At 47.0% G+C, this 142,828-nt stretch overlaps 4 protein-coding genes and 1 long non-coding RNA gene across 7 annotated transcripts in view; 3 read left to right on the top strand and 2 right to left on the bottom strand.

The window, feature by feature from the left end:
• LOC121463133 (N-acetyllactosaminide alpha-1,3-galactosyltransferase-like) overlaps nucleotides 1-5,235 on the top strand; it is a 6,678-nt gene extending 1,443 nt beyond the window's left edge. The window contains exons 3-5 of the mRNA XM_041675234.1: nucleotides 1,713-1,766; nucleotides 2,483-2,626; nucleotides 4,542-5,235. Of these exons, the coding sequence (XP_041531168.1) occupies nucleotides 1,713-1,766; nucleotides 2,483-2,626; nucleotides 4,542-5,235 (892 nt within the window). The remainder of the gene's footprint in view (nucleotides 1-1,712; nucleotides 1,767-2,482; nucleotides 2,627-4,541) is intronic.
• A 3,700-nt stretch (nucleotides 5,236-8,935) lies between these two features.
• On the top strand, nucleotides 8,936-21,770 carry LOC121462967 (N-acetyllactosaminide alpha-1,3-galactosyltransferase-like 1). The gene is made up of 5 exons (XM_041674959.1): nucleotides 8,936-8,994; nucleotides 11,302-11,337; nucleotides 14,559-14,606; nucleotides 20,622-20,759; nucleotides 21,113-21,770. Exons 1-5 carry the CDS (start codon nucleotides 8,936-8,938, stop codon nucleotides 21,768-21,770), a joined length of 939 nt encoding a protein of 312 aa, XP_041530893.1.
• A 14,271-nt stretch (nucleotides 21,771-36,041) lies between these two features.
• LOC121462575 lies at nucleotides 36,042-47,449 on the bottom strand. Of its 2 annotated transcripts, none has more exons than XR_005976339.1 (3): nucleotides 47,332-47,449; nucleotides 43,077-43,159; nucleotides 36,042-36,154 (listed from the first exon to the last, which is right to left on the bottom strand). It is a non-coding gene; the product is annotated as an uncharacterized LOC121462575 (long non-coding RNA). The 2 variants fall into 2 exon arrangements; XR_005976340.1 differs by lacking the exon at nucleotides 36,042-36,154 and adding an exon at nucleotides 37,702-37,829.
• Nucleotides 47,450-59,353: 11,904 nt separating this feature from the next.
• Stom (stomatin) lies at nucleotides 59,354-80,549 on the top strand. Its single transcript, XM_041675237.1, has 7 exons — nucleotides 59,354-59,509; nucleotides 68,054-68,157; nucleotides 69,167-69,239; nucleotides 70,717-70,799; nucleotides 72,991-73,194; nucleotides 74,543-74,677; nucleotides 78,657-80,549. Exons 1-7 carry the CDS (start codon nucleotides 59,419-59,421, stop codon nucleotides 78,849-78,851), a joined length of 885 nt encoding a protein of 294 aa, XP_041531171.1. The 5' UTR covers nucleotides 59,354-59,418; the 3' UTR covers nucleotides 78,852-80,549.
• A 6,471-nt stretch (nucleotides 80,550-87,020) lies between these two features.
• Nucleotides 87,021-142,044, bottom strand: Gsn (gelsolin). Of its 2 annotated transcripts, XM_041674970.1 has the most exons (18): nucleotides 141,980-142,044; nucleotides 128,034-128,120; nucleotides 111,249-111,453; nucleotides 110,586-110,740; nucleotides 104,525-104,686; nucleotides 102,239-102,388; nucleotides 101,142-101,231; nucleotides 99,765-99,897; nucleotides 98,145-98,233; nucleotides 97,779-97,994; nucleotides 95,694-95,827; nucleotides 93,770-93,860; nucleotides 92,323-92,493; nucleotides 91,966-92,140; nucleotides 91,015-91,139; nucleotides 90,739-90,816; nucleotides 88,338-88,398; nucleotides 87,021-87,437 (listed from the first exon to the last, which is right to left on the bottom strand). In XM_041674970.1, the coding sequence occupies exons 3-18, from the start codon at nucleotides 111,442-111,444 to the stop codon at nucleotides 87,268-87,270; spliced, it is 2,196 nt and encodes a 731-aa protein (XP_041530904.1). In that variant the 5' UTR covers nucleotides 111,445-111,453; nucleotides 128,034-128,120; nucleotides 141,980-142,044; the 3' UTR covers nucleotides 87,021-87,267. The 2 variants fall into 2 exon arrangements, with proteins under 2 accessions (XP_041530904.1, XP_041530903.1); XM_041674969.1 differs by lacking the exons at nucleotides 128,034-128,120; nucleotides 141,980-142,044 and adding an exon at nucleotides 112,794-112,966.
• Nucleotides 142,045-142,828: the final 784 nt, after the last annotated feature.

Below are 142,828 nucleotides of genomic sequence, written 5' to 3'. Positions count from 1 at the left end.
CACAAGAAACGCCGAGAGTGGGAGAAATTGTCTTCCCTAGGGAAGAGAACACTAATTAGGTATCCGATATCAAATAGTCAGCTCTGAAAACATACAAACAGGTAACATTATATGGACTAAACAGGTTATATTTAAGAATGTGTGTGTATACATATACATATCTATATATATGCATGTAATCAAAAAGTTCATATAAAAAGAGTCCATGAATTTGAAATAGAGCAAAAAGGGGGGTGAAGATTGGAAGGGAGGAAGGAGAAAGGGGAAATATGAATTAGGGCATAATCTCAAAAATAAAAGAAATAATAATAAAAGGCCATCGGGAGATTGCAGTAGCCTCCTTATCATGGATTTGAAGAGGGTTGTCATGGGAACCCACAGTGGTGAGCAGCAGCTGTGCTTTCGGATGCTGTGTCCAGCACTGTGTCTTGTGATGATTCTGTCACAGCATCCTGAGTGGACCAGGTCTGCCTGGGCCGTGCATTAAAGTGATTGAGAAGGAAGAGAACTGTAGGCAGTGGTGCTCGCTTGTAATCCCGGTACTCAGAGTATGGGGCAGCAAGATCAGGAGCTCAGTGTTGCCTGGCTGCACAGTGAGTACAAGGCCAGCCTGCATAGACAACAACAATATACAAAAAATTATGTTTCCTCTCTCAGTAGGACAGCAGCTTCCGGTTACTCCAATGTAGCAGAACCTTCCCTCCCCCACCCCCGGCAAAGACAGAAACATTCAAGGAGTGGCCACTGCAGAAGAAGGTGGAAGAGGGCATGGGTTAATATACTTCCTGGAAAATCTACTTATTCAGTTATTATTTTCTTTCTCTCTCTTTTCCTTTCTCCTTCCTTCTTTCCTTCCTTCCTTCCTTCTTTTTGAGACAGGTTTCTCTGTGTAGCTCTGGTTATCCTGAAACTCGCTCTGTAGACCAGGCTGGCTTTGAACTCAGAGATCTGCCTGCCTCTGCCTCCTGAGTGCTGGGACTAGAAGTGTGCCCCAGCATCCTCCACTCTAGCAAACGGATTTGCTATCATACATTCCAACAATAATGCTTCCTATTATCATTGGTCCCTCTAGAGTTGGAGTTCTTTAACCTAGTGCACCAATACACACCCTCTGAAGGCAATGGCAGTCAGAGTTAGAATTGAATGCTATTCCTTGGTCACACCCCGCCCTCAATATAATCTACAGCACAACCCAGCTCCATGCCTGACCAATCTCTTCACCAGCTCAGCTCAAGATGAAGTCTCCACGGTGCCCTTCTGCCTAGGTTGCCATTAGAGTGTGGGGCAAAGAGGAAAAATGACTTCAAGTATGATGATAAAAGATCTTTGTGCTTCAATTTCCTTTTCTAGTAATATGGGGATGAGAATAATAATGATGGTGATAGGATCTAACAGAAACAATAAAAAAAGGCAGGGCAAGGCAAGGCAAGGGAGCCCAATTTCTGTGAGCTTGTGGCCAGCCAGGGCTACAGAATAAGACCCTGACTCAAAAACAAACAAAAATCCAAACAATTCAGAGGCAGAGATAAATTTGGAAGTGAGATGTCAGGAAGCTGAGGGAACTTTAAATTCTCCCTGGACCAGGGAAGTGGACAGGGGAACTAGGGAAGCCACGAAGGCTGCTGGGCAGCACAGTCTCCATGCTGATGCCATTTGGAGCTCATCGGTATTGCTCATTGCTGACTTTATATCTTAGATTATCTTTCCTTTAGGTCTCTGGGAAACCAGCCAGAACCACAGCTACCAACAAACCGGTTTAATTCCACCTAAGAATGTAAATCTGAATCTATGAGGTGAATTCATGAGTGTTGATAGGTGGCACAGATGGCGCTGTCAGAAGTGTGTGTGCTTAGTGCCAAGGAGGCAAGAAGGGGCATTGGATCCCTTGGCTGGAAGTTATAAAAGTTTGTGAGTTACCCCAGTGCTGGGCACTAAACTGTGGTCCTCTGCAAGAGCAATACACACTCTTAGTGGTCGGACCGTCTTTCTAGTCTCTTCTTTTCTTTCTTTCCTTTATTTACTTTTAAAATATACATTTCTTGAGACCTAGTCTCAGTCTATATACAGCCCTTGCTGACTTGACCTCACAGTTGTCTCAGCCTCCTGATGATTGGGCCATTTCTAATATGATGCTTCTCTGGTTTATCATGGATTTGGGTTAGACACAGTGGGTCGCTGCCTTCAGATACAAGGCTTTGGGTTAGACACAACGGAAGGCTATCTTCAGATACAAGGCTTTGGGTTAGACACAATGGAACGCTGCCTTCAGATACAAGGCTTTGGGTTAGACACAGTAGGATGATGCCTTCAGATACAAGGCCTTGGGCTAGACACAAAGGAATGTTATCCTCAGATACAAGGCTTTGGGTTAGACACAATGGAACGCCACTTTCAGTTACAAGGTGTTGGGCATTGGTAGTAACTCTCCTGATGCCAGGATGACATATTTTACTTTAAAATTCTGTCTTTCTTACAGATACGGCATGAACTCGACACACATGCGCATGAGAACTACCAACTGGTCAGCTCCGATTGTGTGGGCCGACACATACAATAAGTCGGCCTTGAAAAAGTATTATAAAAAGCATCCAGTTGCCGTGGGGCTGGTTGTGTTTGCAGTGGGGAGGTAATAATGTCAGGTGTCCCTTACACTCGGGCTTTTCATTGTAGGAAGTGGGGACTAAGCTGCTTTAGAATTATTCTCTAAGCCAATTCTTGCCATAATTCAAAATATTACCTCTCACAAGATCCACACCAAAGGATCCCAATTCCCCAGCTTTCCTCTATGATCTGATCTTCACGATCTTCCTCCAATAATAACTTAATTTCGTGGGTCTTTTACTAGTCATCTTAAAATAAGTTTATACCTCTGTTATAACCACTCCTCACTATCCCTGCATTTAAGCATTAAGTAATTTTCTCTATCCTATGTACCCCCCAGGTGATAAGTAACCGCCTTTTGAAAATCCCACTTAGTTCTGCATATCGACTCTCAGAGGAACAGAACAAACTAAGGGAGCTGCAGTCATATGCGGCAGAATTTTTATATGCTACATTTTTCTGACCACTAATCATAAGGTTAAAAAACAAGCCTATAGCTGGACAGTAGTGGTGCATGCCTTTAATCCCAGCACTAGGGAGGCAGAGGCAGCCACTGAGGGGTGCCACTCCACACGGGCGTTGCTCAAGAGAGACAGGCCCAGTCTTAGCATCTTTGTTGGGGTAGCAGATCTTCCAACAGCATTGTGGCTTAGCGAGGCCAGTCCCTTCCTTCTCTTTTCTCGTGTACATGCTTACTATCACACCTGTGTAAAACAGTCCACTCAACAAGCATTCTTTCTAGATGCGTGAAGTATTCTCTGTGGTAGACCATGTTTAGACACAAGAGTGAAATAAATTATAAAACTAAAACTGAACGAAATGTCTCCTATGATCACACAGGAATGAAAATTGTTAAATCAATTATAGGATAAAACAAGGAAAATTCATAAATATGTGAACATTATATTGGACACTACACACTTTTTTAAATTTAGCTTACAAACAGTGGATTTCATTATGACACTTTGATGCATGTATCTAATTGTGCTATGCTCACAGTCACCTCTCGTTAGTGAGACTGGGTGACCACACCTTCTTAACTGATACCGTATCAGGCTTTCGACTGATTAATTAAATGGACCCCCTTTTAAGAGCTGTCCTGCAAAAATTAATGCAGACAGATGCTGGGCAGCAGTGAAAGAATAAAGCAGCTTAGAAGAAGACGGAAGGGAATGTTTTCATTAGCGAACGGAGGTTTCCGAACCGGCCACAGACATATGGGCAGCTAGGACCCCCTTTATTTGAACAGCAGCAACCAGCACAGAACAACTTCAGCAATGCTGTTCATACTTCACAGATAATATTAGATGTCCTACAACGTTTCCTCCTGACCGTTAGTTATGGTTTATCATTAGCCTGTTTCTCAAACTGTAGACCAGTATCCAGGACTTATTTCTAAGGATTCCATAGCGTTACTGGAGTGGAGCCCCAAATGACTACCTTTCCTCTTTCAAACTTGCCTGAGTCCATCATCGCCCCGAGAATCTCTTCCTGGTTTCCAAGAGTGGAAATGAGAAAACATTTTCCAGTGCAGTGATCCTGCTCCCGCAGGAAGGCTCACGGTACAGAGCAATGCGGGCGATAGAGTACGCAGAGCCGGCCGTGCACGGAAGGCCCAGCCGCAGGAGCCTGAGCAGACTCCCCTCACTTTCCCCGCTGCATTGCCCTGGCAACCCTGAACTCTGTCCTTCGCTTTGCACACAGCTCAAAACGTGCCTCCTTACCTCACTAGCTTCCGTTCCCTCTCACGAAGAGCCCTCTTCAGTCCCACGATCTATAGACCCCGGTAGTGTCACTTTCTTCTGTACTGCTCAAAGCGAATGGTGGCTATCTGGTTGCTTGGTTGCGTTGCTGGAAAAGCTAGGACCAAGCGATGGAGACTGTGTATGTTCCACAGAAACTGGAGGAGGAAACTCAACTGCTTCTTATTTATTTTGCAGATACCTTGGGTACTACTTGGGTAACTTTCTGATATCTGCTAATACGTTCTTCATGGTCGACCAAAGGGTCATCATTTACGTCATGTTGGACGACTTTTCTTATATGCCACTGATAAGTCTGAATCGTCTCCGGACGTATAAAATTTTTAAAGTTAAGCGAGAGAGGAGGTGGCAGGACATCAGTATGATGCGCATGAAGATCATCAGTGAACACATCGCTGATCACATCCAGCATGAAGTGGACTACGTCTTCTGCATGGATGTGGATCAAATATTCAAAGGCAGCTATGGTCTGGAGACCCTGGGCGAGTCCGTAGCTCAGTTACACACCTACTGGTATAAGGAAAGTCCGAACAAGGTGCCTTTTGAGAGAAATGAGGCGTCCGAAGCTCATATACCGCTGGGGCAGGGGGATTTTTATTACCACGCTGCTGTCTTTGGAGGTACAGCCACTCAGGTTCTCAAGATTACTACGGAGTGTGCCCAAAGAATTATGAATGATAAGAAAAATAATATCGAAGCAGTCTGGCATGATGAAAGCCACTTGAATAAGTATTTCTTTCTTCATAAACCCACGAAAATCTTGTCACCAGAATTTTGCTGGGATTTACGTAAGGATAAGACTCCTGATATTAAGGCTGTTAAGCTCTCTTGGAATTCTAAGCATTATGAATTTCTTAGAGAGGAAGTATAGTCCCCTCGCCCTTGCCTCATATTTCTGAATTGAAGAGTATCAGTTTCCTGGGAAAATGAGCACCTGGCATATTTTCACGATAAAAATCCGTTACCAAATGGCAAGCCCACCAACAGCGAAGTCACCTTCGGCTCACCTCCGTGTTGAGTGATGCAATAAGGGACAGAGCGGTCACAGGGTGAGTCCACTGGAAGCAGACGGAGAGGCGGTAATTTCGCATTGTGCGAACGCTGCAAACATAGTGTGCTAGCTCATGATGGAACAGAATAGATCCTGGAACTAGAAAAGGAAACGAAATATCCGAGCTGATGAGAACCCACGGTCTTGTGGCTGCTTTCTTCAGGGATGTCGTCACTGCTATATTGAATCAGGGAAGCTGTGGTCATTTTTGAAGCCCTCACAAGATAGGGTCCATCAACATTCCCTCATGGGAGGAGGGGAGGGCTCATGAGATTCATGAGGCTCCTCCATGCCCCCCAAAGATACATAAATGGTTAATGGTTTCTGGAAAAGAAAGAAGCTTTTTGTGAATGTAACTAGACAATAAATTGTCCATGATCTTTAAGTAATAGCAATAAACTCTTTGATTCACTAAGGTAGACTGGAATAGAATAATTTCTTTAATTGATTGCTATTTCCTTTATCTGGGATGAATTATAAGCACACTTCCCAGGAAAAGCCTTGTAACACTTGGTACCTTCATAGAAACAACAGAACCAAAGATGAGTCTTGGAGGTGCAGTTGTGTGGCCCGTTACAATGGTTAACACATACAGCTGAGGCTGAACCGTCTGATGGTGGAGTGTCTTCAGGAACTGTTCTGAAGGAATACTTCCATGGGGCATGTGGTATGTGGTGGGAGGCCTTCTTGCTATACTGGCTACTATATAAACCCTGCTATGGGTAATGAGACTTGCAATTGAGGCTGAGGAGGAGTGTCCGTGATGGGGGATTCCAGAGTGGACATCTTTATGTGATACAGAATGGTGTGACCTTTGATAAATGGAGTATGCTATGAAAATAAGGGGATGCCCCAAAAGAGGCTAATGGGCTAAAGAATGTATTGAGATCCCTGAAAATAGCACACTTTGGATGAGGGTATGAGCATGCTCTGGCAGCAATGCCATGGCCTCTGCTGTGGGGACAAGACAGGTGCTGAGGCTGAGCTGTCTGCCTGGAAAGAACTTGCCTGCAAAGAGAAATCACGGTAGGAAAAGGGCTCGAAGATGCTGTGCTCTGCCTCAGCTTCTAGGGTTGGTCAGTAAATGTGGAGAGGAGAGAGGACAGAGGTGAGGAGACCCCAACGTCGGATATTTATTATTTGTTTGTTTGTTTAGTATGTGTGTGTGTATGTGAGGGGGGAGGGGGGAGAAAGAGACACAGAGAGACAGAGAATGCATGCAATGCAATGTACATGTGCAGGAGCCTGTTCTCTCCCCCCACAGTGAGTTTCAGAACTAAAACTCAGGCTGCCAAGCTGTGGCCAGCATTTTTAGTTCTTAGTCTGTCTCAACAGCCCACATCTACCTTTTAACACAGAGAAAGGAAATATCCAGAGCTCAGTTTTAGTAAAATAATATTAAGAGCTACACTATTCAGGATCTGGGTATTTAAAAGAAGGGGTTTCCAGGCTAAGTTTGGTTACCAAGATGACGGACTCTATCTCACATATAAACTCCAGGAGCTCGCTCTGCGGGTTCATGTGACAGAGTAGCAGAGAAGCAGTTACTCCAGCACGGCAGGCGGGATGTCTGGCGATTGAAAGCCAACACATAATTCTATTTGTGAATAAGAAATGCCTTACTCATAGGAAGGAGTGAGATGTGTCTGGAGCAGGTGTCATGGGATGACCTCCAAAGTGAAAGGAACAAGCGTATGTTTCATATGCTGACACTTGTAGTCCTCTATTGAATAAAAGAAGCCATGTGTTGAAAACATACGTACCTGTATGGACAAAGAGAAAATATTAGAACAAACCACATGAAGCCCATATCAGTGTCTGGTACTGAGGTAGAGGATCAGGTGCTAAGCAGAACGACCCAGTGTGAGTCAAATCTCCTTTTTTCTTTTTCTTAACATTTATATATATATATATATATATATATATATTTTTTAATTTATTTATTAAGGATTTCTGCCTCCTCCCCGCCACCGCCTCCCATTTCCCTCCCCCTCCCCCGATCAAGTCCCCCTCCCTCATCAGCTCAAAGAGCAATCAGGGTTCCCTGACCTGTGGGAAGTCCAAGGACCACCCACCTCCATCCAGGTGTAGTAAGGTGAGCATCCAAACTGCCTAGGCTCCCCCAAAGCCAGTACGTGCAGTAGGATCACCGGACAGAAATCTCCTTTTTTCTATTGGAATTATTTAGCATGTGCACATGTACTTGTATCTCTTTCAGGGACAAAACAAGATTGGTTTTAAAGGTGAAGGGAAAATAAAGGTCCTTGTCGTCTCACATTACACATGGCTGTCTTAGTGAGTGTGATAGCATCACTGCATTTACCATCTTTTCCTTGTGCTTTCTTGCTCCTTAGTGACCCGAAACTGTGTTATTTCTACAGTCGTGAAAGGAAGCACCATGAAACATCCTGAAATACAATGAGGTGGAACCAGCTCTGCCTTAGATGACAATGTCGAAAAACATGTCTTCCATTCACACACATCATTCAAAATGCATGTCCTTAAGTAAAAATCATTTATAAAGAAAGACAAGAAAAACAGCAAAGGAAATTCAAATCAGATTTCTTTTAAAAACCTAAGTTTTTCAGATGAGACAAGGTTCTATTTTTATTTGTCACAAGGACAACATGTTACCTCGGGTGTCATTGTGACAGCAACTTCTAGTGCTCCCATCATCAAAAGAACTTGGCGACATCACCAGGACGAGAAGGGGCGGCAACAGGAGGGATCACTCAGTACCTGACTCGGGGTTTTGTTTTGTTTTTCTACCGTTCTTCTTTACATGATCAAAACTAAAGGTAAAGTGACTGTAAAGAAAGGAGGGCACGAGGTTTTAGATCATCATGGTGAAGTCACAGCTGCCTCTGATTCCCAAGTGCAGGTCTAAGAACTATATTATACGGAACAGTTGTTGGCGGAGGTTTCTGTCCTGCCCGGTTCCCGCAGCCATTCAGTCCCAAAGAAACACACAGAGGTCTACATTATTATAAACTGGTTTGCCTAGTAGCTCAGGCTTCTTATTAATTACTTCTTACATCTTAAACTAGCCCATTATTCTTGGATATGTTAGCCATGAGGCTTGGTACCTTTATCTGTGAAGCCTTCTCGTATTGCTTCCTCTGTGGCTGGGTCACTACTGCAGACTGACTTCCTTTTTCCCATAATTCTCGTTGCCCCACCTCTACTTCCTGCCTGGTCACCCCGCATATACTTCCTGCCTGGCTACTGACCAATCAGCATTTACTTAAAATACAAGTGACAGGGTACAGACCATTGTCCCACATCACTCCTCCCCACTTTTTAAAACAAGAACTCTGAATCAAATCTCCTTTGTTTAGCTTTTCTACTGACCATTATCCATAACAAACAATAGGTGGTATATCAATGTATTCCTGACTTTGGAGAATAATGTCATTACAGGCTCGTAGACAGGAAGTCACTTGGCTAAATGAGCCACAGTCTTTTACTTCACACAAACTTTGTCCCAACTGACCTTGAATTTAAATAGTGACCATTCCACATGGCTGTTGGCACGTCGAGTTGTGCCCAGGATCTACAAAAGAACTTTCCAACAGGAATGTAAGTCATGTTTGTCGCCTTGAATATTTGAGGGGATACATTATAATGAGGTGAAAATATTCAGTCAAATATTTTCTTCAATCCATGTTTTCAAAATTTCATTTCAACTGTGATCAATATTAAAAAAAAAAAGTCCTAAATCCCTGCCCTCTCCAAGGTCTCTGTCCAACCCTGGTATCCTGGCACTTATTATACAGCCCAACCAGGCTGGCCTCAGACTCACAAGACCTCCCAGCTCTGTATCCCAAGTGTTTAAAGGTGTGTGTACACTACACATACCTTTTTTGTTGTTCACACTGTACCTTTTAGACCATGAGTGATTCGCATACTCACTGCTCGTTTGACTGGTGGCTGCTGTGTTAAAAGCTACACACCTAAAACTCTTTGTTCATCATATAAATGTTCAAAAAATTAAGCCTTTGTGTTGCTCCAGTACCGAAAGGCAAGACCAGTACTCCTGAATGATGCCTGCCAAAGCCCAGTTTGTGTACACAGCGCATCAGTGAGGGCTCGGTGCCTTTATTTAGACGTTCCCTGCTTATGAGGACATACCTAGGAGACAGTGAATATACTGTGAAGTGATTAGTTCTGAGGTCTTTGAACCTTTTTTTGGCTTTACTATCTTTGCGATATACTTTGACAGTAGAGTAATCAGGATTCAGACACTGAAGTTGGTGGCCAAATTTCTACAAATATACTTATTGGAAGACACTAAAGAAACTTTTTTTTAAATCTTTAACTGAAATCTCTTTTTCTTCTCTTTTTTTGTTCTTTATTTTTTAGGAGGGAATGAATTGTAAAAGAGAAATGCTGTCACTTATCTTCCTTGCTTTATTGCTGGTGTTATCTAAGTATCACCCCAGGTAAATATGAAACCCTGGTGAATCTCAGCCATCAAGGATTGATGTAGCTGACCTAAAATGCCGTGCTTTTACCCAGGGACATTCAAGATCTAGATTCCCTTGCCACAGGAGTTACAGAAGGTTGTGAAGCCACCATGTAAAAGTTGGGAACAAAAACCCGGGTCCTGGGAAAGTGCCCTTAACTGCCGGGCCAGCTCTCATATTTTACTCCCAAGGCACTCGCTTACGGAAACATTCTCTGAGCTGGGCATGGTGGCGCACACCTTTAATCCCAGCACTCAGGAGGCAGAGGCAGGCAGATCTCTGTGAGTCTGAGGCCAGCCTGGTCTATAAAGCAAGTTCCAGGACAGCCAGGGCCACACAGGAAAAACCCTGTCTTGAAAAAAGAAAAGAAAAACAAACACAAACCTACATACTCTGTTAACTTTACATTAGCTTGGAATTCAGTTCAGTCTCTGCATCTCTGTGAGTCTGCCTCCTCAGTCCATTACACAGAAACACCTTTTACAGTGGCTGCTCGTTTAAATATTTTAATAAAAAAAAAATCAAAGTTCTGATCATTGTGGATAAGACTAAAATAGCAGCTTGCTAGAGGAACAAGGTCATACTAGAGAAATGTGGTAACATCCCCTCACACAGAAAAACGTAAATTCGCATCTCCTTCGTGTCCATAGTTTAAGGGGCACAAGGATACCAAGGCTGTCTGGAAAGCAGCTGCATGGGGGAGGGATGTCTTTAAAGTCAACCCTATTGCTTTGGCACCCTAAGCTCCATTCATTTGCCCTCCAGAGTTATGGTTAAAATACAGTGAGAGAAGAGCCGGGCGGTGGTGGCGCACGCCTTTAATCCCAGCACTTGGGAGGCAGAGGTAGGCGGATCTCTGTGAGTTCGAGACCAGCCTGGTCTACAAGAGCTAGTTCCGGGACAGGCTCCAAAACCACAGAGAAACCCTGTCTCGAAAAACCAAAAAAAAAAAAAAAAATACAGTGAGAGTTGGGGCATTGGTGGGTTGGTGGGGAGAGGGCCGCAGGAGGTGACAGAATACACCTTGCAGAGAGAGCTTGAGTGTGGAGTTTGTTGAGAAGACAGTATTGGGAGGGGAGAGAAGGGAGGGAGAGACACAGATACAGAGAGAGAGAGAGGAAGGAGGAGAGAAGGAGGCTGAGGCCTGCTCACCTTGGTATTGTATTTAATGAAGGAGATCACAGCCAGGCATCTAGTCTTATTGTTGTCTTTTTAAAGACAGTACTGGCCCACAAGCTACTAGCATGCCTGCATTTGCTACAGATTTCATTTCTGCAACCTTAAGTCTGGCATAGAGTGCGTGTTTAATGTGTACAAACAGGTGGGAGGAGGAATTTCAACTATAGAGGTTTTTTGCCATTTTCATTCTTTAGAAGCATTTTTTTCCAATTTAAAACTAATTTGGCTTTTTTTCTTAAAGAGTAAAGGATCACCTGCAGAAGATGTACGTCTGCTGGTAAGTGTCTGTCTGCAACTATTCTAAAAATGATGGAGGGAGAAGCAGATCCTAGCAGAGATGCTCTACAGAGAAGAGCGCCTTTGCCACAGACTTAAATTTAAGCAACCCTGTCCAGTCCAGCATTTGCCTTCGGCTTCTCTAGAAGGTCACAGCACCCTGCTTGGTTCCTACCATTCACGACCCTGTCGGAGCCCATGACTAGGAAGTCAACTCTCCCAAGGGTGGATTCCTTTTTTTACCTTACAGGCTCTTTGCATATATATCATGACTTGCGGTTTTGTTTTTCTGAGATCCCTGTGTGTGCAAAAGTGTCTGTGTCTAAATGTATTTCCTGTGCTTTTTCTTTGTTGGTTTTCCTTCTGTCTGCTTGTCTTGTGCTATTCCGATTTGTTTGTTTCTGTTTTATTTATTATTGTTGTTTAGGGCCTGTTTGTTTTCTAAACAGAGACCAAAAGGGTGTGAACCCGGATGAGAGGGGATTTGGGGGGGAACTCAGGAGTTGGGGGAGGGGAACTGTAATCAGAACATACTGCATGGGGAAAAAAATCTATTTACTTTATTGGGGTATTTTGGTTTGGTTGGTTGGTTGGCTTTGGTTTTTTGAGACAGGGTTTCTCTAGCCTTAGCTATCTTGGAACTTGCTCTGTAGACCAGGGTGGACTTGAGCTCAGAGATCCGCCTGCCTCTGCCTCCCAAGTGCTGAGATTGAAAGTGTACACCACCACCACCCAGCCTAAAATCTATTTTCAATAAAAGAAAAATAGAAAAAGTAATCTCAAGGCCATGTTGCTTAAAAATATATTTAGTTAACTTGATATAAAAACAAAACAAAACAAAAACAAAAACCAGACTTCTCTGTCAGTACACATTTTACTGAAGTTAGGCAAATCTAATGTGGATGTTGGAAGAATGCCTTCCTGGGAAATTATATGATGAAATATCTCTGGCTAAAGAGGACTCCGAAAATAACAGGATGCCCTCTTTATGATCTTCCACTTTATTACAAAGTAACTCTGGCTCACAAGCAGCCTCATAGAAATCACGTCTTCCTTTCTCCTGACCTTTCACCTGACCTTCATCCCATGAATGCCAGTGTCACAGCTACAGGACTGTACTCAAAATCTGGAAATCGGCACTAAGACAAGGTGCATATACAGTTCTGCATCTTTATCATGTATAGAGATTCACACAAGCACAGCATCAGTCAAGATATACCTCTCTCCCATCACCACAAATCTCCTGCTCCAGAGCCTGCTTAACCCCGGTCCCACTGCTAATCATTTTTCCATCTCCAACATTTTGTCATTTTGAGAGTTTTATGTAGAAGCCGCTCCTACAAAGTCAAGTAGGGTTCCTGGAAAAAGGCATCGTCGAGCCCAGAGGAAAGTCAGGGGAAAGGAACAGAAGACAGGATGAATCAGGAGGTCATCTGGTCATCATCAAACAGCCAACAGCCCCGAGTTTATTTCAGAACTTGCTTATATGTAAAAGCAGAACAAAGCACAGCACAGACGGTCAGTCAGTGTCTAACCACAAGACCATTCCTGTCCTTGAGTGAGCGGCCTCCTCTCCAACACGTGCTTGTGCTGCTCGGACGCAGCCTTGCTTTCTATCTTGAGGCTCCTGAGGTCTGTCGTCAGCAGTGTACTGTCTACTAGAGAGTGTTCTTTTCCCACGGGCTAAGTCAGAAGTCCCTCACAGCCCTCAAAGTTATAGGAAAAAGTAGAGCAAGCAAGCTTGAACTCAAATGACTTCTTTAAGTCAGAAATGACTCCAGATGGAAAGTGAGTCACACGTGGGCTCCCACAGTTTTATAAACAGAGTCACAAAAGATATGCTCTACTGATCAGAGCTTCTGTCACCCAGCATGGTGCCCTTGAAATCCAAGTGGGCTGTTTGCCAGCAGTCTACACCTGTTGACAAATACATATTTCATACATGAACACATCAAAGTTTGTCAGAGACGTTTCAATTAACTAGCTTTTTTTCATAAGTAACTTGGAAAATATTGTGCCATTTCCTTTTGGCCTCTGTGGTTCCTCATGAGAAAATCACTTCCTGATTTTTTTTTCTTCGCTAGGTGAAGGGTCATTTCTCTCTGCCTTCTTTCAAGATATTTTTCTTTAGTTTTCAGTTCAATTAGATTCTTAAATCTGATTCTCTTTTGCCGTACTAGGAGAGATTTCAGTCTTTTTTTTTTTTTTAATTACTATTGCTATGATGAAACACGGTGACCAAAAGCGACTTGAAGAGGAAAGGGTTTATTTGGCTCACACTTCCACATTATTGTTCATCCCTGCAGGAAGTCAGGGCAGAAACTCAAACAGGGCAGGAACCTGGAGGAGCCAATGCAGAGGCCACTGAGAGGAGCTACTTACCAGCTTGCCCCCCAGGGCTTGCTCAGCGCCTTTCTAATAGAATGCAGGACCATCAGCCCAGGGATGGCACCACCCACAGTGGGCTGGGCCCTCCCACTTCAATCACTAATTAAGAAAATGCCTGATCTTCTGGAGGCATTTTCTTAACTGGACGCCCTCGTCTCAGATGGTTCTGGCCTGTGTCAAGTTGAGGAAAACTCAGCGCCCCTGTTTTGGTTCCATCTCCTCTGTCTCCCCTTGACTTCAGTCACACAAGTGTTGCCTTTGTTATGGGCCACTCCATCTCTTCACTTTTCTCTTCTGCTTTTAGTTTTTGTCTCTGTTGTTCAAGCTGAGTAATTTCTGTTACCCTGACTTACAATTTGCTGGGTCTTTCTTTGTCCTCTCTACCCTGTTGCTGAGCCCACCCTGCTCTGAGCCCTCCCACTGAGTTGTCTCTACCCCCCCCCATCCTGCTGCTGAGCCCTCCCACTGAGTTGTCTCTACCCCCCCCCACCCTGCTCTGAGCCCTCCCACTGAGTTGTCTCTACCCCCCCACCCTGCTCTGAGCCCTCCCACTGAGTTGTCTCTACCCCCCCCACCCTGCTCTGAGCCCTCCCACTGAGTTGTCTCTACCCCCCCCCACCCTGCTGCTGAGCCCTCCCACTGAGTTGTCTCTACCCCCCCACCCTGCTCTGAGCCCTCCCACTGAGTTGTCTCTACCCCCCCCACCCTGCTCTGAGCCCTCCCACTGAGTTGTCTCCATTTGATGCTATTGATAAGATTTCCTATTTGTTTCTTTGCACCAAACTGTGCTTGTCACATCAGAGAACTGACTCCTGAGTCTCTCTTTGTACCTAGGAATGATCTTTTGGAAGAACCTCAGCTCTCAGCCTGGTTTAATCCAAAGTAAGAACAAAACAATAATGAAATTCAATTTGAAGAAAATGCTATTCTGTTATCAAACTGTAGGTACTCCAAACACTAGCACCAAGTCTCATTTTTGTTTCTAAGATTTTTTACTTTTAAGATTTTTTTTATCTGTTTATAGTCTACTTTTCAAAAATAATGCAGTTGAGGAAGTTGTCCTATTCAATCTCGCCTAACATTCCTGGTACTATTTGGGAGAAAACATCTTGAGGTACAACCAAAAGATGCCAATATTGACTCCTCTAAATTTTAATTTATTATCCCCATAATTAGCAAATTAATTATATAAATAAGTAGATTTCAACGTGACATTCCCTGTTTGTATATATATTGTTTTGCTAGTGTCAATTCTCCTTACTACCCTCATCTGGCATTTACACTCTGGGGAGACCATTATTCTCTTATAACGACTGTGTAATGTTATGTTTATATAGTATGAACATGTTTATAAAATGTTTGTAATGCATTTATGCATTTCACTGACATTCTGTGATATTTGCCATCTAGGGGCTATTATAGGCCAACAAATATGTGCACGTGAGCGTGCGTGCGTGTGTGCGTGCATGTGTGCGTGTGTGGCGCGTGTGTGCGCATGTGTGTATGTGCATGCGTGTGTGCGTGCCTGTGTGCGTGTGTGTGTGCGCGCACATGTGTGCGTGCATGGTGCGTGTATGTGAGTGTGTGTGTGTATGTGTGTATGTGCATGCGTGTGTGTGTGCGTGCGTGTGTGCGTGCATGGTGCGTGTGTGTGAGTGCGTGTGTGTATGTGTGTGTGATGGAAGAGTGTGGGTTTCTCACGTGGAGTCACTCACTGTTTTAAAAGCTCAGAGCCTGGGAAGTTGGTTCTGTGCGGTTAAGGGGATGCTGCATACGCGTGAGTACCAGCGTTTGGCTCTCCAGCATTCACACAAATATCGGGTGTGTATGGTGCCTGTTGCCCCTGTGCTCAGAAAGTGAAGATGGGGATCCCTGGAGAAAGCTGGCTAGCTAATCTCGCCTAATTGGTAAGTGCTGGATTCAAGTAAGAGACAGACTCAACACATAAGGTGGAGGTAGCTGAGGAGGACACCCTTGTCCATCTCTAGCCTCTACATGACATACACAGACATACCCCACATATGTGTAAACATGCATCCACATCACACACACATACTAAAGCAAGAATAAGAACAGCTAACTAGGAGCTACAGTGATGACCCAGCATTATCAGTGCTTCTTGCTCTTGCAGAGGCCTGGGACTGAGCCCCAGCACCTACATGCTGCTCACAGCCACATGTAACTCCAGTTCCAGGAACCCATGCCCTTTTTTAGGGTTCTAAGCATGCATGTGTTACTCATATATACATGTAGACAAAACACTCACACTTAGAAAATAAAAATAAGTAACTAAAGGATACAAATTTAAATTTCAATTTAGGGTACTCAATGACGTTGAATTAGTATACCGTTTATTTTCCAATCTATAGTGGGTGGAGTGGGTAAATACTAGTAACGTTTTACTTATTTTATGTACTTACTTAACATTAGTTTTGTAATATCAAATATTTCATTCTTGACTGTGTCCACACCCAGGCCTAGAGGAGCAAGGGGAGGAGATCAGGGATTGCCAGAACTGTAGAAGAGGAGCTGTCCCAAGCAGTAATCACAGAGGGACATGGCTGTCTGAGAAAACTGGAAGATAGGGGACCTGACCTTTCACCCTTCCTGCCTTCTGGTCCTTCGTTGGTCCTCTCATTTGTAGAACCTACTAGAAGTCCCAGATCAAAGGACTCTGGGTAAACCAATCTCCTCCCAGAGCAGAGAAGGGATGAGGATGGATAAAAACCATAATAAATGGAAAACGGCTAGCACAACCCTGTCCCTCTACAAACCGGTGCTGTTTCTCTTGTATGAAAAAGCTCATGTCCCCAAACAGGATAAACATAAAGTCCCACCGATTGCATCATCACAGGATGATGACAGTGCAGTCTCATTAGCCATCACCAATGCTCATCCTACAAAGCAGTAGAGAAAGAGGAGCAGTCATTAGGGAGACGGATAATAAACAGAAGCAGATGACAATCAGGCTTCCTCTTCCTCTCCTGACAACTGTTGCTCACTGTCCTGACGCCTCCTCTCACGGCGACCCTGAGCCCTCGGTGGCGCAGCCATGTTGAGGTGCCACAGTTGCCCGTGGAATCATTAATTCTTATTGGAAATGAGAATAATAGAGAGAATCCCAGTGAAGTTTGCTGTGTTCTGTGGACGGCACTTATCCTTGCTGTCATTTTTGCAGTAGCAGCTTGTATTTCCTTGGTAATGAGGATTATTTGTCCAGTAAGGATGTTAATGACATATTTACCTTTTAATTCAACAGTTAAGAAAACTTGAAAACCTGTAAGTGGTTTTATAGGACCATGTCTTTATTCCCTGAAGAAGGGATTCCTTCCTTGTGAACTAGGATTTCCCAACCCATGGAATCTAAGATCATAAGTGCTACAAACATAGAGAGTCCACATTCTATAAATGAATTACCTACATAACCAAGAGGCAGACACCTTCCTATATCCACCTGCCCGTAAGGACTGTGCACTTCGGCTGTGGGAAACACGGCATCTGAAAGAACGGCTCCCCCATCGAGAACACTCTAGGGACAATACCTCAACCTCAGAGCGAAGTAGCTCTCAGCTTGCACTAAAAGGAAGACTTCTGTGGACTCTCCCACTCTCTGGTAGGCTAGCTACTTCTGGACAGACAGACATAGTGCGGACAGAGGTTGTGATGGGAATGAGCCAATCACCACACTTCCCCACAAAATTCACTGCTAAAGGTTAGGGCGATGTGTATGACATCGGACACTCAGTGCCTGCCTCGTTTCCTCACTACGGGGTGGCCACACTGTTTAGCCATGCATTATCCCCGTTGCTGTGGCTGGGGCCCTCTGTGCACACATTCACTAAGGCAGCACCAGGGTTGACTAGCGCAGGTGTCTTGATGGCATGCAGAGGACTCATGTGTCACTCACGAGCCACCAAGCCGCCTTGAACAGCACAGCTCTGGCCAGCAGCCCCTCTCAAAGTTTTGTGTTTAAGGACTCTTAAATATGAAAGCTTCACCTTTTCCTCTTGGTTTATGTTTTGTTAAACAATAATGTCGTCTTTTAAAATGTTAAGATGTCATTTTAATTGTGTGTGTGTGTGTGTGTGTGTGTGTGTGTGTGCATGTGAGTGTGCATGCTTGCAGAAGAATAGAAGGCCTGTTGGATCCTCTGGAGATGGAGTTACAGGCAATCCTCAGCAGCTCCACATGGATTCCAGTAACCAAATTTGAGTCTTCTGCAAGAGCAGGATACACTCTCAGCCCCTGAATTTGTGTGTGCGCACACACACACACATGCTCATAGGTAGGCATGTGTGTGTAGGCTAGTCAACGCTGGTGCTACCTTAGTGAATGTGTGCACAGAGTGGCCCCAGCCACAGGAATGGAGAGACACTGGATGTCCTCCTGTAACGCCATCCACCTTTTTGAGACAGGTTTTCTCACTGAACTTGGCTAGTCTGGCTAGCCCTTCCACCCTCAGGGTCCTCCTGACTCTCACCTCGCTGCTGGGTAAAGGCATGCACCATAATGCCCAGCTTAAAACACACACGCACACTCCACATGAGTTTGCCTGCATGAGTTTGTGTGTGCTCCTGGAACTGGAGCTACAGATGATTGGGAGCTACAATATGTGGGTGCTGGAAACTCATCCAGTGTCCCTCTGCAAGAGCAGCACTCTAGAGCCCTCCCTTCAGCCAGTGTCCAGTTCTCCGCATGGGTCCTGGGAGTTGAAATGCAGGACCTCGTGTTTGTACTGCAAGACTTTCCCACTTAGCTACCACCCATGCTAAGGATGGGCCTTTAAGAAAATCTTCCCCTTTCATTCTAGATAATAATAATAATCTGATTTATTGAGAAAAACAATAATCTTAAAATCTTTTCATCTTCTCAAATGGGTTCTATTTATATATCCTATATAAATAAATACTTAGTTAAAGAATCTTTAAAATAGTAGTGGTGTACTTTGGAAATGCCGTAGTAGAACACGTGCCTTGTATGCATGGAGTTCTGGGTTTAAACACCAACACTACCAGAAAACAAAATGAGATAAAACCAAAGATTAAAAAAAAAAAAACGCAATGGGCATGTGTAACCCATGTCCAGCACAGATTTTATCTACATAGATGTCATACTTAACTTACGTCTCATCACTGTGACAAAAAATGCCTTCAATCAGTTTTTTATTTGTTTTGCTTTGTTGTTCAAAGGAATCTCATGTAGCCCGCACTGGCCTCGAACTCACAACGTAGCTGAAGATGACCCTGAACTCCTGATCCCCTTGCCTCCATCTGCCAAGTGGGTGATCTAACCCAAGCACATGCTAGGCAAGTACTCCACCAACTGAACCACCTCAGTAGGTTAGTTTTAAAGTATATTTTCAAGTTTGATCTGAATATAAGTGTATGTCTATAAATTTTTGGTATCAGAAGACTTAAAAATAACTCTATAAATAAATGCATACATTAAAATATCCTTAAAATGGTAGTGGTGTCCTTTTAAAGAATTTTTTGTTATGGGATCTTTGTAACTATTATTACTATGCAAGTAAGGATTGCCAGGTTGTATCTTTGTGTAGATAAAGATTTGTACTTAAATTTATAATCTCTTTGTATTCAATGCCTTCTAAGATGCGTGTCTTAATGTGCTTTAATTTAGTGCCTTGGCTTCAGCAGGCTTTTTTTTTATTACTACAAATGCGTTTCTCTTTGTTTCAGTAGTCTCATTTTCTTCTATAGTGCATCTGTGTGCCTAAAGCATAAAGGAGAAGTTGAAAAGGGAATAGGGAAAAGTGTGCATGTGTGTGCACATATTTTTCCATTCGTGTACTTGTGTATGCAGGTGCATACAGAAGACAGAGATTGGTACTGAATTGTCTTCTTGTAGTTGTTTTGTGCTTTTGTTTTTGTTTTTTTAACTCTTTGAGGGCCCACCAACCAGCTCCCAAATAAATACACAGAGAGACTTATTCTTACTTATGAATGCCTAGCCTTGGCTTGGTTTGTTTCTAGCCAGCTTTTCTAGCTTAAATTATACTGTTTCTTTTTAACTACATTTTGCCCCTGGGCTTTTTTTTTTTTTTTTTTGATTTTTCGAGACAGGGTTTCTCTGTGGTTTTGGAGCCTGTCTTAGAACTAGCTCTTGTAGACCAGGCTGGTCTCGAACTCACAGAAATCCGCCTGCCTCTGCCTCCTGAGTGCTGGGGCCCCTGGGCTTTTTACCTTTCTTTATTCTATACACCTTTCTTTCCTTCTCACTCTATGACTGACTGTGTAGCTGTGTGGCCCCTGACATCCTCCTCTCCTTCTCCTTTTCTAGCTCCTCCCTCCTCTCTCGAGCCTAGATTTTTCCTCCTATATTCTCACTGCATGCCAGCCCTGTCTATTTCTCTCTCCTGCCTTGCTATTGACCATGCAGCTCTTTATTAGATGAATCGGGTGTTTTAGGCAGGCAAAGTAACACAGCTTCACAGGGTTAAGCAAATGCAACCTAAAAGAATGCAATGCATCCTTGCATCATTAAACAAATGTTCCACAGCATAGACAAATGTAACATATTTTCAATTAACATCCCACAACACCTTCTTCAGTCTGTTTCTACTTTATTTTATTAGACAGTTTCTCACTGAACATGGAAGTCACCGAGGGCGAGGCTGGGTGATCCCCCTGTCTCTACCTCTAGGTGTGCACCATGCCCAGATTTTTTGACATAGGTTCTAGGGACCCACATCCAGGTCCTCATGCTTTCATGGCACTTCATGAGCCATCTCCCCAGATCCACAGGGGGATACTCTAGATCTTCCTGGGGGGAAGGGAAGGGGAAAACCGGGAGGTTAAAGCATAGTAGAAACTTTACAAGCATTAGCTATTATCACTCTCATCATTTCAGATGGGATTTTTGTTCTTTTTTGTTCAACAGAAAACGTCCTGATGTTATAGCAACAACTGGTTGGCTCGCTCCGGTCATATGGGAAGGAACTTACGATAGACAAGTTCTAGACAAATATTATAAACGACTGAACATTACCATAGGCTTGGCTGTCCTTGCTACTGGAAAGTACGCACTACTGGTATTTGCCCTTCCCATTTTGAAGAAATAAGGATGAGCAGCCGCGGACTGTCTCTATCTTAAGCACTGCTTCCTATGAACCTGGCATTACTGCTGACTGCTCTGTGTAGCTGTGGACAGTGGGTTTGTTGTCGCTGCTGTTTCTTCCCCATTAGCAACCCTCCTTCCTTTTCTTCATAACAAACTGTCTTTTCTCAGGTTCCCAAGCTTATTATATTTTCTTTCACTAACCAATACAGCTGAAGGTACAGGGACAACCTCTCTCTTTATCTTCTTGGTATCAATGGCACACATCTCCCGGTGAACTCCAGTGAAATTGTCTTTCTCTTCATTTTGCATAGCCTTACAAGACAGTACCTGAGACACTTCCTAAAATCTGCTGATAAGTACTTCATGGTTGGCTACAACGTTATTTTTTACATCTCGACTGATAATATCTATGATATACCGTACGTAGAGCTGGGTCCTCTTCGGTCATTTAAAACATTGAGGCTGCCTGATGAAGATTACAACCAAGACCATACTCTCCGAAGCATGAAGAACATGAGAGATAAAATCATACAGGACATCCAATATGAGGTCAACTTTCTCTTCACTATGGCTGTGAACCAAATCTTCAAAAAAGATTTTGGAGTTGAAACTCTGGGCAAATCTGTAGCTCAACTCCATTCATGGTGGTATTTAAAAAACCCCGGAGAGTTCCCGTATGAGAGAAGAGTTAAGTCAGCAGCTTTTATCCCCTTTGGGAAGGGAGACTTCTATTACCACAGTGCCATTATTGGGGGCACACCCAAGAATGTTCTAGCTTTCATCAAAGAGTATCTAAAGGGAATTACAGATGACAGCACAAAGAAACTTGACAGCACATACGAAAGCCACCTAAATAAATATTTTTTAATCAATAAACCCACTAGGGTGTTATCACCAGAGTACAACTGGAATCCGAAACTTAAAACTCCTCCTCAAATCAAGCGCATTAAGATAGCATGGCGACCATGAATTACTTGATGTTGTGTCATAGAGTTTATGAATTCACAAATAAATAACATGAATTCGTCAAATATAAAACTTGGGACACTTACAAAAATGCATAATCTTCCAGAGTAAATTATCTGTCTTTGAAATTATAATTCTATTTCATCTGAGTAAAAATAAATGGACAAGTATTACTTACATGATGTAATGTTTTATATATGTGCTATAAAAACCGTGAGAATCATTTTTGGTGGTATAGACTTTTTTTTGAAAAAAATAGATTTTTTTAAATGAAAAATTCATACACATGTCAAATAGATACACATAAAGGAAGCTTAATATTCATCACTTTGCTTGTCTTGTCGCTGCTGTTGCTGTTGTTGCGATGTGTATTCCTCATGGCTGATCTCTCCTTGGTCAGTATTCAGTCTGCCTAGGGTTGAGTAAACTCAGGTGAACTGAAGACATCCTACCATAAATCTTGCTTCCATTGATAGTAATTCTGCATTTGTTTTTTGAAATTTTTATATATTATTCTATGTATATGGATGTCTTGCCTGTGTGTACGTCTGTAAGCTATGTGCCTGCCTAATGCCTTCTGAGGTCAGAAGAAGGCTTCGGGTTTCCTGGAACTACTTAACAGTCAGTGGTGAGCCGCCATGTGGGTCCTCTAACCACTGACCATCTTCAGCCTGGAGTTCATGGTTTTTAAAGATACAAAAGTGTGGTAGAATAAACTTTACATGGTCCCCAAGGAGCCTATAGTCTAACAAAGCAGATAGGATTATCCAAGAATATTTCTTTCACAAGTTTAAAAATTTATAAAAAGACATGACTAAAATGTAGTGACTCAGAAAGGGAGGAAGCCATCTCTGGGGACAGTGCCGTCATCTCGACTGGGTCATGATGAGGCTGTAGGTGTCGTCACGGTGCGGGTGTAGACATAGTGAGACACTATCTCATTACACTTACAAGAACTGGAGATTTGGTTGGGTCCGAGGGTTGTACAATGATAATGGGATAGACCACCAAAGTCTATGAACCCAGAAGCAAGAAAAAAATCACAATGGGCACACAACGCTTATCAGCTATAGCTTTGACCACAGTCAGAGATCAGGCTTCTGCAGCTGTTACCATGGGCTGGTTTGGGGCCTCCTCTTACAGTAAAATCAAGCACCAGGAGTGGGCCAAAGAGCTTTTACAACCTTGAAGTCAGGCTTAAAGTCACATTGCATTTTAAGTTTTACAGCTTTTGGTTAAAGGACATTAGACTGTTAACTTAGCCTGTTTGTGAAAGCCTGTGGCTGACACAGCCACTTTTCACTGTCCCTGTAAGGATGCAAGGCAGACAGTAGAGTCACATAGGGGACAGTTAAAAATGAAGGGAAACAAACAGAGGGTCCCATAGAGACAACAGTTAGACGCTAACCTTTGTCTGTGGCACCTGCCTGGCTGGGAAGCTGGGAGGCAGGAGACAATTGTTAAAAGTTTACCTCTGTCCACGTGGCTGCCAGGATGTCTGTTCTTAAGGCAGAAAGAGTTTGTTAAAAGTTCACAATGGCTGCCAGTTTTATTTATTTTTCTCCCAAAATGTGTTTGGGCTTACAACTTCTATTTCTATGTTCCTGGACTGGGCCCTTTATTTCTATTTTCTATTTCTGAACTCTCCATTTACAGTGGATTTATTTGTATCTCCTTTTATGGGAGAGAAGGGGGGATTTTCTGGTATTTAAATGGGAGTGTTAATGGAAATTGCTGGTGACTGAGGCAGAGAGAGCCATGATGGCCTGCAATGAGCCACTTCTTACATTACATATGTGCCGACCTACGATCATGGGCTGGATGGATTGAATGGCTTCCTATCAAGAGAACAGGGCTTGCCCCACTAGGACTAACCGATAGGATACTGTGCCTTCTGCCTACCACAGACCTCCTGTTGTCCTTGCCACAGCAAACCGCCATTTTGGAGAGGCCCTTGTGATGTGCCCACAGGCACTGTGTGGCCCACGGGCACTGATTGGCGCAGTGAAGCTATCCCAGAGCAGAGTACCTACCACACCCCACCTAGCAGGACCAGGCAGCCTCCACAGTAGCAGATAAAAGGAGCAGAGCCCAGTTGCACTACAGAGCCTCGGAGGCTTCAATCCCCCAAACAGGCCAAGAACTAGAAACCCATGTATATGATATGTTGGTGAAGTGTCACATGCTGTTTGATTTCACGGAGAAGCCAGCTCTGGAAGTGGGGTTGGCCCTTCTGTAGGGTAAAAAAAGGCCGAGGAAAACTACTCTGACCTGACTTGACCCCCAAGACCAGAGCCAACGAAAGAATACCTTGACTCGGCCTTGACCCCAAGGCCAGGGCCAAGGACTTGAAATCCCACCAATCCTGGAGCTTGCCCCAGTGTCAGGAAACAGAATCCCACCAATCCCGAGATCCCTCAACATGAAATCCCACCAATCCCTGAGCTTGCCCCCCCCCCCAATCAGGCCACAAAACCCCACCAATCCCAAACCACCCTGAGAAAGCCCCTCCCCTAAGGAACCCTATATAAGCTCTGTACCCTGTTTAGTTTCCTAAACCCTAGAGACAGCTACCCTCCTTGACTTTTTTTTCCCTCCCAGCAAATCTCTTGAGTGAGGTTTATTGTGCAGTGGGATGCTTCCCCAGAGCAGTTCCCAGCTGTAAGGGCTTTAGCAGGACTGTAGCACTGAGGAAATTTCCCCTGTAGGAACAGAGCTCTAACACCTTACTGGGTAACGATCCCCTGCCAGAACAGAGCTGTTACACTTGCATCAGGGACACCTTTCCCTGGAGCAGAGCTGCAATGCTTACAGTGGCTTTGTGGCAATCCTTGACTCTTGGCCTCCATCAGAGCGCCAACACCTGCATTTGGTGTTGTGTCTCGGTTAGGCTCTCCTAGCGCCTGCATTTCCCCTCGGGGTCTGAGCCGCACTGGGACCCCATCACTCATCTCCAGTCCACCTACAACAGACTCACCTTTCAGCTCACCAGTCACTCAGCACCCTGTCCACCAACAGCAACTAGGTAAGCTTCCCCTTTGGATGGTGTAAATGCTTCCCTGAATTTGAGGAAATGACCGTTGAGTGTCCAACACCCCTCTGGTACTCTTGGAGGTGGAGATAGCCCCAGGTACAGTCTTTAAGTCTACAGCTGGTACTCTTCACCTGACCCTATCTCACCACCCTTGGGAGCTGCAATCCTGCAATCCTTAGGTACGACTGGTCTATTGTGCCCCTTCCTACCCTCTTCTCCTGTCTTTTCTCTGGAGCTTCCTGTAATCCCACAGCTCCTCTAGGCCATTCCCAATCCTTTCTCATGGATGAGACCCTTCCTCCAAGAGCTCGGTTTTTATCTTTGCATGCTGACCTCTACGAAAGCCCTGCCTGAACTTCCCCAGTCAATGTATGCTGGACATTTGTGAGCCACCACTTGGATGAGGTTATCTGCCGCTGTTTGTTCTTTTTCTTGGAAGTCTCACCAGAGGGGAACTTTGACTCTGCCAGACTCTCTCTCTGGAACTGCATCTGGCTGCCTTAACAGGGCTTCCCAGTTGATTTCTGCTGCATGAATTTTGAGAACCCAACTTGATGGTGTTTTCCTATCAATCCATCCACCCTTGATATTTATTGTTTTATTTTGCGGATTTTTATATACTTAATAAACTAATTCTTCAAGACCAAAAGTATGACTGTGGTAGCTCGTTCTCCAAGTCATATAAAAGAATACATATTAGCAAGTAATCTCTAATGAGATGTAACCAAAAGAATGGACACACACATATACACACATGCGCACACACACATACACACATGTACACATGCACACACACAACTAAAGATGGACACTATAAAGTAATCCTACACTGTCTCAGAATTGAGTATAATAAAGGGTTATTTATTCAGGGATAGGCTCACAGATCACAGTCCTCGGCAGGAACCGAATCTAGCAGCAGCAGGAGAGAGAGAGAGAGAGAGAGAGAGAGAGAGAGAGAGCGAGAGAGCGAGCAAACTTTACGGCTGCATTTATGGCATAAGAGACCATGCCCAAGAGAGTGGGTATATTACAGGCTATTGGCTGAAGAAGTTCCCACAGCACCTCCCCCTTTTGTCTAAATAAGAGAGTTCTAAGTCTAATACAAAACTATATACAATAAGAACAAATATCAAATATAAAAATTAGAATTACAACCAGCATAAACAATATCAAGCAAGAAACAAATGCTAAATATTTCAATAATTACCCTATTCTAAGGAGTCTAAGCCTTGTATTAGAAATAGCTTGGTCAAGTCATGAGAGGAAAGTAACTACAACTATCAACCCCATTGAAGACCTGAAAAGGGAAATAATATTGAATAAAAGGAAGTGCAATCAAGCAACTTCCGAAAATGTGCAACAAATGACTGAGACAACTGGCCACCTGGGCAACCACCCAAAGTCTCATTTGCAACATTGGAGCAACTAGCTTTGGCTAAGACCCAGAGTAACTGACAGACCATTTTCAGAGACAGAAAATTTTCAAAACCATATTACCCTGTCTTGTCAAGAATTGATAGTCTTTTCTTCTTGTATCCTGCTTGTCCTGTGCAGACACCATGCATTTTCTCAGTGGTAGAGGCATGGGCAATTTCTTGCCCAAAGGTCTGGTGGGTATTTTTTTTTTTGTATTTTTAAAAATTTATTAGATTTTTTAAAAATACCAATCCAAGTTCCCACTCCCTCCCCTCCTCCCATTTCCTCTACACACCCTTCCACCCCACCCCCAACCAATCCTCAGAGGGGGGTAAGGCACATTGCTTTGTGGAAGGTCCAAAGCCTCCCTAAAATATCTAAGCTGAGCAAGGTATATATCCAAAGAGAATAGGTTCCCAAAAAGCCAGTACATGCAGTAGAGATAAATCCTGGTGCCACTCCCAGTGGCCCCTCAGTCTGCCCCAGCCATGCAACTGTCAACCACATTCAGAGGGACTAGTTTGGTCCCATGCTAGTTCCTTCCCAGTGGAGTTGGTGAGCTCTTATTAGCTCAGGTAAACTGTTTCAGTGGGTGAACCCATCATGGTCTTGACTTCTTTGTTCCTTCCACTCTTCAACTGGACTTTGGGAGCTCAATCCAGTGCTCCCATGTGGATCTCTACCTCTGTTTCCATCAGTAGCTGGATGAAGATTCTATGGTGATATTTAAGATATTCATCAGTCTGAATACAGGGCAAGTCAAGATCAGGCCCCCTCTCCTCTATTGTAAGGTCATCCTTGTGGATTCCTGGGAATTTCTCTAGAGCCAGGTTTCTGCTAACCCTATAATGGCTTCCTCAATCAAGATATCTCTTTCCTTGCTCTCATCTCTGTTCATCCTCCGTCTCGACTATCCCATTCCCTCAAGTTCTTCTCAACCATCCCCTTCTCTTCCTCTCCTATTTTCCCTTCTCTCCCCACCCCCATGCTCCCAATTTTGTCAGGAGATCTTGTCTGTTTCCAGTTTCCAGGTGGATCTATATATGTTTTTCTTTGGGTTCACTTTATTACTTAGCTTCTCTAGGATCATGAACTATAGGCTCAGTGTCCTTTGTTTATAGCTAGTATCCACTTATAAGTGAGTACATACCATATTCATCTTTTGGGGTCTGGGTTACCTCACCCAGGATAGTGTTTTCTAATTCCATCCATTTGCTTGCAAAATTGAAGATGTCATTGTTTTTTACCACTGAGTAGTACTCTAATGTGTGGATTGCCACATTTTCTTTATTCATTTTTCCATTGAGGGGCATATAAGTTGTTTTCAGGGTCTGGCTATTACAAATAATGCTGCTATGGACATAGTTGAACAAATGCTTTTTTAGTATGATTGAGCATCTTTTGGGTATATGTCCAAGAGTGGTATTGCTGGGTCCTGGGGTAGATTGATTCACAGTTTTCTGAGAAACCACCATACTGATTTCCAAGGTGGTTGTACAAGTTTGCATTCCCACCAGCAATGGATGAGTGTTCCCCTTACTCCGTATTCTCCCCAGCATAAGCTATCATTCGTGTTTTTGATCTTAGCCATTCTGACAGATTTAAAATGGTATCTCAGAGTTGTTTTGATTTGCATTTCCCTGATAGCTAAAGATATTGAACATTTCCTTAAGTATCTTTTGGCCATTTGAGAATCTTCTGTTGAGAATTCTCTGTTTAGTTTAGTACCCCATTTTTTTACTTGGGTTATTTAGAATTTTAATGTCTAATTTCTTGAGTTCTTTATATATTTTGGAGATCAGTCCTTTGATGTGGGGTTGGTGAAGATCTTTTCCCATTCAATAGGCTGCCTTTTTATTTTATTGACTGTGTCCTTTGCTTTACAGAAGCTTCTCAGTTTCAGGAGGTAGTCTTCAATGCATGGGCATAGGAGACCACTTCCTAATTATAACCCTAGTAACGCAGACACTGAGAGTCAGTTTTAACAAGAAGAAAACAAGCTCCAAATGGAGTGTCTTCGGTGCCCAACATTCTCTTGGGAATAGATCAGTACTGCCAGGAGTTACTGTGCCTCATGTTAATAAAATCCTAGTTTATTTAAATGCCATATTCTACAGTTATTTGAAGTGGTTGGAGATTACCTTTCTATGCAGAATACGATCTCTATGTATTCTAAAGAACCTGATTAGTCTAACTATAAGTATTACAAACATGGAAGACTATTGACCTATAGTTCTTAATACCTATATAGCTTTAAGACTAAGACTTCATGTTAGAATATTAAACAGTCTTTAAACAACTGTGCAGCAGATAAGGGCAATGGCCTCAAAAATGTAAACAATGTATAAGTATCTTGATCAGAGGTAGAAATATATAGTACAATATGATAAATATATCCTAAAATTGTACCAATATATAAAATATTTTAAGCAGAGGTAGAAGCATGCATGCATACAATATGACAAAATTTAATATAATTTTAATTTGTATCAATATACAAGAATCAGTACCAATGTAAACTGCCTATAAATAATAGCTCACAATTAGTGTAAGCTCACACTAATCTACCTATTATCCCATCCAATTTCCACTTTTTTCTTTTTCTTTTCAAAGAGATCTCTCAGCTTACATAATTCCTACCCCAACCCCCAACCCTATACCAGTTATTATCAACTGGTAATTGATGCCCCTAACCCCGAGGACAAACTTTGTGGGGAGCGGGGAGGTCATCTTCTAGAATTACTTCCCACCCTTCAACATTACCCTCCAAAACATATATATTTCCCAACTTTCACAACAAAACAACTTTTAAACCAGAAACAGTGCTCAGCATTTTGTTAGCTTGGCTAAATATTGAGCCAGGCACATCCGGGCCTTACGGAGCTAAAAGGTGATGGACATAGGCACACATTCTCAAGAACAGCAATATCATTTAAAACTTAACAAAGTAAAAAAGAAACTTAACAAAGTGTATTTACAGAAATAGGGGTGATTTGTCATAAACAGCATGCATACAGTTAGCTTCTATTTCTCAAACTGTTCCCTTGCCCTACAAAAGGGTCCTACATGCCTAGCTCTATATTTGGGCAAACTCTAATAAGGCACTCTTTTTCCATCTTAAGGCTTTGTTTTGGTTTGTTTTTCAGAATTAGGAGATGCAGTTAATGCCCCTTATGCCGCTCTCTTATATGTGCCCATTCGCTTTTATTGCCTCTAATCCTGTCAGCCCTGAATCAGAACAGCTCCCAGGTCTGGGGTGACAGCTGGTGTTTCCAGATAAGAAACCTGGGAAGCATCAGTTCCCAAGGAAAATATTGGAGAAAAATAGGGTTTTTGGAATGATCTGCCCCATGAGTGACTGACAAAGTGGCACTAAAAGCCACCAAGAGAATCATCACTATTACAAGAGAGAAGAGAGTGTGCAGGCTGCACGGCCCCAGCAGTATTCTGCATTGTTCTGAGGTCCCCTGGTCCTTGTCTAATGACAAACCATCTCTTCAGGTCTCGCCTCACAGAGACCTGTTGGACAAGTGTTCATACACTGATCTGAAACTAGGCCACATGGCTCCCAACAACAGGCCACCACTGTCGACCTAAGAACTTGTGTCTGGGTTGATATGCTTCTCTTTGGTGGTGTGCACAGTATTTCCCTGTAACAAAGTGCTAGGGATGAAAGCTCTGGAGAGGCCCCAGCTTGACTTCTCCACACTCAATGAGTTATGAAGGTGTTGTCTTCAGCAATGGGGTCTTGCAGTCAGTCAGTTTGTGAACAGCAACCTATCGTCTTGGCAACAGCCTGGGTGGTTTGAGGATTCCCATGGGACTCCTTAGGACAAAACCCCAATTAGATTTAACCTAGTCTTGGAATTTGAAACTTCATTTGATGACAAGAGATGGACAGTTGGGGCTGTCTCCATTATTTGGCAATTTCTGTTAAATCGCTTGTAGTGTGTGTGTGTGTATTATGTATGCATATATACACATATATGAAGCTTATGCTATTAGGTTTCCACACTACTCTTCAAATGGTCCTTAATTTTAGTTGTCTCTCCCTGTACTCCTCCGCCCGCTTCTTCCCTCTCACTCCCCACTTGAATCTCCCATCCCTGTCACCCCCACATTAATAATTATTTAGTCTACTTCCCTTTCCTAACAAGATCTTTCTGTCCCCCTAGTCCCTTATTCGATACCTAACCTCTGTGGTTCCATGGACTGTAGCTTGGTTTTCATTGACGTTAGAACATTAGTTCTAACATCCACATATAAGTGACTACATACCATATTTGTTTGTCTGGGTCTGGAATAACTCACTCAGGATGTATTTTTCTACTTCCATCCATTTACCTGTGAATTTCATGATTTTGTTATTAACAGCTGAGTAGTACTCCACTGTGTGAAAATGCCACATTCTTTTCTTCATTCTTCTGTCGAAGGACATCTAGGCTGTTTCTCTTTTCTGAATACCATGAACAGAGCAGCAATGAGAATGGGCAGGTATCTCTGGGAGGATGAAGCAGCCTTTGGGTATATGTCCAAGAGGGGTACAGCTGAATCTTGAATGAGATTGACTCCCATCTTTCTGAGGAACCACCATACTGGTTGTCATAGTGGCCGGATGAATTTACACTCCCACCAGCAATGGAGAAATGTTCCCTTGCTCCACATCTTCACCAGCATGAGCTGTCACTTGTACAACTGATCTTAGCCATTCTAATGAGTGTAAGGTCGACTCTTAGAGTTGTTTTGATTTGCTTTTCCCTGACAGCTAAAGATTTTGAACATTTTCCTAAGTATTTCTTAGCTATTTTGAATTTCCTCTTTTAAGAATTCTGTTTAGATCGGTGTAGGTGGGCCTTTGCATCTAGACCACTGCTCAGCTCTGTACTACCAGCGACTTTCCAATAACTACAGAGATTTATTATTAATTATAAATGCCCAGCTGAGAGTTTAGTCTTGTCTCCAGGCAGCTCTTACAACTTAAATTAACCCATTTCTGTTCATCTGTGAGCTGCCCTGATTTTTGATTTTAGATCAGATATAAAGAGTTGCTAAGTCAGTCCTTCACGTACTCAGTGTTGAGTTTTGATTAGGGAGACAGGGTTGATTGTACAGCTGTTGACACGTGGGTGGCCTGGGCTGGTGCACAAGCTGAGCTGCACCTGGGAGTGTGGGAGCCGGAAGACACCAGTGAGGAAGGCAGCTGCACAACCTGCCTCCTGGAAGGATGGGCAGCATGAGAGGGAGGGCTGGGGTGTGAGCAACTCGCCTAGTTGGGCGGATGTGTTAGCTCAAGTCCGAGCAAAGCCTGGAGTGTAGGAGCGACAGGATGACAAGGGGCGAACAAGCCATCTGCATTTCTTTCAATCCTATCTGGGACCCGAGAAGTACACGAGAATGGCCACTAGATGGCGCAGCATAGAAAGTAACTGCTATCCCTTCTGAAGTGGAGCTGCTTCTAGAGGAGCCTACTGACGTCACCTTGTGGACTATGCACAGACCCATTAAATACTAGGGTGTGGAAAGATGAAGAATGACAGCCACAGGACAGGCCATCCTGTCCGTCACTATTACAAGACCTCCACCAGGGACTCTGTGCTTGGTAAGCATGCATGCTAGTTCCTTTGTGTTCACTTCTGAAAGATACACTCTTGTGTCTCCTCTTCACGTTTCCTGTTATCAGCCTTTCAGATACATACTTTCCAAGTTTCTGACCAATGACTAAAGATCTACATTCTGTAAGTAAATGCAGCCTTGTATCACAGGCCACCTTGGCTTCCTGACCATAGTGACAGCAAAACACTCTTCTCGAAGTCCTAATGTCTAGGACATACCTTGACGTCCCCAAGTGAATATGCTTGTACTAGCATAAAATTGAAATCTTTCTGTGAACGAAGTCCAAACTTTTATTCTGCTTCCTACAACATGTTCTAGAGAACGCCCCATAAAACCGGTAAGTGGAAGGTGAGGAAGGGACCACAGGCAGCAAAGGTAGGTGCCGTCAGTACCAGAATAATGTATGCGTTCATGTAAACCCGTGTCTTCTAGAGGCGCTTGAGTCTGAGCTTACATATAATTTCATTGGATGATAGACTGTTGTGCCCATCCAGCTTTGGCACAGTATTTAATGTATTGCCCAAACAACTATTGTTCATAATGGGCAGTGAAGGTATCCATTTAGAGTCCCGTATTAATCATTTCATTCCTGGTAGGGCACAATAAAGCAAGGTATTAACTTCTCAAGAGAAGATTAAATGGTTCTATGATTAGAAACAGGCACAGTTGCGAGCTCAGATATTTTGTTCAGTAACTTTCCTGTTGAATCTTGCTTAAAGAAACCATGCAACATTCTTAACCTCTGACACCTTAGGAACCATAGACAGACTTAGAGTGGCTTACTGGCTTGCCACACCCTTGGAGAGCCTTCTCCTGTCCCTGGGCAATTCCCAGAAGCAGTAGCCAGATGTGTCCTGGTATAGATGAGTCAGACCTGTACATATAAGCAGGCTTTCTGTTGTCTCCAGCAAAGGAAGCTCAGGACTGACATTCTGGGGATGCTGAACTGGGAGGAGATTTCACTCTAGCTTTTACTGGTGTGGCAACACCTGAGGGGCTGTTATCTAGCCATCCGTGATTGGATATAAAACAGCACATTTTCCTAGGCAGGAACATTTTTGGATTTGTATTATGGTAAGAAATTATGTGTGTGTTCTGTCTATGAAAGGACAGAGTTTAATTGATTCTTCCCTGCTTTCCTTATTGTAACAAGAACTGCCTCCCCAATTTCGACATTTCCGATGATAACTTACTAACGGCTAGAAGTGAGCCCAGAAACAAAACCACAGAAGCAAAGACCTATATGTGTTATGGGTTCGAATGAAACCAAAGTTCATTGCAAGCAGGAAGTGATGTGGGCAGAGAGAAGAGAGAAATTGGGAAGGTCGGGTAGGGCTGTGCCATGGGGTTTGTATATTGTACTGGAATGTGGACAGCATTCTGTGGGCCGAGGAGATGTGGTGCGGGGTTTGTACAGGCTGTGAACTGAACTGTGTCTCTCACCACAGTTCATACAGAATATAACAAAGGCACGAAACAAAGCTATTTGTGGGCGAAGACACTGCTAACCACAGGTTACCAGCAATTTGAGTGATCAAAAAGTGTATCTCCCAAAATATTTATCTCCCAGATAAAAATGGCAGATTAAATATAACAATACAATTTCACTACTTTTGAAATTCCACTAAAACATAGTAAGTGAATTTTTAAATCCCACAAATCTATCAGTACACAGAGAGGAGACAGTAAAAAAAAGTTTGAGAAGTCAACCTCAGGAAAATGATACAAAATACTGTGGGAAAAGCCAAGGTCTGCAATAACATACACCACAGAATCTTACAAAGAGATTCTTGAAGGGTCTAAGGTGAAGAAAAGACAGACCAAGGAGCTCTCATCGATTAGAGACAAAGGAAACGTGACAGCCAGGCGCAGTGGGAACTTTGAAGGCAGAAAAATAACATTGCTGGGAAACTGGGAACATCCAGATAAAGTCTGGTTCAGGTATCGGTAATATTTGCCATCATTTAATAGTCTGGCAAATATGCTACGCTCATGAGCAATGCTAATGAGAGAGGAAGGATTGATGAAAAGTGTGTGCAGACTATCTGCTCCGGTTCTAAGCCTCTTGTAAACATAAAATTATTTCAAAATTAGCTTTTACATTACCACCACTGTTGAGAGAGCGATAACTCCAGCTTCCCTCTCTCACTCAGGGCACTTGGGCAACTGTTCCTGGAACTGATGCTCTCCGGAGTACAGACTGATAGAAACTGGATTCCTGTGGTCCTGGGAAACAGGGATGTGAGCTCAGTGTGTACACACACTTTGACGACGCTGACCTCAGAGGTACATGGCGGAGCCGCACCCACTGCAAGGCCCTACACATCAGACAGGGAAAGCACCAACTCAGGGACGAACATGAGTCTCCATCAGGCTCCCTCCTGCAGTCAGGGCTGAGAGAAATTGAGTTTGCTCTGAAGCTCAAATTTACTTAATGATATTTGGGAAAGTAATGGACTCTTTCTTGAATATTACCCTATTCCTGCCATTTTGCTGCAATCTTCCTTATAAAGAGGTCTGTGTCGATTTTTTGAGATTTTCTATCTCAAGTTGTGTTATCTGTGATCTTGTTTCCTTCCTCCTCAGACTGCATGCCTTCAATTTCCTTTCTGCATTAATTTTTTTCTCTTGTCATGTGACTTGACATAAACCGCTTAAAGGAGGGGAGATTTGTATTGGCTTAGTGGAGATACAGCCTGTTGTCACAGGGACATGGCACCTATAGCGGTTTGTCTATGAGGCAGGAGCATGGACAGCAAACAGGAAGCAGAAAGATGGAGAAGTGGCCCCACCAATCCCCATGCACAAACCCAAGGCTTCTCTCAGTGGCACCATTTCCTTGTTTGAACCTGACTTGTCCACATCTTTATTTTGGCATTTGCTTATTTTTGAGACAGGCCTGCGACACAGGCACTATGTGCCTGAGGATGAACTCCTGATCCTCTGCTCCTACTGGGACTGACATGCACCCCCACACTTGGCTCTTGTCCCAGCTTCAGATACCCCATTCTCCTCTCCTTGGCAAACATTTCCTGCTCCATCTTTTTTCTCTGCCTCTTCATCCAATACTGATCATTGGCGGTGGGAAGTAACCATCCCATGGCCTACCTCTTAGGCTGAGAATGCCCTTGATCCCGTGTGTCATCCCACAGCATCCTGGACTTCCACACTCCCTCAAAGCAACCATTAAGCTCTGCTTACAGCCTCTACATTCCTCCTGCAAACCATTGTCAAAATCAAGTTCATTACAGTGGTGGCCACTGTTCTGCGTCGAAGCGTTGCCTTGGTTATTTCTCTTGTTGCTGTAAAGTAGAAGAAATTTCAGGAAGAAATGGCTTATTTTGGCAACACAGGTGTTACAATAGGGAAGGGCACTGTCGTCTTATATGTTAAGTGAATTAAATGTGTAAATATAAGTTAAAATGCATTGTCCCCAAATTCATATGCTAAAGCCTTGGATGTTGGTACCTCGGCACAGATCTGTATTTGGAAACAAGATCTATAAGGCAATTAAGTTGAAATTAGGTTGTAGGGTAGACCCAAATCCAATATGATCGTGTTTTAAGAAAACGGAAATCTAGATAGAAGCAAACAGGGAAGGAAATGTGAAGATTTAGGGAAAAAAAACAGAGTTACTTACAGGTCAAGGAGAGAGGGAGAGAGGGTTGGGGCAGATCATTCTCTTATAGTCCTTAAGCACTAATCAACCCTGCTAACACAATGGTCTTGGACGCCAAGCCTCTGTAGTTTCAGAAAGCTGGTCCCACGAGGAGCCATGGCAGGTGAGAGACAGAGACATGTCATGTGCAAAGAGGGTTTGGGTATAGTTTATTCCATGGGTTCTGGAAGGAAAGGGAAGAGGGAGAGAAAGAGAGAGAGACAGAGAGACAGAGAGGGGGGAAAGGAGAAGAGAGGAGAGGAGAGGAGAGGAGAGGAGAGGAGAGGAGAGGAGAGGAGGAGAGGAGAGGAACCATGGCAGCAGCCACCTTCTCTCAAGAGAGACAGGGGCAGAGATAGTGTAGGCTGGAAGCAGAAGGAAGATCTGCTTGCCTTGGCAGAAAAGGGGGGAGTGTCTTTTAAAGGAACAGGACAGACCATTACATTCCCATCTCTCTTTTTTTTTTATAATAAAAAGGCAGGACGTTAAACACAACAGGTTAAAAGAATTAGGATGGCAGATTTTCAACACAGCTTGCTGCTTATTTGTGGTCCTTGTCTTAGGGGGAAATGTGAGAAAACTGGGTGCTGGTCACATCCTGGCAAAGCTGGTATCTTTTCTTCTGTCTGGTGTTTGTGGTCTGGAAATGTCCGGTGTCTCTTAGACCTGTTTAAGATATTGGCAGAACAGAGGACAAAGTTAAGTTTAGGGGAAAAAAAATTTAAGACCAGGGTATTGAGTTAGGTGTATCTGACCTGTTTAAGATGGATCCTTCTCTTCGGCTTCCTGGAACTCACAAGAATTCTTTGGGTTTTTGAAAACATAGGTTTAAAACAGCAGCATATTTATACCAGAATGACTGTGACATTTTTGCATAATGAAAAGTATCAACAGAGGAATGTAAAATGGCTGAAAGACACTTAAAGAAATGCTCGACATCCTTAGTCAACAGAGAAATGCAAATCAAAACAATTCTGAGATTCCATCTTACACCTGTAAGAATGGCCAAGATCAAAAACACTGGTGACAACTTATACTGGAGAGGTTGTGGGGTAAAGGGAACACTCCTGCATTGCTGGTGGGAGTGCAAGGGTACAGTCCATTTGGATGTCAGTGCGGTGATTTCTCAGAAAATTAGGAAACAACTTTCCTCAAGACCCAGTAATACCACTTCTGTGTATTATATCCAAAGGATGCTCAATCATGCCACAAGGACATGTGCTCAGTTATGTTCATAGCAGCTTTGTTTGTTATAGCCAGAACCTGGAAATAACCTAAATGCCCCTCGATTGAGGAATGGATAAGGAAAATGTGGTACATTTATACAATGGAGTACTACACAGCAGAAAAAAATAATGACATCTTGAATTTCTCAGGCAAATGGATGGAGCTAGAAAACAATATTTTGAGGGAGGTAACCCAGACCCAGAAAGACAATTATCACATATACTCACTCAAAGGTGATTTTTAAACATAAAGCAAAGAAAACCAGCCTACAAATCATAATCCTAGAAAACCTAGACAACAATGAGGACACCAAGAGAGAGATACATAGATATAATCTCCATGGGAAGTAGAAAAAGACAAGATCTCCTGAGCAAATTGGGAGCATGGGAACCTTGGGAGAGGGTTTAAGGGGAGGGAAGAGACAGGGAGGGTAGCAGAGAAAAATGTAGAGCTCAATAAAAATCAATAAAATTTAAAAAAATTACACTTGTAAAAGGACAGAAAGAAGAAAAAACTGCTTGTAATAGAAGCTTAACGGTAGAACTGACAATATTAGAGAACGGCTTAATATATTTTAAAGCAGGTTTGGATTAAATATATAGTATTTGTAAGATACTTAAAAGTACATATCAATTTAAAATATAAAACTTATTGCTTTGTTAGTCTGGAATGAGATATAATGGGCAGACAATTATAACATTTAACAGTAAACATAGGTATATTTAAGTTACATGTATGCACACACACACACACAGAGTGATCAGGAATTAAGCAAAGTGGATGCTTTTGGTGGGCCCTACCAAAGGCGTGTATTGTGCAAAACACACATGTAACAGAGTCAGCACTGGGACACCAGGCAGGGAATACCCCAGTAAAGATGGCAGAACTGGGTTACCTGAACTGGCCCTCAGTTAAGATGGCGGTAAGGTCACCTGACCTCGGTCAAAATGGCGGCAGTCACATGTTGTATGGAGAAGCCACGGGAGTTTTAAATATAATAACAAGAGAGACCTAGAGGTGTGATCCTCCCTGTTGACGAGCTGCTGCACCACAAACCTCGGTGGGAGCGAAGGTTGGTTTCCATGGGACCAGCGGTAGCAGTGGCAGGGAAAGACTAGAAGGAATGGAAGCAAGAGGAAAAGAGCATGGTGAAGGGGCTGCCCAGTGAAAGGGAAAGCAGAGCTGGCAGGACACCAGCAGAGTATTTACAGGCAGGTGCCTGGTAGTTTGAGGGTTTATTCTCCATAGCTAAAAATATGAAAACAGCAAAACCACAAGACCTGTAAAAGAACATCTTCTCTCTATAGGCAAAGTGTTAATGAAACCAACTGGCCCTGGTCTGGGCGACTCAAAAGCCAGAGGCTAGAGGCCGTCCTGGACTGTCTCTCATAGCAGGGACCACTTATGAGCGGTCCACAAGAAAACAAAGGAACCCCCAACTCCCTCAGCTTTCCTAGCCAGCAAGCAGGGAGTTTCCTGTGGCTAAGATTCCCCAAACCCAAACCCATGCAGCTGCCATCCAAACTACCAGCCACACCACACACCCAAACCCGCCTATTCTCCTGCAACCTTGGTGGAACTCTGAAACACAGCTTGCTTCAATACTGAGGGGACTTAAGAGGGACCAAGAGCTTGCTACAACACTGAGGGGATTAAGAAAGAGCACCAAGAAAGAAAACCAGGAGAGAAGACTAAAAGAGCAGGTGTATAGAGACCTCAGAGGCTCTCTGAGATGGACATTGATAGTACAGAGCAGACCAAGAAAAACTACCAAATACTCAGACAGCCACAGCAAGGATTTGACCAAGACACAAAGACACTGCCAGCCTCATTTGAAGGAAGAGATGGGCAGGCACCAATGCAATAATTCATCCAACAGCCTAAAAAGCAACATAACACCAGAACCCAGCGGACACACAACAGGAAGACTTGATCATGCTAACCCAGAAGAAGTAGAAGAAACGACTTTAAGTGTAAGTTTATAAAAATGATGATGACCTTGAAAGAGGAAATGAAAAACCCCCTTAAAGAAATGGAGAAGACAAACAAAAAAAAGGAAGAAATTAATAAATCCCTCAAAGAAAATCAAGAAAAAAACTATCAAACAGGTGAAGGAAACAGTTCAAGACTTGAAGACTGAAATAAAGGTAATAAAGAAAACACAAACCAAGGGAATTCTGGATATGGAAAATCTGGGTAAATGATGAGGAACTACAGAGACAAGTATAACCATCAGAATACAAGAGATAGAAGAAAGAATCTCAGGTGCTGAAGATACTATAGAAGGAATAGACTCATTGGTCAAAGAAAACATTAAATCCAACAAATTCTTAACACAAAACATCCAAGAAATCTGGGACACCATGAAAAGATCAAACCTAAGAATAATAGATGTAGAAGAGGGAGAAGAACTCCAGCTCAAAGGCACAAAAAAATGTATTCAACAAAATCATAGAAGAAAACTTTCCCAACCTAAAGAAGAATATCCCTATGAAAGTACAAGAAGCTTACAGAACACCAAATAGGCCGGATCAAACCCCTCACCATATAATAATCAAAACACAAACATACAGAATGAAGAAAGAAAATTGCGAGCTGCAAAGGAAAAAAGGTCAAGTAATATGTAAAGGTAAAACCATCAGAATTGCACCCAGCTTCTCAATGGAAACCATGAAAGACAGAAGGTCCTGATAAGACATGCTGCAGATACTAAGAGACCATGGATGCAAGCCCAGACTACTACACCCAGCAAAGTTTTCATTTACCATCAATGGAGAAAACAAGATATTACATGACAAAAACAGATTTAAACAATATGTATTCACAAACCCAGCCTTACAGAAAGTACTATAAGAAAAACCCCAACCCAAGGAAGCTAACTATACCCACAAAACCACAGGCATCTGATAGCCCTCCACCAGCACTACCCAAAGAAGGGAAACACAAGAACACTACTACCAAAAAAAAATCTGGAATTAACAACCACTGGTCATTAATATTGCTTAATATCAACGGATTCAATTTACCTATAAAAAGACACAGGCTAAGAGAATGGATATGAAAGCAAGATCCAGCCTTCTGCTGTATACAAGAAACACACCTCAACCTCAAAGACAAACACTATCTCAGAGTAAAGGTTTGGGAAAAGGTTTTCCAATCAAATGGACCTAAAAAACAAGTGGGTATACCTATTCTAATATCTAACAAAATTGATTTCAAACTAAAATCAGTCATAAGAGATGGAGGAGAACACTTTATACTAATAACAGGAACAATTCATCAAGATGCAGTCTCAATCCTGAGCATCTATGCCTCTAATACAAGAGCACCTACATATGAAAAAGAAACATTACTAAATCTTAAATCACACATCAAATCCCACACAATAATAGTAGGAAACTTCAACACTCCACTTTCATGAATGGGCAGGTCAACCAGATAGAAAGTTAACAGACAAATAAGAGAAAAGAATCAAATGGACTTAACAGACATCTATAGAACATTCTACCCAAACACAAAAAAATACACTTTTTTTCTCAGCACCTCATGTAACCTTCTCTAAAAACGGTTCACATACTCAGTAACAGAGCAAACCTCCACAGATATAAAAAAAAAAAATTGGAGTAACCCCCTGTGTCTTATCGGATCACCATGGATTAAAGTTAGAATTTAACAACAATATTACTCTCAGAAAGCCTACAAACTCACGGAAATGGGACAGTGAACTATTGAACCTATTTATTTATTACCTATAAAAAGACACAGGCTAAGAGAATGGATATGAAAGCAGGATCCAGCCTTCTGCTGTATACAAGAAACACACCTCAACCTCAAAGACAAACACTATCTCAGAGTAAAGGTTTGGGAAAAGGTTTTCCAATCAAATGGACCTAAAAAACAAGTGGGTATACCTATTCTAATATCTAACAAAATTGATCAAGGAAATTGGGTCAAGGAAAAAAAAAAAGAAAGAAGTTAAAGTCTTCCTTAAATTCAATGAAAATGAAGGCACAGCATAGCCAAACCTATGGGACACAATGAAAGCAGTGCTAAGAGGAAAGTTCATAGCACTAAGTGCCCACATAAAACAGAGAAAGCACACATCAGTGACTTAACAGCACACCTGAAAGCTCTTAGAACAAAAAGAAACAGATACACCCAGGAGGAGTAGAAGACAGGAAATAATCAAATTGAGGGCTGAAATCAACAAAATAGAAACAAAGAAAACAATACGAATAATCAATGAAACAAAAAGCTGGTTCTTTGAGAAAATCAACAAGATAGACAAACCCTTATCCAAACTAATCAAAAGTCAGAGAGAGAACATCCAAATTAACAAAATCAGGAATGAAAAGGGGGAACATAACAATAAACACTGAGAAAATTCAGAGAATCATTAGGTCATACTACAAAAACTGTACTCCACAAAATTGGAAAATATAAAAGAAATGGACAATTTTTTAGATAGATAAAAATATACCAAAATTAAAACAAGACCAAGTGAGCAATTTAAATAGACCTATAAATTGCAAGGAAATAGAAGCTGTCATCAAAAACCTCCTAAGCAAAAAAAGCCCAGGGGCTTTTTAGTGCAGAATTTTTAGTGCAGAATTCTACCTGAACTTCCAAGAAGAGCTAATACCTATACTCCTTAATGTGTTCTACATAATAGAAACAGAAGAGTCATTGCCAAACTCTTTTCATGAGGCTACAGCTACCCTGATACCAAAACCACAGAAAGACTCAACCAAGAAAGAGAATTACAAATCAATCTCTCTTATGAACATGGATGCAAAAATAAAATACTGGCAAACCGAATCCAAGAATACATCAAAAAAATCATCCACCATGATTAAGTCAGCTTCATCCCAGAGATGCAGGGCTGGTTCAAAATATGAAAATCTATCAATGTAATCCATCATATAAATAAACTGAAAGAAAAAAACGTGATCATTTCATTAGATGCTGAAAAAGCATTTGACAAAATTCAACACCCTTTCATGATAAAGGTCTTGGAGAGATCAGAAAAACAAGGAAAATATCTAAATATAATAAAAGCAATATACAGCAAGCTGATAGCCAACATCAAATTAAATGGAGAGAAACTCAAAGAGATTCCACTAAAATCAGGAACAAGACAAGGCTATCCATTCCATATCTCTTCAATATAGTTCTTGAAGTTTTAGCAATAGCAATAAGACAACAAAAGGAGATCAAGGGGATTCAAACTGGGAAGGAAGAAGTCACACTTTTGTTATTTGCAAATGACATGATAGTGTACATAAGTGATTCCAAAAACTCTACCAGAGAACTCCTACAGCTGATAAATACCTTCAGTGATGTGGCAGGATACAAGATCATCTCAGAAAAAATCAGTAGCTCTCCTATACACAAATGATAAAGAAGCTGAGAGGGAAATCAGAGAAACATCACCTCTCACAATAGCCACAAATAACATAAAGTATCTTGGGGTAACTCTAACCAAAGAAGTGAAAGACCTATTTGACAAGAACTTTAAAGTCTTTGAAGAAAGAAATTCCACATATCCTCAGATGACCCACCCGTGGGTGGAAGGGAATGTGGATAGAGCCTGGCTGAGTCACAGAGCATCGATGTAATGGTTTAGATAAAATGGCGCAGTTCCTCAAGGGGTACAGTGGGCCATGAGGGGCAGGTGGGTCCCACGAGGAGCTGTGGCAGGTGAGAGACAGAGACAGATAGGCACACCATGCAGAGTGAGTTTGGATATAGTTTACTCAATAAAAGGAAAAGGGGAGAGAAAGAGAGAGAGGGGAAAAAGTGGGGGAGGAGAAAAGGCCTGAGCCACCTCTTCTGAAGAGACAGGGCAAAGAGAGCACAGGCTGGAAGCAGAAGGAAGATCCGCTTGCCTTGGTGGAAGGGGGCAGTGGGCAGGGCTTGTCTCTTAAAGGGACAGGACAGACCATTACACTTGAGATGGCTAGCACTGAGTGATGGAAATGACAGCAGTCACCACACATGAGGAACTGTGTCAAAGGGTCTCAGCATTAGGAAGGTTGAAAACCACTGCTCTAAAACAAGAAAAGCAAATTTCTGGAGCTTAAGTCACCCTGTCCATAGGACATTGTTATAGAAATTCTAACAACTAATATGTGCAAAAGCTAATACTAGATCAATAAGTACAGGAAGAGTTGTCATTTTGTTTATTGATACACAATAAACACCTACTACGCTATCCGGCAGATAGTAGATCTTCAATAAACATTGTCTAAGGGAACTTAAAAAGCAAATAATTATAGTGCCCCTTGGACAAACCTATTAAACAACAACAATGCAATGCCCCCCACCATAAGCTCCTAAAACTGAACTCCTGATATCTTACCACATACTGTGATGTAATGGATCTGTTGCCACACCCCAAATGAACAAAATCCCCTACGATGACTCACGTCCTGGAACAATTTCCTGAAAAAAAGAAAAGACAAAAAGTCTTACTATTTTATAGTAAATTATAATATACACACCCAAAGAAACATACCAGATTTACCAACCTGGACAGTGAAGAGTCCAGAAATAGAATGAAGAAATAAAGTGACCAGTCCAGGAATATAGAAATATAAAGTTGTAAGCCCAAACACAATTTGGGAGAAAAATAAATAAATAATGTTGACAACCAGTGTTAACCTTTAACAAACACTTTCTGCCTTAAGAGCAGACATCCTGGCAACCATGTGGACAGAGGTAAACTTTTAACAACTGTCTCCTGCCTCCCAGCTTCCCAGCCAGGCAGGTACCCCAGACAAAGGTTAGCGTCTAACTGTTGTCTCTATGGGACCCTCTGTTTGTTTCCCTTCATCTTTAACTGTCTCCTATGTGACTCTACTGTCTGCCTTGCATCCTTACAGGGACAGTGAAAAGTGGCTGTGTCAGCCACAGGCTTTCACAAATGCTGAGTTAACAGTCTAATGTCCTTCAACCAAAAGCTGTAAAACTTAAAATGCGATGTGACTTTAAGCCTGACCTCAGGGATATAAAAGCTCTTTGGCCCACTCCTGGTGCTTGATTTTACTATAAAAGAAGGTCCAAAACCAACCCTCATTGCCACAGCTACAGAAACCATTCTCTGGCTGTAGTCACAGCTATAGCTGATAAGCTTTGTGTGCCCATAGTGATTTTTTTCTTTCTTTTTCCATAATAAAGCTTGCTTCTGGTTTAACAGATTTGGTGGTCTGTTCTCTGCCCCCATCATTGCGCCAAACCCCTGGACCCAACAGAATGGCACAAACACAAGGCTTGTCTTTTCTGTTTTTGCAAGTGTTTGGTTGGCTGATGTCATTAAAGGCAGCGAGAACAGCCTGGACCAGTCGTTTAAAGTAGGAGATAATTACGAACTTCCCTGTTCTTACTGAAGCATTTCTAATGAGTACAGGAAAAAGACTGATTAAATTTCCTTAGGACTGATTCAGTTAGAGATTCATAGCACATCCTCAACCCCATCTCCACGTCCTAATGTTACCATCATCACGGTCAATCAGTATTTAATTTGGTGACCTGAAATGCTAATCAAATGCCAACAACATATGAGAAAAAGCAATAAAAAACCATATATTATGCTTTTTAGCTTAGTAAAAAAAGAAATACCCTTTTCTCTTTTTTGTGGAGTTGGCAAGGGGAGAGGAGACCGACACAATCTGATGGTGAATCATGATGGCTGCCAGCATGTCTACTGAAAAAGAATACAGTTAAACTCTACAGTTGAAGGTAGGATTAAGTGGGAGAAAGGAGGCTTGTGAGCTGGGGTGTGGCTTGAGATAATGGGTTGAGGACCTTGACAATAGGCACCAGTCATGTGTTAATAGTAGGGTGGAAAGTTCCTCCTGCCAAAGATAAGAATTTGTCTCCCCTTTTTAGCAAGCAGTAAATTTCTTCAGGTCCCTGAGGGAATGGGAACTTGCCTGAATGCGCTCGACCTTGTAAAAGGACTTTCTTGGGGGATCAAACCTATTTTGCAAGTTATTGTATTACTTAGTTTATCCAAATAGCTAGAGCTGAAAAGTGAGCAAAGACAAAGCGAGACCAATGCTGTAGCTCCAGTTCATCCTTGCTGTCTGGGAAGCTGCATTCCTGTCTCTCTCCCCAACACTAAACACTCAGAGTCTCCAAACTAAGGGAAGACACCAAAAGCCCAGTTCTGCATTCTTGGTGGCTACTGCAGCTTCCTTCCCTGGAGTGGCCAGCTGCCTCCATCCCCGCTTAAGCATTCAGCTTTTGACCATTCTTGGGCACAAACCCAACCTGTGGCAGACACATCATCACCCCTCACCTATCACCTATATAATCCCCTTGCTTTACTTCAGGTGGGCAGCTTCTCCAGCCTTGATTTCTGGGACTGAAGAACTCACTCAGGAGTTGCTTTGTTCAAATAAACCTATTGAGACACTGAAAGACCTCCCGAGCTGGGAGACTCTCACTCAAGTCTCAGGATAACACGACCCCCCAGGAACTCATGAGAGACTGTCCTTGAGGTTTATTGACAGGACAGGAACCAGTGCACTGGGGCCGAAACTCATTTCCCATGCAGGGGTAGAGAGTTCAACCCCAAGTAGATGGGAGAAGGGGTGTTTAAGGGAAGAAACCACAACCCAGTAATCCAAAGAGCGTAGGGAGGGCATCACTGGAAAATTGCAAAAGTACCAGTGATCATCACAAAGGGGTAACTCTCTGTTTCTCAAGATTATAATCTAACTTTATCTTCAACTAGTTCCTAAAACTGAGTCACTGATCCAGCTTAGATTTTTGGCTCTGTTTTTCCCGCTAGAGAGATCTGGATTTATCCAGGTCTTTCATCTCCCCGCTTCTTCTAGTGCCGTGTTCTAAACATAGAACTAGATTTCAGTATCCTTTTGAACTTGTAAAGCGCTATATTGGTGGCATAACATCAAAATCTGAACAGCACTTATTCTTTCTCTAATGAAGGTAATTAGTTTTAATGTATTAAAGTACTGAGGGCCTGTCTTAGAGCAGTGGTACCTGTCCCAACATTGGCAGCTACCCTGAGGCTCAGGATTACTGCTAATGTCAGAGAAATAGTTTCTCGTCAAAAGCAAGTTGGGTGCTTGTCAAACTCATCCTCAAGCGTGTTAGCTGGATGATAAAAGACCCTAGGTATCAGTTGTACAAGCACGCAGTAATCTTTGGTGTCATTAAAAACTGATGTTGACACAAAAGGTGTCAGGCGTATACTACAAGGCCACCATGTATCTAAATCGGGAACCAAGTACCTGGTGTCAGGAGTCTTAGAGCGCTTAAGAGTCTCATTACACAAACGTCTGTAGGCAGCCGGTGGACTTCCCAGGCATGACCCTACTCCTGTAACCTCAGTAAGAGTCAGCCTAACACAAGCATCCTGACTGGTGGTGGTGTTAAAAGCCCCGATACTGCAATTTGTCAAGAGTACCAAGAATGGCCCTTTCCAATGAGGCTCAAGATTCCCAACTCTATGCTGCCGGACAAAAATGCCATCCCCTATTTGGAACTGATGCAGCACATGTGAGTCTTCTTCTTTTAGTTGTTTTTAGATCTGGTGTTTTATCACTTCAAGGGTCGTTAGGCGGGCAAATAAAGGTCTGGGCCACAAAGGCGGGTCCGTTATCAGACTCGATTACCTTGGGTATCCCAAACCTCGGGAAGATTTCTTTTATGATCTTCTTAGCCACCACATTGGCTGTCTCAGTCCTGGTAGGAAAACCTTCTACCCAGCCTGAAAAGGTTATCTATAAAAACTAATAAGTACTTGTTACCATATCTGGCTGGCTTAATTTCTATAAAATCTACGTCCCAGTAGGCCCCAGGCCTGTCGCCCCTGAGCCTCGTCACAGGAGTATATATGGAGCGTCCTGCATTAGTCATAGCACAGGCCTTGCAGCTTTTGACTACTTCTTCTGCCAAGTCAGAGAGTCCTATAATAACATAATAGTTGGAGGCCCTAACAACATCTTTTAGTTTCTTGGCCCCCAAGTGGGTCAGGTAATGTAAGTTGGTAACATACTTGTGCCCTTCTTTTCGTGGGAAGACTAGTTTTCCTCCTTCTGTCTCTACTGCCCCTTATGGGGTTTTCTTTACTAGTCCTAATTTGCCAATAACTTGATAGTCCTCGGGGTGTATCTAAAGTTGGTTTCACTGATAGATATCATGATAATCTTTAGGCTCTTTGACTGCCAGGATCATTGCTCCCTGAGCCGCCTGTTTAACAGTTAGGTCTGCCATCTGATTTCCTTTAGCCACAGCATCTCGAGCTTTTTGTTGCCCTGGACAGTGTATGATGGCTACTTTCTTTGGCAAATGTATGACCTTGAGGAGACTCAAAATTTTTTCTTTATTTTTTATGTCTTTTCCTGCAGATGTTACTAGTCCTCCTTGTCTGTATATTGCCCCGTGTATATGGGCAGTGGCAAAAGCATACCTGCTGTCAGTGTAGATGTTGATAGACTTTCCCTCTGCCATCAGTAGAGCTGGCATCAAAGCCACAAGTTCAGCTTTCTGGGCCGACGTCCTTCAGGGAGGCTACTGGCCCAAATTACTTGCTTCCCATCCACCACTGCTGCCCCCCCCTCCCCCCCCCCCGCCTTCCCACTTACCTTCAACCACGAAACTGCTGCCATCCATATACCAGCTCAGACTCCCAGGCCATTCAGATCATTTTGGGTACTAGCTTCTTCTGCCAAAATGTCAGCGCAGTGATGGGTAGGTGAGGAGTCATCAGTCTCAGGGCCGTAGGGTAGTGGGACTGAGGACAGCAGGGGGAGCGAAGGTCACTGGTTCAGTCAACAAAAGCCTTTGATCACCTCTGGCCTGGTTCAAGTAAACCTGATCTGGGCCTTCAACTTTGTTAACAAGTCTCTTTCTAATAAAGGCGTGGGACACTCAGGGAAAACCAGGAAGGAATGAGTCACTTGTCCTCTCCCCAAATCTACAGTTCGTAAGGTGGTCCACAGATATTGTTTCTGTCCAGCTGTTCCAATTACTGTAGTCTTTGTATTATTTAGCTTCCCCAGTTGTTGTTTCAGCAGAGTGCTCAGCTCCTGTGTCCACTAGAAAATCCATAGGGGTCCCCTCCACAGTCAGGGTTACTCTAGGTGTGGGGGAGGGTGTCTGAGCCCCGTCCCCTCTAATCATCTTCTTCTAGGGCCAGTACCTTAGAGACCCTTCCTTTTTTCTTTGGGCATTCTTTTGCCCAATGTCTTTTTTCTTTCTTAGCAATAAGCACATCGGTCTTTGTCCAAGGGCTACCTCTGTCCATCTTCACTCATCTTTGGTCTTCTGTTGCCCAGGTTCTATCTGTCTAGGTCCTGTCTTCCCTTTCTCTCCTACCACTGCAGCCAAAATTCTATCAAATTTCTCTCTTGTCTATGATCCCTCCGGTTCTCTCTCTCTGTCTCTCCCTCTCCCTCTCCCTCTCTCTCTCTCTCTCTTTCTCTCTCTCTCTCCCTATCCCTCTCCCTCCCTCTCTCTCTCCCTCCCTCCCTCCCTTTCTCTCTCTCTCTCTCTCTCTCTCTCTCTCTCACTCTCTTGCTTTTCTTCCTCAGTCTCTCTCTTATGAAGCACTTTCTCTGCCTCCTTAACCAAATCCTGCAACCCTTCTAACCGCTGTAACTTTTTTTAATATCTGATGTTGACTGTCTTATGAAGGCCATAGCTACCGCAGCTTCCTGACCCTCAGAGGTTGGGTCAAAGGGAATATAACACCTGTAAGCCTCCTTTAAATGTTCAAGAAACACAGGTGGTGGTTCAGCCAGCCCCTAAAGAACCTCTCTTTGACCTTGAAAACATATACAGGGAACTAGATAAGGCTCATTTCTGTTTACACATTTTTTTTTTACCAAAATCTCTCTTGCTTTTTAGACAACATATCAAAAATCTCTGTTGCCTTTTAGACAAAATAAAAACTCTTACCAAAGTCCTTTTTTGTGGTTTTTCTCAGTGGGGATGTATGGCTACATTTTAAACAAGAACAGCACATAAAATCCTGTACCAAAAAAAAAAAAAAAAAAGCCGGGCGGTGGTGGCGCACGCCTTTAATCCCAGCACTTGGGAGACAGAGGCAGGTGGATCTCTGTGAGTTCGAGACCAGCCTGGTCTACAGAGCTAGTTCCAGGACAGGCTCCAAAGCCACAGAGAAACCCTGTCTCGAAAAACAAAAACAAAACAAAACAAAATAAAAAATCCTGTACCAGTGTGAAACATTTGAGACCAACAATAGGTTTTTTTTTTAACATTAACCAACAATAATTTGCAACCAGCCCCTATAAATGATAACAGATACTTATAATACTTATAACTCCTAGGAGTTCTTCACCCGTCGAGCCAAGCCTTAGTCAGCTTTGACCAGAGGTTTGAGGCGTGCAACTCCAAGTGCTGGTGGAGGGAACTCATCCATCAGCATGGCGTGGGGGAAGATAGGTGGTATGCAGCACTGGGAAAAAAGATTGTTAACCTCTTTAGGCCATAGCGATTACCCTCAGATTTTTTGTTTAGTGTTGGAAATCCTATTGGGGTACATCTACCTTCTACAACTGTGTCTGGCAGCCTTGATACCTTGTAACAGCAAAGCTGAATAGCCCAGCCATCCATACAAGCATGCTGCCCCGCAGCCACGTGCTTGGGGCTGAGGCTGACTCTTTTTTTTTTTTTTATGAAATATATCCCTATGCTTATGGCCCTATTTCTGAAGTCTTGTAAGTGGTCACAATATCAAAGTCAAAAGAAGTCATGATTTGAGTACATCAGCGTCAGTCTAAGTCAGTACAAAAGCACAACACACATTACACAGACATACAGGACAATGGCACCAAACAAACCAAAGACACAGCTTCAAGCTGCTTCGTGGGTGTGACCTGCCCTGCTATCGAAATGAGACTGCTATCCACACATGCCTCTACAGAGAACTGACCATGCTACTCGTGTGTCATGCCACAGAACTGAGAAACGTCACCTGTGTATCTCACCACAGAACTGAACACACTACCTGCGCGTAAGACAAAACAGAGACCATAGATACACAGACAAAGGTTAACAAAACTTAGAAAGATAAAACTACTGATCCAGAGTCAATGTCACAGTCTGTCCCAATCGTCAAAGTCACAAGTAAGACAAAAGACCAAAGACATACAAGACACACAAACAAATGTCTGTCTCCACCATTCTGTCTGGACAAAACCATTTCAGAAATACAGACAGCTGAGAGGGCATATAGTTCCTCCAATACAGGAGAACTTCCATATCTCACCAGCACCCAGACTGGAATCTCCCAGGCATCCCTGGGTCCCTTCTCACCTCCTGGGACTTCTCCCAGGGCGGCAGCCGGTGATCAACTAGCATGTCTGCTGATCACTCCCTCTGTCTCCTCCCGAGCCATGAGCAACTGCAAAACAGAAAATATAGAATCTGTACAGAACCTGAATTCAGCTGGCACGGAAACACAAAGACACAGACACACAGACAATATCTCACCTCCAAGTGGGTCTTCGGAGAGGATTGTGGTCGCCAATTCTGGGATGAGCCCCCAAATGAAAGACCTCCAGAGTGGGGAGACTCTCACTCAAGTCTCTGAATAACATGACCCCCCAGGAAGTCATGAGAGACTGTCCTTGCTGCAATCACATGAGATTTATTGACAGGACAGGAACCAGTGCACTGGGGCCGAAACTCATTTCCCACGCAGGGGTATAGAGTTCAACCTGGAGTAGCTGGGAGAAAAGGTATTTAAGGGAAGAAACCACAACCCAGTAATCTAAAGGGGGTAGGGAGGGCACCATTGGAAAATTCCAAAAATACCAGTGATTATTGAAGAATTCTGAAAATACCAATGATCATCACAAGGGGGTAACTTTCTGTTTCTCAAGATTATAATCTAACTTTATCTTCAACTAGTTCCTAAAATAGAGTCACTGAACCAGCTAACCTAGATTTTTGGCTCTTCTCTTCCTGTTTAGATTTTTGGCTCTATTTTTTTATGCTAGAGGAGTCTGGATTTATCTGGGTCTTTCAGGAAGTACACTTGAACACATTGGCACAGGGAACCATTTCCTAACTATAACCCCAGCAACACAGACACTGAGAGAAACAATTAACAAATGGGACTTCCTGGAACTGAAAAGCTTCTGTAAAGCAAAGGACACCATCAACAAGACAAAACAACAGCCTACAGAATGGGAAAAGATCTTCACTAACCCCACATCAGACAGAGGTCTGATCTCCAAAATATACAAAGAACTCAAGAAATTGGACACCAAAAGATCACATGATCCAATAAAAAAAATGGAGTACAGTCGGGCGGTGGTGGCGCACGCCTTTAATCCCAGCACCCGGCAGGCAGAGGTAGGCGGATCTCTGTGAGTTCGAGGCCAGCCTGGTCTACAAGAGCTAGTTCCAGGACAGGAACCAAAAAGCTACGGAGAAACCCTGTCTCAAAAAAAAAATAAAAAAAAAAAATGGAGTACAGACCTAAACAGAGAACTCTCAACAGAGGAATCTAAAATGGCTGAAAGACACTTAAGGAAATGTTCAACATCCTTAGTCATCAGAGAAATGCAAATCAAAACAACTCTGAGATTCCATCTTACACCTGTAAGAATGGCCAAGATCAAAAACACTGATGACAACTTATGCTGGAGAGGTTGTGGGGGAAAGTGAACACTTCTGCATTGCTGGTGGGAATGCAAGCTGGTACAACCCCTTTGGATGTCAGTGTGGTGACTTCTCAGAAAATTAGGAAACAACTTTCCTCAAGACCCAGTGATATCACTTTTGGGTATATATCCAAAGGATGCTCAATCGTGCCACAAGGACATGTGCTCAACTATGTTCATAGCAGCTTTGTTTCTCATAGCCAGAACCTGGAAACAACCTAAATGTCACTCAACCAAAGAATGGCTAAGGAAAATGTGGTACATTTACACAATGGAGTACTACACAGCAGAAAAAAATAATGACATCTTGAATTTCGCAGGAAATGGATGGAGCTAGAAAACATTATTTTGAGTGAGGTAACTCAGACCCAGAAAGACAATTATCAAATGTACTCACTCATAGGTGGTTTTTAAACATAAAGCAAATAAAGCCAGCCTACAAACCACAATCCCAGATAACTTAGACAACAATGAGGTCACTAAGAAAAACTTACATATATCTAATCTACATGGGATGTAGAAAGTAGAAAAAGACAAGATCTCCTGAGTAAATTGGGAGCATAGGGACCTTGGGGGAGGACTGAAGAGAGAAGGGAGAGGCATTGAGGGGAGCAGAGAAAAATTCAGAGCTCAATAGATATCAATAAAAAAAATTTAAAAAACATGAATTTTAAAAAGGGGATTGTAGATAAGGCCTTCTTAGAAACAATGATTTTTTCTAGATATAATCCAAACAGAAGGCCCCAGCTTTCTAAAGTATGCAGAAGTTGTGGCAAAGGCTGACACTGGACCAATGAATGCAGACCAACAAGAGCAGACAAGGACAGGCCTTAGGGGGCCTCTTGAAGGCCCCAATGCCATAAGTGGTTCAATCATTCCCTGTCAGCACGAGGGAACTCCTCTACAGAGGACCTAATACCCCTTGTTAAAAACCATGCTGCTCTGGAGTGACTTTCACAGATAAAACAAAATTTTCAGGAGAGACCATAAAACAAGTATTTTGGCAAACTTCTGTAAATGACCAAAGACCAAAGCGAAAATATGGATAAATGGTATTATAATTGAAAGTTTAATTGACACAGGCATGGTTGTAACAATAATTTCACCAAAATCTTGGCATCCAGATTGGCCTCTTCAGGAGGTAAATGTTCAACTTCTTGGGATTGGAACTTTATCTCGGGTTAAACAAAGTGCAAGAATATAACACTTAAAACCATATGTGGCTAACATAGCAGTGAATCTCTGGGGATGTGATTAGTTGCAGCAATGGAAAACACATCTTAACATATTCAGGATTTCAATGGGCAATTGCTTTAAGTTGATTCTGTAATTACACATTTATTAGGAGCTGTGGACATCATGGGGGATACCTGTACAAATTAAGACTGACAATGCTCCAGCATATGTCTCTAGTAAAATGAAACACTTTTTAATATATTGCATTATAAAGCATATCACAGGTATACCTATAGAACCAGCAGTTATAGAAATAGCTAATCATACCATAAAAATATGCCTAATAAACAGAAAAGGGTAATAAAGACCCTCAGAGACAGATTGCACAATGAGTTATTAAATTTAAATTGTTTAAATGCTAATGAGAAAGGAATGACAGTTGTGGAGATACATGGGGTAGTAGAAAAAAATGCTGAATTAAATCAGTCTGTAAGGCTGGGCGGTGGTGGCACATGCCTTTAATCCCAGCACTCGGGAGGCAGAGGCAGGCGGATCTCTGGGAGTTTGAGGCCAGCCTGGTCTATAAGAGCTAGTTCCGGACGGGCACCAAAGCTACAGAGAAACCCTGTCTCGAAAAACCAAAAAAAAAAAAAAATGGTCTGTATACTTTAAAGATGTATTGACATCAGAATGGAAACCAGAATATGTGTTATGTTGGGGAAGAGATTTTGCTTTTGTTTCCACAAGAAAAGAAAAGTTGTGAATAGCATCAAGATTGTTAAAGATTTGATTTAAACAGAAGAGACCTCTTGGTTAGAAGAGGCAGTAGTTCATCTAACTGCATGACCATTCAATCTGAATTAACTTAAAAGACTAACAAATTCCTTTCATTTCATCTGATGTAAACTTTCAAAACAAAAAAAAGGAACACTCCCCAAAGTTCAGACGAATGCATGATTTTATTTTGTCTTTCTAGGAGAATAAAAGCATCTAAGGAATCTGAAGACCACTGGAGAAATAAAGCATCTGAAGAAGAAGGGAGAATCATCCCCAGAAAATGTCCTCAGAAAAGGAGTAAATTGGCCTAATGGTATTCCAACAAGATAAAATTTCATAAATCTATCAAAATATTTGTTTCTACAATTCTCCATAGACACGTTAGGCAGATGGTCTTTATGTAGTCGCAACTCAATTAGAAATTAAAGCCAAAGAGTGGCTGTCTTCTTTCTTACACCCAAGCCATGCCTGTTAAAAGGAAAGCCAAAGTCCCTGTCTTGTGTCAGAAGAACCACCTGCGATGGGACACAAGAAAGCCTAACTTTAAGGACTAGTCTCTTGCCACTAATCTCATAATCCCTCAGATTTACTTTGATGCTTTAAAACTTTTCTTAAGGTATAAATATTATCTCAAAAATTTATAAGACTAATATATGTATATATATTTAAACTTTCTGTTGTGATTTCATGGTCATATAGAGTACTATATAGATTTAGACTTCATCTAGCTTTCTATATGTAATTTCAGGTTTGAGGCTGAAGCAAGTAACTATGGATGAAGTCTGTTTGTCCTCGGTGTATTTAATAGGTTACAGTCCTTTAGTTTCTCCAAGATCTGCTGCATATGCATTTAAAATGTTTAAGCTTTCTGCAGTGAACCGTGAACATTTCCAACAGCGACCTTTGAAGTCTCCAAAAAGATGATGGGACCTCACAATGATGATTCCACCTGGGTTGTGGTAATGCTACTAAACTGATAAAGATCAGCTGTGGACTACAAACTGCTCAGGGCGATTTCAAGACAACTAGGTAAGACGGTGCAGCCTCAGACTACTCCAGCCAGGACTCCAGAGAAGCCCTGCCTTATCCCAGCACACCAAGACCGGACAACAGCTAGCTCCTCTAGAACTTCACCATCATCCTAATTTTCTTAGAGTCCCCTAAAGATTCTGTCTCCCACAGACAACAGGAAGTCATTTTAAGAACACAATGCCCACATTCCCAGGAGTTGGGGTGGATGCTTTTTGATCACTAGGTGGATTGTTGATGCTTATCCTTGTTTAAAGGAGTCAGTTACAAGTTATTGGTCATGGTCAGGGAGGAAACTAAGCAAGGTTAGATTCAAGAATCTCTTTCTGAAAAGAAAAAAGGGGGATATAGAAATGCTAGGATAAAAGGGCAGATTATTGAATCTACTTTAATTCAATAAATCTAAATGAATCTAAAGAGCAACTATTAATCGCAAATATTTTACATTGGTATGATTTTTGTATATTGATCCAAATTTAAGGTTTTTTTTGTTAGAACATACTCTGTATATTTCTACTCTTGTTTCAGATATTTTGCACAATGATATGAATTTAATATTATTTTTGTTATACAGTATATACATTTCTACTCTTGTTTAAGGTATTTTTGTTATGTTGATAAAAATTTAAGGTTATTTTTGTTGTACTGTATTTTATGTTTCTATTTCTTGTTCCAGGTATTGTAACTACGCAGCTCATTTAAAATTGTGATGTAAAGTTCTAGAACTTGAAATCTATTTCAGATAATAAAGAAATACAGGTTGGTAGTTAGTCATCCATAACAGTCAAATTTATAATTCTGTTAGGTCAATCGGAAGCATATTTTAAATAATAGATGATTGTTAAACACTTCAGACACCTACAAAATATGCCATTTTAATGTTTTAATAACTGGGGCTTTTCATGACAGTGATATCTGTCTGTGTCTACTCCTGGCAGCACCAAAGAGGATGATGGGCACTGAAACTCCATATGGAGTTGGCTTTCACTGTGTCAAAGTTAGCCATGAGGCAAAGAAACTACTCCCGCCTCAACTGCGGACAGTATGCTGCCCAAAACGGACAAGCAAGACACAAAAGCAGGCAACTTACAAATTTTGCCAACACAAAGTGGGCCAGTCCTTCAAAATTCCTACTTCACAGAAAAGTCTGTCGGATATTCTAGGCCTGTAGGCCAAAGACAGATGTCCTAATGTTGCAGAGGAATCTTGGGTGACTGTTCAGACAGCCAGATATATTTCTCATAGATCTGGAAGTTGCTTGCTCTACACTTCCTATTTACTCAGTAATATTATATCCTTCTTGGAGTAATATTATATCCTTCTTGGGTTTTTGATGGGGTTGAAGATCAGATAGCTATCACTATAGGTTCACTTAGTCATGCTGGAAAGTAAACTAGGTTCAAAATTTTGGACTTACCAAGAGAGGGTGGATAATAGAGTATTGTGAATGTAATTCTTATTGATAATTGTTATTATTGCCTATAGTTTCATTAGTTAAAGTTAATATCTTTCCATTCTATTTAGATAATATCTGACAACTGTTCTTTTATTTTTCTTCCAAAACAGAATTTCTTTTTTTTTTTTAAATATTTATTTATTATGTATACAATGTTCTGTCTGTATGTCTGCAGGCCAGAAGAGGGCACCAGACCTCATTACAGATGGTTGTGAGCCACCATGTGGTTGACGGGAATTGAACTCAGGACCTTTGGAAGAGCAGGCAATGCTCTTAACCACTGAGCCATCTCTCCAGCCCCAAAACAGAATTTCTTTATGTAGCTTTGGAGCCTGTCCTGGAACTCACTCTGTAGACCAGGCTGGCCTTGAACTCACAGAGATCCACCTGCCTCTGTCTCCTGAGTGCTGGGATTAAAGGGGACCATCTCCCAGCCTGATAATTGTTCTTATTGCATATAGTTTTACTATGATAGAGTTAAAACCTTTCCTTTTTATTTAGACAAAAAGGGGGGGGGGGTGGATGTTGGAGATCTGTTTGTGTTGATTGCTCTGAGACCACCAATGTTGTCTGACCCTGATTCGGAGAGTGGAGTCCACATTCAGTTGGTTAGGGTGGACCATAGAGTTTCCTGGTCCCCTCAGAGGACAGGAGGACACGCCGGGGGGGGGGGGGGGGTGGACGGACAGAGGTTGTGTGGTCCTTTCGATCTGGAAAGTGGAGAGAGGCAAGATCCTTTCCCAGTTTCTCTGTGGATCTCTCAGGTTTTATTTTTAATAAAATGATAAAAGAAATTGCTGTACAGATCTGATTGTGTCTGACACCTAGGTTAGTGATAGCTTCGCCAGTTTAACAGCTCCTTCCCCACGAGGTTACAACAACTTGGGTAGTTCATTAGATAAGTTTCTTGTTAACACAGGCTGGTTTGCCTTGTTCACGGGCTTTATGGTAAAGGATAATCAGGCTTCAGATGCAACTTGCCGCTAAAGGGACACAGGAAATGACCTAAGACGTAAAAATGCAAGGTGTAAAGGAATAAGTAAATGATTTAGGGTGTGGAAAGAATTAGTCATAGAGACCATGAAGGACCAAGGATATGGATAACGTGCACAGGAAGGAGTAGTGAGGGACTTGAGGAGTCATGGGCTTTCTGTTGAACCTTTATGGTCTGGGAAGTGCGGAGAGGTCAGCTGGTCACTCCTCTGCTGCTTCTTTGATCTATCAAGTTTTCACTCCAATATCTGACTCCCAAGTCTTTATTGGTTATAGAACGAGTTACACACACACAACACTTTTCCTTTGCTGCAGGGCTGGCTCCACAGTGGATCACTAGGCTGGATCTAAACTTCCATCCCAGTCTCTCCAGCCCTCTTTTAGAAAGTTCTAACTCCTAATCATTCTGGGAATTTTAAAGGGAGATATTTGTGGTGTGTGTGTGTGTGTTGCCTGCATGTATGTTAGTGCTTTGCATGTGTGCCTGGTCTTCTCGGAGTCCTGAAGAGAGTAGATACATCCCTTGAAACTGATGTTACAGGTGGCTATGAACTGCCCAGTGTGGGTGCTGAGAACTGAAGTCCTCTGAAAGAACAAAAGTACTCCTAACCACTGAACCCCCTAAAACTTATTTTTAAAGTTTATTTAAAGCAGGCATTTACAAAGAATTCGTGTGAAAGTCAAAATATAACAGTTTTATTGGCAAGTGATAGTCAAAATATCTAACTCAGAATTGGAAACTCTCATCTATTCCCAGAAGTTTGCTCTTCACTGGGGCCCAGAATTAATGCTAGAACTGATGCAATCTGAATTAAGTGCGGCAAATGTTTACCAAGCCCTGTGTCCCAAAGGGCAATTCTTCAGAAATGACGCTGGCTGGGGCTGCCGTGAAAGTCAGTTCATAGCCTGAGCAGTGCTGATAAACACACTTTGAAATACCATTTTCTTTTCCAGTAAAAAAGCTGTGAAACCTAAATACCTTATCACAGTATGCAAGAGGGTTTAATTTCTTATTTACTCTGCTTCCCTGAGAGCCACAGCACAGACAGGAAGTTCAAGCCTCCGGGCCATGTTTATAGCCAAAAGAAAATATGGAGGAAGCTGCGCACTTGATCAAGGAGGAGTCCAAGAGATCAGACTGTTAACTACTTCAGCCCGTCCTTCTCTACTCAACACCGTACCTGGAAAGGCTGATAAGGCGATTGCGTGAGCTGTGCCACCATCCCCAGGGCTAAAATCAGGTCTTTGCAAGCATGTGACCTATATTATGGGAAGTCAGCTTGGGAGAGATGAGTCAGAAGGTTTAAAAGTTTAGAACTTTCACCTCTAACAAAGGCCGTCTTTATCCCTCTCCACTGTTCCTTGTTCTGTTCTTCACAACAACAGCTATAAAGTCCAGGAATCTATATCATTTCCTGAGAGCAAACCACTGTGCAGCATTTGAAATCACACAGCCAACACTGATTACAGGGACCAAGAGGAAGATCTGGGCAGGGATGCAATAGCTCCGTATCTTTATAACTGTGGTCACAAGAATTACGTGTGAGATAAAGTGGCGTATTAATATACATATTCTGCCAGGGTTAATTTCCTGTTTTGAAACTACAACCACAGGCACGAGTAACGTGGGAAGCGGGTCCTTCTGACCACTGTAATGTCTTTGTAGCTGTAAGTCTGTGTTTATTCAAAATAAAATGGCTTTAAAAGTTTATTTTGTGTACCTTCACATTTCTCTGAACAGTTTGTATTAAGAGCAAAGAAGGAAAAATCAAACAGCAGTGATTTTTCAAACGTGAGGTTTTCAGCCACAAACCCCAAGGGAGGCAACTAGAGGCTGGGAGTGTTCTGGGTTGGGCACTGTAAACATGTAACGTTAGAATCCAGGCCTGACTTTCATGAACAAAACTGCCCCCATTCCCAAGGTTGGTTCCTTGTCATCTTTCAAGGGACACCCAAGATCACATCCTTATTTACAGAAGCCTTCCGGGTTCTTTCTATTAACCAAAGCGGATTCTCTATGCTGTTGCTTCGCAACACCCTTAGTTTGTTTGTTTGTGGTATAATACAAACTTCACCACGGTTGGCACTGTGTCCACCAACTGGGACACAGCTAGAGGCCGGATGCTTCATAAATTAGTTTTGTTTGAAAAAAAGTAAACGCACCTCCCGGGAACCCATCCGCTTTGGGGAGAGGGCGGTGGTGTGGGCTCCTTCCTCTCACACCACCTACTCTGTGCCCCAGGCTGGCCTCAGCACCTCGTACACGAGGGCGCTCCTTCCTCTCTGATGCCTGGGACTGCAGGAGGCCTTGCTCTAGAACCGCCTTGTCCCCCGCACCTCCTCCTGGGATCACCCTACGGGAAGCTGGGGCGAGACCTAAGCATTAGCCTCCCTTTCCCAGACTCTTCCTCCGTCAACGCCCTTCAGGTCACGCCCCCTCAGGTCACGCCCCTCTGAGCAGCCCTAGAGAGGGCGGGGGAAGGGGCGTGTCTTCTCCATTTCCGGGCGCCTATTGGGAGGATCTCCGGCGGGAGGCGGAGCTGCATCCGGAGCTCGAGAGGCGTTGTTGCTAACGGCTTTCTGAGGCTCCGGCTTTCGGGACTAACATGGTGAAGAGCGACTCCGACTCAAGCAATATGTCTGAGAAACGACCTTCCGACCACGTCGTGACTCAGCGGCACCCCGTGTCCTTCAGGGGTGAGTTTCTCCTCTCTGGCACAGCCGCCCTGAGCCAGCCGCCGGGTATCGAACCCCCAACCCGCTGACCACCGGGTTCCGAAAGGCGCGTCTCCCCTGCGCTGTGTGCATTCCTCAGAACCGCGCTCTTCTCCTTTACCCCTGGTTTCTCCGGCTGGGAGATAATAGTTTCCCGGTGCTGGGATGCAACCTGTATGGCAACCAAGAGGGCGCACCTTTGGCAGGGGCGTGTATCCATTGCTCGGGACCCTGGCAGGCAGGGACTCGCTTATCCTTCGGGTTCTAGATACCACGTCAGGTGCCAGCGCTTCCTTATCTCGCGCCATGCACGCGGACCAGGGCAATCCCTGGCAGTTGTGGTAGAGGCGATTCTCCCGCGGGTTCAGCCTCTCCCATTCTCCTTTCTTTCCTGCCCCAGCGCTTCATAAGAGAAGCTTCCCATGTAGTGATCCCCACGCCCATGGACCAGGGAAGAACTCCCACCTTCTTCCCTCCAACCCCAGCTTCGGGAAACTAAGTTTCCTAAGAAAGGGCTAGGCTTCAGCCTCCTTTCCTTCCAGCTCCATTGTCTGCCTCATTCCATCCCCCTTTGTCTTAGAGATCTCGCTTTCCAGGTAGATAGCCCGCTGTTCAACACCCTACTGGGGCCTTCCTGGTCTTGAAGGCTAGAACTGTAAGAGGCCGCATCCTATCCCCTCTGAAGAAATTAGAGTCCTTGAGAGAACTACCTACTTGAGCCTTTAAATTGGACAACTCCTTGGGGTCTGGAGATGCCCAGTAAGAGATAACAAACCTCACCGAGTTCTGCTCTGCTCTCAGGAGCTTTACTGATCCAAAGGAATTATTTCTAAAGATGGAATTTCAGAGAGGATGGCACAGTGAGAGAGATTTAGGAGGCTCAGTGGGCTTTTCCAGCAGAGAACCCTGTCATCCGTGCGGATTATCTGCAAAGTCAGCCTGTCTCCCCATCTAAATCCTGTCCCCTAAGCCAGGAACACCTCCTTCAATTCTTTCCCAGGAGTATCACAAGAATTTCAGACGGCACCAGGCAGGAGTTCCTGTGTTCCATTCTCAGTATCAGACATAAAAGCATGTGTGTGTGTGTGAATCTTGCTCCATGCTTTACTTCCCAAATTGGGAGTATAGTAAAATTGAAGAGAATGATAGCAAAACAAAAACCACACTTAGTAGGCGAAGGCACTAGACTTTATGAATGTTATTTTATTGAATTCCCACAGCTGATACTCAGAGAGATTATCTTAGCCACACAGGGTTAGTGGGACCATACTTTAAATTCGTATTTCAGTGATTCCAAAACTTGAACAGGCCACTGTCTAGCGGTCTGGGCCCCCCTAGAGCGCGGGTGTGCTGGTCGACTCTGCCGGCGCCCACCTACCACAGAGGGAAAGCATCTGTAGCAGCACCCTGGGAACAAGCATGGTCTCTGCATTTCAAGATCGGTCCATTTTCTCGGTCACAGACCAGTTTGGTGTTTAGTTCTAACTCCCTTTTCTTAACGCTACATTTATCTGTTTTAGACAGAAATATTTTAGAACTGGTGAAAATGGATGTGTTCTGTCTGAAGCATATACTCAAATAAAATTTTGCTCGGTTTTTGTCACTTCCGATTTTAAAACCTTTCCACTTATTTAGTGTGTGTGTGGCTGGCTTGTGGAAGTCGGAAGGTAACTTGCAAGAATCAATCTCCCCTCCCACCATATGGGATCCAGGGTCAAATCCAGGCTGTCCTTGAGGACAGCCAGCGCCTTTGCATGTTGAGGCTTCTCACCTTCCTGCTTTCTAGTTCTTTGTTTTTAATTTTGAGCCTCAGTGGTTTGACATTAGGAAAAAAATTATTACTATAAGGTATTTCATAGAGTTTCCCAAATGTGTCATGTGCCAAACTTAGCTAGATGCTTTCTTTATAAACATCCAATTGCAACCCTGCCAATAAAGCCAGTGTCTTTATTCCCCGTCTTTCAGTAAGGAGGCTGAGAGCTGGAGGATAAAAGTACAGCCCAAAGGATTCAGAACTAAGTTTCCAACCCAGGCTCTGACTTTCTGAGCCATTTTCCTGATCCTACGGCTAGCTGTCTGTAAAGCAGGTGCCAAAGTATAGACTGGTTCAACTTGAGGACTTCATGGGGTAAGAAGCAACAAAGGAAGGAAGCCCAGGGGAGCCCAGCGTGAATCAGGACCTCCTGGATAAAGTCACTCAGAGGACTCTGCTGATGGCTGCGGTGCAATTACAAAGCCCAGCTCTGCCTCATTGGCCTTGCAGAGAATTAGTCCTAGAGACACATATACCAAACCTAGGAGGAACCAAGGCAGTTTACCTAAAGCCAGCGCATTCAGTAATGGAACATTGTGGGTGGCTTGCGAAGGCCTGTGTTGTCGTAACGGAGAGCCTTGTCAACAGATAAGTCCCTTTGGGAGGATCTCTTGGAAATAAGCAGAATCATGGGACGGATCTGTTTATTTCGGTTGTTCCAGTTGATCAGATTGGGGAGAACTTTAACTCAATAATTGACCTGAACTAAACTATCAGTGGTAATAAATGAACTCAACTGAAGACCAAGACTACGGAAGCTGTTGTGTATATGCTGTTTATGAGTAAATAGATTTCCGTGCCCCTGACTAGTCTAACACTGTAGAAGATAAAGTAACTGTCTGCTCTGCTTTTAAGATGTGAAATGTTGATGAAGTGGCTCAGAAGGGACTAAAGGTGAGGTTTAAAGAGGCCACAGAGAAGCAGCTTCCTGTAAGCTGTGTCAGCCAAAGGTTCTGGACATACTTCTGATATAACATTTATTGTATGGTATTGAAGTTTGTCGGTTGGATTGATCTGTTACCATCTCCTTTTTAACCTCACCGTAAAAACTCAGTATGAGCTGGGAGGTGGTGGCACACACCATAATCCCAGTACTCAGGAGACAGAAGCAGGTGGAACTCTGAGTTTGAGGCCAGCCTGGTTCACATAGTAAGTTCCAGAACAGCCAGGGCTACACAGAGAAAGCCTGTTTTAAGGTGAGGGGGGGAACCAAAATAAAAAAACTTCAGTATAAAGTACATAGTAATTGAATAACAGGTTAAAAGAAAAGAAAGTGGAAGGGAGTAAATAATCTTATCAATGTTGATGGGCAGCTTATTTTATTGTTCATTGATTTTAGGATAGTATATCTTCTTCCTATAGACAGACTACTTATCTAGGTTTGCATTAACAAGAAAGGAACTGTAATTGGCAAGAAAGGATATTATGCCTAGTAAGAATCCTCACTTACGAAAACAGAAGTTGCAGATCAGGAATTTTTACTATACACTTGTTCTTTCTTTTTCGGCCTCTGCCCACTTTCTGGAACTACTAAAGAAACTGGAACCTCAAGCTTTTGTTTGCTGCTTTAGTAAGTGGAGCCTTGAAAATGCAACCAGGAAAATGCCTTCAAGTATAAGACAATAAAGATGACGCCAAATGTGTCCACTGTAGTGAGCACTCATGAGATGATAGCATAGTTAGTGTACGGGGTGAGAGCAGCGTTAGAGTGAAGAGACAGGGTTGTGGTCTCAGCACCACCACTGCCGGGGTCACTCGGGAGCTCCGCTTCCAGAGGGTCAGTTCCTTATCATATAATTAGGCATAATCTTACTTCTGCATTTCCCAGGATTATCGAATAAGAAAATACATATGTGCTCCTTCCAGAGAAGCACTAGGGAACCCAAAATGCTAAACACACAGGGTTGTCTCTTCAAAGAGAGAGGTGGGAAACCCAATTTCCACCCAGAAGGCTGAGAGAGAGGTGGCTAAAAGCTCGATAGTTTTTGTACTGTGTGGTGAGTCCACACCAGATCCTCCCCCTGGCCTTTTCATGAGCTTCTCTTCTCAGCGAGTCTGCTGGCCCCATCTTTCTGGAATATGTCACATATACTTTATAAACAGCTTCATTGTCTCACAGGATTGAGTTAGTTATCATCAGGAAGTATTTCACCAAATTGTGCTGAGCTTGACTGTGCCGAAAGTACACTACTTGGGTCAGACTTAAAGTTTGAACCAACACTGGCTACTGAGTCGTTTAACCAAACTGCCTTCTTATCTCTCCTGGATCAACCCTCTACTGCCTGTGGTGGTCACAGAGACCCCACAGATATATGTTAATTTTCTTTAGAAACTTTAAAGATTATTATGGCATTACTTCCTAGAGAAAATGAAGAATAAAAAGATTAATGACAGACAGCTAGACTCAGAGAATTATACTCATTTCCCGTCAGAATGTTTGCATTTAGGGGAGTGTGTATGACAGACAGATGGACTGGCAAAAGTTTAGAACTAATTTACTACCCCATATGTGATCTGTTCCTCCTCTGAGATAGAGTCCCCAAGCAGATCGTTAGTCTTGATATTTTCTCCATGGTATGTGGGTCCCGGAAGGCAAGTCACCCAATCAAACACTTAATCCTTATGAGTGAATTAATTGTGACCTTAAAGTGTCACGCATTCTACCTAATTTCTCACTGGGTCTCCATAGCACTGTGAAAGGCACTGTTTTTTCTTCCATTTTACTGAGGAGAAAATGGAGTGGTGGGGCTGGGATCGGGCGCTGCATTTTCGATCTCGTCCATATGTCTTAGCAGTTCATCTGAAGAAGACTTAGGAATCCAATGATAAAGTGTTCTATGCTTTTTAGTTCTATTTTAAATGAACATAATGTTTAGCTCCAAAGAGTTTTTGGTTTTTCATTTTATTGAGACAGGGTTTTTCTATTGTAGTCCTGGCTGTTCTGAAACTCACTCTGTAGGCCGGCCAGGCTGGCCTCAGACCCAAAGAGATCCCCTGCAGCTGCCTCCTGAGTGTTGCTGACCAACGGCTCATGAGAGCTTTCTAACTCTGGATATTTTTTAAGATGTCTAAATAAAAGAGCTTTGAGGAGAAAGAAACACTAACATAAGGAGTGCCTGTCCTGTTTATATAAACCTTGGGCTGGCAAATTGCTTTCTTTTACTCCACAGGGGTCATGGTTAGCCCTTCCTGAGGGAAAAAAGTCTGTGGTCTGGTTTTGTGTCTTGTTTTTTTCTTTGTTTGTCTTTTAAGAATAACCCCTTTGCTGATGATTCTTTTAGGACAGTGGGCAGAAGTGTGCTCTGGAACCCTCGCGGGCCTGAAGTCTCAGTCTGGTTCGTGAGGGGTTCCCTTTCTCTTCCCAGAAAAATGCAGTTGTTTCACGGACTGGGCAGTTCCCGACTTGGCCATGTTTTCCCATGCTTGCTGCACGCACGCTGCCGCATGTGCCGTCCTTTACGGCATCTCTTTTCCTCCTCACTCACTTCCTGAGAAATTAGCTGACTAGCTCTCTTTTTAGGTGAATAGCCTTTTGGGTTTTTTTGGTTTTGTTTTTTTTTTTTTTTAGATTTTTAAATTTTATTTAATGTGTACGAGTGTTTTGTCTTCATCTATCTATGTGCACTACATGTGTGCCTGGTGCTTGTTATGGCAAGAAGAGGACATCAGATCTCCTGGAACAGGATTATGGGTGCTTGTGAGCCGCCATGTAGGTGCTGGGAACCAAACCCAGGTCCTCTACCAGAGCAACAAGTGCTCTTAGCTGCTGAGCCATCTCTCCAGGCTCTGAAATAGTTTTGACATTAAAAAAAAAGTTCCTTCAGTCCAACTTTTACATTTTTATACTTTTTAAGGGTGAATGTTTTGCTACACATGAAAGTCAGAGTTCGGTGTACATAAGTGAGTTTTGTAGGAACGCAGCCATGATCCTTGCACACACATACTGTGTACTGCCACGGTAAACGGGAGTGTTCTCTCAGACGCTGTGGTCTGCAGAGCCTGTTTCCTCCTGGCCCCTCACACGAAGAAGATTGCTAAAAAAAAGATTGTTTAAAAGATTGTTTTAAAAGGAGGAAGAGGACAAGGACAGTTGCATCTTGACTATAAATCTTTTAAGAAGAAAATAAGAATTTCCAAGGCTTTACTTTCACTGCCCATTTACCCCTAAATAAAGTGCTATTAGACCTGGATAGCATGTGTTTTTAGTATAAAACTCCTAGATTCCTATCTGCCCCTACCCAGACAGTACTAGTCAGGACAGTTTATAACATAAAGTGTTCTGCTCACATTCCGAGTCAGGGAAGGAAAGGATTGCCTCGACATACTGTAACTGAAATGGTGCAGCAACTCTTTAGCCCATCCCTTCCCCTTTGCTCAATGGTGCAGTGACCTAGCCCTCATCTTAGATGGGAGGCAGTTGCTGGCCTTTCTCAGCAGAGAACCCAATGCATCTTGAACTTCAGAGTAATTAGATCTCAGTGGTGAATTGGATTCATTACTCCCAGGGACTTTTAGTCCTGGGATGAACTGCCAGCTCCAGTTCATCTTCAAACAAGCCAGATGCGGCGGATGGATAGCAACAGACATTGCTCTGAGCATTGGTCTAGAAGCTTACAAGTAAGGAACCACTTTCCCTGGAGCCAGGGACAAAAGTTACTGTACAACTTGTACCTTTTTATGTTTGGTTTTGGTTTTATATTACTTTTCTTGAAGTAAGTTCAATTTGAAAAATAATAAATTTAAATGTATATATATATATATAATTTTAGGTTCTTTTGAAATATTTTATTATTGTTATTGTTATTATTTGTTAGAGACAGGGTTTGTCTGTGTAGCTTTGGCAAAGCAAAGTTTACAGTCAAGTATGGTGAGATCCCTATTCTTTAGAAGTTTTCTACCAATAAAGGATTGGCAAGTATTTAAGCCACAATGTCTCAGGAATGTTGATTGCTTGTTGTTTGTCATTTCCTGCCTCATAAGCTACAGAAGGAGACAGCCTTAAATTAATAACTGAGAGAGTCTGAGGAAAGAAGGCTCATGAAATTTTGGTGGGTAACTGAGAATTGCTTTTTCTTATTTGCCCAACAATCATGGCTGACTGAGATTCATTAATGAGCCCAGCGGAACCCCACCTCCTGAGAAGTGTAGTTTATACACTTTGTTGAACTGTGACCAGATGGGATGGGATCTTGATGGTTAGTAATAGGATCATTTCACTGTAAAGGAAATAAGAACATAAATATAATAGTGTTGGCGTGGAGCCAAGCATTTGATATGGACAAGACTGTGTCCAGTTTTCAAACTACCCACCTGACTCCCTGGTCCTCCTCTCTGATGCCATGTACTTCTCTGGGCTTTGAAGAATCTCAGTGTAATGATGGGAACTGCGCTTCTGTATTAACTTGTAGAACTATTTGACTTTAAACAAAATGTGTTTCTGTGCATGTGCATCCATGCCATAGCCCACATGCATCATAGCCCACATGCACCAGAGCCTGCATGCACCAGAGCACACACACACCAGAGCCCGCATGCACCATAGCACTCACACACCAGAGCCCGCATGCACCAGAGCCCGCATGCACCAGAGCCCACATGCACCATAACACACATGCACCAGAACCTGCATGCACCACAGCCCGCATGCATCAGCACCAGAGCACACATGCACCAGAGCACACATGCCACAGTGCCAGTGTGGCAGCATGCGTGTGACAGTCAAAGGACAACTTGCAATCATGAGTCCTCTTCTACCATGTGGGTCCAGGGATCAAACTCAAGTGTCCCCATCCTGGCAGCAAGCACCTTTACTTGGTGCACCATCTCACTGGCAGCCCCTTGTAAATTTCAGTAGTGCAACAACTTTGGTTTTTTTTTTAAGTCAAAAACAAGAAAAGTACAAGTTCATGGCTATAGAGGCTAATAAAAGATGAACAATAGCTGGAGGAGGATATGCTACTAACTTTATTCATTTGAATTTTAAAATATATCATGAACCAAGAAAGAAGTTGGAAGAATGTATTGAAATAGTTAACTATTTCTGAGTTTAAAGTAGCTTTTCCCTCTTTTTATATTTTTCTACATGGTTTTGCATCAGGATGTATATGTATTACATTTGTGATCAGACAAAAGCACTATGTATATGCAAAAGAATGAGGAAGACCAGGTACGATGATATTCATCACAGCATTGTTTTTGATAACAAGAAACCAGAAACAGCCCCTTTACTAATCAGGAAATGGTGGCAGTGTGCAGAAGTAATTTGCATAAAGACACTGTAATGGGTATGTGCCTTATGATTTTTGTCATGAGCCATGCTGCACCCGGAACTAGAACACACATTTCCTCTGTCTATTTGTTGGTGTTTTCCTTACGTTTAGGGATCTGACAAAGGCTGTGATCCAGCCATCCCAGTCCACTCTCACCCCCAGCCCGATGTGTGCCCCTCTTCTCCTTTCCATTTCTGAATCTTCCGAGCAGACACCGTTCCTCTTCCCCACCTGGTTATGACTCTTTATTCCTCACTGTATGTGGCAGAAGCCGAGTGTTCTTGGTTTTCACCATTTCATATACGAGGCAAGCATCAGGCCACGTGAGACGTAGACGGAGATGCATTGAAGCAGCCAGCATGGAGCACAGACAGGGCTGTTCCGGGAGGAGTAAGGTGCCGTGATGATGGCCTGTAACAGGCTGTATGGTTTTGTGTTCAACAGAAAACTCCAGGACAGAACTGGGACCATGCGGATGGATTCTGGTGGCTTTCTCGTTCTTGTTCGTACTTATAACCTTCCCGTTATCGATATGGATTTGCATAAAGGTAAAGAGCATTTCTTTCTCTTCTGGAGCACTTGGCCTGTGGGACAGATAGAGGGATATTGTACGGGCCTGTGGTTCTTTTTCTTCCATCTCTCTTTTGGGAAACACATCTGCTGATGAAATACAGTAGATCTTAAACACCTTTCAGCCACTATCCACTCAGTTCCTCCTCACAGGCAAAGTGACGATGGCCATGCCAGTTCTCTATGTCGGGATGTGAGACCACCGTGAGAAAGCATCTCATAGCTAGGATGGCAGGGCAGGGCGGGTTCGCTGGCAATACCACCACTGCCATGTTTCCTCACTTATAAAATGGGAGAAAATGGCAGTCGCTGCTGCGGATGATGGCGGGGATGAAATGAACCGCCTGCAAAGCCTGGAACCTACTGACTGCAGAGCCTGGAACAGAGCGAGCGCTCCCCAGCACAGAACTCTCCTACGAAGTTACTAATACTTACATTTGCATATTCCTAAAATAATGAATGTGTGACCTGCATTTTCGGATACATCTTGTTGTAATTAGGAATCAGAAAAAAAGCTATAAGCTTTTCTGAGCAGACAAAACATGAATGATTAGTAGGGACGCTAATGGGGGTGGAGATGGATTTCCCCGCTTGGCCCTGATTTCCAGTGTGTCCACAACCAGAGTGTTTTTCTGGGTTTGGGGCAGGGGCTTCTAGGTAGTGCAGGCTGGCCTTGAACTCACTTCGTAGTTCAGGTTGGCCCAAACTCATCATCCTCTGGCTTCTGCCTCTAGAGCCCTGAGACTAGAGGCCTATGTTGCGACTCCCAGTGCCCCTTGCTTTTGTAAGAAGTATAAAAGTGTGTGCTCAATAAATAAGCACTGTGCTTGAAAGAGCAAACGCCAAATTGATGTCTATAGACGCCGTCGGAAATGGAGAAAACGCCAGGAGGCTCTGAGCCTGGCCAGAGCAGAAACACGTTAAGAAGCTATGTCCGTACATGCGTGTGCTCATCATGGTGACTTTTCATTCCTGTTTGTTTTCCAGATTGTAAAGGAGTATGAAAGGGTCATCATCTTCAGGCTGGGTCGCATTTTGCAAGGAGGTGCCCGAGGACCTGGTCAGTACTAGGTTTCTGTCTGGAAACTAAAGTGTTGTGGTTTTTTAAACCTATATGAGTGTGTGAGTGAATGTGTGTGTGTGTGTGTGTGTGTGTGTGTGTGTGTGTAGGGGGTATGTGCACATCAGTGCTGATGTCCACAGAGGCCAGAGATATGGGATCCCTCTGTAGCTGGAGTTATAGAATTTGGGAGCTACCCAGTGTAGGTGTTGGGAATCAAACCCTGGGTCCTCAGGACGACCATCAGGTGCCCTTAACTGCTGAGCCCTCTCTCCACTCTGAGACTGGAGTGCCTTACTGATATGAGTCCCCAGTGAGGCCTCTGCTTAGAACAAAAGCTTTATGACAACATAGCTAATGGCCCTGGCCAGGCCATTACAATCTGCTTAGGGTGATTAGGTTATTGTTTGCACTGGCCACAGCTGGGAGGCTGAGCATGAGAATCCATCCAAAGAAAGCCTTCAGTTAGATGCTGGGTTTAAAGGAACGTGTCTCCACGCCCACCTAGGCTCTGGGAATTCCCAGGAACTGAACATAGTCCCTTATTAAAGGGCTTGCTGTTCGACAGCTGGACCCCGACACAGAAGCCGATAGCATTTAGTGTTGCGGGACAGTAGCCACAACGCCCTGGAGCGCACAGGAGACCCAGAGAAAAGCAGACACGAGGCAAAGCTTTCCCATCGCTTTTGTTTGGTTGTTTTTTTAAATGCTTATTTTTATTATTTTAAAATTATATGTTAGCCAGGCGTGGTGGCACATGCCTTCAATACCAGCACTTGGGAGGCAGAACCAGGTAGATTTTGAGTTAAAGACCAATCTGGTCTACAGAGTGAGTTTCAGGACAACCAGTCTACATAGGGGAAGCCTGTGTTGAAAAACCAAAAATAAACAAATAAATAAATACAATTATATGTGAATATGTGCACACGAGTGTATGTGCCTTCAGAATCCATCAGATGGTTGGAGCCCTTGGAGCTGGAGCTACAGACAGTTGTGAGCAGTCTGTATGGGTTCTGGGAATTGAATTTGGGTCGTTCAGGAAGAGCAGCAAACATGCTTGAGCCATCTCAGCCCCTCTGCTCGGCTGTTCTGTTCTGTTCTGTTCTGTTCTTGTCAAAGCAGAATCTCAAAGACTGACCTGAAACTCACTGTGTACCCTAAGCTGGCTGCAAACTCCCAGCAATCCTCATGCCTCAGTCTTCCAAATATTGTAAATACCTGCATGTACAGCTATGGCTGCCCTTCTAAATGCGAGGCATGAAGAAGTATTAGCCACAGAGTATTCCTGACAGGGATAACTCCATGCAGAGCCATGGAGGGAGACAATAACAGAGTGGAGGCACTGTACTGTGCGAGATTGTGAGCTCTTAGGGTGAGAAGTGAGCGAGAGTGTTAAAAACAGCAGTCGGGACTGAGCCCGCTAGGGCTGATCAAGCTGAAGCTAATCCGGTCTCTCCCATCCTGTGCCTGTTTACAGGTCTGTTTTTTATCCTGCCCTGCACTGACACCATCATCAAGGTGGACATGAGGACCATCTCCTTTGATATTCCTCCTCAGGAGGTGAGCCGTTCTCTAGCTATGGCCGAGGGCTCTCACAGCCTGCCCTAGGCCAGGCAGCCTAGGCCTTTCCCAGCTCTGCGGCCTTGGGTGAGTCTTTCAGTTCTCTGTGTCTCAACGTCCTCAGCTATAACATGGAGGTCATAACGGTGAGGCCAACCTAATGTGGTGTTGTAAGGAGTGACTGAGATTCCAGCGGGAACTGCTTAGCAGAGCGCTGAGACTGAAGTGCCGGGGGAGTGCTCCTTGCTGTTATTAGAAACTGTGTGACCAAGGACATGGAGCTATCCTTGTTCCCACCACAACTCTCTCCCATGGGTTTCTGACAGAAAAACAAATTCAGTCTAGTTGAACATCCTTTCTAAGGGTCTTCATTTTTTATTTGAGACAAATTGGTTAGAAGCCACAGAATTAGCAACTGCTCATTTGTTTGGTATTTTAGGAGTTTCTGTATCATTTCACACCCTTCCAGCTTGCTTCTTCACAAACAGCTCAGGCAGCATCCACAGCCAGTTCCTAGAAGGCCACATTGCAGAGAGACAAATCCTGGGGATTCTCTGTTGCTTTCCCCTCAGCTCAGGGCTCACTGCACTGGACACCAGTTCTGTCATGGCCATTTGGTGCCCATATGTCAGGAGACATAGAACCAGTGTAGACAGGAGTCCCTACGGCTGCTGACCAGGCTAACTGTGGGAGGAGGGAGAGCATGTTCCCTGGGCACAGGCTGGGAGCTCAGCATGATGCTGGAGCCTAGCTTTCTCCTATCACAGATCACATAATCCAGACACCAGATGGGAACTCCCTTACTGGTACTGATCCAAGCATCTGGTATGGTTGGACTTCTCAGTGCAGACATCTCTGGATTCTCTGCATGTTTCCTTGTCATTGATGGGCTCCCTTGAGCTCCTGGCAGGGCTGGGAATTGTGTGGCATTTTCTTGTGTAAACATTGTGGGCATCTGGTGTGCGCTGTGCACTTCTGCCTCTCGCTGTTCCCTTTCCCCTGTAAGCTGCCAGCCCAGAGTGGATTGGAACTTGGCAAGCAGCTCTTCCCTATCCCCTGTGAGCTTGCTGCAGAGGGAGATAAACCCTCTGCCCACAGTAAACAGCGAGCAGAGACACTCTGAACACAGCTGTGGCAGGCAGCCACAGGGGCAAGATCTGTGAGTAACATTCATTTTCCCATGGCGGTAAGAGGTTGTCACGTGAGATGGTAGGGAACTGTGCATTTGTGAAGAAGTCCCCTCTTCTCTAGTTTAGAGGTATTTTTAGATTGCTAAACAACAAAAGAGGATTGCTGCTTTGGAGCTTGGCAGGGCTATGGGGCTGTTTAGCTGTTGCGATTACTTTTCATTGGCATAGCTGGGGATGTTTTAAAAGGCTTCCTTCATGACCATCATAGAAATAGTCACAGATGAGGGGCTTCCAGGTCTCATGACTTACAGCCCGCTCCAGCCCACCCAGCTGGGTGCAAGCAGAGCCAGCTCGGGTTCCGGACTCCGCTCCTGCGAGGCTCGTCACTCATTTTCTAGATCTCATTTCAGTTCCTCTCTCATGTAGGGACCCACCTGGTATCAGTCACACTGTCAGTGCAAGAGAAACAAAGAAAAACTGCCCCTAAGAAACTCACAGTTGCTGGGTGGTGATGCGCACCTTTAATTCCAGCACTACGGAGGCAGAGGCAGGAGGATCTCTGTGAGTTCGAGGCCAGCCTGGTCTACAGAGCTAGTTCCAGGACAGCCAGGAGCCAGGGTTGCTACACAGAGAAACCTTGCCTCAAAAAAAAAAAAAAAGACAACAACAAAAATCAAATGAGGAAAAAAGAAAGGAAACTCAGTCTCTGGGGAAAACTCCACATCCCACTCAGTGCATCCCTCCACAGAGGGGCAGGGAGGTGCCAGGAAGTGCCTGTGACTGTGACAGTCAGAGAGACCACTGAGAAGACATCTGAGTGCTGGGAAGAAATGAACAAGAACAATGCTAGCTATGAGTGGCATCTCCAAATCTGTTGAGTGATTGGATAATCAGCTGGAGTTGTATAACTAGGAATGTTTGATGAAATCTCGAAGGGTGTAATTAATCTTCTGATGCCTTACTGAAGAATATCAGCCATTGCTTAAGGATTCAAAGAAGAGCATTTGTAGTGACAGTGAAGAAGCTGTGGTGGGTGTGTGATTGTCCTTTTCCTCCTGTAGGTCCTCACTAAGGATTCAGTGACAATCAGTGTGGATGGCGTGGTCTATTACCGTGTTCAGAACGCAACCCTGGCTGTGGCAAATATCACCAATGCAGATTCGGCAACCCGCCTTTTGGCACAAACCACGCTGAGGAATGCCCTGGGCACCAAGAACCTGTCTCAGATTCTCTCTGACAGGGAGGAGATTGCACACCACATGCAGGTGAGTGTAGACCGAAGCTTCTGTCCTACCGAGTCCCACAGCCATTCAGTCCCAAAGAAACACACAGAAGCTTTATTAATTATAAACTGTTTGGCCTCTTCGCTCAGGCTTATTATTAACTAGCCCTTACAACTTAAATTAAGCCATAATTCTTATCTATGTTTAGTCACGTGGCTTGGTACATTTTCTCTTTCCTCTTCCCAGAATTCTCCTAGTCTAGTCGGCCCGCCTGGCTACTGGCCAATCAGCGTTTTATTATACTAAAATGAGTGGCAAATCCTTACAGTGTACAAGAGCTTTATCCTACAGCAGGTGAGGAAGGTGGCTCTGTCACTTAGCCTGAAGAGATAATTGCGCTGGATCCATGACTGACAACGGCATGGCTGCCTTTTTTTCTTTTCCAGGGGTCCAGATCATATAAATGTTTTCAGACTAACATCCACAAGTTTATGGCACTCAGGTGCATGCTATTTTTAGATTCCTTCCAGTGTTCTGTTTTTCCCGGAATCCATACTATCCTCATCATAAGATCATAACGGTTTAGATGTTATTCTGCAAGAACACCACTGAAGCCCTGGTGTGTGGACAGGTCATGAATCTGCGCATACCTGTCATGCCTTCCAGTCTTGACTGTGAGGTAGATGTTACTAATACTAAGGCTGACCTGTTCAAAAACGTTACAGTATTATAAATATGAATTCCTGCCCTTCATAGAGGTTTCGCCATGGTTAAGTCTGTGGCTTGTTTTGTTTTGAAACGGCTATCACTAGAGCTCAGAGTGCCCTGTAACCTGCTCTGTAGCCCAGGCTGGCCTTGTGGTCCTGCCTCAGCATCCCCGCCACCGCCCTGCTAAGGAATATGGCCTGTGTGACGTTATCATACCTCCTGGAATAGTGCGGTTCATTCCTGCCCTTCTAAAGAGAGGAGTGAAACCGGATTTCATGGCTCACATTGACCCAGGTAGGCAAACAGTGACAAAGCCGGCTTAGCCCAGACTGGCCGCTGCACTAGTGTTTCACAGGAGCACGGCCTCAGCTGTTCACTGTGTTGCCCATCCTGCTCTTGACCTATGAGAGCGAAGCAGAGTATTGGAAGAGGTGCAGCGGAAACCACAAATAAACAGTTTCTTTATGACCCCTTCGAGTTTGCCAACAGCAGCACTGGCTCCTCAGTAATAGAATCAGGGCAGTTTGTCTCCAGCCCCAGCTTGAGCTCCCGTGGTGCAGTTTCTCTGCCACTGTCACCAGACCTGATCGACCCCACATCCCAGCGGATGCAGCTGCTCTTGGCGCCTGGACAGGAGCCTCGGTGCCTCGTGTGCTGCACTCGCTTTCTCCTCTCCTTCCAGAGTACACTGGATGACGCCACCGATGACTGGGGAATAAAGGTGGAGCGTGTGGAGATTAAGGACGTGAAACTGCCTGTCCAGCTCCAGAGAGCCATGGCTGCGGAGGCAGAGGCTGCCCGGGAGGCAAGAGCCAAGGTAATGTTTCCTGCTTGTTTAGGTTCTGTTTTGTTTAGTTCAATTTCCTTTTTAAAATACACAGGAATAAAAACACTCTCAATGAAAAACAGTGAAACAGCCCTGAATGTTTAGTATAGAAGCTCTTCTCATTGTTTCAAATCCTATTTCCTCAGAGGCTACTACTCTTAACAATTGTGTGTGTGTGTGTGTGTGTGCAAGTGCATCATCACGTGTGTGCGCACTTGTGTATCGATATGTGTGTGCATGTGAGTGTGTGAGTGCATCGTGTGTGTACATGTGTGTATGCACGAGTACATCGTGTGTGTGTGCATCGTGTGTGTGTGTGTATGTGTGTGTGTGTGCCTGTGTGTGTATGTGCATCGTGTGTGTGTGTGTGTGTGTGTGTGCAAGCACATTTTTGAGACAGGGAGTTATCTGGTCAGCAAGGCCCCAGGACCCGCCTGCCTCCCCTCCAGTACTGAGGTTACAGATGTGTGCCACCACGCCTTGCTTTTACATGAGTGCCGGGGAATCCAAACTCCAGTCCTCATGGAGAACTGTACAGGAAGTGCTTTATCTGGTGAGCCATCTCCCTAGTCCTGTGCTGGCATTTTATTTAACTAGGTTGTTGGGTTGTTGGCACAAGTACACACACTGTCCTGCATCTTGGCCTTTCCCCTTCAGTCTCATGGGAATATTGGTCTGTTAGATTTGTATCATTCGCTCAGGATTGTGAGCTGCATTCTTGATTTCCTCAGTTCATATTAAAGGCAGATTGTCGTTCAGAGCACAGGACAGTTCCTCAGCTTGCTGCCACCTGTCCCTCCCTCGTCCTCATGGTTTCCACTCCCTCTCTTTTCCAGGGACCTTTCCTTCGTACTGCTTTTTCTTTCTCCCATTCCCACGGGTTTCTTCTCTTTCTGTGTTTTCTTTCTTCTCATCTTCATCTCGCCTTTGTCTTAAGCCTACATGAGTGGCCCTTCTGGTAATTCTGTTAACATTAAAAAGAATTGTATCTTTTAAAATGACAATGTATCAAAATATGCAGCATCTCCCTAAACCCCCAGGACTGGAAAGAGAGGTAGGCCTCTCCAGAGTTGGACCTGGATTCTCACTGTAAATAGCCCATGGTGGAGAGTGCCTCACTCCGAAGTTCCAGCATTCCTAAGGGGCTGTAAAGAGCAAAGGCTTCCTGTATAGAAGGGGATTCTCTCTAGGAAACCAGGGATGAGAGCACACCCCAGCATGGCCACACAGCTCCCCCCATGAACAGCGAGAGCACACCCCAGCATGGCCACACAGCCCCCCCCCCCCCCCCCCCGTGAACAGCGAGAGCACACCCGAGCATGGCCACACAGCGCCCCCCCCTGTGAACAGCGAGAGCACACCCCAGCATGGCCACACAGCCCCCCCCCCTGTGAACAGCGAGAGCACACCCCAGCATGGCCACACAGCCCCCCCCCCACCGTGAACAGCGAGAGCAGTTTTCATAGGAGGGTTTGCTGCGCCTTTGACAGGTCTCCTAAACACGGGAGCAAACCAGTTTGTCATCACTAGAAAGGGGTAGTAGTTGCAAGTGGCCAACCGCAGGACCCTGTCCATGCTGTAGGATACCTGTCTCAGCCACAGACTGGCCGTTATAATGTCTTAGCTGCCAGTAGCAAACAGAGGAGTAGCCTGTTGGCATGCTGCCTCGCCGGAGTCGCCATGCCTTCTGCAGATGCTCACGAATGTGTGTGACATTGCAGAACTCTCATGTGTGTCCTTGCCAAACCATCACTTTCAGGATGCGTGGTGTTGTGAGAAGCTTCCTCTTACCATCCAGGTATTTGGAAACTAGGAACTGCTTTTACCTTATTATCTGTCATTGGCTAAAAGCCCATTTTTATACCATGTAAAACAATAATTTCTCATGCATAGAATATCAGAATCAAAGGATCCCTTGCTGAGAACCTGCACCTTCTATCCCCATGTCAGTGATTAACTGCGGGGCTGTTTCCCCTGAGCTTAGACTTGGCATCAGAACCCTTTTGTGGAGCTCCAGATAACAACCCTCAACGGCTTGGAGTTAGCCTTCAAAATGAAACTTGTTTGCCATTCTAGTCAGTGAAAACTGAAGCCCAGAAGAGCAGAGTGATTTCCTCAAGGTCCCATAGTTGATTAGTGGTGGGAACTCTCTCCTCCCCTTTCCCTTCCCATCTCCTCTGGGACTCCCACCACTGGCCTTCTACAACACCTCAACAGCTCCTGTCTTCCTCTAAACAAGGAGCAAAGATAAAGGAGGCCAGTTAGAACTCTGGCTACCATGCTATACCTTAGCCTGACAGCTGTGACATGAACCTGAGCAACAGCTGGCTGTCCTCAAGGGTGGGGTCCGCACAGTGAGCCTGCTTCTTAAAGTACACTACGAAATAAATGGCTGAAGCTTTGCTCACACTCAGGTTCTCATGGGAAGATAGAAGGCAGCTACCTCTTCAGTAAGCAAGCTGCAGAGAGAGAGAGAGAGAGAGAGAGAGAGAGAGAGAGAGGCCATAAACAGACTCCCGAATGGAAGTCCTCCAGTTAATAAGCCACAGGGAAACTCAGATTCAAGTCACAGGCAGATGCCACCCTAGATATCCATCAGGATGGCTTGAAAACACAGTGTGAGAGGAGCTAGGAGTGGAGAGGCAGGAAAGGGAGCCCTTGTGTTCCGCTGTGGGAATGCCTGTTGGTACTGTCACTTTGGAAGGCAGTGTAGCGAAATCTACCAAAGCTGGATGTTTGCAGAGCCCATGGCCAGTAGCTCCACCCCTGAGTGTGTATCTCATAGATCCATGCCCATGTTTACCAGGGGTGTGCCACAGAAACACTTCACCCCAACCTGGAAACTTTCCAAGTACCCATCCTGAGTTAGATGGATAAAGGCTGAGTTATTCACAGGCAGTAACAGCATTCAGCAAGAATGAACACAGCAGGGCTCCCTAAGAAAATCTGAGCGGAGGAAGCCCCTCAAAAGTGGAGAGGGGGCCTGCTTTGGGGAGGTGGCATGTTAGAGAAAAGACACCTGCTGTTATGTAAAACCAATTCCTTTGGCAAAAAATAAACCTGGCTTGCAGTTTTTGCCTATATAATGTCAACCCTAAATAATGTGCTGCCTCGAGTAGTGGTCAAGCCCCAGCCTGGCTGGAGAGCGTGCTGAATAAACCTTGCTTTTGCATTCTGGACTGGACTGGATCCTGGTGGTCTCTCTGGGGGTTGCAACTTGGGTACAACATTTAGAACTTGATTTCTCTGCTCTGTCTGCCTACTGATCATACCATCAGATGCTGTCCCATTTCTAGAGGAGTGTATTAGCTCCTTGTCTATTGCTGTGCTGAAACACCATGACCAAGGCAGCTTATTGGGAATTATCTTATCATCCTACAGCAACATGTTCAGGACAGGGCAGAATGAAAGCTTTCTGTAGGTCTGAAGAGGGTTCTGCAAGTGTTCCAGAGTTTCTCCTAATACGCTCCTGAATGTGTGAGGGTCATCACATGTGCGTGGATGGTTAAGTACTCGTTACTATGGAGCTGTCATGTACTTCCTAGTGTGCACACGAGTTCGTGTGCTAAAACTCACACTGCCTTCTTCTATCAAACAGGATCTGTCAGGTTTTGGTTCAATAAAGTCTTTCCTTTCTTTGATTTCAAAGAACTGGAATCCACGTGATTTGCAAAGGGCTTGTATCCACACACGAAGTCAGCCGCTCACCCCTTCACAGTGCTGTGGACTGTTGGATACCCTGTTCAGTATGACTGTCTTCCCTGTTCAGTGGGGGACAGGTGGCAGTGAAAGACAACGCCTTGAGCCAGACACATCCTTCAGCATGTTTCAGGAAAAGAACATCTGGAAGCGAGTCTAGGCGTTGATTCCTGGGAAGTCCCGAAGGCTGCCTAAGGCACACGAGCCCTACTGGAAGACTGCAGGGTGGCACCATGCTGTTTGCCAGCTGACCTCTTCTTCCCCTCCGTAGGTGATTGCAGCTGAGGGAGAGATGAATGCGTCCAGAGCTCTGAAAGAAGCTTCCATGGTGATCACCGAGTCCCCTGCCGCCCTTCAGCTCCGGTACCTGCAAACCCTGACCACTATCGCTGCGGAGAAGAACTCCACCATTGTCTTCCCTCTGCCCATCGATATGCTGCAGGGCCTCATGGGCTCTAAACACTGAGCTGTGCAGGTCTGTGCAGCACTGTGCTGAGCCCTTCCCAGGGGAAAGTGGGGACCAATTTAGCCGTTCAGTCGCAGCAAGATTAGCAGGAAGCTTGTCTGTTCCTATCCCTCCCCTTTTCTGTATGTAGACCGAGGGACTCTTAGAAGGGACAGGAATCCTAAGAGCAGCTGAGAGACTACTTTGGAGCTAGGATGTACCTCAATAGTAGAGCATTTATGTAGCAGGCTCCGGGTTTCATCTTTAGCACCAAACAAACAAAGTCACTAGCTTGTAAATAGTGAGACAGATAGGTGGTTTATGCACGGTAACTTACTCTTTACTAAATCTGCATCCTATTTTGTGGTAGGCTGAAGCCCTCTCTAACTTCCTTTAAACTGTCCGAGCCCTATGTGAGCAGTCAAGCCAGGGACACAGCCTCACATGCCACCCGACCCCACTGGGCAAATGTTCTGCACAGTGAAGACTTCTGTCGCCCTGCTTCTCTGGGCCACCTGTGCCTTCCCATCAGGGAATCTTGAAGGGCATTTCCCCAGTGTCTGCCTGGTGTAAGCCCAAACTCCTCCATGATCCTGTCAGAACTCGAGAAAGAGGCTTGACTGGCCCTCCCCGGACCAGTACCTCCCCCCTCTGGGTACCATACTTCCCCACTGTGGTGGGTGGTCCTTTTGAAAACAATGCCTGCAGTTTTTACAAGCCCTTTGTGCCTCCCCCAGACTTGATGGTCCCTTTCTGTGCTGCCTTAAAGAGCAGCTAAATTCTTGTCACAAAAGTGCTTCTTCTCACTTTTGCCTATTTTCATGTATCAGGTTTTTAAATTTTTGATTTTTAAAACTAACTTTTTAAGTTCTATAAATAATTGTTATATGCCCATTTGAATAGCTTATGTACAGAAGTACTTTTTAAAAAAATCTTAAGAAAACCATTACACTTTGCTCTCTGCATACTGTTAACTACTCTACACTATGAATGTTGTGACTGCTGATCCTACCCGAGTAGTTAACACGCGGAGCGGGAGCGTGTGATCCCTGGTCTTGCACAGACACCCGTGCTGAGCTCTCGCTGCAGAAGGAAAATGCTTGTTTGGCCAGGATTTTTGCTGTTGTTTTCATACAAACGTTGATACCAAGAGGAAGTGGTCAGTCCCTATGGGCCACAGTTTCTTATTGTGACATCCTTCCCTTGGACTGGAAAGCTTGGTGGTGACTTTTGCAACATTTTTGAGGCTCTTGATTCACCTGGAGATGCCTAAAAGAGCAGCTCCCTGTGGTGGGAGCACTGTTCACTCCGCTTGTGCGCCAGGCCCACATGGAGCCTCCACCTCCCTCACACCCGCTTTCTAAGCCTTGAACCCAGCTGGGTTTTCTGAGATTTCCACCCAGGACTCTAGTTGCATTTACATTTTGAATTTAAAATGATGGTTTCATCTGTTTGGAGAAGTGACTTGCCCCCCACTGAGGACCAGGTACCCCGTGTCCTGGTGCAAACACCTGCTCAGAGGTGGAAATGATACACTGGTCTCTAGATTTCTCCACAGACACCGACTGGCCTTTGCTTCTGTGCCTTGTGAATTAGTCACCCAGCAGACTACAGTGCAGTCACAGGGAGGAGAGGGGAAGGGCGAGCCGTGGGAAGGGTGCTGCTGTGGCTTTTCACGAGTCCTCCCCTTCAGCCGTGTGTAATAAAGTGTGTCCCTATAACCAGTTTCCCTCTGTCAGAGTCTGTGGTGTTGCTGTGAAGAAGTTCACTGGAGTTTGCATTCATAGTTGGGGGGGGGGGGCTTAAATCTTAACTTGAGTTTTAGGTTCTGAAACCTTAGTGATTCAGGGCAAAGAGAGGAGCTGGTTGACTGTCTGTAACAACATGTTCACAGCATGGCCCCAAATAGAAAAAAGAAAACACAAAACACAGGGTTTATTATGCTTTCTAGTTCACTGTTGTGAGTCCCCATACTGCCTGTCTTCCCACGCCTGGCTGTCCACCCTGTGACTCCCCACATTGCCTGTCTTCCCACGTCTGGCTACTACCATATGAGTCCCTGCCATCTTTCCATGCCTGGCTGTCACCCCGTGAGTCCCCACACTGTTGAGCCTGGCCACCTACCATTGCTTTTCAGATTTCTTTTTAGCAAGCAAACCTTTATTTCCAAGGGAATGGTGCACTGGAACACGTGTCTCTTCCCAGTGTCCGCATCTACAGCACTGAGTGCTTCAGTGAGAACAGCTACAGAAGGGGCCTTCAACTCGGGCTCTCCACTCAGCTCTGCTTCTTAGCATCCCATCTCCTTACCACTTACATGGAGTTTGAATTCTGTTTGTAGAATCTCAGAGGTCCCTCATAGAATCCTGCGGATTCCAATTTGGAAATGGTGCTCCTGAGGGTTTTTCCCTGAACCACCCAGTCTGTACCATGCCCTTGGATGGTTCCTATCTGCCATCCTTTTGAGAGTGTGATAAAAGCTATAGATCATCACTGAAAACTGCACACATCGGGGAGTATGCAAACTTGTATACGTAACGAGGGGAACACTGCTCCAGCAACCGTGCCTTGGAAACATCAGAACTCCTGGACAACCTTATTCCTATACCCTAACTCGATGAATAGATACCCAGTTACCTGAAACAGCTTTGTGCCAACTAAAGATCACACTCAGAGAATGACAATTTATCTAGTGCCAAGCGCTGTGCACAACAGGCTGTCATCTTTCCCTTTCACTCATAATCTTACCTGGTGTGTGAACCAGACCACGAGGGATCTCTGGATTCATCAGGCTGTCTGTCTCTTAGCAATGATGCCCACAGCATCAGGTACAGAGCAGGTCCAGGCTCGGATGAGGCTAGGGTTTGTCTAAAGGCAGCACTAAAGAGATGAGCATGGCTGTTTTAGATCTGCCCTGTAACCAGAAGGGCTTTGTGAGAGGAAGATGAAAGCCGTTGTGACAACTGAGGTTCTAGTGAGCAAAGGTGCCTGCCTGAAAGCCCCATGACACACATGGTGGAAAGAGCCAACTCCACAGGTTGTCTTCTGACTGCCTCAGATCTGCCGTGATGTGCGCATGCGTCTACACATACGAAACAAAATGTACTTCCTAAAGGCTAGAGAGATGACTCAAAGGGTAGAACTTGTTCCTCTTGCAGAGAAACCCAGGCTCCCTTCCAGCACCCACACTGTTGTGGGGTGTTCATCAGAGATGACATAATTTGTAACCTGCTGAAAGTCTTTAGCCATCTTGGACAGGTATTTGGGAAGCCAGGTGTAATCCGAGTGTCCAGAGTATAAGGCTTCTGAAGGCAAAAACCATGTTCTGGCATCTTGCTCAGTGCTTCAGGGACAGACTTTGCAGAAACAAGCAGCCTGAGAGAAGCTGTGACAGTCAGCTGGAGGAGGTTCTGCACAAGCAGGTGGCTGAATGGATACTAAGAAAAGTTAGCTAGGACATCCTGACCTTGGGTTCCTAGACTAGAGCTGGGTAATTCCATGGGATTCTCTGTCAAGGAAGTCAAATTCTAGTTAAAGTTGAAATGGCCTCAGCAAGAATACAAGATGGAGGAGCCTCTGCTTGGTCTTACCTGTCACGACCAGCAGCAGCTCACTTCTGGGGGACCCAACACTCTGTGGCCTCCTCAGGCACCAGGCACACATGTGGTGCACATACGCCCTTGCAGACAAAAGCTCATAAGAATACTAGTAAACTCTTAAGATTTTGCTGGGAGAGGGAGAAACGGGCCGGAGTTGAAACCCTCTGATAATGACTACACAAAGCTGTAGGAGTCTACTGTTACGGTTTTTATTTTTAGCATCTGGCCCCCCAAAAAGTCAACCAAATAGCCATTCACTGTGTCTTGCCTCCTTCCTGCCTCAGAACCCTTAGTGTTCCCCAGGATCCCTCTAAGAATGTTCACGCAGGACAGGAGAAATTCACCCAGCAACCAGATGGACCTCACTCATTTATCTGGCCAGGAATGGGCATGCGGATTCCTGAGAACCAAAGAAAGGTTTTCTGTGGAGTTGGAAGCAGCTCATCCTCTCCCTCCCCAAGGAAAACATTTACAAAAAACAGATTTGTCTTTCCCTCAGCTTGTCAATGCACAGTGGAGAGCCCTAATGCCCACAGATACTTGACTACCATTCTGATGCTCAAAGCCAACAGAGCTGGTGGGAAACCTAAACCCACAGTGGCTTGAGTCAAACACCAAAAACTCTGAACTCTCACAGAGAGCTCCTGAGGCGACTTAGTTTGGGCTAGTTCTTCATCATGTACAGCCCAACACATCCTAGTCACCCCAGCACAGGGCAAGTTTACTCCCACAATGCACTAGGATCTATGCATGTAATTTTCCACCACTTGCTAGAATCCTACATTGGGTTAAGCCAGAACCATGGATTTCCAGGAAGCAAGCTGGCTTTGTCCACAGCAACCTCCATCTCCCTGAAGGGAAGGCCCTGTCGTGTGACATTGAATAAGCACCTGCTCTCCCAGAGAGCGAGCCAACTCTGCAGGAGACCATCAGAGTCCAACTTGATGAACCAAATGGGTTTACTGGGGTCACTTACAAGAGCAGAAATGACTCAGAGACAGCAAGCTGCATCACCAAAGCTCACCTCAGGATGAGTGACAGTGTAGTAAGCTGGGCACCTGGAGCTCACAGAGCTTCAGCTCAACAGGCGGAGTTGTCTCTTCCAGGCCTGGAATATTGAGTATCCCTGGGCAACCTGCTTTCTCTGAGCCTCCCAGCAGTCCTTAGCAGCTTATGTAAACTTGGGGAGGGAGAGCCCTAATGGATAGGATCAGCTTCAGGGACTTCCTGAGGCTTTCGTATTGTTTACTTCTGGAGCTTAATGCCTGGAGCTTTGTGATTCCTTCCAAGATGAACTGTTTTAACTCTGGTCTGCTGTTCTGCTAAGCATTTTCAGGATGTTATGCTTGCCGGGTCAATTGCTTTGACTACCAAAAGCCACCCTTTGGAGGTAGGCAAGGCAAGGCAAGCCTCTTGGCATAGTGTTCAAGACTCCTGTCCACTGCTTACTCCCAAGTTGCTCTGGCCACACGTCTGCCCACCCCCCCAGTGCTCCATTCTCCCCACAGCACGCCACCTTTGTTTCTCAACCCAGCTCCTCTTCCACTAGGAAAATTCCTCCTGTGTCGTCCTCATCACTCTGGCAATGACTCAAATTCTCTGGAGACAGGGCCCCAAAGGAACCATGCTTCTAAAAAGCTCCCTGGACAGTTTCTGGGCCCAGCCAGAGTTGGAAACAACAGTATAAATACAGACATCTCTCTCGCAGGCTTCCTACCATCCAAACCTCACCCTGAGCTATTCTATGGTCCACATAGGGAAGCTCCCTCCCATAACCATGGGCCAAGAGGAGGAAAAGTGGTCGAACAACTCCAGAAGGAAAGAGGGGAGGGAACAGGCTCTGCCCTTGAGTTCCTTGCACTGGTCTGGCACCTCCAGGAGGAAAGTTTGTGAAGCAGTTCGTGGGAGCGTCCAGGAGGGAGTTCTAATGCTCTGAAGACCAGCAGAGACTCAGGCCTAGAGGGACCACATTGGACACTAAGGAATATCTCCCCTGTGTTCCAAAGGTTGCAAACCTGGGAAGATCCAGGAGCCTCTCTGGCTACGGCAGTTGCCAAGGCAGAGATCTCACCAAAGAGTCTTGAGTAATAGAATAAACAGAAGGGACCAGCTGTAGAAAACAGATACAGGCAGACACCACAGGCGATGTCTCTATGATAACATACTTTGTCCACTTCTTACTCTAGGGAATGTAGTTGGCTTTGAACTCTATCAAGGCCAGGCCTCCTAATGGCAGTGAACAGGACAGGGGAGACAAGACTCACATGCTCATTTGACTCAGAACATTCAAAGAATACATATTTTCACCCTGCGTTCACAGCAGCATTGCACACAATAGTCAGAAGGTGGAAATAATCCAACCATCCATGGTGGGTGAATGGATGAGGTATAGCCATGCAATGGAGTGGTATTCACCCATCAGTGGTGATCAAAGCCCAATTTTAAAGCATAATTCTGAGTAAAATAAGCCAGACACAGACAATACATACTATGTGACTCCTCTTAGGTGAGGGATGCAGAACAGTCAACCTTATAAAGGCTGAAAGAACAGAGATTCCTGGGTTAATGGGAAAAGAGAAGGTGATGGTTTATTTATTTAATAAGCACTTAGAAGCAAGGGGTTGTAGTGTATGCCTTTAATCCCACCACTTGGGAAGCAAAGGAGGGTAGATCTCTGTGAGTTCAAGGCCAGCCTGGTCTATAGAGCGAGTTTCATGACACCTAGGACGCCACAGAGAAACTCTGCTTTGAAAAAAAAAGCAATATTGTTATAATTTATTATTACTATTGCTACTGTCATTATTAATTACTAAGGTTGAGGGCTATAAAAATGCTTGGTTTGGGGTGGAGAGACAGCTCAGCTGCTAAGAGAACTAGCTGTTCTTCAAGAGGACCCAGGTTAGAGTCCCAGCAGCCACCCGGCAGCTCATCACTGTCTACAACTTCAGCGCCAGAATTAGAGTTTCTTTATCTCACTCACATGGTGCACACGTATACACACAGGCCAAACACTCATACACAGAAAACTAAAAATCCCTTTTAAACGTTTATATATACATTATAGATCTGCGTAATATCACTGAATTATATGCCTAAGACTGATTAAAATAAAATACTCTGTCATACTAAACTTGTTATACAAAAGGAAAAATAAAAAACAAAAAACTGGGCATGATAGCACATACCTAGAATCTCAGTTTGGGGGAGGGTGAGAAGGATATTTGCAATTCAAATAAATCCTGAACTCATGTAGGATGCCCCTCTGGATGCTGTGAATGTGTTTATTACGATTGGCTGATGGGGAGGCTGCTTTGGTCTATGGCAGGGCGGAGTGTGGCTGGGCAGGAAGTCCAGGCTGAGAGACAGAAAGAAAGAGGGTGGAGTCAGGGAGATGCCAACAGCTGCTGGAGGAATAAGATGCCAGCAGAGCATTGCCGGTAAACCACGGGGCACGTGGAGATATGCAGATTATTAGAAATGGGTTAATTTATATATAGAGGTCGCCAGTAAGAAGCTGAGTCATCGGCCAAGCAATTATAATTAATATTAAGATATTAAGCTTCCAAATGATTATTTCATAAGTGGCTGTGGGAACCTGCAGGCAGGACAGAAAAAAGTTTGGCTACACTGGACAACTTAGCGAGACCTTTTCTCAAAATAAAATAGAACAGGGTTCAGGAAGGGAGAGGTGAAGTTGTTCAGAGGGTAAAGGCACCTGCAGCTCACATAGCATAGAAGGAATTCCTCAAAGTTGTCCTCTGACTTACACAGAGAGGGGTGGAGGGAGGGAGGGGGAGGGAGGAAGGGAGGGAGAGAGAGAGTAGCTCACTGGCAGAGCACTTATCTTCCTTGCACAGGATCTGGGGTTCAATTCCAAAAAAAGAAAAAGAAAGAAACAAAAAATGAACCATACCCTCAATTTAAAACAAATCAAAACATTTCCTGTTTGGACCAGGCCTACCTAAAAGCTTTGCAGCCACTGTAGGACCAAGCAGTAAACAGGACACTTCCACTCGGCCTCTTTCCTTCCTGCCCCTCTTGGCTGCCGGCTTCTTATCCTGGTTAGTTTTTGTCTGCTAGAAACAACCCAGGAGCATCTGGGCAAGGGAACCTCAGCTGAGCAGTTACCTCTCCCAGTGGTCTGTAGGGAAGTTTGTAGGGAAGTCTTGATTAATGTTTGATGGGAGAGGCCCCAGCCCACTAGAGGTGGTGGTGCCTGGGTTGTATAAGCAAGGCTTGGGAAGCAAGCCAATAAGCAGCACTCCCCCATGGCCTCTTCTTCAGTTCCTGCCCTGACCTCCCTTCATGACAGGCTACAAATTAGGAGATAAAAGAAGTCGTTTCCTCCTCGTTGCTTTTGGTCACTGCTTTTATCACAAGAGAAGGCAAACTAGAACACTTGGTAGTGTGCCATCAACTTCTCAAGGACCAAGACACACACACAAGGTGGCTGGAGTTCATCTGCTGGCTTACAGCCCCCGGGAGGCCCCTACCTGGGCACCGCCAAATCATCAGGACTAGGAGCAGGTTCAGAGACTATTGTGCGGCTAGTGCCATGGACTGAACAAAGGAGTGACATGCCTGGGGAGAACACACTTCAAAAAGCTTTTATTAAATTTAATTTCCAAAGCACAGATACTTGAGGCAATTTTGTAAAGACCCTGAATTTTCCCAGGGCTGGTTTTGGCTACTGTAAAACACACACACATACACTACACACACACACACACACACACACACACACACACACAGAATAACTTTCTGCTTGCTGTATGAGCTTTGGGAGATGGGAATTCTCAAAGGCACTGACTGGTGACACCGGTGGCTCTGGTCCTTACTCAGGCAGACAGCTCAGCCAAAGCCCTGTCCAAGGGATCCACCGACCAGTAGTTGTCATCCCAGCCGAGGAACCAGCCCACAAAGGATGGAGGCTCAAAGCCCTGCCTCACGACCGTGATGGGGGTCCGCCTGTCCCGATTAGCTGGGTCTGTCTCGATGTACCGCTTCGCTGCAGGCACACATGGAGAAGAAATCCAGTGATTATTAGGGTCTCCTCCTCAGGGAGAGGGTTGGGGCTGCCAGAGAATGTGGTCTCAACCCTACTGACCACCACCAATGCTTAAAGTAAAGACCTCATATGGACTGCCCCCAACACCGGAAGCAACAGCAACTACAAAGTTCTCAGGCCTTCCCTGAGTATATCATTTCCTCCTGCTGATTAAGATATTAAATGAAGCCAGTCCTAGAGTTCAGCCTCGAGATTAGCTACCAAGATTCTGCTTTCCCACACAGAGACCCTAACAATAAAATCCCTTCGACATCCTGGGACTTGGACATGGGCTTGCCTCTGTTCCGTTCCCCGGGAAATCCTCAGGTATTCTGAAGGGACACATTTATTTTTTCACACCTGCAATAGTTTAGACCTGGAACATCCCTCAAAGTCTGAGTCCTCGGCCTGGAGGAAGTGAGAACTCTAAGAGGTAGTGTCTTCTGCCCCTTGAGGCCCTTTAAGGTGGCAGTGAGACCCCACTCTTTCATCTCTGTTCGAAGATGGATGGCTTTACTCTGAACACGCTCCCCACCACCTTAATACTTTGTTACAGTCTCAAAATTCGCAGAGTCTGAATCCACCTGGGCTGAACCTTCCCAAATAACCCTTCTCCTTGATAAACTCGTTGCTTCAGGCAGTTACGGAAAGCCTCTAGGGCATAGTCACCCCACGCAGGGCTCCAGAGGGACAGACTATGAGCAGGAAGTCCCCACCCTGTGGATGCTAACTCCTAGAACAGCATCACCTACCTACAGCCACCCACAACCAAAGACCCCACCCCGCACAGCCAACTCCCACAACCAAAGATACCACCACAGCTAAAGATCCCACCCCCACTGGAGAGCCTCCCGTCCTCACCAGAGGTCAAGGCTTCTGTCTTTTCCTCTTCCTGTGAGTCCTTTCCAACCCAGACGAAGACCTGGAGGTGAGACGTGGAATGAAAATCCCGTGAGAGAAGCTGGTGACAGTCAACGCCATTCGAAAAACAAGGGCGGGAGAGGCGGAGAAGAGCCGGAGGGCGTTGAAGTGGCATAGCTTTCTTTGTTTTGGTGGAGTGGAAGAATGGGCTTTGTGGGAGACCCAGCAAGGAGAGAAGGTTAGTTAATTGCTACTTAACCTCTTCGATCTAGCAAGTTTTCAATGCCACCTTTGAATCTCAAGTCTTATTGATAAAGAGAATGATAGAGATTTAGTGGTGAAGACAGAGCTGGTGCCTGCAAGAACAGAGTTCCCGCTAGGCTGAGGCATGAGCAGTCAGGTCACTGTCTGAGAAGCAACCAACAACGGCAGAGCCACAGTTGCTGGCTGAAATAGCAGTAGAACAAGGTGCAGCCGCTGTGCCAAAGACAAAGACGCACAGCAGGACCTGGAGGCTGGGCCATCACCTTCACTGGGGTGCAGCTGAGAGGTGAGGTGAGGCCCCTCTGGGGGGCAGGTCCAGCTCGCCTCAGGCTGCACCCTTCCTCAAGTCTCCTCATCCCAGTCTGCTTCACTCAGAACCATTGCGACATAGGGGGCAGAGTTGGAAAACCTTCAAAGGCGTGATTCACTCAACAACAGATGCTCTTAGCCATCCAACAAAGGCTACCCATCTCTGCGTCTTGACTAGTATATGTCTAAAGCTTGTAATAAAGAGTCCATGCCACCATGAGACTTACGACAAGTTTGGTCACACACAGAAACCTACTCTGTTGGTCTTTACACACCATCTATTTTTCTTTAAATCTTTGTATGTATGCATGTGTGCATACTTGTGCCTCAGTGCACATGGGGAGGTCAGAGGACAACCTGGGTGTGGGTCCTCACCGTACACTTTGAGGTAAAATCTTCTTCTTGTTCACAGTGTTATAACCAGACTAGCTGGCTGGCAGGTAAGCTTTTGGGGGATTCCATCTGGTTCCTCTATTCTCCTCTTGCCTCAGGGGCATGGGATTGTGGGCACACCTTTTACTCTCAGCTTTTCCGTGAAGTCTAGGAACCTGAACTCGGGTCCTCATGCTTGTGCGGCAATCGCTCTGCCCGCTGGGCCATCGCCCCAGTTCTGCGTCTATTTTTATGCATCTCTCAAGATAATCACACTCAAGAGCAATTGTCACTGATCAATGGCAATTGATGTTGTCAGATACCTTAGACAAAACATGTCAGGCTTGACTGCCTTTCCTTATTTGTGAAACGTGTTCCTTAGAGAACTGGAAAAGCCTGAGCTGGGATGGGCCCTGTGTCCCTTTGGCTGGCTCAGGATTCCCAGCACTTAACATTTTGCCTGGAAGATGGAATTGTCAAGAAGCATTGGCCAAGAACTGCCAAGGAGATGCATAAGCAGGTGAAGTCACCAGCAACTTAGTCAACAATGGCAGTCGAATGGCTCAAGCTGCAAACCATGATCTTCCCACTGGGCTGCCCCAAAGCCGCCCCATGGGAGAAAGACAGACTTTGTGTCCAGCCATTCTATAGCCTGTAGGATGCTGGGAGCAGGTACTTGACAGAAGGGGTTTTTGAGCTGATGCTCCCCTGGGAACAGACCTGGGGGTAGAGGAGGTCAACTTGGTGCAGTCCTTCTTTTCCAGCATCCCCTACGGAGCACTGTTGGGTTGCTCAGTTGATGCTGGGTGAATGAATGAATGCCGTCCATTCTGGGTCCCCCAAAGCAGTCACCCTAGCAGATGACGTGAGAGATCCCAGAGCTGGGGAGTGATATCCCCAAGCCTCCAAATGACTGGGCAGCTTTGACCTGCTGCACACTTCTGACACACTAAGTTCAACCTTCTTCATACAGACTTAAGGTCAGAATGCACAGTGCCTGAGGCTAAGGGAGAAAGGGCAGGAAGCACGGTTATGCAGCCTGGGTTTCCAGTTTCCAGTGGCCATGCACCTGCCAGGCAGGTACCACTGCTTCCATTTTATACATCTGAGGAAATGGAGGCTCAGAGAGAGGGTACGAGGTGGTTCACAGCCATTCAGGACCTCCCCGGAAACACCTAGTGTTGTGTCTTTTTTTTTTTGTTTTTTGTTTTGTTTATTTGTTTGTTTTGTTTTTCGAGACAGAGTTTCTCTATCGGTTTGGAGCCTGTCCTAGAACTAGCTCTTGTAGACCAGGCTAGTCTCAAACTCACAGAGATCCGCCTGCCTCTGCCTCCCGAGTGCTGGGATTAAAGGTGTGCGCCACCACTGCCTGGCGATGTTGTGTCTTTTATGCCCTCCTTGTTAAGAGTCCTGCTTCTCCCTCTGCCTTGGCCTTCTCCTTCTCTCCTTAACTCACCTGGTCCCAGGTATCCAGGAGCATAACATCATCAGTAGCCAGGTCTTCCTGCATGAGCTCACCAGGAACCTCTTCGATCTGGGAAAGGTCAGAGGAGGTCAAGCAAGAAGCATCAGCTCCCATTGGTTCCCAGGATGAGTACACAGAGCCAGTCCTGCCTTCAGGGGCCCTTCCCCTGCCAGTGGGTCAGGCTGTGTCTCTAGATTCTGAGGTTCATTGACCCCCAAACCCACCTAATTCCCTAGGCACAAGCAAAGGTGTCACCGCCAGACTCACCACAAAGCGTCCGATCCTGTTGGAGCAGGCAAAGAGGCGAGGAGGATGGGCATCCATCTTCTTGTCCTTCAGCCTTGGGGATGTACGGTAGGCAGTCTTCCCACCCAGAGCCTCCCAGAAGCCATCTATGAAGGGAGACGGCCCCATGAGCACATCTCACCAGACCCCAGACCAAACTGTACCCATATTCAACTGGCTGCTCTCCACTTTAAGATCCCAGGGGCTCATGATAGAAGGAAATGGAAAGGCCTGGAGAGGGCAAGCTGGCATAAGACTCATGACAGAGACAACAGCACCACAGAACGGGGATAACTGTCTCCACTCAGCACACAGAGACCCAGAGACAGCGATTCACCTAATTCACAAAGCCTGGGAGTGATAAAGCCAGGGAGCAAACCTTTTCCAAGTCCAATCCCCATGTTCTTTCTACAACACCTGCTCTATGTGTCTTCTGGTTGTATGTGACCATTGCCATAGAAATGTATCACAATTAAACAGTTACACCTTCCTCATGTCCACTCATTCCCACCAGTCACGTTTCAAGTACTCAAAAGCCACGGTGCCCATCAGCCACCAAAGTGGGGCTGGGAAAGAAGAACATGTGTCCTAACAGTGGTTTCTGCTAGGCAGATGCAGACCAAGCAACCCTTCACTGCTTCCATGAGGTACCAAGAAGGAGGAGATGGGTTCTTAGTAGCAAAGACGACTAATGCCCTACTCTCTGTAGCTCTAAAGGTAAGGAGAAGCCCTCTGACACTGTTACCCCTTGTCACCATCTCCGGGGTCCTCTTGGACCATCATGCCAAGTTCTCTCTCCTCCAGTGTATGGAGACTACCCTGTCATTCACTGGCCACCGGGCTCATTTCATCCTCCAGCTCCCATTTAACACCCATAAGGGTGAAGGCACTGGAGAAGGATGCAGATGGAAGAGGTGGGGCCCTGGCTCCCACCTGGCTCTCTGCCTTCCTCCACCTGCACAGGCTGGGCTCGCAGCACCCTCAGCAGCTCCTGGGCCCCGGTCTTCTCTGCCTCGCTGGCTCCTGCACCCACCCACAGGTAGGCGGCTGATGGGGTTTTCAGCACAAAGGCATCATTGGAGTTCAGAGCGCCAGCCTTGGGCATCACCTGGAGGCGGGTGGGGCACACAGCACTCAGTCAGGAGCGAGGAAATGCAACCCAGCCCATCCTGACAGCCCAGGGACCCTGCAGCAAGTGGACCTCTTCCCTCACAGACGGACAGCACACAGCCTTTGGACACTGAGGGGTCAGGAGGGAAACCTTGCCCACGTTCTGGGACCTGACATTACCTCAACAGCCCTAGTAGCTCCAGAGCTGCTGGCTCGGACTTGGAAGAGACGGGTACTGGCAGGGGTTGTCTGCCCCCCATCTCGGGAGGTGCCACCCTTGTAGATGATCATGGGTTTCCCGCCAAACAAGCTCATGAGGTGTGCAGGTTCCTTGCCTTGGACCACTCGGCTCTGGCGGAGAGAGAGGAGGAGATCAGCTTTGCTTTTTCATAGTTTTTTAAATTTTATACATCAGTGTTTTGCCTGCATGTATATCTGTGTGAGGGTGTCAGATCCCCTGGAACTGGGGTTACAAACAGTTGTGAGCTGCTTTGTGGGTGCTGAGAATTGACCTTAGGTCCTCTGGAACAACAATCAGTGCTCTTAACCACTGAGCCGTCTCTCCAGCCCCCCCCCCCCACACACACACCCAACAGCTTTTCTCTGTGATTCTGGATCGTTCCCTTCAGAAAGGCTACCACATCTGGCTGTGGATGGGAGAACTATGACCTGGCAGCACCAGAGCACTGAGTAGGGCAAGCTGGGGATGATGGCACTGCCAAAGTCCCTGGTTGTTGCTGTCTTGGCTGTTTTCCCACCCACTGTCTCTGTGAAGCCTTGCCCTTCAGCCCCTGAGTCTGCTCCAAGAACCAGGGGACTCTAAGATTGCAAATATGACCTTAAAAGGAAGAGCAAATTGCTTATGTGCATTCTTCCAGAATGCTGATGTCAGTCCTAGACAAGTCAGGGGCAAGGAGCCCTCAGATCTGGAGGCTCTGCTGTACCCCACACAGCCCCAACCTCCACCACCTTCCTACTTAGAACTAAAGCAACACATGAGTTTCCTTGTCCTAAATGTGCCCTACTGGAACCAACCATGTCATTCCTGCTGCACAACCAAGGGAGGGAATGGAGACACTGCCCAGGAAAGACAGTGTCTATATACTGGATGCCGACACTAAGCCCAGTACAGGTTAAACCCTGCATAAAATCTGTTCCATGGGTCAGTGAGCAGACAGATGGATGGGTGGGTGGATAAGCGGATGTATGGGTGGGTGAGTGAATGGACCAAAGGACGGATGGATGGACAGGTGGGTGGGTGCATGGGGAGATGGATGGACAGACAGATACATGGACGGATGGATGGATGGACAGATGGATGGATGGCGAGTGGGTGGATGGGTAGGTAGGTGTGTGCATAGGTAGATGGACGGACAGATAGACAGATGGGCAGATAGATGGATGGACGGATGGAGAGATGGGCGGAGAGATGGATGGACGGATGGAGAGATGGGCGGACAGATGGATGGACGGATGGATGGATGGATGGATGGATGGACAGATGGATGGACGGATGGATGATGGTGAGGGGGCAGATGCCTGGATGAGTGCATGAATAATTAGGAAGATAAATGAGAAGAGAGACCAAGCCCTGACTGGAGCCCTAAGAGGCACTGTTCTGACTCACCTGGACAGGAGTTCCTCCCAGCTCCTCATCCAGCTGGGCACTCAGGATGGCGGACGCAGCGACCTCATCCTGGGTAGACTGGGCGCCCTGCCTAGAAGAGGGAGAGAGACTCAGCCCTAGTTTACATAGAGCCCTGGGCCTCTTTCTTGCCCTTAGCTCCAGTAACCCATGAGTCTCCTTTTTGTAGAGATGGAGCAGTGGGGAGAACCAGCGAAACAGCCTCCCCACCCTGCCCACCCCAGCTCAGCAGACTGTGTTCTTAGTATCATAGGTCCTATTACAATAGGTAGACCTCCTTGTCCTAAATGTGCCTACGGGAACCTCCCTGGGACATCCCCTGATGGACAACCATGAGAGGGTACTGGGACTCAAAAGCAAAATGTACCAGAGTGGTCAGGGCATCTCCCTGTATGCAGGACGGGTTGGAAACAGGTGTGAGATGTGTCATCGGTAGGGAAAGACACCAGACATAGCCTCATGGGGACACCCTGAGACGGAGCGTTACAGGGACTCACAGTCCCCTGCCTCCACTTGCCAAGGCTGGACCTTGTACCAGGCTGTAAGTCAAAAGCCTTCTTAAGAATTTTGTATCAACTGGGCATGGTGGCGCATGCCTTTAATCCCAGCACTCGGGAGGCAGAGGCAGGCGGATCTCTGTGAGTTTGAGGCCAGCCTGGTCTACAAGAGCTAGTTCCAGGACAGGAACCAAAAAGCTATGCAGAAACCCTGTCTCAAAAATCCAAAAAAAAAAAAAGAATTTTGTATCAACTGGACATGGTGGCACATGCCTTTAATTCCAGTACTAAGGAGGCAGATGCAGAGGCAGGTGGATTTCTGAGCTGTTCCAGGTAGCCAGGGCTTCATAAAGAAACCTTGTATCAAAAAAAAAAATCTGTATCCTATGTTGAGCTTAGTGGTGCAGGCCTGGAGTCTCAGCTACTTGAGAGGCTGAGGCAAGAGGACTGTAAGTTCAAGGCCAGCGTGAGCAAATTAGTGAGACTCTGCCTCAAATAAAAAGTAAAGGGGGTGCTGGCCTTATAGATCAGTGGTAGTGGCTTGCCTAGTACGTCCAAGAATCTGGGCTCAATCCCCAGGACTCCCCATCATAATTTGTGTATTATCTAGTTTATAAGTGCAGCTGCTTTAGAAGTATGGGGCTTTCAAACTGAGTCTGAGTGCATGGTTCCTGGGCAATCACTCTTCAGGGGTTTATGGTCATGAAGGAAAAGGGCAGATCCCAGGGGACTGACAGGACACAAGAAACACCCTGTGGGGTCTAAGAGATGTCCCATGGGGTCTCAGTTAGGGCCTGGGCCAGAAAAGAAAGGAATGGAGAGCTGGGGATACTGGAGCAGACACAGAAGTTGAAGAGCTGGGGATACCTTAAACATCCTTCCAGTAATCATGCAAAAATGATAAATAAAAACTGCCAAGCTGTCAACAGGTAAGGATGGGGCTTGGCGGACGAGTCGGCAGGGGTACAGGTGGGACAAAATGTTCAGATTGACAACTTTGGGCTCTGCTCTGGGTTGGGAGCAATGGGATTACATGCTCTGCTTTAAAACAATTACTAAAATAGTTGCTGTAATTGACATACATACTAATACTACGTACTTATGTAGTACAGAATCATCTACAACTATCACAGTGGAAGCCAGCCTCTGGAGGGGACTTGGCATTGACTGGCAGGAGCTGCTGGGTTGGTGTGTCTCTGTCCCTAAGACGGCACGTCATATTCTGACGGCAAGAAGTTTAGAGTTGTGGGTGAAAAGGGGTCCCAGCAGGATGTGGCTGTCTCAGCACAGGCCTCTGTATCAAGACTCCCCCTGGTCATCTCGTCCTTTTCCTCTTGCCACCACAGTCAGGCACAGTCAGGTCCCCACGTGCTCCCGCTGACACCAGGAGGACAGCCCAGGCCCCTCACCAGTTGTAGATGATCTGTCCCTGGCGGCCACCGTGGCGATAATTGTACAGAATGATGTAGCTGTCACCTCCATAGAACTGCCCGTATGTGGCCGGGTCCACTGGTACCTTGTTGGAGCCTTCGATTCTCCAGATCTGAAGGGGTGGAGTTGGGATCAGACGCTGCCACCTCGGGCTAGCTGGAGACCCCAGCATAGCGGACAGTGTAGATAACAGGATACCACTCAGGTCCAAGAAAAGTCGGACAATTTACCCCACTCACAGGGCTCGTGAGAGGTGCGGCAGGGTTATTACCCAGGGTTCCTGCCCCAGCTCTTCTCACATCTCCCTGAAAAACCCCTCAAGATAGCGCTAGATCAGAAGGCTGAGCCAGGCCTGAGTCAGACCTAAGTACCACCCTTTGAGAGGTGCCTCTCAGATCCGGAGTCTTCTCACCTGAAACAGTTAAGGGGAAGTCCTCCGAGCCTAAACTCTAGTCGTGCAGATGGCGTGATGCCCCGTGCCAGCATCAGCCGCTAGCCAGCGGGATTGTTATTTCATCCCCAGCATTTCCATTCTCCCCATTGTTACAGAAGCACTTGGATTTTAGGGGTCATCTCACTCAACAGGGCCATAGTTGGTTGGCCTCGGAATGACCCCTGCAGGCGGATCTCTGTGGAGATCCGGTGACAGGACTTTCGTCATCGGGAGGCCCTGCAGTGACACCTGGTGGTCAAGTGGAGACACTGACCAAGCCCATTTTACAACAAGGGGCAGAGAAGTTGAGTGAGTGGGCCAGGAGACTCAGCCAGGCTCAACTCTCTGTCTTCTAAATACTTCCGCTTCCTCCGTCCCACACTCTGCAATAACGAAAGCAAGTATCCACGACAGTAATGAGGGCATGCAAAGACGACCCTGTAGTCTCCTCTGAGGAAGACAGTGGACACCAGCCTGAAACCGACTCTGAAAACACCCCCACCTGTACTAGTCCCAAGTGCCTCGTTGTTTCTCCCTTAAACCATCACAGACGTCCCAGCTTCATGCTTCTGCCTCCTACCTATTTTTACGGAGTGTTTCTAAAGCACAGAACCAAATCTGTCATGCATCTACTAAAAACAAAAGAAGGGCATCCACGGCCCCTCTTGAGGATGGGATCAACACCATACTGGGAGAAGTCACACCTGGAATGTGCCCCTATACCCCAGCAACAAACCCACCCCAGCCACCTCATTCCCACTTCCCTTTCTGCGGTCCCACACAATCCCCTGGGCTTCCTTTCAACTCTGAGAACAGATTTCAAGATTCTGCTGTGGCCGAGGTCACCTCCCCTCCCAACCAGGCACTCTTAGGCAAAAAGATGGGGCCGGGAGCCCAGTAAAGAGACCAGCACATAGTAGGTATCCAGGTGATATTTGTTGCCAACAAACAAACAAAAGTTAGACAAAAGAATCTCATCCACGGTGACTGTGGTGGAAAACAAGAAAGAAACCTCCTCAGGGAGGCAGAGGGTGGGGACATGAGCCACAGGGGCCTAGGAGGGAGGGGACAGAAAGGGAAGCAGCCAGCAAAAGCCGGCCCAGGCACAGAATCCTGCTCCTGCCTGGGCCCAGCAGCAACTGAAGCCGGAAGGATGTCTAGGTCTCTGTTTGGTTTGGGTCTCCCTTACTCTGAGTTACTTGCTCAGATCGGTATGTTACTCCCTAAAGGGGCACCTTGCTGACCTATCTCAGGTGCCTGCGAGGCTGAAGGCAAAGACAGTCACTGTCCGGAACCTGCGGTCATTGCAAGAGCAGCTTTCTCACCCCGCCCAGATATGTGGACCTCCTCAGACCTCCTTGTGAACCAGATCTGAGGTGCTGACTAGGCCACGCTCTGGCCAGGACTGCTTGCTTACACACACACCTCCAGCCCCTTCTCTCCCTCATGTCCAGGCTGTGAAGTTGGACTTGGGGGCCACGGGATTGTTCTCCCCAGTGTGGCTACATTGATAAAATCACCCCCATCTGCCCTTTGCCATTCTTTACCTGGTCAATGGGACAGCTGACTGAACCTGGTCTGTGGAATCTGGCAGAGCCAGGTCTTTGCTCTAGACCTGAGGTTCCATTACCTGCTTCTGGCCAGTGCCGTCGTCGTCCATGCCATGCTGCGCGGCCATGGCGGTGGAGGTGTGCAGTGTTGCAGCATCGAAAGGCACCCGCTCCACGTTGGCAATATGGCTGGAGAGGTAGGCCAGGCCGGGGCCATCTGTCTGGTCTGGGTCCCGCCAGTTCTTAAAGAACTGCTTGAACAGTGGGGTCTCTCCACCCTCTGGGAGGACGGAAACCTGAAGAGGAGAGAAGAGGAAAACATGGCAAGGCTGCCTAGCAAGGGCCTCAGGAAGCCTCGGGTGCCCACCCAATCCCCAAGGAGGACAGCGGACTCCTCCCTCCCTTACCCCCACTGAATCTGTCTCTCCCTGGCCTCAGACCGTTACCTGGGTCTGTCTTGGATACTCCATCTTGGTGATGAAGTCAGAGGCTGTTTTGAGGGCAGCCTTCCGCTCTTCGGTGTTGGCCTGCTTGCCTGCCGGAAGCCAAGGGAAAGATGCCAGGTCACAGCTGTGCTGGTCTGAATACAAATGACCCCCACTGGTTCATAGGGAGTGGCGCTGTTAGGGGGTGTGGCCTTGTTGAAGGAAGTGTGTCACTGGGGGTGGGTTTTGAGGTCTCAGATGCTCAAGCCAGGCCCAGCGTCACTTTCTCTTCCTGCTGCCTGCTGATCAGAATGTAGAACTCTCAGCTACTTCTCCAGCACCATGTCAGCCTGCAAGTCACCATGCTTCCTGCCATGATGATAATGGACTAAACCTCTGAACTGTAAGCCAGCCCCAATTAATTGTTTCCTTAAAATAGTTGCTGTGAGTCAGGCAGTGGTGGCGCACACCTTTAATCCCAGCACTTCGGAGGCAGAGGCAGGTGGATCTTTGTGAGTTCAAGGCCAGCCTGGTCTACAAGAGCTAGTTCCAGGACAGGCCTCAAAGTTTCAGAGAAACCCTGTCTCAAAAAAAAAAGAAGTTTCTGTGGTCATGGTGTCTCTTCACAGCAAAAGAAATCCTTACTAAGACAGCAGCTCAGAGGTCCCAGGAGAGTGCAGCAGCCCCACATCCCTACTCTCCTTAAACTTAGACCATAGGTAACCAGGGAGCACCACCCTAAACTGGGGGCTTCTAGTTACAAGAGACGCCCCCTCTGGGGTCCTGGCCAGTAACAGCAACCATGCTAACCACTGTGGCTCACTTACTGAAACACAGATTTGATGTCATAACCACACACACGTTATTTCATTTAGTCCATATTACAGCCTTAAATCCGAGAGGTCATGGCTGTCTTGTCCCTCTTATATATAAGAAAGCAGGTGTTTCAGAGAGGTCACAGGAAGCTGACCTGCTGCATCAGTACAAACACCGGGCTGCATATCCTGCGCAGATGTCCCCTTCCGAGGTGACACACTCTTTCTGCTCCAGCCATGAGAACCTCAGAGTCAGCTGAGGCCCTGACTGGTCCATGCCCAGATCACCTGGACAACAAGCCCAGCCCATTCTTGCCGTCTCCACCCCTGCATCCCCCCGGTTCCCAGCACCAGTCTCAGCGCATCTGAGGAAGCCCTGGGGATGAGTGGGAGAGGGTTTCTCAGATGTCTGTGGGCTCTCAGAAACAACCAGGCCCAAGAGCCTCACAGGAGCAACTCCATCCACAAAGACTTCCCTAGTGCCCCACCCCCTGGCAGAGAGCAAGCCACACAATAGCGTACGGCTTACCCCATCCAGAATGCTGGCCTGCAGGAGTTTGAGACCCACAAAGCTACACTTTTTAAAGATACATAAATGTTCTGTAGTAACTTCCCGGAGGACCGATCTTGTTAGTCACTTGGCAAATAGTCATTTGAGCCCTAACAAGGCCTCAGACTCAGCAAGGGGCGAGGATCCTACAGTGAGCCAGCTGCAAAGCTAGGCATTAGCTTAGCATCCTGATCATTTCTTATTGTGACAGTGTTCTCTCTGGGGCTGAGACCCTGACGCCTCTGGAGACCAGTGGAACCTAGGCGCCTCCCGCACCTTTCCAGACAAAGATTTTCCCATCTCGGCCATGGTCCAGGATGAAGCAGTCCTCAGTTCTCAAGGCGCCCTGGGCGAATGGGTTCTCGTCGGCCACGAGGGAGACTGACATGCTGCCTGCACCGTTGGAGACCTGTGGGGATGGAAAGGCCACGTGAGCACAGAGGGGCAGATCAACGTCCAGGCCCCTCCAGCCCTGCAGCACAGCCAAGCAGGTGACCCAGCGTGTGACATGGATGCTGCACCTGGAATAGGAAGGTGGATAAACAGAGCAGAGGGAGGGTCTTGGGGCTGGGCATGGAGCTCTGCTTGTCTAGTATGAACAAGGCCTGGGGTTCTCGTCCTCCAGTACCACATAAACCCGGTGTGGTGGTGCACTCCTGCAATCTAGAACTCAGTAGGAGGAGGCATTCAACGTCATCCTCACAGCTCAGCGAGTTCAAGGCCAGATGGGATACTGAGACCTCATCTCAGTAAAAGGTATAGGGCCTCTGAGAAGTGGTAAAGAGTTTGCTGGGAAGCTTGGGGAACCATGAGTATTGAGAAGGAAATGGCAAGGGACAAACACTATGTGCCACCAGGACTGTGCTTGGAACGAGCTTGGAGAAGCAGGATAACGCCTCTAATTGGTTGGCAGCATTGGCCTCCTCTCAATGGCTTAGCTGGAAAGTCTGCCTGCTTACACTAGGGCTAAGAAGCCAGAGGAAGGGATACGGGCTCTCTCCTCAGTATTCCTGTAAATCTCAGAATCCTAATAGAAAGAGTTCATTCTACTTAAAACCAAGATGTCCACCAGCCAAATTTCATAAGACTGGCTCAGAGTAAGCAGAGGCTCCAGAGTCCCCGGAGAGGAAGATTTGGGAGCTGGAGACTGCCACATAGCAAAGCCCACGGGCTCATCCTGGATTCTAAAATGATAGGGGAGGGGCTAAGACTGGCACCAGCCTGATATGTGCACAAGCCAAGGCCTGGACTGGACCCCAGCACTGAAAAGTGTACCCAAAGACACACAAGGAAGACATTATCAGAAATATTAGCCATCACCTTCACCCCAGTTCTAAGATTCTTTCTCATCACCTCTTTCGGCCCAGACTCTCAGAAATCCTATAGAATTCTGCAAAGATCAAGGTTAGCCTGGGCTACACAGTAAAACAAGATCCTGTCAAACAAATACAATAACAAAATCCCAAACTCAATCCAAAACAACAACAAAAGTCTGTTTCTTTCTTCAAGGAGGGGTGGGGAGCCAAGTAATACATGATCAGCAGCCGAGCCTAGGACGTCAGTCCCCCACCCAGGGCAGCTGAGGGAGGTGGAGCCTCCCGCCTCCCCAGCCTGACCCGGGTGGGTGTGGCAAACAGTACTCCTGGGGCTCACCTTGTAGAGCTTAGCCAGTTTCCGGTTGGCTGCATCCTCCTTTGCTGTGTCCTCAGTGCCTGCAGGCAGGTCTGGCTTGGGACCCAGCACCTGGGGAAGGTGTGGAGATGGGGAAAAGGGTGACCATGAGCACAGAGGCTTCTGAGAGAGCTCCCCAGCAGGCCAGCCTACGTGGACAGAGCCTGCCTGGCCCTGACATCTAGAACTGATCCCTTTGGGGAAAAAGTTCCCATGACCTGCCTGTCAATGCCCTTCCCTCTTGGTGCTCCTTCTCCAGACTAGCCCTTCCCCTAGTCCTTCCAGCCAGGACTGGAGGGGCTCTCCTTTACCTCCCTCCATTCACAGCAGGGGGTGCTGAGAGCAGGAGAGACAAGCTTACTGGCTCACACAGCTTCCAGGAGGCTGTCAGAACTGGAACCTCAGCTAACAAGGCTTCAAGTTTGTTTGTTCTGTTCATTAACAGACCTTAACATCCCAGCTACTGTCCCTGATGTCTGTTCCATTCGAGACCTTAACATTCTGGCTACTATTCCTGATGTCTGGGATCTTTTTCTTTCTCCCCATAAAATCCTTGTGCTCCTTACAAAAGTCAGAACTGGATGCCCCAGCAAGTGGGAGCATACAGCGCCACACGGCAGACATTCCCCCTTTCGTTTTCCGTTGAAGCTCATCTTGTTGGTAGATTCTCAAACCATGGTAACTGACAGCCCCATCACAATGCTAACCAAATGAGCCATAAATAAACAGGAATGTCAGAAGAGGACGCTGACGGCTGGGTTGCAATAGTTTCAGGTAGTCCTCAAGAAATGTTGGGACACCTCTTTGCTAACCTGCTCCTTTGGAAGGCTCGGTCCTCCTTGCTGGAGGGTGGACACACAGTCCCAGCATACACCACTCCCTGAGATTCCAACTTAGTTCTCAGGGGAGTTACAGTTGTAGGAAGCTATCTTCCTACCTCCTAAATGTTCAAGTCAGGTAGAAAATAAAAAAAGGTCTTCAGGAGTGGGAAGGGATCTGACAAATAACTCTTTATAAAGAAGGTAGGAGTAGACTCCCCCACCCCACCCCCATTCACCCCACCCACATCCCACAGACACCTGGAGCATCGCTTCTGGCTCTGCACCCTCTTCAGACACGTGTACTTGGGCACGGCCACTCCTCTCGTTGTCCCGGATGCCCTTGGACACCTGTGTGGCCTTCAGCCTTTCAAATCTGTTGCTGTTGGTGCCGCACCACTGATAGATATTCTGTAAGACAGAGACCCCAGGACGTCAGAGTCCAGCCTTTGCACAAGCCGGCCTGAAAGGGTGGTAGTGTGCACACTGTGGCTACATACAAGCTCCCCTTGGCCCACGCTGGCCCAGGTGAGGGCCAGCACAACACACACACGGGTCACACAAGGGCAACGGGGCGCTCTCTGCATTTGAGGATACTGACATGCACAACAGCCTCAAGATTGCTGGCTGCTATGGACTGCATATAATTTGTTCCTTTGAAGTTTACGTTAAAGTTTGATGGTCATTGTGGCTCTATTGGGACTAATGTTTTTCATTTAGGTTCAGTCTTTCCTGCTACACCGCTCTCTCTCGACTGTTTTGCACAGGCCATTGGCCCGTCTACATCAGCCATTCTGTAAAGAACCCCATCACGCCCCAGCCCGTGAGCCTAAATCAACTTAAGCTGTGCAATCTCTAAGCTTCTGTTATAGAGTCCCCTGCTGGTGGGAAGCAAAACTGCAAGCACTGATGGCCTACAGCTCCCAGTGTCCCTGGCCTTCACTCGTCTGTGTGCTGGCGAGTTTTCCTGTCACCTCGACACAACGCAGTGTCACCTGGGAAGAGGGGACCTCAGTCTGGGCTGTGGCCATGTCAGTGAATGACTGCTGTGATTGATGGGGAGGACCCTGCCCACTGTGAGCAGCAGCTTCCCTAGGCAGGTGAGTATGCAGCCCTGGTTTCCTCGGTGATGGACTATGACGTGGAAGTATAAGCTGAAACAAACTCCTTCTACCTCTCGGTTGCTGCTGGGCGTGATGTTGAACACAGCAACAAAAGCAGACTACAACACCCTGGGAGCCAGTATCCCACCCTAAGCCACACCCCTACCAGAACTGCAGAACTGCAGGTATATGCCCTAAAAGATCCGTGCCAGCATGTTTGGAGCAGCCCTAACCAGAACCAACCAAGCGCCCACGACAACAGGCATGCAGCAGCTGACTACCTATGGAGTTGACTCTTACAAAGCAAGGGCGCCTAAGCTACCCCCGAAGGCAGCAACAGCGAGGAATCTCAGAAGGCAAGGTTTAAAAGAAGAATTCACCAAAAGAGGACGGTCTCCTGCACATAATTTCAGAAATGTGTAAAACGAGCCTATCCTGATGAGAGAGTTCCAAAGGAGGGGTAAAGGGACTGGGAAGGGACAGCCAATGCTTCCCCGGTAACCGCAATGTTGTATTTCCTGGTCTTCAGTTAGATAGACACTTGACAGGTATGTTCATTGGGTGAATTTCACAGAACAGCAGTCGGGATTAGAACACACCACGCCATTTTACTTCAACAATGAAACTATACTGAGGCTCGAGAGGCGGCTCAGCAGTTAAGAGCGCTGGCTGCTCTTGTAGAGGACCTGGGCTCGACACCAGCACCCACATGGCAGTTCCCAGCCACCTGCAACTCCAGTCCCACAGGATCCAACTCCCTGTTTTGGCCCTGTAAACACCAGGCACGCACACAGTACACAGACATACATGAAGACAAAACACCCTTACACATAAAATAATTTTTAAGGCTTTTATTAAAAGCCTGTGCTAAGTCAAGATAGGGCATTAGGCCACAGATACATACTCACAGAAGTTTTGGGGTGCAGTGTCTGGCTGTGAGCATTGCAGGTTTGTGCTCTGTGGAGCTACGAGGCATGAAGGAAACCACCCACTTACCTGTAAGTAGGCCTGGGGATAAGCACCACACACATCGCCACATACCAGTACAAATGCAGCCAATGATGTCATACACTGTGCGTCCAAGTCTACATGTCGGGGCACTCACTGCGGTGATAGTGTCCACAGCGGACAAGAACCTGCAGGTTTTGCCCACAAATGCCATGGGCTTAGAAATGAGCATCTGTATTTTAATAGGGATGTGGCTGTGCGTGTCAAGAGATATCAGGGAGTCTGCGCATCAAAAACATCGTGCAGATGATGAGGACCTGAGATCCAAGCATACATGAATGACACATCTGGATCGACGTGTGGGAATCTCATCCACACTGGGTCGGTCTGCCCCACATTGGGCCTTCTGGTCCCTGTGGTCTGTCCCCGTTCACGAGTGCTTCCCCTCCCCAGAGTCAGATCACAGTTGCCCTGGAAAGGGGCAGGCCAGACTCACGTTTCCCAGGTCCAGAATGAAGCAGTCACCATTGTTGAAGCTGTCCCAGGACACAGGCACCTCAGTGGCTCGGACTACACGGCGTCCTTTGACCTGGAAGAGCCTCTGCACCACCACCTCATTGGGTACCACATGCTTGAATCCGGATGCCACGCCTCCTTTCTGTCAGGCCAAGGAACAGTGTTAGTCCAGGAAGAAGGTCCAGTGAAGTAGATATGGAGGGGGCACAGGACTGGGGGGAGGGAGATTCTGTCCAGTGGGTGCTCAGCTAACTCAAGACTGTCATTGTTACTGTGTCCAATTCTGAGACATTCTTTTCTGGGGTTCAGAGAATGAATGACATTTACCCAAGACCACACAACTAAGGAGGAGTGTTAGGTTCTCTACACACTACATTCCACTGAATCTCATACTTCCCCCAAAAGATCCCTGGAGTTACTTTCCTGAGTCAAAGGGCTGCAAACACTCCTCGTTCAAAACCAGCATCCCCAAGGGACGCTGCAACAACCTATTCACCATCTTCTTCAAGGAAAGAGACCCAGGATCAAAGTGTAGGGGATGTTCCTTACTCACCGACCCTGCCTGCTGCACAATGCACAGGAGCACAGCAAAGGCTCCTAGGCTGAGCATTCTGTCTGCCTCTGCTCTACACAGCCCCTCCCTCGCCACTTTGCCCGCCTCACCGTGTTTGAGCACCTGTTCTGAAAAGCACACGCTAAGTGCTAGCCCACTCATCTCCATCCTCCGCACCGTCCCAGGCTCTCTGAAGGCCCTCCTGGACTTCCCCAGGCCCATCATCCTTCTCCTCCCTCCTGTGGTGCTGAGTGGCTTGGGCCTTCAGAGGCAGGCAGCGGGAAGGGGCAGCCCTCCACCACCGTGAGGGATGACTCTGATAATCTCTTTCCCTCTCTCTGCCTCAGCTCAGCCTCAGGCCTGTCCTCCACCCTTCAGCCACCACCAAATTCTGGAGCAGCCCATTCATGGGCTTCCCTGCCACAGATGTCACAGGCCCTTGATTCAGCAGGAAGCCAAAGGAAGCTGGCTGGGCCGTCTCCGGTTCCAGGGACTCACCAGCCTTCAGCCTTACACTCATTTGCCCAGCCAAAGCCCAGAGAAGTGAGGGCACTTCCTCAGCCATGCTCAGCAAGCCTGTGGCACGTCAAAGCTTCTTCCCATTCCCACACACCTTAGGGTGGGAGCTCAGGGGCTTCTCTCCCTCAGACCGCCCCAGCCAGGACCTTGGCTGCCTACCTTCCTGCAATGCTAAGTCTGACACTGGCCATACAAGCTTGATGGAGGGGAGGAGGGAAAGGCTAGGAACCAGGTACCTGTTCTGCACAGTAACAGTGAGTGTGATGGACGTTTTTGTCATGTGACCATACCCACTATGCCACATACTCCACACCTCTCTCACAGGTGAGGAGGGCAGAGCCCACACCTGAAGAGACTTGCCCAAACTCTTGCAGTGGGGTGGCTGGCGGAGCCGTGATCAAAACTCAGTGTGTCTGAATCTGCAAAGCCATGTTCTCCTTAGAGGCCTAAGGGTCATTCATCTAGTACAAGCCAGTTCCCGTTGCTGGGGCTGGAGCGCCCTCTGGTGGCCATTCTTGATATAGACGTAAGCCCTATTCAGCTTTGCAAGCCTCAGTCAAAAGGCTCAGTTCTGGCTGAGCTACCCTAACACACTCAAGAGCACTTCTGGCATAGCTGTGGATGCCACTAGGAATAAATGAGCCCAGTGTGGAGCGGGGCCATATCATAGCTTCCACTCTACTTAGGAAGTCCACAAGTCAATAGTAAGCCAGGAACTTTTCCCATCATAGAAAGAATAAATTTAAGTTCTGACGTGGGCCCAGCTGGCCATGATGCCTGAGATTCAAGAATGTGACTGGGGTCTAGAGGAGGGCAAGGGCTGAGGCAGGACAGTCCTAAGAGTCACTGGGGACCAGGGAGGAGTGGTATCACCCTGTTCCTAGGCCTCCAGGGCACCATGACTAAGTGGTAGTAAGGCTGGGCACCCGCTCTCCATGCAGGACTCACAAGTCTCTAAGGTAGGAAAGTCACTGAAGCAATTCTTGGGCAAGGGGTAGAGGTAAGGAGGGACGGAGCAGGTGTCCACGCTCCCGCCAGTTGGCTGCACAGCTGGGCTTCAACCCCATGATCTTTTGCCTTTTAGAAGCCAGCCTCATTCCCATCAGCCCTGGGACTCCTGACTTCCCTCCGCCAGATAGGATAGGGGTCTGAGAAGCTTCTCCAAATAAGTGGGTGCCAAGAGGACCTGTTGTACTGGCTCCTCAGACACAAGGGAGCGTGGAGACAGGAGAGACCGCCTGCTTGCTTTGTACACTCGGAAATATTTTCACTTGTTCAAGTAAGCCTTTCGTTCTGCTATTTAAAAAATAACTCTTTGATTGGGCACATGCCTTTAACCCCAGAAATCAGGAGTTTGAGGCCAGCCTGGTCTACAGAGTGAGTTAAAGGCAAGCCAGGACTACATAGAGAAATCCTATCTCCAAAACCAAAAACAAACAACAATAACAAATCAAAATAAACAAAAACTCTTTGAAAGAAAGGAGCGTTGTTTTGTGTCATAAATGTCAGGCATCAGGAATTCTTATTAGTTCTCTCTCTCCTTCTGCTCTCTCTTTCTCCTCCCCTACCTCAGACACACACACACACCAGTAGATGTACAAAGGGGAGAATGGGAACTTTTAGAACTTTTCTATTCCTTTTTCTTTAAGGGACTGATTACTGCTGTCTAATCTAATCTCTGGGTGGGAAGAGATCAGCGTCTGTTTCTTCTAACAAATCCCACAGGGTGAGTTGTTTAAAGAGCCACCCTCTGAATCAGGACACTAGGCAGACAGGCCGGTTTGTGGAAAGAACCAAAGCCACCAATCACCACTGGTTTGTGCCTTCGGGGTGGGGTCCCAGGATGACCCCTCTAAGGGCTGCTCCTTAGTGTTGGCTTGTCTAAGTGAAGCTTGCCTTATTCAGCTGGGGGGGGGGGACGGGGGCACTAAAGTTTCCATGAAGAAACAAACACACAACTAAAACCTAGCTGAGGTTGGACCTACCCATCCTCCACCCAGTCCTTTCCTACGACAAGGTGCCAGCAGATGTCTGATTTCCAGCTATCCCATTGTCCAGATGTTTGATTTCAAGCTATCCCATGGTCCAGGCTCCCAGGACTGATATAGACCCAGATTCTCTTTGAGCAAAGGACTTAACAAGTCCTTCGAAGGGGGGGTCCCCAGGGTAGGAGGTAAAGATGAAAGGGGAGAGCCAGGAGGGATTGGAACCCTTCCCACCCCCAGGACGGTGACACAGAACAGTAACGGCAGCTCTTCCTGGTGGCTCCGTGTCCCCTCTCTGCCCCTTCTCTGATCCAGGACAGAAGTAGCTCCCGGGAGGCTTTCATAGAAACAAGTCTTGTGTAACAAGCCTAGCTTCTCGGCATCTATAATAGATGAGGGCGGGGAGGCCGAGGACCTTGGTCTGGGACTGCCAAGTGCAGGGGTGGCTTAAGGACCTGCAAGAGGTGTAAACAGGGTCTCACATGTCCTCCGGGGACAGTTCCTTTCATGACCGAAGCCACAAATCTGAGCCCTGATTGGGATCTGCCTCTCAAGTGTTCCTCAGAGCATGGTCAAGAACATTCCCTAAAATCCCTTTGATATAGGAGAGGCTAGTGAGATATGCAGGGGATGAGCCCCACGGAGCTCAGATAAAATCAGGGACTCTTGGAACGCCCACTCTGGGTGGCACAAGACCCTTCTCACGTGAGTCTGAATCTCACGCCACTGCCTGCTGTGCATCCTGGGCACGGCGGCACATCTTCCCCCTCATCTACACAGTGCGGCCGGTCCTAGCGAGCATCTCACAGGATGAGGTAATCTGAGGAAAGGGCAGAGCAAAGTCCATGGCACGAGATGTGAGAGCACTCTGCTAGCTTGTAGGTCCCTTCCACAGGGCCTCAGCCTTCTCATCTATAAAATGGGATACCTCTACCGCCCTAACGGCAAAGGCGAGAATGAAACTGATCCCATAGAAAAACCTCAATATACTGTACCTATGGCTCCTAACCTGAGGCACCCATAGCCTGCACTGCAATGTTCTCTGGCCTGGTATTCTGTCCTTGTGTTCATGGCCACTGTCACATTTACATCTGCTAAGCTTTCCCCCAAGCAACGGGTACCTGAGGCAGACAGACAACTGTGCTCCCGTGAGAGCTGACCACGAGAGAGTTGACCACATGAGAGCTGGCCACATCAGAGCTGTCCAAGTGAGAGCTGACCACGCAAGAGCTGACCACGCGGGAGCTGACCACATGAATCCCCTGGACTCCCCCTCTCTTCCTTCCTGCGTTCAGTGGATTGACTTCCTGAAGAATGATTGTCCCCTCAAGTCCTTAGAAAGGAAGCGATCTGCCCCACACCCCTGACACCCAGTGCTCAGCGCAGCACCTGTGGAATGAGCTGGGTTTCCACCACTTGCTGTCTCCTCCTGGGGAACTTTCAAGGATGTAAGACAGTCACACAGGTTCAGTAGCACACCTGCGTCATGACAGTCCCAGTGGGTGCTGACACAGTCTCCCTCTCTCCTTGCTTTTATTCCCCACTGAGTATCATTTAGACAAGGCCGTGGATGCACTGTCTAGCAGAGGATAACCTTGAACTCCTGATCCTCTGCCCCCTAAATTCTGGGATTCCAAGTGTGTGCCACCACAGCCAGCTTGATGCAGGAACTGATCCTGTCTGCTGAGTGAACGGCCAATGGAGAGCCTCTGCTGGTCTTGTTGCAGCGGGACGTGGCTTCCCACCTCTCCTGACTCATGATTTAGGGGACCCTGAGGATGGGCAGCCACAGCAGCCCAGCAAATGCTGCTGGGTACCTCCCAAGAAAGCCAGCCCAGCCCCACCCATCCTGAGCTGGTCCAGGACACACCCTCCCTTGATATCTAAGTGCCACAGGTACTCTCCGTTCCCATCCCTCACTTGGGAGTGAGGGAGACACTTCTGCCTCGACAAAGAGGGCTCTGAGGGTCAGAGAGTGACAGAGGCAGAGGTAGGGCATCTGTCCCCACTGGAACCGGTCATGGGAGATAGACTGGCGTAGTGGAAATAACACTGGAAAACAGGCAGATGATCTGGGTTCTGGTCAGGGGTCCATTTAACTTACTGTGTTCCTCAACCTCTCTGTACTTTAGTTGTCCCAGCCCCCATTAAATGAGAGATTCAGACTCATCGGGTTCATAAACTTGTAATCCCCTCTCTACCCTAAACAAAGAGAACTAAACTTCATAAATACCCTGCTTCTCAGCACACACCTTTAATCCCAGCACTTCGGAGGCAGAGGCAGGTGGATCTCTGTGAGTGCAAGGCCAGCCTGGTCTACAAGAGCTAGTTCCAGGATAAGCTCCAAAGCTACAGAGAAACCCTGTTTAGAACCCCCTCCCCCCGCAAAAAAAAATGCTGCTTCTCTTGACGCCTTCAAGGAGCCAAGTTTTGGGACATTTCCCGGTCACCTCTGCACCAAATCGTCTCTCTGGGACTGTAAGTTGGGTAACCAGAGAGGCAAGCCAGGCTGTGGGTGTCAGGGGCCGCTGGAGGTAGCACAGCATACTGGGGTGCAGTTTCCAGGATTCCCAGCTTGGAAATGTTCCTATCGGGTCCAGACGTGTGAAAGTCCAAGCTCAAGGAGAAAGGGTGGTAAAAGCAGCCTGTCACCTACCACAGGGTCCTGTCAGCACAGCCCCAGCAGGTGCAGAACTGGGACTAGGCACAACCCCTCAGCGGCCATGAGAAGGCCACCCATGGGCCCGCTATGACATGGGAAGAAAACGCTCTTAGGATGTAGAGAACCTTCTTTCCATTGTAAGGCAAGGAATCAAAAGGTCAGGGAGGGAGTGTGGCTTGTTCAAAGCCACCGCACTGGGAAGAGAGACCAGGGTTCAAACCCGCGGCTGGGAGACTCCAGAGCCTGACACCTGTCTGTCCATCACTCCACAAGACTGGGAGACTGGGAGCCCTGGTCAGTCAAATAGTAAACGCCAACCCACCTTGTACTTCAGTCCGGACTTGAAGTAGCCGAGGAAGGTGGACGACTCAAAGCCCTGGACCTCACGGTGCTGCACAGCCCGGCCATTCAGATAGTCATCCAGCTGAACCGTAAAGATGGCGGCTGCCCCGCTCTCATCCTGGCTGCACTCGTTGCCTAGGGAACAGCAGGGCAGCATGAGGTTGACATCTGGAAGGTAGTCTTGGCCCTTTGAGGAGGAGGCACCCAGAGCCAACAGCTCCACTCTGGCCTGGCTATAGAAATTGAGTAAGTCCCTTCTTGCCTATTAAGAGCCTCAGTTACTCCATCTGTATAATGGGGTAACCCTAAAACAAACAGATCAGAGCCAGTGTTAGGGACTCTAGGCTCCTAACTGTGAAGAAAAAAATGAGGGGATAATTGGAGTTAAAGCAGTGCAGAGGGATCCAGGGTCCCCATGTCACCTCGCTGTCAGCACGTCCACTATATAAAAACACTGCTGAGTTACCAAGGTGGCTCGCAGGTCAATGGGGCAGAGAGGGGATCTGAACTTGGCTAGGCTGCCTCTGGAGGGTAGTGGTATGTGACCACTAACCAAGGCCTGACACACGTAGCCCTCAGCTTCCAGGTCTATCCATGCTTTGAGGGGCAGGCAGGGTCAGGGGAGCAGGAGCAGCTCACTTACCCAGCCAATAGTGGAGGTCATACTGCAGGTTCCCATTCCTCAGCTGCACTGTCTTCAGGATGACATACGCATCACCCGTGAAGAAGTCTCCATAGAGGTTGGGGGGCACAGGCACCAGGTCAAACTTCTCCACACGCCAGATCTGCAGGCCAGGCTCCTTTCCTGCCTTAAGGAATTCCGGGTGTTCCACCACCATGGTGCCGGGCTGCAGAGAGACAGGGCAGAGCCTGAGCAACCATGTGGGTCTCTGCAGGGAGACCCCAGGCACGAGGGAGGGTGGGTTCTAGCATCAGGAGTGACTCACTTGAGCCTCCTGCTCGCCCGTGGGGTGGAGCATGAGCCCTTTTCTGGGAGTTAATGTCTAATCCTCAGCCAGCCTCGGTCTCCCACTCAGCTCTCTTTGTTTATTGTTATGGAGACCGAGCGCTCCGCCTTTTCTGTGGCCAATTTGGACAGCTAAGGTACACAGAGGCAGGCTGTCTTTCTAGGACCCTCAGTTGGGGAACAACAGAGAGGGATGTTCCTGGACCTCAAGAGTACTCTCTGTATAGGTACTCTCCCAGATGGCGGTGGCTCCCGGTCCCCAGAGATTTTGTTGGCTTTCTTCAAGCACCTTCTTGGGACTCATTATCCACCCCTACTCTGCAAATGGAGAAACTGAGGATCCAAAAGGAAAGGGGCCTGACCCCAGGTCACATGGCCTATTTTCTTTGGCTCTTTGGAAGAGGGAAAATCACCTCAGGCGCCCCTCCCCATCTTCCGTCAACACCCCAAGAAAGAATAGGCTTAGTGGGCCCAAGTGGCCTCCTGCGCTGTCTGCCTCCTCCCTCCTGCCCCACCCCAGAACCCACCCCATTTCCACATCTTGGAAAAGGGGGAGGAATGGAGCCTGAAGTCTGCAGGAACCTGTTAGGAGGAGAAGGCTGAGGCGCGGAAAGACTGCCAAGCATGCTCTGGGGATGGCGGGAGGCTGTGGGGCAGACGGTTAGGCTGGCACCTATAGATGGAAGTCAGTAGGTCACCTCAGCCAGAAGGAGGTCTGGTAGGAACAAAATTCGCACGGGAGAAGCAACACCAGACTGGGGAGAGAAACTCAAGACAGGTAGAGAAGGACATAAAGGGGAACCGAGAGGTGGGGGGTGGGGGAGAGGAGAGGGAATCACAGAAAGTAGAGAATAATAACAGTCACGTCCATAGAAAACGGGGTGGGGGGGGACACCAAGTGAGGAGGAATCTGAGAGGAGACCAGCACGGGGGTGGGGGTGGGGGCAGACAGGAGAAGAAATTAGACAGGTAAAGGAGATGGGATCCAAATCAGTAGTAAAGATCCGGCCAGGGTGAGGTTAGCCTGCAGGGAAGGAAACAGCCTTTGCCCAGGGCCCCCTCCCACGCCCCAGGAGCCCCGAAGCAGCAAGACATACTTACAAAGCAACAAAACAGTTTTTCCATTCTACACCTGAATTACTCCCCTTTTGCTAGCGCTGTATCTGCAAGAACTTACAATAGACAATTACTCGGGGAGCCCCGGTGACCCCGGGCACTCACCCGCTCCTCAGACACCCGACCTTGGGGCGACCTCACTCCGGTCGTACCCCGCGACCCAGTGGCCGCACCGGACAGCGACTGTGCGCACAGTGCCAAGACCAGCGTGCAGAGCAGCGAGAGTTGCGGAGCCATGGCGACAGTGAGGACCCAGGCTGCGGCCGCGGCTTCACGGTCGCCCCGACCTTTAAGTAGCTAGCCGCCCCAACCCGCCCCAACTGAGGACCGCCCCGCAGGGAGGGCCTTGTGGCCCGCGGGGGAGGCGGGGATCTGTCCTGGATCTCGGAGACATCTGGGATCCCACACCGACCCAAATGGGTGCGGTCGCCCCTTGGACCCTAAGTTCCAAACGGGAGATCCGGCATGTGATCTGACATACAGCAGATGCTAACTCAGAAAGAGCTGTTTTTCTGTGACCTGTGCAAACCCCCTCTTATTAGTTCAATTAGCAGGTCTAACTAAACTAAACAAACGGGCAAAATCCACCTAGCATGAACTAACCGGTTGTGGCGCTTTCTGCTCAAAGGGGGGAGAATCCTCTTCAGATCGGATACTCTAAAGAGAGCGCATTTCACAGAAGGGGAAAACAGTGCAGTCTGGAACTATTCTGCACCCTCTCCTAGGGAGACAGGATTTGGGTCTCCCTCCACTCCTCAGCTCATCACTGGGAAATTAGGGACCTGGGCAGTACTCCTGCGTACTGTACCTCAGTCTCCAGTCAGCAGAGGTTGCAGAGGGTTAGATCAGGCCTGCTCAGAAAGCCTGGTCCGCAGGTGAGAATGCTCACCATCCAGCTCCCTTCGGAGCCTGCACTGCATTATTCCTTATAAGAGGACAGGACTAAAGTTTGCCCTCTGCCATCCCAATGTCTCCCCACCTAAGAGGACATAGGTGAAGCCTAAGGGGACAGAGAGGACAGTCGGGACTGAGAACAGCATCCCAGGGAGGAGCAAGGTATGGGCAAGGGGCAGGCAAGCACAGGCCATGCCCAGAGAATAACAAGGGTCTGGCTTAGGGGGCTGTGGGGGGGGTGAGGCTGGCAAGGAAGGAGGGTAGCCTGAGGCCTTTGTGCAAACCTACACCTTGGGGATTTTGTCAAGTGCCTGTAGAAGCCGTGAATCCGGGCTCCATGGTCTAGCAATCCCACCCCCAGGCCTGTGGAGCCTGTAGTGGGCTGCCCTGGACTAACACAGAGTGGATTCACAGAACTGCTTTCAGTGGGCAAGGATATTCATTGAAGCATTGTTGGAAGAGAATTGGAAATAACCCAAAATATCCTGGGGAAGCAAGTGATGGGGCTGTCACATAATGGACCACAGTCCACAGTGAGTTAGAGCCAATTGTGCCTCATGGCACAAAGTAGGCACTCAGGAGGCATGGAGAGACCTCCAGGGGCAAGAAGGAAATTGCACAATGAGTGGTTCTTCTCTTCCTTTCTAGGAGGGTGCAGGTTGGTGCACAAACCCTTGAAAAGTCAGTAAACGCCAAACTGTCAAAGTTCTTGGCATGCTTGGAAGTGGTGAAGACAGCCCTTTCACTCTGGACAGCACCATGGCTGCCGAAGGCTGGAGGGAGTGCTTGGATCACTGTGGCTGGCACAAGAAACCTTTGAGGATGATGGGACGTTTTTAATCCTATATCATGATGATAATCAAGCAACCAGTTCACATCACTGAAAAACTACAGAACTGTACACCCCAGTGAGCTAACCATGTGCGCCAGCAAATTACATCCTGAGATGTAAAACAGCAAAACAAGATCTAAAATGGGACGAGAATATATAAAAAGGAGTTGCTGGTTTTGTTTAACAACCGTTCTGTAGAAAGAATGCTTTAAGAACATGTGTAAAGTGGTGGCGCACGCCTGTAATCCCAGCACTCGGGAGGCAGAGGCAGGCGGATCTCTGTGAGTTCGAGACCAGCCTGGTCTACAAGAGCTAGTTCCAGGACAGGCTCCAAAACCACAGAGAAACCTTGTCTCGAAAAAACCAAAAAAAAAAAAAAAAAAAAAAAGAACATGCGTAAAGGGATACTTGCTCCTTAGCCGACTTGGGAAATGGCAAGCAACCTGAGCCAGCGGCTGGACTGGCTCAGCAGTCCCTCAAGAGCAGTGTGGCCCCAGTTTGTCCAGCTGGTGATTAACAGAGGGCTGTTATGGCTTGGCCTCGACCCCTGGGGTCAGTGAACCAGCCCAGAGTCCCTGGCCCCAGGTTAATGTTCACAAAGGTGGTGTAGCTTTGCTAGCCAGCTATGGAGTTTGGGTCACAGTGACCAAAGCCCAGCCTCTGCTTTCTGGGACCCTGGAGCCTAGAAACCTTCACTCCAGGGCATCAGTGAAAGGAGACAAGAGGGGCAGCTCACTACTCTGTTCCATGCCTGGACGAGGCTTGAGGTCAAGGGGACAAGGGGGTTCAAGTGAAGGGGAAAAGGGGCATGCCCTGTGTTAGGGAAGGCTCTGCCACAGACGCCTGGATGACTGGGGGCAGCTCATCGTCCCTCTCTGGGTCTCAGTGTCTACCCAAAAGCCAACGCCTTCCCACTCTGACTCTAAGGCTATTTCTGGCCTCAGCACTGCCAGATCCTGGCTGCCCCATCCCGCACAGAATCTACTTGCTTCTGAGCTTCAAGGTTTTCATCTTCAAAATGGGGACCAGGTCACCTTGACAAGTCCTTTTGAATCAGAGCAACTAGGACCCCTGGTGTGAGAGGGAGAATCTGAAATCAGTAGTACACCACCTTGGGGAGTAATCAAGCCTGGCTGCTCCCCTACAGCACCCCAAAGCCTGAAACTTCTCACTACAGCACACACCGAGTGAAGACTTTGATGTGGGAACCTGCCTGACTCTGTTCCCTGCTTGGAAAAGGATGTATGAATCCAAGGGAGCAAGCAGATACGTGCAGAAGGAAGGCAGGCGCACCACTGACAGAGAAACCGAGGCTCAGGCACTCATGTGGAAGGGGGGTCTTGCTGAGGTCCAAACTCTTACCAGGGACTCCTGGGCTCCAGTTCTATCTTGGAGATGAAGCAGGAGCCATGGCCCCACCTCACCTGGACAGGGAGCAGCAACCTTGTGCAGGAAAAAGGTTGCTGCTGCTAAACCAGTCCAAGCCCATGCCAGGCAGGCAGGCAGGCAGGCAGGCAGAAGTCTCCTCGGCCAGGGCCAGAGGAGGTTCCAGGAAAGCCCTCAAGCCCTCCAGATGCCTGACGTCATTGCCTAAGAAGATCCCAGATAAGACTGTGGTAGCTCCATATCAAGACACTCAGGTCTGGGATGGTTGCTCTGATTTCAATATAACATTGTTTACCATCTGTTTGTTCAGTGCACACACCCTAGTCCCTGCTCTTCGCTGTGCCTTAGGTACCCCCTTGGCCCCCTTGACCCCCTTGGCCCCCTTGATAGCCCATCTCGGCCGTTCGCGAGTCCTGCCCAGTGCCCCCTTCCCATCAGGCACCTTCTCAGTGTCTGCTACAGGACCGAGTGGTACAGCTCGTGTCCTTCTGTAGACCCCTCCCTCCCTGTGGTTGGACCCAGGATCCCATAACCATCTCTTGGCCCACTCTCTCTCCAACTAACTTGAAGTCAATCTCTGAACCTCTGTGGGCTGCCTACCAGATGAGAGGTCTCACCGTAGCCCTTGGCAGGCTGGGAAGACACTCCCTGTCCTGTTCCCTCAGCCCAGACACACAACCCTCCATCTCTCTGGCAGCCGGCCATTCACTGGAAGAGCTCCCTTCTTTCCCTCAGAGCTTGTTGGCCTTTGGCCCACAACTGTGCTCTGGGTCCCCTAGGAGCACCCACCCTTCTGGCCCAGGATTTTGCCAGGAGGGACAAGGATCAGTAAACAAAGAGGCAGTTATGAAACCCCGTGAAACCAAACAGGGCCCGCACAAGTTCTGGCAAGCCCAAAGGACCTGAACGCACAGACCTCGGCACCTGTAGTCAAGACCTCAGGTTCCTCGTTTTTAAAATGGAATGGATTTTAAATGTCGGGCTCCTGGGACATCAGGGGACTCTAAGGTCTGATACACAGCATCTCCCAAAGGGTCCCTGGATAGTTTGCTTTCTTTCAGGGGCCCAAAGGCAGCGATCCACACCTATCAAAGGGCAGCAGTCTGGAGCAATAGGGGTAGACTGCAATCTGGACTGAGCTGTTTCCCTTTCTGAGCCTTCAGGAGTTCATCTGTAAATAGGGACAGTAATACCCACCTGCAGAACTATGGGGGCAAGCCAGAGGACTGCCAGAAGTAATGCCCACTGGCCTCCCATCTCTTTGTAGATAACACCAAGCAGAAAAAGGTGATGCCTCCAGGCCATTGGGCCAGTATCAACAGCCTAGACTTAGAACTCAGGTCTGTGGGCAACCAGGCCAGAGGCAAGGCCTGGGTCTCATGGAACAGCATGGCCAGCTGGCCCTCTGTCCTGGCCAAGTCTGTAGGGTGTGGACAGCTACTGGGAAGATGGCCAGTGGGTTTGTTTGACTCTATCCCAGGGACTGAAGCCACAGACCCTCTCCCAGCTCTCAGAGCCAGCCCCACCCAGTGCTGTGAACACAGTCAAAGGAGGCCTGGCCCTACCACCTCCTGGCCCCGTGCCCTGGAAGCAACAAGATTTGGCCATGTATGAGTCCAGGCCTCTTCCACCAGGACTCGCTGTAGCTATCGGTCTCTCCTGCCCTGAGGCAGATGCTCCAACCCTGAGAAACTCGGGACTGCAAAGAACTGAGTCCTAGACCCTCACACCCCCACCCATCAAAGAACTCTGTAGCAAACCCCGAGAAGCTGGGGCACAAACACAGGTCCAAGCACAGGCATGGTGACTTGGGGCAGGATCAGCTGGAGACCCGGGTGGGGTACAGACAGAAGGCAGAGTCTGTGATGCTCCTGACACAGAGGAAGGGACAAGAGATGCCACTGGGGGCAACCGCTCAGAGGAAGGATTTGGGCATGTAATGGGGAAGAACTCCGCTAGCAAAAGTGGGGGCTTAAGATCTACCCCTTAACTGGCTGAGTGGCCCTGAGAAAGTCACCCTGGCACTCGAGCCTCAGTGCCCTTATGTGTAGGTAGGGACCATAGTATCTTCTTCCCATGACGGCTGTAAGAATTTAATAAGGGGACAGCTGTTAAGGGTACATACTGCCCTTGGGGAGGACCTCAGTTTGGTTTCTAGCACCCATATCACAACCAGTTGTAACTTCTACCCCAGAGGATCTGATGCCCTCTTCTGGCTACTACAGTTACCTGCACTTACATACCACACACACACACACCTTAAAGACTTGTAACCAGGTGAAATACACTGGGCTCAGTGTAGCCTAGTGCAGATGAAGCCTGTGAAAAGAAAGCTGCAATTTTTGCTGGGTCAGTTGCTTGGGTGAGTTTCTGTCTCTCTGAGCCTAATTTTCTTGTGTGTAAATTAGAGACCAAAAGGCCTAACCTGCCAAGTATGATAGTGTGTACCTGTACGAGCAGTGCTCGGGCAGGCGAGAGAAGCAACTTTGAGCCCAGCCCGGTTTGCATAATAAGTTTCAGCTCACCCAGGGCTAGCCAGCAAGACTGGATCTCAGAACACACCACAAATTGTGTGTGTGTGTGTGTGTGTGTGTGTGTATGAGAGAGAGAGAGAGAGAGAGAGAGAGAGAGAGAGAGAGAGAGAGAGAGGATTTTTTTTATAAAATAAATGTTCAAAAAATACTGGTTTATAAAAGCAAGCTGTCTAAGAGGCATCTGCACAGCCATGTTCACAGCAGCACTGCCCACACAATTCAAACATGGAAGCAAGCCAGCAGTTCATTAATGAGTGAGTAGACAATCAACAAACAGATTCAAGCAGCAGAACAGTAACCTGTGAAAAGATTACATCCTGCTAGAGGGATGACCCTCAAGGACACTGCCAATCACAAGGCAGGAATGTTGTGAGTCCACTTCCTAAAGTGATGGCGTAAGGGGAAGGGAAATGTGGGCTACTGTCCAAAGAGAGCAGAGCTTCAGTGGATGAACCAGCCTGCCTCCATCTTGGGGGATAAAGCCATCTTACAGTAAAAATAAACTAGGTCCATTTATGTTTATGATTAAATCTCTGTTTCTCAAGGATTAGGCTCTGCCCCACCTGTAACCTTAAATACAAATGGTTCTGTACTGCCTATTCCAGGAAGCTGCAACCACTTCTTTGTATCAAAAAGTTGTAACCATCTTGGAACCCTACTTGTTCCAAAAGGTTGTTATGACTACCTGTTGTTATGGCTACTTTGTTAGGACCACCTTGCAATCATGTCTTTGCCTCAGGAGGTTGTTATGACTACCTGTTGTTATGGCTACCTTGTTAGGACCATCTTGTGATCATGTCTTTGCTGCAGGAGGTTGTTATGACTGACCTGTTGTTGTGGCTACCTTGTTAGGACCACCTTGAAATCATGTCTTTGCCTCAGGAGGTTGTTATTACTGACCTGTTATGTTTATGTTCTGCTCCTGTAACCCTGCCAGTTTTGCCCTTCAAATCCCCCAGTTGGAAACCCCCTACCCCTCAGTTATAAAAACCTTGTCTTCCTCATGCCCAGTGCTGATCTCTTGAACTCCACATTTAGGGAAAGGCAGCTTGTGTACATGATTAAAAAAAACTTGCTTTAATTAATTGCTTGCCTTAATTAATTTGCCCATGATGATTTGGGCCAGTGGGCTTTCTCCTCACATCTTTGGGATTAACAAGTTCTGCAATAGAGAGAGTTCTGGGGATGGAGAGTGGTGGCGGGTGCAGGACTCTGGCCACTGAATGATGACCCGAATGCCCCACTGCAGCCCACAGGCAGAGGTCCCAGGGAGGGCAAAGGGGCAGGCATGGCCAAGAGATAGTAGATGACAGTCTTGTTCACGGAGGGATGTGAAGCAGCTCAGGGGACAGGGCCAGTGGTCCCTTTCTACAATGTTCCAATATCATTTTCTATAAAGCAGAGCAACAAGGCTACCCTGATGTATGTCCCAGAGGACAGAAGACCCTGACTCTGAATGTGTCACTCAGCTGGTGCCTAGCAACCATGACATCCAAAGATGGCCCTCAGCACCTGCCGGCCTTTACACACCTGCAGCTCACTTGCTCCATGCCCACCCTCACACTCAAAGCAAAGGACAGCTGGAGGGTTTCAACCAAGGCCAGAGACAGGGTGGTGGCTAGTCACCTGAAGAGCCAGCCTTCTGAGCCTTCCTATCTACCTCAAGAATCTCTTCTTGCTTTGTCCACCCGAAACAGTATGGACCCCAACACTCACAAACTGACCTTGACAAGAAATTCAAGCCCTCTCAACTTCACTGCTCTTGGACACAGGACAGCCAGGCGTATGTCACAGATTTGCTACATCTAATATTAATTAAATTTTTAAAAATCCAGAAAAAATTCCAATGAAAAGATGAAGGCCAGGGGCTAGAAAGGAGCAGAGAGGGAGGACTCACAAGATCTCACGTTCAAGTAGGCCTGTGGCCACCACTACTCCTGACCCCTCTATGGCCCCAATACAGACACAGGACCCCCAGGCTTGACCCTCTGAGATCTGGTACCCATGTGCCCTAAATAGCATAGCTCATTGACTACCAGACATCCTCTGCCATCTACCCTAGCCTCTGTGTGACCTCAGCTCCCTGCCAGGAACTCTGGGAACTGGCTATGTGTGACCTTGTGCCTGTCACTCTTGTTCAGAAGAAACAGGATAAAATGGTGAGCTCCAGGTTCTGAGAGGGCTCAAGAAACTGTTGTACACAACCCGCAACCTCCTCCTCCTCCTCCTCCTCCTCCTTCTCCGCACCTCCCACAGCAGCTGTTAGCAATCTACTCCCCAAAGGCTTGAAGGCAATCTCTCTCGAGCCAGCAAAGCAGTCAGGGAGCCAATAAGAAGGAGGATCAGGAAGAGGAAAATTACTGGTGCTGGCCCCAGCCAGTGCTGGAGTGGGGGGCTGCCTTGGAGAGTGGGGAGCTGGAGGCCTGGCAGGCTCTTCCTGAACCATGGGCTTGGCCCCATGCCTTGACCCCTGTCTGAGCTAAAGGGACAGTGGGCGTACTTGGGGCCCCTGTCCTCCTCTGGAACAAGCCCACTCTTTGGCATCCAGAAACAGGAGGAAGAAACAGGCAGGCCTTTGTAAGGAGGAGAAAAGCCTCTTGCTGGGCCCCAGGTCCTACCATGACAGAGCCTCCTGGGGCCTAGGAACCCATAAGTGTCAGAGCTCCAGCCCCAAGCTCTTCTGCTCATGGCTGTACGTTGTATATGCCGTTCCACACCAGTGTCACATGCAAACACACGACCATGTCACACACCAGCCTGTGTTACTTAGACCTGTGCTAGGTTTCTCTTCTGCAGCTTCACTAATGCTGCTCTTGGCCCTGGTGAGGATTCACCCACCATACACTCTGCTGGGTGCTGATGTCTATGTCCTCTGTACCGGGCCTCAGTCCTTGGAAACACATGCTACATGCTACATGCTTGTGGTGGTCCTCACCCCAGGAGCAGGGGCAATACAATGTCATAGTTAAGGACACTCCCCAGCCTCTGTCACCATGTGACCTTGTCAAAGCAACCTGTCCTGTCAGTGCCTGGCCTTCCTCAGCTCTAGAATGTGACACAGGCGGCGTTTCTCTGACAGAGAAGTGGATAACTGGTGTCCATCCCAGCTCTTGGCGTGCTAGGTAAGCGCTCTGAAACGGTGCCTGAGTCTGGGCCACGCACCAGGCTCATGTGCCCACTGTCTGCTGTGCACGAGACACTGTGTTGCTGGGAAATCCTAACAGATGGTAAGAGGGTGCAGTGACCTCATACTGAGAAGACATCCTAGATTCGGAGCAGGATAACTGTTTGCACAGGGCCAGAAACGGGGAGCTAGAGACAGATACTGATGAGGGGGGCTAGAGACAGACCCTGATGGGGGGGGGCTAGAGACAGACCCTGATGAGGGAGGGCTAGAGACAGACCCTGATGAGGGAGGGCTAGAGACAGACCCTGATGAGGGGGGGCTAGAGACAGACCCTGATGAGGGAGGGCTAGAGACAGACCCTGATGAGGGGGTGCTAGAGACAGACCCTGATGAGGGGGGGCTAGAGACAGACCCTGATGAGGGAGGGCTAGAGACAGACCCTGATGAGGGGGGGCTAGAGACAGACCCTGATGAGGGGGGCTAGAGACAGACCCTGATGAGGGGGGCTAGAGACAGACCCTGATGAGGGAGGGCTAGACACAGATCCTGATGGGGGGGCTAGAGACAGACCCTGAATAAGGGGGAGCTAGAGACAGACCCTAATGAGGGAGGGCTAGAGACAGATCCTGAATGAGGGGGAGCTAGACACAGATGCTGATAAGGGGGGAGGGCTAGACACAGATGCTGATAAGGGGGAGGGCTAGACACAGATGCTGATAAGGGGGGAGGGCTAGACACGGATGCTGATGGGGGAGGGCTAGACACGGATGCTGATAAAGGGGGAGGGCTAGACACGGATGCTGATGGGGGAGGGCTAGACACGGATGCTGATGGGGGAGGGCTAGACACGGATGCTGATAAAGGGGGAGGGCTAGTCACGGATGCTGATGGGGGAGGGCTAGACACGGATGCTGATGGGGGAGGGCTAGACACGGATGCTGATTAGCTGTGGGCAGTGAAGCACAGGGATCATTTTGGAGTAATGAACATGTTCTTGCCAGGTGTGGTGGTGCATGCCATTAACCCCAGCACTCAGGAGGCAGAAGCAGGCAGATCTCAGCGAGTTCAAGGCCAGACTGGTCTACACAAGTTTCTGGGAAACCAGGGCTACATAGAGATACTCTGTCTCAAGGAAGAAGATGGAGGAAGAGAAAGAGGGAAGGACGGGGAGGGGGGGAAGAGGAGGGAAGAGAGGAAAGAAAAGTCTTTCAAACATGATTGTGGAGATGATTTCAAAAGCCCAAATTCACTAAGAATCAGAGTTCATGAAAATGGCAGAATTATATATATGGAAACTCTATGTGAATTTAATCAGTTATGTGAATTATATTTCAGGAATGTTGAATGTTGCTGTGAAAACAAAAGTCCTCGTGTTAGCCAGGCATGGTGGCACACGTCTTTAATCCCAGCACTCCGGAGGCAGAGGCAGGTGGATCTCTGTGAGTTTGAGGCCAACCTAGTCTATGGAAAGCATGCCCAGACAGTTAGAGCAACACAGAGAAACCCTGTCTGGAAAATCAACAACAACAAAAGCCCCCCTTCCCCCTCCCCGCCTCCAATCCTCATGGTTAGCTGGGGAAGTGAACTTTTCATTGTCATCTACTGAGAGTAGCCCAGAGCCACTGACAGCAGAGAGTGGCTGTGGATGTCTCTACACACAAGAGTGGGCAAGCAGATCCCTGGGAGAGTTTAGAAAGAGCACAGACTCCCCAGCGCGGTCCCAGCCTTGGAATGTGAAGAACTGGTGGCGTCCAAGAACCCAATTCTAAGGGTCAGCTACCAATGGGAACCACTCGGCACAACCATAGTTGGGGAAACTGAGGTTAAGCAGGAGAAGGGGCCTGCAGGGTCTGGTGGATCAAACAGCAGGACAGCTGGGACTAACTGGTCCCCTTCCTGTTTTCTTCCCTCCTTCCCCTCTGCCTTCCCCAGGGCGGGCCTCCCCTGCCATCAGCTGTGACTCAGAGCTCTGAGTCATCCTGTGGCACAACAGAAGGGACTTCTTAAGAAAAACAATCCCTAACACGGAGCTCCCCAGAACCTTGGGAACAGGATCAGCCCAGGGGGCTGGGAGGAGGAGAGAGAAAGGTCAGGGCCCTGTGGGAGGCCAAGGCTCCCCAAGCCACTCCTCTTAGCCACTGAGAGGTGCAGCATGTATGTAAGGAGCCTCAGCTTCATCACCGGCAAATAAAACTCCCTTCTGCACACTGAAGCTCCAAATGCGCAAGCGTCACGACAACAACCGTGTGTGTGTGTGTGTGTGTGTGCGTGTGTGTGTGTGTGTGTGCAGATGTGTATGAGCAGATGTATGTGCGCAGATGTGCACTTACAGATGTGTCTGCAGGTGTGTGCACAGATGTGTGCGTGTATGTATATGCAGGTGTGTGCAGAGGTATGTGTGCACAGATGTGTGTGCAGACGTGCATGTACAGATGTGTGCACGTATATGTGTGCAGGTATTGTGCAGGTGTGCACAGATGTGTGCAGATGTGTGTGTGTGCAGATGTGTATGTGTGTGCAGATGTGTGCTCATATATGTAGAGGCTAGGGATCAAGGTCAGCTGTCTCACTGAATCATTCTTCACCATATTTTGGCTCAGATATTAGCTCAGACAGTCAAGCCATCAACCCCGGGGGATCCTCTTGTCCCTGCCTTCCCTTCCCTGTGGTTATGTAGGTGCAAGGGATCAAACAGGCATGTGGGACCAGTACTTCAGCTATTAAAGCCATCTCCTCAGCCCCATGATATGAACTTCATAAGCACCAGTTTTCTGAATCCTAATTAAAACTTATGGGTGCCATCATGCAGTTTTAGAGACAGGGAAACTGAGGCTCAGAGAAGTCAGTCTTCAGTTGAATACTGCACTGGCTGTTCTTGCAGAGGACCGGGGTTCAGCTCCAGCACTAAATGGCAGCTCACAAACATCCCAAACTCCCATTGCAGGGGATCCAACACCCTCTTCTGGTATCTTTAGAATCAGGCACACATACAGTGCTAAAGACATAGGCAAAACATAAAATGAAAATAAATACATCTTTTTTATTCTTATTTTTTTAAAGATTTGATTAATTTTATGTTTATGGGTGTTCTACTGCATATATGTCTTTGCACATGTGTATGTAGTGCCTTTGGAGGCCAGAAGAGGACATCAGAACAGGCAGAGAGCCTAATTGGTAGCTAAACTGTGGTCCTGCTTGAACAGGCTTCAGAGAGCCCCTCAGTTCCCAGCTGCTCATCATTCCCCCTAGGGCGTTTTCCTCAGCCATGGCTGGGCAGGGCAGAAGGGAAAAGGCCTCTTGAGATAGGCTAGGCTTCAATCTAGCAGCTATAAATAGGCCCTTCTGGCTTGGGCTGAAATAGTTATGCCAGGCCCAGCTCGACAGACATCAGAGCACAATCGGCCCCAGAAATGCGCCCCCCACCCCACACACACAGTTAACTAAAACTTCTTCAGGAAGCCATTGTTCACAATTCTTGAGGAAGAGGGTTTGAGCAAAGAGCCACACCTGCCTAGAAAGGAGACTGTACCTGGGCCTAGGCTTCTTTTTCTGCTTTTACTTCCATTGCTTCTGCCTGGGACTCAGTTTCCCAAAATGTGAACTAGGGAGGTCGGTGTGCACCCTTGGGCCCTTCCAGCCAGCATGCTGTGACACCTGCTTCTCAAACACTTATCTTATTGTGCCCAGCCCCGATCAGCCTGGTAAACTGTATTTTGTCGTTACTGAAGTGCTGGGAACCCAGGCAGGCCCTCTATTACTGAGCTACATCACAGCCCCTGTGGCATATCGCAATTTAAATGTTGTTGTTGTTATTGTCTAGAATTTTTAAGAACCTCGCCATCCTGAGTGCTGCGTGCAAAGGATGGAATGTTGAATAAGTCTCTGTCTCTGTGTCTATGTATGTATCTCTCTGTGTGTCTGTGTATGTCTCTGTGTGTATGTGCCTCTGTGTGTATATCTCTGTGTGTGTGTCTCTGTGTTTATGTCTGTGCGTGTAGGTGTGTGTCTTTGTCTGTCTGTGTGTGTCTCTGTATGTGTATATCTCTGTTTCTCTGTGTGTGTCTGTATGTATGTCTCTGTGTGTATGTGTGTCTGTGTGTATGTGTGTCTGTGTGTGTCTCTGTGTGTGTATATCTCTGTCTCTGTCTGTCTCTGTGTAGGGAAGGGACGTGACAGGGCTTCACTGGAACACACTCTCCTATGAGATTCCTGCATTGCCCTCTCTGACCGCCCTCCTCTTTGCCTGCCATAATTGACTGCTCTGAAATCTCATCAGTCGAGCCGCTCCTCTCCTCCACGGCCATCTATGGCTCCCAGTGACGGAAAACTAAAGCTTAGCTGGCATCCGAGGGCTCTCTCCAGACATCTGTGTCTCCTCCTGCCACTCTCAGCTCAGTCTCCAGACATGACTCACTCGTCCTCACAGGGCTCCCCCAGGTAACCAGCCCTTTGCACATAATCCTCTTGCCTGGAACGCCCAACTCCCCATCTCAGCCCCGCGCTCATCCCAGGGCAGGAAAAGCTGACTGGCCCCATGGGTGTCTTGGAAAGCATCTGGGTATGGGCCACAATTATCTCCCTCAGGGATTGCATGGCTCCTCTTTCAGGACGGGGCAGTTCACCACCCATTCCAGAGAGTCAGCAAGGGTTGGCTGGGAGATGGGGGTGAGGGAGGCTGGCGGCAAAGAGCCAAGAGAATCCTGGGAGAGCACACATTTCCCAGGACTTCTCAACACCAGGTTCTGAAGAATCAGGGCACTTCAGTGAGGAAAACACTAAAACAACGCCATGCAGGGTCATAAGATGTGCATGCACACGCGTGTGCATGCGTGTATATATGCATGTGTGAGATGGTGTCATTAGTGAAGTTCCCCAAATATCCCCTGGGAAGCTCCTAACAGTCTCTGGTAGCGTGGAGTAAAATCTACAGTCAAGGGCAACATGGCCTGGAAGCTCTGGTCCCTTGCCTGGCCATTCCCCATTCCGCCTGAGGGGTGCTTTCCCTTCCTAGCTCACCCTGTCATCCGGCACTCACGTTCCTCTGCCCTGTCCAGAGAAGCACCTCCTCCTAGCTGCACCCTTAGACCATCAGATCCATCTACACAAGGCCCAGGAGGAATGGGAAGCTTCTATTCTTTGTCTTCTCCAACTGCCAACTCAGGCCCTAGATGCTTGTCACATGATTCTGGGAATGAATGGATTCCAGAATCCGCCTAACATTTAAGTCAGAAAAACAAAGCGCTGTGCATAGTCAGAAAGGGTGGGTGGGGCAGCTGGGGAAACTGACAAGACAGCCTTCCAGCAGCCAGGGAGAGAATGTTCCAGATGGAGAAGGAGGTATCAGTGTGCCAGAGACTTGGGGCAAGGATATCTGAGGATCTGATGGGAGGACACCAGGGTGCTTACATCCAAGTTCATGGAGGTGAACGTGGGGCGGGTGCAGTGCAGGGGATAGGGGAGCCGCAAGGGTGAACAGGCAGACTCCTGAGACCCTCAGCTAGGCCCGAGCAGGTCTGGCTGTGGTCCTGTATTGTTTCCAGAAGTTCAGCAGGCAGACAGAATGTAAGGGCCTTGTGACATGGCTAGCAAAATCATACACAGGAAGGGGCACCCCAGTTTCTGGACTGTCAGAAGTAGGTACCCCAGAAGCCAGATGTGATCATTCAGTGGTAGTTAAGGGTGGCCAGGCCTCTGGGCCTAGGGAACCTTCTAGAAACCTCTGGATCCAAGGACAAAGGCCCTGTCATCTAGACTTTCAGAGGGACAGAGGCGTGCTCAGCTCCTCCGCTGGGTGCAGTGGAGGATTGGGAAATGTAGGCACCTGCTTCCTGCTTCTTTTGGCAAGCAACGGTGACATCATGGGCTGGCCACTGATGCCATGGGCCACTGATGCCATGGGCCAGAGGGCGCTCTCCTTTCTCCTCACACAACTGGAAGTTCTCTTCTGTTAGGTTGAAATGCTCTCACAGTGACCCTCCTGGCTTTCCATCTCACAAAGGCATCTGCGGGGCTGTCTGATCCCCACCACCACCTTATTAGATGAGGGGGAGACCAAATACACTGCCCTTGAGGAAACGCCCAGGACCCACTCAAGGAATCAGGGTCTCCTGGCTTGCAGCCCAGCACTCTGCACTCTGCCCAGCCCCCCAGTGCACTGCAGCTCAGGCTCACCCGGGAATCTGATAGGCCGGCCCAGCCAGGTGGGAATGACTCATCCAGTCTCCCTGACTCACATTCCTCAGGTGCCTCCTAAGTCAACAAGCGGGGACTTGGTGGCCACACCCAACTTTGTCCACCTCTCCACAACCTGCAGGGAGGGTTCCCACCTCTCCTCCCACTATAGAGCTCCCAGAAGGCTTGAGAACACAGCAAGCAAGAAGCACAGCCAGGGCGGGAGCAGGCATGGGCGCTCAGCCCGCCTCACCTCTGCCCTCAGCTGCCTTCCCCTTGGTGAGGAGCAGATGGGGTGATGAATAGTGTTGTCCACAAAAGCTGTTCAGCTGCTTCCATTCCGGAATCATCTAGACTCCCGGGACACTGGGTGGACAGCGGTTCTGTGTTGTTCTACCTACCTTTCAGAGCCGTGCAAGGAGAAGACAGCCACTCCGGGAGGAGACGCTGTGAGCTGCCGGGCCCTGGGAGAGGAGTGTTGGTGGAACCTGGAAAAGGGCCCAGGAATCTCGGTGTCAGTGTCTGAGGTCACACGGGTAAATCCCACCTACCTGCAGATCTCCAGCCAGTGCTGCCCACACCTGATGCTGGAGGGTTGAGCTGGTCAAGGGTGGACCTCAGGATGCCAAGCTATGAGCTCCTTGGAGTAACTGCTTCACTCTGAGGCTGTGGCGCAGTACATGACCCAGCAAATGCCACCTCCAGTGCCCATTAGAAGAGCCCCAAGGCTCCTGATACAAGCCCCTTCCTAACCAGAGTATACGACCCAGATATGGCTGATGGGTTCTGCATGTCAGTAGATAACACAGCAGTGGGCATGGAGCCACAGGCAGAGGGGCCAGAGGTAACATGTTTCTCAAGGTCTGGGATACTAAAGTTAAATGGCACCTCTATAGGCCTTTCTCAAATATCTTGCAGAAAATCCCAATTCCTAGAGGCACGTCAAAGCACATGGGGTTTGTTTTGAAAAAGGACAGACAGCTATGCACACTCCATTAACTCCAAACCAGTCTCATCTGCTCACTTGGGGGGCTGTATATGTTCTTAAGTGCACCCCTTTCCTCATGCTTTCAATGCATCTATGGGTACCCCCAGCCACATCTCCCGTCTCCCATCCACACAGAGGTCCAGGCATCACTCCCACGACCTCCAGCTCACGTTGACTTCCGATTCAGTTCAGCCTCTGACTACAGGGGAACACACGCCACTCTCCATCCCCACCGCCCCCTCTCAGCTGGCCACTGACTCTCTGGTCTCTGACTCTCTCCCAGTGCAAACCTCCTCAGAGCAGACCCAGACCACATCACTGGGTCGCTCAGACCTGCTGTGGCTCCACACAGCCCCAGACAAAGTATAGGATCCTTTGCTGACTTTCGGTGTCTATTCTCTGTGGTCTGTCATGGCCAGCCGCTTGAACCACAGCTCTCTCATCTGCTGCCTGCCATACGCCTGAAACATAGAGTGTGTTCCGCCCCTGCATCCTCTGGGCAAGTTTTGTACCCTGTGTCCTTCAACCCTCAGCTCCTAGGTTCTCTGCCACACTAAATAGCAGCAGTCTGTGTCTGTATCGTCTCTCCCAGCAGACTAAGATCTGCTCGTGCTACTCCAGACCCTGCCCGCTGCAGCTCCAGATTCCCCAAAGGATATGCTTGCACGTATGTGTGACACATGCGCTCACAGGCACACGCCCACAGAACTTGCTCACAGTACGGATGCTGCCATCTATGGGCAAGAAAAGCATTGCACGCTTCCTGAGATGGACTCCAGCCTTCACGCTTCACTGGGTTTACAAAGACCCCAGCTAAGACCGAAGTTAGCGGGTTTCCCTTCTGGAAGGGCAGAAGCAACTGGAAAACAAGATCTGCAAGCCACTAGTGCTACTAGCTCGGTCTCCACCCACGTGCTCCCAAAGGAGCAAGAAATGGAGGGTTTCTGTTGCAGCCCCCACCATAGCTCCAGGCAGCTGGTTCTGAGTCTGCCTGCACATCTGCCTGTACTGCCTCAGAGCTCAGGGAGAGGAGGCAGCTTCCCAGAATCAGGCTGTCCACCAAGGAAAAGCTAGCCTCTGGCAGGGAGCTCACTGACAGTGTGCAGGCCACCAGGGGACCTCATCCGGAGCATTCTGCCTGTGGAAGGTGCAGGCTGCAGCAGTGGCTGTTCTCACCCTATATAAGACCCTCAGAGGTTAAGAGCATTGCCTGCTCTTCCAAAGGTCTTGAGTTCAATTCCCAGCAACCACATGGTGGCTCACAACCATCTGTAATGGGGTCTGGTGCCCTCTTCTGGCTTGCAGACATACACACAGACAGAATATTGTATACATAATAAATAAATAAATTTATAAGACCCCTCCCGAGTCATCAGTAGGACTTTTGGACTAGATGGACAGTCACACCACAAGGATTCAAATGGCCAAGTTGTCACTTTCGGTACACCTACCAGGCATTAGACTCGACAGGCAATATAGGAAATCTGCCAGGCAGGTGCCAGGCAGGTACCATGCCACTCATCTTGCCAAGCAAGACCTCAGGCTCAGAGAGGTGAAGTAAGGCTCCAGGGGTCAGGTCACACAGCTAAGATGTCTAGGCAGACTGCTGCTCTTGGGTCCAGCTTTTACTCAGTATCAAGCTATAAATAAGTGTACGCTTCCTGCTTACTTGGAGAAAGACCCGAAACTTTGGTTGCTCAGGCTTACAGCACATTTCTGCAGAGGGCTACAGGGTACATGATCTGAGCCACGGTAAACCACTGCTGTCTCTTGTATACAGGGCTACAGGGTACATGATCTGGGCCACGGCAAACCACTGCTGTCTCTTGTATACGGGGCTACAGGGTACATGATCTGGGCCACGGCAAGCCACTGCTGTCTCTTGTATACGGGGCCACCTGGTAGGTGATCTGGGCCACGACAAGCCACTGCTGTCTCTTGTATACAGAGCTACAGGGTACATGATCTGAGCCATGGCAAGCCACAAATTGAGAATGATGTTTATCATCTTAAATGTAAAACCCTCTGGTGGAGATGTTTATCAAAGCCACATTGCAGGCCTTCAGATGGCTTCCCACTGAGTCATTCTCTCCTGTTGAAGGGCCCTATTTCTCCACCTCTTCATGACTTAGCAGGAAACTATTTCAACAACCGCTCGCATTCTAGAAACAGTGGAATAAAGTCTGACCCAGAGTTTGAACAGAAGAGGGAGGCAGGATGGACAGAAGGAATCTCCAGGGTGAGCTATCTGGGTTGGGAGAAGGCTTGCTCAACAAGCACAAGGCTCTGGGTTCTACGAGCAACTCGAAGAAAAGAAAAAAGTATCTGAATCTAAACTGGCTATGTAGCCTTATCAATAGGCTTAATTTTGAAATATCCATTCTAAATCAACTATTTTTCTGAAACAGGGTCTCATTTATCACAGGCTGGCTTTGAATTCAATACACAGCAAATGTGATCTTGAAATTTTTATCTTTCTGCCCACTTTATACAAGTGTGCAACATCACACCACTTTGTACAGGTGTACAACATCATACCCACTTCATACAGGTGTGCAACATCACACCACTGCATACAGGTGTACAACATCATACCCACCTCATACAGGTGTACAACATCATACCCATTTCATACAGGTGTACAACATCACACCACTTCGTACAGGTGTACAACATCATACCCACTTCATACAGGTGTACAACATCATACCCACTTCATACAGGTGTGCAACATCATACCCACTTCATACAGGTGTACAACATCATACCCACTTCATACAGGTGTGCAACATCACACCACTGCATGCAGGTGTACAACATCACACCACTTCATACAGGTGTGCAACATCACACCACTGCATGCAGGTGTACAACATCACACCACTTCATACGGGTGTGCAACATCACACCACTGCATACAGGTGTACAACATCACACCACTGCATACAGGTGTGCAACATCACACCACTGCATACAGGTGTGCAACATCACACCACTGCATACAGGTGTGCAACATCACACCACTTTGTACAGGTGTACAACATCACACCACTTTGTACAGGTGTACAACATCACACCACTTCGTACAGGTGTACAACATCATACTCACTGCATACAGGTGTACAACATCACACCACTTCATACAGGTGTGCAACATCATACCCACTTCATACAGGTGTACAACATCATACCCACTTCATACAGGTGTACAACATCATACCCACTTCATACAGGTGTACAACATCATACCCACTTCATACAGGTGTACAACATCATACCCACTTCATACAGGTGTACAACATCACACCACTTCATACAGGTGTGCAACATCACACCACTGCATGCAGGTGTACAACATCACACCACTGCATACAGGTGTGCAACATCACACCACTGCATACAGGTGTGCAACATCACACCACTGCATACAGGTGTGCAACATCACACCACTGCATACAGGTGTACAACATCACACCACTGCATACAGGTGTACAACATCACACCACTTTGTACAGGTGTACAACATCACACCACTTTGTACAGGTGTGCAACATCATACCCACTTCATCCAGGTGTACAACATCACACCACTGCATACAGGTGTACAACATCACACCACTTCGTACAGGTGTACAACATCATACCCACTTCATACAGGTGTACAACATCACACCACTGCATACAGGTGTATAACATCATACCCACTTCATACAGGTGTGCAACATCACACCACTTCATACAGGTGTACAACATCATACCCACTTCATACAGGTGTGCAACATCACACCACTGCATACAGGTGTGCACCACTGCATTAACTGTAGCACGCTGGGGCTGTAACTCAGGGCTATGCACGCTAGATAAGCACCCCACCCAGTCCTCGATTTAGAATCTTCCAGTTCAATGTGACCCTTGGACCGGCAGCAACAACATGAACTGGGTGCTCATGCAGATTCCAGGCCCCAACCCAGCCCTAAAGAATCAATTCCTGGGTGATTGTGGACATGGTAAGTCTAGGAGATTCTTCAGAACATCATGTCTATCTACTTTCAAAATTATTAAAAGAAGTCTAAAAGCATTTCCCTAGTGTCACAGAGTCACCTCCCTGTCCTCAGAGCTGCACCCCGCTCCAGGAGGCAAAGCGGACAGACCAGGTCTTCACTTGACCTTGAGATCTGGCCCTGGTCAGGTGGGAGGTGAGGAGAAGGCAGCACTCCCGTGCACAGAGGAGTGGGAGCCAAGTTAGAGAACCAGGTCAAACAGGCAGGCAAATGACTCACCCAAGTCAGTACCCCAGATGTCCATGGCCAAGTTCCCTGATCTTCCCAGGCCTGGGGTTGATTCAGATGTGCGCTTTTAAACTACACAAGTGATGGCACTCGGGGCTAGGTGAGTGCTTGTGGGAACACAGTGAAGAGGTGGAATTGGCAGTTCCTCAGACCCTCTCTACCGTTCAGATGGGGAAATCTGTCAGGTGAGAAGGCAGTGAAGAGTGCCACCTTCTTCGGGGTCAGTACAGACAGTATCAGGGTTGGGCACACAAAGGTCGGTACTCCCATGCCAAATGTGATGCTCCCACCCCAAGCGTGGTGCTACCACCCCAAGTGTGGAGGCTGAGGGTAGCTTGGCAAGGGCACTGGCAGAGATGTTTATGGAGGTGGGGAAACTGAGCCTCCAGAGTTGCCAGGGCCTCTCCTAAAGCCAGGAGCTTTCCCCTCATCTGCTAACAATGTGGTGGAACAGAGGCCTAGGAACTGGCTTTCTTCTAGGGAAATTCCACGTGGGCAGGGAAGACAGCCCACCCACAAGAGCCCCGATGCCAAGAGAAACTCTGCTAGCATGTGTATTTCCTGGCTTTCTTTCCCCTGTGCATGTTGCCTCTCTGCTATGAGCCAGGCAGAGATGGACTGAGTCCCACCCACCTCAGTTTTGGACAGAACCACGGATAAATTAATTTTCTATTTCTCTATATATTTTCCTTGTAATGTGGGGGACCTTTTGGACACACAGGTGGGCCTAATGGCAGGATAGTAAGTCCTATAGTTCTCTGTAATGTGAAAACACAATACAAAAAATTCAGACGTATACAATGTGGGAATTATCAGACCCCCAATAAATACTATGTTCTAATTTAGACATGCAGTCATGACACATGCAGTCATTACAAAAAGATTCAGCTTGGGCTCCGATGGGAAGGCCTCTAGCACATCATGCTTTCCACACTTGAAACTGTACAAGCGTCCCACAAGGCTCCTGCAGGAGTGCAGAACGGATGCAGTGGAGCCAGGGAGGAAGGGTTACCGGAAAAACCCTGCATGTCCATTTACATTTGAGCTGCAGATATGCATTGATTTTTCTTTATAAGTATGCCCTAAATATTGCAGGGAGGAAAGTAATACTAAGTAATTACTCATTCTTTATCTGAAATTCTAATTTAACTAGCATCCTGTTTCCTTAGTTGCTAAATATGGCCACCCTAAGGGCAGAGTCTCAAATTCCACATTTCTAAAAAGCTCCTGAACACAGCCTTGCCGCATCTAAAACATTCACGGTCATGAAAATGGAATTTTATGCAAGCACGAACTCTACAAGCTTTTAAAAGACCATCTAAAGAGCCAGGCTGGCCATTCCCAGCTTCTAAAGGTGTGTTCTAGAACCAAGTGTCCTCTTGCTTGGTAGACAAACAGTCCGGTAAAGTGCAAAGGGGACAGGGCCTAGGCTAGCCCATGAAAATCCCACTCTAACATAGCTCAACTGGCTTCCACCTCCTGGCCTGAAGCTCAAGAAGCAATAACATGCGACCATACAAAGATCATATGGCCCTCACCCTTCTGCTCCTGCTCCAGGGTGCTTGGATCAGATGAGAAAACAGCAATTCTGAGAGTCTGAACGATCTGCACTGGGGAAGCACCACGTAGGTGCATTGCAGAACCCTGAAGCTGGCAGAGGGCTGGCCTAGCATACACAGCTGGGCAAGGCGGTGCACTGCAGAACCCTACAGACAGTAGAAGGCTAGACTAGCATGCACAGCTGGGCAAGGTGGTACAAGATGTAATCATGGCACTTGTAATGGAGGTAGGACTGCAGGGCCATCCTAGCTACATAGTGAGTTCAAGGCCAGCCTAGGCTGCTATAGGAATCCCTGTCTTAACAAACTAACAAAAATGTGAGTAGCTAGCCTTGAAATCTTAACTTTACCCTTGAAGAAACCAAGGCACAGAGGTGGTCCACTCAAGGTCTGCACCACGAGCACAAAGAGAACCAAGTAACCTCTGCAGAGAGGCAATCCAATCGGGGTCAGACCGCAAGTGCAAAGCAGAAACTGGAAAGAGAACCACGGTCCCTCTGCTCTGCCACTGAAAGTCTCAGCTCGACCCTTTCTGATACTGGACTGTGCAGAAAGATCTGCTGAAGTCTGCAGGACAACTGGACTCCTGGTAGCCAGTCGCAGTGCTCCTTCAAGGATGCGGTTTCCCCACCAGTGATGGTAGAAACACAGGACCACTCATGACCACTGCGACCCTTCTGGATAACAAGTGGGAAAAGCAAACGCTATCAAATGTCTCAGAACTGAGCCAGGAACTCCACTTGTAATAATAAAGAAAGAACACGGGAAGAGGTGGCTCAGTGGGTCTAAGCAATTGCTGTCAAGCCTGATGCCCCCATTGTGGAGAGAACAGACTTCACAAAGTTGTCTTGTGACCCTTGCCTTGGCATGTATGCGCACATGCACACACACACACATACACACACACAAATAAATAAATAAATGTAAATAAATTTTTTAAAGAACATATAAAAAATACTCACCAGGGTGTTCAGCATGGTATTGTTTATGAACAGTCTAAATGTGTGAGCTTAGATGATTGTTAAGTGAAGGTACCTACCTGCCCACGGGGAGTGGAATAATAGTGATGAAAATCTAGCATACCTCACTTTTTTAATTTACAAAAGATAGGGTTGGGAGTACAGCAAAGAGGTTGTCTAGCATGTATGAGGTCCTGGGTCTAATGTCCAACACCAAGAAAGAAAAGGAAAAAGAAAAACTTAAAAATAAATAAAATTAATTATACTATTGTTATGGAATATTAGTTTAAAGTGTGTTACATTTGTTTATACTGTGGAATGTTTGTTTAATGATGTAAAGATGTGTTGCATTCTTTTATGTTGTATTTGTTTAACTCTGTAAAACTGTGTTACTGTGCCTGCCTAAAACACCTGACTGGTCTAATAAAGCGCTAGATGGCCAATAGCGAGGCAGGAAAGAGAAATACATGGGGTTGGCAGGCAGAGAGAATAAATAGGAGAAATCTGAAGAAAAGGGAGGAGAGAAGGAGAAGGAGGATGTCAGGGGCCAGCCACACAGCCAGCCATGGAGTAAGAAGGAAAGAAAGATATATGGAATAAAGACAGGCAAAAAGCCCAGAGGTGAAACGTAGTTAAAGAGAAACAGGACGATTTAAGCTAGAAAAACTGCTTAGAAACAAGCTGAGGCCAGGCATTCATAAGTAGGAATGTCTCCGTTTATTTATTTGAGAGCTGGGTGGCAGGCCCCCAAGAGTGAAAAAACTAACCGCAGATTAGTCTATCATTTTAATCTTCTGGTCCACGAGAGTAAGAGTTTATATAGAAGTTGAGCAGTGCTAATGCCAGCACTCAGGAGGCAGAGGCAGGCAGATCTCTGTGAGTTCAAGGCCAACCTGGTCTACAGAGCTAGTTCCAGGACAGCTAGGGCTGTTACACAGAGAAACCCTGTCTCAAAAAACAAAACAAAACCACAGAAAACCTGAGAACAGTTTTATGTTATGTTTAAAGAATCCTTCATGAGAAAATATTTGTTGTAATATTGAGAAAAACTCTAAAAGAACAGAAAATTGTACATACAGTATGACCATTGTGTGGTGTTTAAAATGCCAGGAAGTGGAGGCCGGAGAGCTGGGCTCGTCCAGAGATCTGAGTTCAGTTCACAGCCCCCACACCAGGGAGCTCCAGGTCTGTCACCCCAACTCCAGATCAGCCGCCTCTGGCCTCTGCAAGCACTTACACTAAAATGCACCCACACACCGATATACTTGCATGCACACAGAAACCATAAAATAAATCTTTTCTAAAAAAGAAAATGCCAAGAAGAAAACAGACCCAAAAATTAGTAGTGCTCACTTAGGTGCCAGCTAAGGATAATTCTTTGTTGTTGTTGTTGTTTTTAAATCTTTAAAAACTTCTATTTTCCAAATTTTCTATCACAAGCTCCTGTCACCACGAGGAAGGAAAGTCCACTGAGGAGACAAGCAGAAATGCCACCAGGCCACTCCCCAGATTTAACTAGTATTTACGGAGCACTCACCCGAGTCCGGCCCAGCCACAGCCTCTGAGCAGGGACACCAGGGCCCCACCCTGGGGGCTGAGAGGCATGAATATATGTCCTGCATTTGCTAAGTACTTGGCCCAAATGACAAAGCCCTTGAGGTTGGAAAGTAACAAGACACCATTTGCTTAGTCAATGGAGTACAGTGAAGGAATCCACCCCCATGGGCTTGGCCCCTCGTCAGAGTTCCCTACCAGGTTCCATGGCTCAAACCCTTTCTGGATTCCTCTTGGAAAGCCGGTTTCAGGGAGACATTATAACCAGGAAAACCAAATAACCAAACAGAAAACAGACCAGACAAGGGTGCACACTCTTAGTCCCAGGACTTGGGAGGCAGAGGCAGGCAGATCTCTGTGAGTCTGAAGCCAGCCTGGTCTACAGAGCAAACTCTAGGCCAGCCAGGCCTGTATAGTGAGACCCATTTCCCCTTCCCTAAATCAAGCACTGAGTGCAGGAGGCGCCAAGGCACTGTGCAGAGCTAACAATGAGCAGCACTAACTACAGAGCACAGAGCTGGGAAAGGACCTAGGACAAGGAGACTCGGTGTTCTGGGCCTCGGTTTCCTCATCTGCAAAGTGGGTAACATAAGGAAACATCGGGGTTACTGTAAAGAGGGTAAGCAGCTTCACTTCCCCAAGGAAGGCCTCAGTTTGTTTATCTGTAAAATAGAGTCCACATTTCTTCCTTCCTAAGACTATTTGAATAGTAAACAAAACAATAAGAGCTGAAGGTGAATTGGAAATCAAGGAATACTGTCTGGGAGTGAAACCCCACTCTCAGCTTCCTGTCTGCAAAACGGGGCTATTGGTTCTGCTCAAATTCTAGTAGACTCTGTCCAAATTCAAGTAGGACCGCAGAACTTCTGCATCTGACTGCATCGGGCTCACCTGTCACTTCTTGGCACGAAGGTTCCGTGTCAGTAGGCTGAGCACAAAGCACTCTGACTCAGAGCCACCCACGCTAGACAAGCCCCACACTGCTCCCCGCCCCATGGTGTGCGATGGTCACTAGAGTCCATTAAAAAGGGGTGCAAGAGCCAAATCCCACTCTTCATTCTGTCAGGGGCATAGACCGGACCCCAGCCCTGGCCCTCAGCCGCCTCGCCTCACCCACCACACCCACTGATTTTTCTCTCCCCTACCCTGCAATTGCCCATGTGGTCCCAGGCAGAGCAGGAGCAAAGGGACACAGCTCAAGAGGAGGGGGAGGGGAAGCGGGCAGCAGCAGGAACTGAGCCGGCCTGTGGCCTCCGACTTCACAAACCGCACCAGGCTGTAATATGACACACGCTCATTCAGCCGAAAGGGAGGAGATATTTTTACTTAACATCCCTCAGCTGCCTAAACATCGCCCGCCCTCCCACCACCGCCACGCATAGCATAACTCCTGGGACCCACTTTTCTCTGCTTCAGCTCACATTTGCTTAGGAGGTACCAGGGGGGACTCACTTTTCCCAGCCTTTGGGAATGTCTACGACTTTGACAAATAGTAGAGAAAGGACCAGTTCTGGCCGGGCGCCCAGCTAACAAAGGACCTTGCCTGCGTCCAGGAGCCTTAATTTCCTAAAATAGATGGGAGACTGATCCGCACCCTGGGGACGTTGATGATAAAGAACACATGTGTTGATAAATAACCCTGGGCCCCTCCAGTCTTCCCTGGGCTGTGCATACCAAGTCCCCAGCACCATGCAAATGTCAGGTGCACAGCAGCACACCTGGACCTCCAGTGTGGAGCGTGGAGCGAACAAGGACAGGTGGGTCCCGGAGGCTGGTCAGGCTGGCTGAATTGTTGAGCTCCAGGTTCACTGAGACTCAAAAAAACAGTGGAGGGGCTGGTGAGGTGGCTGAGCAGAGCGAGGACTCCTACAAATGCCTGATGACCTGAGTTTGGCCCCCAGACCCCAGGTAAAGGTAGAAGGGAAGACTGAGGCTCACCCCCACACACGCACATCACACATACACACCATCACACGTTCACCCCAGCATGCTCACCCCCTCCACACACCATCACATGTTCACCCCAGCAAGCTCACCCACACATACACTACATGTGCACCCAGCATGCTCACCCACACAAACACACACCACATAGGCACCCTAGCAAGCTCACCCCCCCACACACACATCACACATACACACCATCACATGTACACCCCAGCATGCTCACCCCCCCCACACACACCACATGTACACCCCAGAGTGCTCACCCACACATACACACACACATCACATGTACACCCCAGAGTGCTCACCCCCACACACCACATGTACACTCCAGCACATGTATTTCATGTTATTTCAGCTAGATAGATAATCTTCAACACTTCAAAAACCTAGAGAATATGGCATTTAAAATGTTTTAAAAACTTAAACTTTTCTCAACAGTGAGGCATGTCTGCTTCTGGGTAGCACCAATTGTTTCAGAAGAAACTCATTATGGAATTTGCCTTCAGTATGACAAGGCTAGCCATTTGGGCAAGAAACTGCTCCTGCCTAGACTGTTTAATGGTATGTTGTATGAACTGGGCATGCAGGACACCCAGAAAAATGACTGTTAAACTTTACAAAAGATGGGATGGTCCTTCAGGGTTCCTGCTTCACAGAATAAACTGCCAGACATTCTGCGGGACACAGAAGAAAGCAACTGATAATCTTTGCCATTACAAGGCAGAACAGATCTTCAAATTTCCTGCTTCATGGAAAAGTCTGCTGGATACCATGGACCTATAGGTTGAAGATGGATGCCCCAATGTTACAAAAGAACTTTGGAAGTTGTTTACAGCATACTTCTGTTTATTTAGGTAATATTATATCCTTCTGGGGTCTTTGGTGGAGTTAAAGACAGAGAGTTATAGTTTTCCTTAGTTATGATAAAAGATAAATTAGATACAAAACTTTAGACTCATACAAAATATTATAACTATAATTCTTGCTTGATAATTGTTTTGTATATGTAATTTTCCTATGTTAAAGTTAAAGTCTTTCTTTATAATTAGACAGGAAAGGGGAGATGATGTGGAATGTCCTTCTGTCAATATAATGTATTGCTTTATTGGTTGCTGAATAAAGCTGTTTCAGTCAATAGTTTAGCAGTGTAAAACCAAGTGGGAAATCTGAACAGAGATATAGAGAGAAAGTAAGGAGAGTCAAAGAGACGCCATGTAGCTGCCAAAGGAGAAAGACGCCAGTCAGAACCTTACCCAGTAAGCTACAGCCTTGTGGTGACATACAGATTAATAGAAATGGGTTAATTCAAGATGTAAGAAGAGCTAGCTAGAAATATGGTTGAGTCACAGGTCGAACAGTGTTGTGATTAATTAGTTTCTGTGTGACTATTTGGGTCTCCACTTACATACACAGACATATAAAAAGAAAGGAGAATGCAGCCCCAGGCCTAAGCTAGTACTTGTAATTTCTCTTACATCTCTCTCCCTCTAACCTATCATTTCTGGTCAGCAAATATTCCAAAGTTGTGGGCGCAGACCAGAGGAGTTTCCTTGAAGAAAGCCAAAGATCAGTGTTTGAGCAAAGCGCTCCAGGCCAGAATGATAATATCTTTATGTCTAAACACAGGTCATCTAGAAGCCAAAAGCCCACATGAGTCAGGAGGAGGGACCGCTGTGCCCAGAGCACTAGGAGACAGGGAGTGCCCCCTCCCAAGCACAGTGCTTGCTGTGACAGTCTAGGTCAGTGCACAGACCACTGTCTACCTCGAGGGAAAGAGGAGGGCAATCAAAACAAAAGAGCCTACATGACTGTCCCTCAGTTTGAACCTAAAGCGCTAGTCTATTTCTTTTAAAGCCATTTTTTAAAGAAAACCAGCAACACTGAGATAAAAGTAAGTAGCTGTATCCCATCTATCTTCAGATAAAATTTACCTACGTTTCCAGGACCTGCTGTTGGCCATCCCAGCAGGCACTGCTCTGATTTGGACCTGCCTGCTGACCTTGAGATGGCCTCCTCAGGGCCCCCAGCCTCTGACACAGCACTTCCTCCTCAGCAGTTGGTCCCTGAGTTCACGGTCACTGCATGGGTCACAAGCCTTTTTCAGCATGCTACTGCCTGTGAAGTCCAGCCATGTAGAACGCTCAGAAAACCTCAGTGCCTTTGCACAAGCTGCCCCCGTGCCATGGAACAGCTCTTGCCCTGATCCCTCTTCTGGCAAACTATTACTCATCTAGGCCTGGCTCACCCAGACAGAATTAGTCACCCCCTCTTACTAGGTCTAGATATGTCAAGATAGGAAGTATAGAGGGTGCTCTCCTCCTTGGGGCTCCTGGGCCCCTCTGTGGTCAGGTCCCAGAACACAAAGCAGAGAATGCGGCATCAGGTTAGGGGGGGAGGAAACAGACTGACAGACTGACAGACAAGCCTGCCTGCTTCCCACGGCTCTTGTGAGTTCCTAATAAAAAAGACTAGAAAAAATTCTGGAGTAAATTCCTCCCGTGGTTCACAAGGAAACCTTTGCTGCTGGGTAATTTCATGTGCCAAACCAGGCTCCCTCAGCTGTTTATGATTTCCCTGGCATTTATAAATAGGGAGGCCCAAGAAAGGAAAACAGTTTCAAAGAAGCTGGAAGCCCAGTCCCATCCGTCTTCCTCTTCCCTTTAAAGTCTCCCAAGGAATACTAACAGGCACCCATAACTGTAAGGGGCAGGGTGGCATTTCACAGAACACCTACGAGTCCAAGGTCCCACAAAAGGAGTCAGGAAGAGTAGGCTGGAACTGGGCCCAGGCCCAGAGGCTGCCCCTTCTGCGAAGGCTTCTATCCCCAGCAACGCCAGGAGGAACTCCTGGATCCGTTAAAAGATTCCTCTCTGTTCTACTGAGACTGTGAGAATGGAATGGAATAAAAGAGTGTGTGTCTGGGCTGAGGATCTACAGTCGGATCTCCTGCTTGCCCAACCCCAGCTCTCAGACCTGGGGCTTCCCCCGCAGGCCTGGCAAGTGCTGAACCATGGGGAAGTTGCTATAATAAAGCTGGGGGAGGCAGACCTGAAAAGTGATGGAGGCTTCTAATCACTCAAAAAGGCTTCGACGGTCTGCCAGAAGTTTCTTCTCCAGGACAGAAGAGACCGCAACACTGCAAGGCGGGAAAGAAAAGAGCTAAATAACTTCAGAAACAGTCATGAAGATGTCAGGCGCGTACAAAGAGGAACTTTCTAACAGTTTTGGGCCCTGAAGCGGGAAGGTATTGCTCAGCAGTGAAGGCTCCGCTGCGTGGACTCCTCATTCGGTCACTGTTCAAGCCATGCGTGGGCAGCCACCTGCACTCGGGGTGAGACACCCCCAAAGCACCCGCGGGGCGGTGTCGTGGTGAGGTCCGGTGCCTGCAGCACTGCGGATCTAGGCGTGGCGGAATGGACCGCTCTTCTTCACCTCTATGTCCACCCTCCTCGGTCACTTGAAGAGAGGCAAGGTGAGCAAGCACGTCCTTCCCCCGCGATGCCTGCGCATGAGCCGAGCTCGGATGGGCACCGGAGGGAAAGGAGATTCAGCTCGGTCCACCCCCAAAGCCCGGAATCCGGGCGGCCCGCCTCCCTACCTGCTGTGGCGGCGCTGGAGACGGCGTCTGCTGGGTCCAGCTGTGTGCTCAGCTGGTTCCTGGAGTCGGGGCGGGGTGCGCTGCGCTAGCGGCCGGGTGGGCAGGGCGCGTACCGGAGCCGCCCTCGAGGCGGGGCAGGCTGCGGGGAGGAGCGCAGTTGGGAGGATGAAGACTGGCTCCAGGCTAGCATTCATCCTTTGTCGCGCCTGAAGGTGTCAATCAAGCGCTCTGTGGTCACCAGGAGGAAACTGAGGCTGGGAACATGGAGAGCAGTTGCGAAGGGGCCTAAGATAGGAGGA

Source organism: Microtus oregoni, unplaced genomic scaffold, assembly GCF_018167655.1.
Source record: "Microtus oregoni isolate MIOR12 unplaced genomic scaffold, Mior012 000025F_ref0000491, whole genome shotgun sequence".
Classification (NCBI taxonomy): Eukaryota; Metazoa; Chordata; class Mammalia; order Rodentia; family Cricetidae; genus Microtus; species Microtus oregoni.
Note: the sequence above shows the minus strand (reverse complement) of the source record. Positions and strands in the feature narration are given on the sequence as shown.

What these genes read in the sequence shown, in the direction of transcription:
- Stom (XM_041675237.1), top strand. Translation starts at nt 59,419, where the DNA reads ATGGTGAAGAGCGACTCCGACTCAAGCAATATGTCTGAGAAACGACCT. An exon ending in GCACCCCGTGTCCTTCAGGG is followed by an intron (nt 59,510 to 68,053) that starts GTGAGTTTCTCC and finishes TGTGTTCAACAG; the next exon opens with AAAACTCCAGGACAGAACTG. An exon ending in TTGATATTCCTCCTCAGGAG is followed by an intron (nt 70,800 to 72,990) that starts GTGAGCCGTTCT and finishes TTCCTCCTGTAG; the next exon opens with GTCCTCACTAAGGATTCAGT.
- LOC121462967 (XM_041674959.1), top strand. Translation starts at nt 8,936, where the DNA reads ATGGCTGTTGGCACGTCGAGTTGTGCCCAGGATCTACAAAAGAACTTT. An exon ending in TCAGCCTGGTTTAATCCAAA is followed by an intron (nt 14,607 to 20,621) that starts GTAAGAACAAAA and finishes TTTGTTCAACAG; the next exon opens with AAAACGTCCTGATGTTATAG. An exon ending in GCTGTCCTTGCTACTGGAAA is followed by an intron (nt 20,760 to 21,112) that starts GTACGCACTACT and finishes CATTTTGCATAG; the next exon opens with CCTTACAAGACAGTACCTGA.
- Gsn (XM_041674969.1), bottom strand. Translation starts at nt 112,925, where the DNA reads ATGGCTCCGCAACTCTCGCTGCTCTGCACGCTGGTCTTGGCACTGTGC. An exon ending in TGACCTCCACTATTGGCTGG is followed by an intron (nt 110,741 to 111,248) that starts GTAAGTGAGCTG and finishes GCTGTTCCCTAG; the next exon opens with GCAACGAGTGCAGCCAGGAT. An exon ending in TGGGAGGAACTCCTGTCCAG is followed by an intron (nt 92,494 to 93,769) that starts GTGAGTCAGAAC and finishes TCTCTCCGCCAG; the next exon opens with AGCCGAGTGGTCCAAGGCAA.